We start from the raw sequence: 144,179 nt of genomic DNA on the forward strand, positions 1-144,179 counted from the left end.
GGTTGGGTCATAACTCACTCAAAATGTGATAGTTCATGTTTCAGAAATGCAGTTTATTCAATGGCTTTAGCATAGACCTCAAATTAAAATAACTCCACATAAGCAGTACATGTTGTGCAAAAGACCATGAGGATGAGGACAATGAGGATATCACTCATTTAAAGATCTTATGTTAGGAATACATTAAGATGTGTATGTGCGAGTGTATGAGGGGGGTTATGTCAAAAAAAAAAAGTTTGTCAGTTCACAGTTCTTGTGATGTCATTAGTTGGATTTAACTCATAACATCACAAAATTTATTTCATACAGAATTCCATTTCATGCGGATACTCTGGGATAATTTCATTCGAATGTTTAATTAAGAAGTATAATTTAATAAAATAACAAAAGTACATTTTAAATACTAATAAGTCAAATATTAAATAAAATCATAAAACCATATTGTTTACTGTAGTCTACTAAATATTATTTTTTTAAATATAGTATTTTTTCCTAATATAAGAAATTATAACATTAACAGATTAATGTATTTTATGTGTTTTTATTTTATTTATTTGTTTATAGATATTTGTGTACTGTATGTTTTATACATATATTATATGTATAAAATGTATATTTAAAAGTGTACTAATATTTCATCAAGACAGCTAGGCATAACTAACATCCTGTGTTCATCCTGTTTGAATAATTAATATAAATAGTAGGAGTCACAGCATCACTTTCAAACTGTATGATGCATTGTGCTTTTTTGGTTTAGCTTTTCCATACCCAAGCACTTAGTGAATCATTCAGACCTGTGAAAATGAAGATATCCCTCGTCTGTTTTAATGTGTTGTGCCAACAGTGGGGGGGTTTCAAGATCATTTGCCATTGTTGAAGTGAAGAAATCTGTCTGTCAATTAAAATGTATTTGTATAGCGCTTTTTACAACTGTTGTCATCACAAAGCAGCTTTACATAATTAGTAATTAGTAAAAGACAGAGACAAAAAAGAAATAATGTAAGACATGAAGGATCAAAGACCCCCAGTGAGCAAGCCAACGGCGACAGTGGCAAGAAAAAACTCCCTCAGAGCTGGAGGAAGAAACCTTGGGAGGAACCAAGACTCACAAGGGTGACCCATCCTCCTCTGGTCAGAACTATTTAAACATTATTGATAAAAAACTACCAAACCATCTATTCTGTTGAACTGCTCTAATCATGGTGTAGATAGTTAATAGCGGTGATATTAATAGTGGCAGATAGTTAAGAGTCTATTTAGGTTGTAACATGGTCATTTTCTGGAAGGTTATTCCAGGGCTTTATAAGAAAAGGCTCTTCCCCCTGCTGAGGTTTTCTGAATTTTGGGAACTACTAAGAAGCCAGCACCCTGAGATCTAAGTAATCTTGATGGTTCGTCAATATAATAAGCTGCAGCAAAGCAGCCTTAAAACATAACCAAGGTCCCTCCATGTTTCACAGTAGGTGCGACATTCTTTTCTTTGGATGCTTAATTTTTGCATCTGTGAACATAGAGCTGATGTGACTCCAGTTCCAGTTATGTTTCAACTATCCAAAGAATTTTCTCCCAGGAGCATTGTGGCTTGGCAGTGGATGTGTTATGATTTGCAACCTAACACAGTGAATTATTCACATCAACATCTCCTTGTTGTTTTTGCGTAATTGTAATAAATGACCATGGATGGGAAAATGGCTTTCTGCTCTCACAGTTTCCTAAAATTCCAAATTCCCTGTTTCCCCCAGTGCAAATTTACCAGAAGTGTGGAATTTGTTTGTTCTCATTTTAAAGTTGACAATACGATTCGATTTTACAGTTTTGGAAGTCATGTTTAAGCCTCTCAGTCTCAAGTCCTGTACTCTCCCTGTCTTGTTTTGCCCAGTCATGTTTGGTTTGATACATTTGTTCCATTATTCTGTCCTGTACATTGCAGCACCCTCATGTTATCCTGCCTTGGTTATACTTCCTGTTTTGTGTTTACCCTGCATTCTTTAATAAAGGTTTGCATTGTTCCATCTCTGCTATTGTTTCCAGTTCCCTGCCACGCCTAGTCAGCATGACATGACTGTATTTCAGAATGTGGCTTAAGTGCTAAGATTTATCTCAATATGTTTGGGGTTGCTGTGTGTGTCTTTTATTTGTATTTTTTTTTTACCAGATGGGCAGATTTTATGGTTGGTAAGAAAACAGGCAGGGGGAATGTATCACTTGTTCTGACCTAGTGGGATCAACAGAGCCAGAGGGGGGGTGAGCAGTGAGGGTAATTATCAACTAATGGTGTTTCAGTCAGAGGGTGGGAGAAATGCTTCAGACAAAATAAGAAAGTTGGAGTTACATTGGTTTGGTGCTGTGTTAAAGAGGGACAGAACAGTTCTGAGCAGATTTGGTTGGTTGGCATCAAAGGTTACTTCTGGATGAAGACAGCCTTGAATTATTTTGAGATTATCACATTTGCTGCACTCCCAGTAGAGTATTTGGACTTGTTGTCTGGCAGGGAGAGAAACACCGGACTGTATGAATCAAGAGCTTCAGGAGGAATTAATATTTTTGATGAGATTTGTTTGAATTAGCGGGAATCAGTTGTGGACGCATTAAATACTTGTCTTTTTTATTAACACTATAAAATACTGTATACTGCATAATCTTAAAGTAGTATTCATCCTATTGGATATGCCTGTGTTTCATTGTAGCCCATATTGTCTTTGGCCACTTAGGCCACATAAAGACTGCCCCAAACATTTTTTTCATTTTTTCATTTTTTTTCTGGCTTAGCCTAGGCCTAACTAATAATTAATTAAATTAAGTTAATTATTTAATAAATTAGCATAATAATGAAATCAGATAGCTGCTCACTTTTTTATGTTGGTGAGCACTTTTTACAACTGTTGTCGTCTCAAAGCAGCTTTACATAAATAGTGGTTAATAAAAGACAGAGACAAAAAAGAAAGAAGAAATAACATAAGACATGATGAATCAAAGACCCCCAGTGAGCAAGCCAACGGCAACAGTGGCAAGGAAAAACTCTTGGGAGGAACCAAGACTCACAAGGGGGACCCATCCTCCTCTGGTCAGAACTTTTTAAACATAAATGATAAAAATGTATGTGCTTAGATTGAATTATTGATTATTATTTAATTATTGACTAGAATTATTGGATTCTTTTGTAAGGAGGCACACAGCTGCATTGGCATAAGACGAAATGATATAGTTTTTCAAAAAGTGTGATTTTCTTTCATTTCTGTACATTGTCCCTAACCACATACATAAAACTGCCTAACATGTTTTCCAGGGCCAAAAAGTTGCTTAGCCTTGGCCTAGCCTAACTACTCATCCTACAAACAGTAGTAGATTGTATATGTATAATAGTAGAATGTATATCTACAATTGTAGAATGAAATTAGAATGCTGCCTGCTGACTTACTGTTTTTTTTTTTTTTTGGGTTGCTTTAGCCTACTGTTCTGAAAGCAGTTCAGCTTACCGCAGGTTCTACTACATGTTTCTGTCAACAGTGATTGGCATTGCCAGAACTGCCGTAGCCGCCACCACTATTGTCATCAGCCACGGGAGCTGATGAAAGCCCTGCTGTGGCAAACATGCCAGTAATTTTGGCACATTTGGCAGTGTTTGCTTAAAGAGCAAGTTTCTTTGCATTATGCAGGCAGGACCAGCGCGAAAGGGGATGGTGTTTAACAATGTGATTGGGCCAGCCCAGAGTCCATTAGGCCACTGATCTACTGGTTTTATGGGCCAGTCAGAGCAATATATAAATGTCAATATATAATAAAGTGTCTGCCCAAATAACATGTTGGCCCACCAGAAAAATGCCCAGTATGCCAGATGGCCAGTCCGTCCCTGGTAATGAGAACAAGATACCATTCCTGTGTTGCGTTTGTGTGTTGTTTCAGGAAACCTGAAAATCAGTGAAGATGTGAGGGCATATTGAAACAGAAACTAAATATCAACGAAGTTCACTATGTGCTGATCTGACCTCATGAAACATCATTGAACTAACAACCATCAGTTACTATGCTGGATCAACATGAAGACAGAAGAGAATACTTCAGACAGTTCACATGTTTAATTTTACACGGCAAACAATATTTCTGAGATAAAATATTTTCTAGTTTAGTTTCTCATCACATTAGTGGGTATGCTAGAACAGTATGAAAAGAATAATTTTATGTTATTTGTGCCCAGTTCTAAACAGATGAGTCCACATTCAGTGCTAGACACAGACATGTGAGGATTTAAAATGAATAATATTGCCTTAGTGCAGCTTCTTGCAAGCAGCTTCTCGCAGGGCAGCTTCTTGCGAGCGGACATCATCAAGCAACTCAACATCCTGGTCGAGCCGCTCCCGAGGCCTCTCCGCATCACAGCCCATGGGTCCCCGACTTATCACCCAAGTCACTGGGTGAAGTTAGCCGCAAGCTTCCTCCATCAGGAGGAGGCGTCCCTGTTGGTTCTCCCGGTCTCTGAGCACGCTCTGATATTCAGGTTGCCTTGGCCAACATAACCCCCACATTTCCTGGCCCAAACGGGAAATAGTATCCTGGTCCCCATATTGCAGCGATCACTGTCTTAGCCTAGCCCCCCTCCGAGTCATGTCTACTTCTGTAGAGAGCCCCGAACCAGAGACCCAGGTCTTCCTGCCCCTCGAGTACGTCGACATGCAGGACATGTTCAGTAAGGCCAGAGCCACCAAGCTTCCCCATCATCGCCCGTACGACTGTGCGATAGACCTAGTGAAGAAGGAAGGGGGGCTGCGGACATGTATCAACTATCAGGCGCTGAATGCCATCACGAAACGTTACCAGTACCCAATGACCCTTAAACGCTTTCAGTTGTGTGGGTAGTTGCTCACTATATAATAAAGTCAGATTTGTTAAGTAGCCAACTCATTACAGTTGTAGCACTATACAGTAAGAACACTGGACATAACTGATAGTAAAAAAAAAACTCAAGTAGCATGCTGCAAACATTGATAGAAGGAAGAGCTTTTTCTGACATTTTCTATACAAAGTGTCTGTTTTATCTATTAATGTAATGCCATGAATTGAGACAAGGTTACACAAGTTGTTAGTAGCTAGCATTCTCCAGCAATTAACGATAAATATTCAATTTGTGATGAGCTAAGTAAGAGCTCTTGGTCTAGCTTTTACTTAGCTCATCACAAATTAAACATGAATAGGTGGCAAATCAAGGACTTTGTTAGTTGCTTAAAAACATCAAATACCTGGACTGTTTATTGATTCAAACTGACAAACTACTCTCCCAGCTGTATTTCTAGGAACATTCAGTGCCTTTGCTATCTTTTGTATCCTTTTTCTTATCTTGTTTTCCTTGTCCAGACAATGTTGTAGTCAAGACTACAAAAGCAGAGTCAAGACCAAGACCAGGACACAAGACCAATACTTTTAGTTGTCGAGTCTGAGTCTAGACCTAGATCATGATAATTTATTACACATAATATATACTAATAAATAATATTATATTTAATCATATTTTGCAAAAAAATATATAACATTAAATAACATATAACCTATAACATAATAAAGTTATTATTATGGTTATTATTATTATTATTATTATTATTATTATTATTGTCTTAGTTATAGAAACTAAGGCAGTGTAGCTTTTGGAAGCAATAATAATGATTATTCCTAATCCTAATCAGAGCTCACCACATAATATCAACTGAATATAAACCAGCAACATCCATTCTTTCTTTTTTTCTATCATCGTCAAACTTTCTGTGTCCTCAATAAACAAGGGTAAATGGCTAAACTCAAAGTTAAAAAGTTAGTGTCTAACCAATTGTTCAGAATCTTCCATTAAAAGTAGAATGATGTACTTTACTAAAAAAGCAAAGAAAACATACCTGTATGTTTCCTTTGTTTTGTTTTTTTTTGTTACAAATGGATTTTTAGCAATAGAGACACTAGCATTGTTGCTATTGAGTGCTGACTGTTTGGCGAGCTGATGCTAGAGTTAAAAGCTTTAAAAACAATTATGCTGTTCTGTGTTGAGGAAATTTTCATTGTAACAATGTTTAAACACTATGATTTTGCTCAAATGGTCTTTATTAACCCATTTATTTTGGACTTAATAATTCTCTTCTCTACAAGTTGTCTGGCTTTGTCACCAGACTACTAACTATACACACCAGTTTACAATCTAATCTGGTCAATATAATATATTACATATATTATATATGCATACAGACCAGTTCTCTGGTTCTGCCTACCTTGTTTTGCTCATTTGGATCTCTTTTGTATTTGTATTTTCACATGTAAAAGTATCAATCTATTTAAAGTAAAAATAGCATACACACATTTTAATCTCTGCTTTTATTATACAGCAAAAACTATAGTAACAAGTGATTAACACTAATAGCCTGTTTCTGTCTTTTCACTTAGACCTGAACTTTGACTTATATTTGTCATATATTGACTGGCTAGGTCGTGACTATAAGGGTGAACACTCGCAGGGGATGACTTGATGCAAGAATATTTTATTATAAAACAAAACAGGGGAAAACACAAGAAAACGCAACAATATTACAGGGACAAATGATCAACAGAAATATAACCGTGACAAAGGAACTTGGGCAAAACAACACACACCTGAGGCTGGTGAGTAACCGGGGACTAGGCTAGCGTGCCGGGAATGAGTAGGAAGAATAACGCTAACCAAAACCTACAAGCAGTGCCTGGGAAAATTAGGAATAACTGTGCTCGTCAGGCACTAGGAAACTTACGTGACTTGAGAGCTGAGAGATCAGCTGCAGAACCGAAAAGGCAAAACCAACTTGAATAACGAGGCACACCCATGAACGGTACAACTATTGTGAACCCTGGATAGAGAGAGGAAGCCTCCCTCTCTGACGGCCTCACGGAATAGGACAGTGAACAAGAACCCTTTGTCAATGTGAACCGTACCCGAAATACCTTCACTAGCCTCAGGTGAAACTTATTAATCAAAACAATGGACATAGATGACACACACCTGACAATAACCAAACTGTGAAACGTGACATGAACGTGAACTTCAACATAAAAACTCCCTCAGAGCTGGATGAAGAAACCTTTTGAGGAACCTCAAGACTCTCAAGGGGGACCCATCCTCCTCTGGTCAGAACTATTTATAAACTATTGATAAAAGTCATCAAACCATATATACTGTTGAACTGCTCTGGTCATAATCATAATATAATAATCATGATGTAATATTTCTTAATATAGTCAGTGATGGTCAGAGTAATGATGGTTAATAGTGGTAATATTAATAGTGGCAGATAGTTAAGTGTCCATTTAGGTTTTAACATGTCAGGACTTGCTGGTTGGACTGGTAGGTGGCAGCTGGTCTGACGCAGTTGGAGGGGACCTCAGTGGGCAATCTTCCACCAGGTCAGGCTGGGTGACCATTTACTCAGAGAAGGTAAGAGAGAATTAGTTATGAAAGTATTTATGGAGAGCAGAGATTGTTAAGCAGTATCAGAGTGTGTTTGACAACTCTGGCAGGTCTGACTATAACAGTGTAGATGAACAGCCAGATGGTAACCCTGAAACACTAGTGTCCATCTGCTTCACCGTCCACAAACCTGAGTGATCACATGCAAGCAGTGAGACAACAGCTCCAGCATCTCAGTATACTACAATTCTCTGTGTCCGTGAACCCCTGTACCAATAACCTTAATCTAAGGGGAAACATTACCAAAAGCTAAACTAAACATATGAGTTTTCAGCCTAGATTTAAAAATTGAGACTGTGTCTGAGTCCCGAACATTTTTTGGAAGGTTATTCCAGAGTTATGGGGCTTTATAAGAAAAGGCTGTTCCCTCTACTGAGGTTTTCTGAATTTTGGGAACTACTAAGAAGCCAGCACCCTGAGATCTAAGTATTCTTGATGGTTCATAATATGTAATAAGATCTCACAGGTACTCAGGAGCGAGGTCATGTATGTTAATAGGTGAATTTTGTAGTCAATACGGTATTTAACTGGGAGCCAGTGAAGTGCTGATAGAACTGGACTGATATGGTCATATTTTCTAGTTTTAGTAGGGACCCGGCTTTTGAACTAGTTGAATTTTATTGAGGTTCCTGCTGGAACAACCTGACAAAAGTGCATTACAGTAATCTAGCCTTGAGGTAATAAACGTGTGTACTAGTTTTTCTGCAACCTGTAGAGTTAGGGAGTTTCTTAGTTTGGCAATATTCCTAAGATGCATAAGTGTGTTTTGGACCTAAAAAGAGAACCTCTGTTTTGTTACTGTTAAGAAGAAGGAAGTTATGTGACATCCAGAGTTTTATATCCTTTACACAGTCCTCCATTTTCTTTAATCTAAATTTATCGCCAGGTTTGGCTGATATATAGAGCAGTGTCATCTACATAACAATGGAAATTAACATCATGTCTGCTTATAACTGAGCCCAGTGGTAACATGTATAATGTAAATAATAGCGGTTCTAGAACAGAGCCTTGCAGAACTCAGTATTTTACTTTTGTGTAATTTGAAGATAAATCTTTTTATCTTTACAAACTGATAGCGTTCAGTTAGATATGGTTTGAACCACGATGATTTTAACCAAGATTCCAACCATTTTCTCTAATCTTTCTAGTAGAATAGTATGATCTATCGTATCAAAGGCTGCACTGAGGTTGAGTAGAGCTAATTAAGATATACGTAGCCTTGATCAGAGGCAAGAAGGAGATCGTTTGTAATCTTCACTAGAGCTGTCTCTATTTCTCATACATGTCATTTTTACTCAGGTATAAGCAGAGTTGTTGGGCCACAGCCTTTTCTAATATCTTGAATATAAATGTTAAGTTGGAGATGGGTCTATAATTAGACAATACAGTAGGATCAAGATTTGGTTTCTTTGGTTTTATGACTGCTAATTTAAGGGTTTGGGTACATGCCCTAAGCTAAGGGTTTACTATTGTTAAAAGAGATCTGATTATAATTTGGAGTACTTCTTTTAGTATTTTTGAGGGAATTGGGTCGAGTATTTTGCTGAGGAAATATTTTTTTCTAGTTCTGGCTGTGGAAGTGGGTAGAAGGCTTCCAGCCTTTGTTCTACAACTAAGTTTTGTTCTAAAGCAGCTACACCAAGTGACGGCCATGTTTGATTTGTTGTCTAATATTTTCTATTTTATTATTTAAAAAGTCTAGAAAAACATTACTGGTTAAAGAAGTTATAATATAGGGTTGAGTATCTGCCTGGCTTTTAGTAAGTTTAGAGATCTCACTAAAAAAGTACTGGGATTGTTTTTGTTTTTCTTGATCAGCGAGGCCAAATACACTGAGCGATCTTCAATGAGTGCCTTTCTATACTCACTAAGGCTGTCCTTCCAGGAAGAGTGAAACACATGTAGTTTGGTCGTCCGCCATTTACGCTCTAGTTTCTGCACTGTTTGTTTTAAGGTACGAGTTTGATCACTGTACCATGGTGCAAGCTTTTTTGCCTTGTCATTTTACTTTTAAGCGGTGCTACTTTGTCTAAAGTTGATCGGAGGGTATTTTCTAGACCTTTGTTATTTTAACTAGCTCAGTTTGGTCTGACGGAGTGTAATCTAAAGTCGATAGGTCTGGGAGGTTTTCAGTAAACTGTACAGTGGTCATTGGGGTAATTGCACGCTTTAGACAATGGCGGGGGGACAAATTAACATTTTGCCTAAGATGTAGCTCATAGGAGATTTGATAATTGTCTGATATTACTGAGCTTTGAGGTAGAATATTTAGATTATCAGTACTAACACACAGAGTCAGGACTAAATCTAGGGTATGATCACAGTAATGTGTGGGTCCAGTTATGTTTTGTATGATGCCGACAGAATCTAAGATTGATGCAAATGCCTCTGCTTTTTTCAAAATGAATATTAAAGTCTCCTACTATTATAACTTTGTCACTGCACACTGCCAAATCTGCAGCAAAATCACTAAATTCTTTAAAAGATTCAGAGTGGAGGCCCCCTTGGAGGCCTATAAATATTAATTAGTGTAAATGCATTTTTATTTGTGGCTGGATTTGATACATTAATGTAGAAAATTTTTTAAAAAGTGAAGGTGATACAGTATTTCTGAATAATATCAATTGTATTCTGGTAGATTATGCATACTCCACCTGCTCTGCCTGATAATTTAGGGCTATGTACATATTTATAACCTGCAGGGGTGGCTTTATTTAGTGCTATATATTGATCCGGTCTAATCCAGGTTTCAGTGAGGCAGAAAACATCTAGTTTCTGAACACATATAATTTCATTTACAATGACTTCTTTCGAGGCTATTGATTTAATATTATGTAGGCCAAGCTTAGGTCTGAGATGGTGCTGTTATCATTTGAATGCGAGAATTTACACTAATTAAACTATTAAAACGAGTTGAGATATTCTATGTGTGGGTTTAATTCGGGACACAGACATAGTCTCAATACGGTAAAACCTGGGTGACTTCTCAAAGCACCATTGTCCATTGTCAGCAGCCTTTTACACTACTCTGCCGACTAACTAGCAGACTATGCGCTATGCTGCACGAAAGTAGGGCAGCACCCTCCCGCGTGGGGTGGACGCCATCCCTACCTAAAAAAACAGGCTTGCCCTCGAACTTTAACCAATTATCTATAAGGCCCACATGATTTTCCAAACACCACTTGGACATCCAGTGGTTTGGCGATGTGAGTCCGCTGTAAGACTTCTTGGGATGGGGCAAGAGCAAATTACGGCATCGGACATCATCTGGGCCAGTTTAACCACCTCTTTAATGTTACGCTTAGTTATTTCTGACTGCCGCAGACGAATATTGTTGGCCCCTACATGAATGACTATTCTCGAATATCTCCTGTTTGCTAGCTTTCACGTGTCGAACAATAGAATCTCATATGACCAGAGTTCTTTGAACAGGCTTGGCGTTCCGGTGGGCTATCTTTGGCTATGCCGCCGAGACGTCAGCCTTCTCCCTGCTGTGAGGGCGCTAACGCCACAGTGTATGTGGGGGGGTGCTAGCTCTCCCTAAGGCTTCTGGGGTTGCTACCAGTGACTCTTGCTCTCTATCCTTTAGTAAACCCATGATGCACACCTCTAACTGGTCCACTTTTTCCCCCAAAGAGCTAACTAGCTCGGAGACAGTAATGCCTCGAACATTGGCTTCACAGCACAGAAAGCCCACAGAGTGATTACCTCCTGTCTCCCACCAGCTGCACTAGGTCCTAAAGGCTTCCAAGGACAGAGCTGGCCCTCTTTATAAGTTTGTTCAGTGTCTCCTTGTCTGCTGTTGAGATTCTGCTGCCCCAGCAGACCACTCTAGAAAAAATAGCAGATGCCACCACTGTTTCGAAGAAAGTCTTCAAAAGTGCTCCCTGCACTCCAAATGACCTTAATCTCCAGTAGGTAGAATCTGCTCTGGCCTTTCGTGTAAAGTGCAGCAGTGTTAACTGACCAGTCCTGTTTGTAATGCAAACAAGTCTCCAACAACCCTAAAAGCTACCTACAGGTAGTTCTTGCTACAGCTGATGTTAAAGTACATGCATCTGCATGAGAATGTACAAGTTTTTCAGGAGAGGTGTGCAAAGAGAAAACCTTTATTGTCAAAAAAAAAAAAAAACATCAGGGCAAGACAACAGTTGGAGGCTGCTTGCAAATTTGAGACAGTACAAAATGAGATCTATACAAAAACTCACACAGCTGAAAGCATCTTGTATGGAGGAGTGGGAAAATCTTTCTCCAAGTCAATGTCAGACACTGGTAGACGGTCATAGGAAATAACCTCTAACTGAGGTTATTTCAGCCAAAGGGGGAAATATCAGCTATAAAGACACAGTGTCCCGATGTGATTAATGTGGAGAGGATCATAGTGTTAACAAATATAATTTTAACGTAATTAACATAATAAAGTCATAAATGATGATGTTGTTTAATTGGAACAATGATTTGATTTGATTCAATTAAATTTTCACTTTTCTAAATGCAGAGACACACCAAAATTATAGTAATTATTGTTAGTGTTCTAATGTTGTATGGTAATTAATCATACATCATGTCATAGTTCAGTCTTGGTTTATAAAAGCAATGATGTATGGGTTTTATTCAGTGCACCCCTATGCCCCAGAAGATTTATGCTGACAGAAGATGTTGATATTATAGTGATTTACAACTGCTGTACCAGCTCATTTAATTCGCTTAGAAAGTCTAACAGCATAGCCCAGTTGTCAGCCGCTACTACCTTCCCTATGACTCATGTCTGAGTTAAACCTGGGAAAAAATAATCAAATAAATAACCGCCTCTGGTGAGCTTGCAGCCAATCCATCAGTGGGCCCATGTCCGCCTCCACAGCAGCCTTAGCTGTCTGGGCCCCTGTCGCAATATTGCTAAGCTGCATTTCACACCACCATGCGTCATTTTTAAAAGACACTCCTGTAAAGCATTTACTGGCCACTGTGCAAAAGGAGGCTGGCAGCAGGTTTGTTACCAGGATGGATAAGCAGTTCTCTGCTGTTTTTCTCTTGGTAAATGAGTGCTGCAGGAGAAAAGGTAAAATCACATAAAAAACAACAAAAAAACAGCAACATTTGCTCAATGGGTTGGCTTCTTTCTTAGCTGACAGATAATTCACACTGTCTAAGGTTTTTGTACAATGACACAAACTTACAACAGACATTGCACATCACATGTCTCAGTGCTTAAATTCATCAAGCAAACAGTTTGTTTAATACAAGTGATGATGTGTACTGCAATGTAAGAATTACAATATGGGCCTGAAGAAAGCTATGTAATGATCAGCTTAATGAATTGTGCAGTCTTTTTTATATAATTAGGTATAAGACTGGATGACAGTATAAGTGTAAAGATCACTACATTATTAAAATTAGTTGCTGCAAGGATGGCTGGCTACAGGTGCTAAACTGTGCTGTGTCATTTTGGTTTTACCTTTCTGTGAGTTGTTTGTGATATGACAAAGCCATATTGCAAATTTCACAATAAACATTATCTATTTTAGATAATATCTGTTATCTATTTCAGGATAGATCTGATGCTCAATATACAGAACATAGTCAATATACAGAACAATGAAATTGTATTGACCCCTTGTATGTGTCCCCCTTTAATTGATTTTATTGAATTTTGGTGTGGGCAGAATCATGGCGTGGGGATGCTTCTTTGCAGCAGGCTCTGGAAGGCTTGTTTAGGTGAAGGGTGTAATGGCGTGTACAGTGAGACAGGGACAGGGTGAACACTAGCAGAGATGGATCTAAGCAAGATTAATTAAAACACAAAGGGACTACAAAACAAGGTGTGGTTCAAACAGAACGTGACAACTCAAATGGCGAACACAACAAACCTGGGACTGGGAGGAGCAGGGAGCGAAAGGGGATGAGCTGAGATGTGCTGGGGTAAGGACGAGGGAAGGGGAGAAAGGAAAACCTCAAGGCTTGCTTGAGAATACAAATGGGGAGAATTCAAAACAGCCACAAGCCGAGCTTGGGTGATACAAAGGGGAAACTAGAACTGAGTACTAGAGCAATGCTCTATGTGAATCTAGGGATAACTGGAAACCAGCTATCTGAACAAGATACTGGGCAAGCTTAACCTGAGTGCACTGTGGAACTGCCTCTGGAGCTAGAGCTGGGGAGCATGAATTGGACGCAACATAACGGAACTGTCTGGAGAACTAAACTTGAAGACAGCTTGACAGAGACAAGATGCCAGCTTACAGGACCACGCCACAAACACATAGAGGTTCAATTCATGGCAACTACAGGCTAGAGCGAGGCTCCTTCAATGTTCTCAGTCCCAGGTGCAACACATGAACACAAAATGAACACAAACGAGGTCGGTAACAAGTATGCTATCACCAAGGTAGCAATGCTGGTTGAAGCTATTAGCTGGTGTGCTACCCTGGAGGTAGGAATGTTGGACCAGGCTGCTAGCTGATTACGAGTCTCACCAAGGTAGTGTGGTAGTCGTATTTGCTTCTCTGCGCTTAAAGAATCAACTCGATCAGTCAGCCTTAGGAATGTTGAAAAAACGTAACGCTGACGGAAGGCTTCAGAACTGTGTCTGACAAAAACCTTCCTGTACAGTGTTATACTTTTTATACCCCACAAATACGCAATGAATGTGCATTACATGGCATTTACACTTTGAATCAGCTGGTTTCAGTTGTCTTTGATGTCCATTTGCCAAAGTGTGCTGGTTTCCATCGCTTTTGATGTCCATGTGCTGATAACGCTGTTTATTTGAGCCACCTGTGGTGAGGCGGGTGTGAAGTTGATAGACCCCATTGTTTTAAGGTAACGAAGTCTCCATTTGTCTGCTCCTATTCGCAATATGTAATAGCATGTAGTAAAACTGAAACAAATTGAATGAAAATAATATATATATCTTGCACATGCATCAATTTGAGGGGGGGGGGGGTTGGGGGGGGCTTTATCAACAGTTGTTTTCCAGAATTGTGTCCATCGCCTTTAAAGCAAGACACACTAAATAAACAAGAGTATCATCATGAAATATCCTGTCTTAAAGTTTACAGTCTTAAGAAGACCAGAATTAACCAATTTTACAAAACCAGCACAATACAAAACATGATAATACTACAGAGTTTACTACATTCTTAACCCAAATGTGCACTACAGTTTTACATCTTCTTAATTAGGTACACTTATGTTAATTACACAGATACTGAGCCAGTGTGTCTTGTTTGGGTCTCTGTATTCAGTACAAGGAGAAAATAACAACCCATTTATATCTGTAAAGAATGGCTCCCTCTCGCTACTTCCAGCCTCCTCTAATTGGGATATTAATCAAAATCCTATAGCACATATGTCAACTAGCAATATAAGCAATATAAATAATGTTGTCGGAATGAGATAGGTGAAAAGAACCGTTGCTTTTACTAAAGAACTCTTGAGGAACCCCTGTTTATAAATGTCTATGGTGTTAAAATTAGAATACTAGAAGAATGTTAGAATATTGGGAAGAAAATAAGAAAAATTTGTGATTTTAGAAATGTATACAGTGGGGGAAAAAAGTATTTAGTCAGTCACCAATTGTGCAAGTTCTCCCACTTAAAAAAATGAGAGAGGCCTGTAATTGACATCATAGGTAGACTTCAACTATAAGAGACAAAATGAGAAAACAAATTCTGATTTTTAAAGAATTTATTTGCAAATAATGGTGGAAAATAAGTATTTGGTCACCTACAAACAAGCAATATTTCTGGCTGTCACAGACCTGTAACTTCTTCTTTAAGAGGCTTCTCTGTCCTCCACTCATTACCTGTATTAATGGCACCTGTTTGAACTCGTTAACAGTATAAAAGACGCCTGCCCACAACCTCAAACAGTCACACTCCAAACTCCACTATGGTGAAGACCAAAGAGCTGTCGAAGGACACCAGAAACAGAATTGTAGACCTGCACCAGGCTGGGAAGACTGAATCTGCAATAAGTATGCAGCTTGGTGTGAAGAAATCTACAGTGGGAGCAATAATCAGAAAATGGGAGACCTACAAGACTCGATCAGGGGCTCCACGCAAGATCTCAGCCCGTGGGGTCAAAATGATCACGGAACGGTGAGCAAAAATCCCAGAACCACACGGGGGGACCTAGTGAATGACCTGCAGAAAGCTGGGACCAACGTTACAAAGGCTACCGTCAGTAACACACTACGCCGCCAGGGACTCAGATCTTGCAGTGCCAGATGTGTTCCCCTGCTTAAGCCAGTACAAACCTTTGGAGGGAGTTGAAAGTCTGTGTTGCCTGCCGACAGCCCCAAAACATCACTGCTCTAGAGGAGATCTGCATGGAGGAATGGGCCAACATACCAGCAACGGTATTGGCCAAATACTTATTTTTCACCATTATTTGCAAATAAATTCTTTAAAAATCAGACAATGTGATTTTCTGATTTTTTTTCTCATTTTGTCTCTCATAGTTGAGGTCTACCTATGATGTCAATTACAGGCCTCTCTCATCTGTTTAATTGGTGACTGACTAAATACTTTTTTTCCCCACTGTAATTGTTCAATATCAAATATATTGCACAGAGGGAAAGACTGTATCTTAGCACAAGATAATTCTTAAATGAAAGATTAAGCATCAAAAACAAATGTGCTATTCAGAAGGGTTTAAAGGGGAAAAGAACAGGTTTTTCACTATAGAGAAGAGTCAAATATTTTTTTAAAGTACATGTTCTCTCTGATCCATGTTTTCAATGAACACATCTGCCCAACAGAGCAAATTATTTGACAAAGCCCCAGCTCCCAATCCCCAGCTTGTGCATGAATGAAATCAGTCTAAGAATGATGACTACCACCCTTCCTCTGCTGTCACTGCTACACTAATGTAATTAGTGCTTTGAAGGTCAGTCAGGAAAATTGTGGTTTTAATGGAGGAACTTGTCCAATTCCTTGGTAAACACAAGATGATCCAACCAGTCCAGGACATTTTTTACATCATGTAACATATTTAAATCTATTCTAAATTGTTATATTAAATATACATTTTAGTGTTTAAATGCATTTTGGAATAAAACACTATGTAATATGGCTACGCAAATTACTCAAGCTTTTGATGTATATTGATTTAATGAACAAAAGCTCAATAATGCAAACAGAGGGCCCAAGGGTGCATGCATAAATGCCAGGGACACTGGTGAGGGAAAGAACAGTAAGCAGTCAGCTTCTTAATGTGGTGCTCTGTAGAGTGAGGGATAAATGAAGCACCACCTGTGTCTGCTGAGAGTCCTTGAATTGATTAAAGCCATTCCTTGCTAATGGATGGGCACAAAACACTGTTTTGCGTGTGTGTGTGTGTGCAAGGGGGGGGGGGTCTTTTCTATGAGGGTGAAGGTGGAGTTAGATCTGCAGTGAGTCTTTTCCCTTAGCAGCCCAGTCACATTGCAGTCTAAATTGGCTACTGAATCATTGAATCATTGAACCCATCGAAAGTGTACATACACTCACTTTGATTATTAATCCAGTGATGAAAAAGTTCAAAATGTCTTTTAACTTGCCATAATTGACTTGATCATAATTGACTACAGCGGGTAGCTTTTCTGTTCCCACATAAAAAAGGTTTGTTTGACAGCACTCTTGAGCAACACACAATACAATAGTAAAGTCCTAGGAGCTCAGTGTTTGTCTGAGAAAGATCATTGTAGATTTGTATGGAATGTCTCTTGAAACCATTTCTCAACAACTGCAGTTTCCAAGAACACCAGTTTGAACATAGTTGTTTCAAATAAAAATACAACTTACAAGAAGGTGAAGTTCTACAGCATAAACTTATACCTTGGACACAGGTGATAATTGCAAACACACATCAAAATATTCTGTGGATTGGATAAATCAGAAATGGTCTTTTCAGGCCTCACATCAAATATGTGCACTTTAATTAAAAAGCTGTGCGAGTAAACCAACAAATTTAATTAAATTCAACTAATTCTGCCAAGAGGGCCCCTGAGCAAGGGCCTTATCCCTTAAAAACACCTATGGCCTGCTGGTGGGCCGAAAGTGTTACTACAAACTTCTATTACAAAAAAATTGCCTTTCGTAATAGAATGTAGTTTGTGGGGCTTCAGTCCATGTAGTTACTAAGTAATACACCTTTGCTGTGTAATAAACCTTTCCAAACAAGAATAACAGTATGCTGGTATTTAATTAAATCCATTCTTCTCCTTACCAGTGAAATATTGTTTGTGCCACTGGTTGCACCACAAGCCAAATGAATGATCAATCCGACTCTGTACTTGTACTACATTTTGAGAGGTTCTATTCATGACATTCACTATTTTTGTTTTTCCAAACATACCAAAATGTTCTATCGTCTTGCTTCGGTGTTTAGAAAATTGCTGATGCTGAATTTTGTGGTAAGGAAGCAGGAAAAGGTTTCTTCATCATGTCACGGCACAGTAATGGAGTGCACCTAAAACAATGGTTCTGAAGGTCCTTTACAGTCAAATGGGGATTTGATTTGCCTGATTAGCAATCTTTAACACCTCAATTTAACCTTCACCATTCACGCTAACTGCTAATTTCTTGATTTCATATGTCATGCTGGTTAGGCGTGGAAGTTAACTGGAACCACTTGCAGGGATAGAACGATGCAAGACTTTATTAAAATATAACAGGGTAAACACAAAACAGGGAATATAAACAACACAGGATAACAGAGTTAACAGTTAAGGAAGCAGCAATCTAGCGGACGGAACTTGAAACAGAACGTAACGTGAGAACTGAGGCAGGAGTGGGCAAAAATAACAAAACAGGGACCTGGGAGAAAAACTGAGCTTGAAATGAAGGAGAATGCTGTATTAGGAAAACCCAGGCTGCTAAGCAGTGCCCTGAAGGGCAAAGGGGATAAGGAGAACGAAAAAACAGGAAGGAAAAACTAAACACAAACCAGAACCAGGCAAGAAGCAAGCAAACCTGACGGTTTTGCTAGAGAGCAGACCATGGAATGCACTGAACAACGTGGTTGTTGGTGAGCCCAGACAATGAGGCGCCCTCGAAGGAAAACAGGCACGTAGGTCCTCCTGGCAGGACATGTGGCAGGTGCAGAGGTGTGTGCAAGGGGCTGAATGATTTCAGAGTCTATGTCCTACTGAATGGCATGGATGGACACCGAGGAGAGCAGTATGGGTTCTGGAGTGGCCTCCTCATTTCCCACCTTCTTGCCAGTGACGGCCTTCCCCTAATGTAATTTTTACAATAAGGAGCTCCCTGTCTCCTACGCCGTAGTTATGTTCGGCCGCCATTACACTCAGCCACTGTTACATTTGCCTGCTGTTACATTCGCCCGCCATTATATTTGCTTGCTGTTACATTTGGCCACCGTTTACTTTTAATAATAGAAGGCTACGGGGTGGAGTTTGTCGCTCGCCCAGTAACAGCCCCCACCCCGGTATTGGAGGCATCTACCTCTAAAACTATCTCCTTCTGGGGATCAGGATCTTTAAGCAATGGGGCGACGTAAAAGCACGTTTGAGCACTTGGAATGACTCCTCCGTCCGTGGAGTCAAGGTGACCCTCTTGGGGGCGCCCTTTAAAAGGGAGGTAATGTGCCCTGCAAGTGTGCTAAAATTGCGAATACTTTGTGTTTACAGTCCACAGGTTTATCAAATGAAAAAACAAAAAGCAGAGTAGCAGTTTACCCCTTCAACAAGGTTTATTTCAGTGCCCAAATCAACTGCAAGTGGTAAGTTTCTTTATTATGGCTGTTGCTGGGCTTTTTGAATGTGCCAAGTGTGGCATGTTTAGTCTAGACCCTTTTTCCTCCACTAGTGATGATAGTATTTGTACTAAATGTGAGCTAGGAGGAGGTGGAGTATGCATAATCTACCAGAATACACTAGAAATTATTCAAAAACACTTCTTTTGAGATTTTCTACATTAATATATCAAATCCAGCCACAAATAAAATGCATTCCCACTAATTAATATTTATGGGCCTCCAGGACCCTACTAAACTGATTTTGCTGCAGACTTGGCAGTGTGCAGTGACAAAGTTATAATAGTAGGAGACTTTAATATTCATGAAAAAGCAGACGATCCATTAACAAAGGCGTTTGTATCGATCTTAGATTTTGTCACCATCACACAAAACTTAACTGGACCCACACATTACTGTAATCATACTCTAGATTTAGTCCTGACCCTGGGTGTTAGCATTGATCATCTATTCTACGATCATCATATTGATCATCATATTCTACCTCAAAGTTCAGTAATATCAGACAATTATCTAATCTCCTATGAGCTACATCAAAATGTGTACGACTAAAGCATGCAATAAACCCAATGACCACTGTACAGTTTACTGAAAACCTCCCAGACCTATCAGACCAAACGGAGCTACAGTGCCCTCCATAATTATTGGCACCCCTGGTTAAGATGTGTTCTTTAGCTTCTAATAAATTTTTTTCTAAATAATATAGGACCACGATGGAAAAAAGAGTAAAATCCAACCTTTAACTCAAGTGAATTTTAAGGAAACAAAAATCCCTGACTAAGAAATAATTATTCTTCATAAAATCACCTGTTCCACAATTATTGGCACCCCTAACATTTCTTAGGAAATAAATGTCATTAAAGTATTTCTGTCAATTCTACAGTAGTTTATGAAGTTGATCAGAGTATGTAGGAACATTTTAATTAGTAATTCACAACTTCCTGTTTCCCTGGGGTATAAATGTGACGTGACACAGAGGCCATTTCTCTTCAACATGGGAAAGACAAAGGAACATACCATTCAAGTAAGGCAGATGTGTGTTGACCTCCACAAGTCAGGCAATGGCTACAAGAAAATAGCCACTCACCTCCACCTGTCCATATCTACTGTCTATTAATAACTATTAAGAAGTTTAAAACAACTGGAACAGTGGTAAAAAAGCCTGGATGAGGACGCAAGTTTATTTTGCAACCACGCACAGTGAGGAGGATGATAAGAGAAATAAAAAGGTCTCCAAAGCTCACTGTTACAGAATTGCAACAAATGGTAGCTTCTTGGGGTCACGGTCACAAAGTCATTAAAACAACCATCAGGGGCTATCTGCATGCCAGCAAGCTGTTTTGGAGGCATGCATGGAAAAAATCTTTTCTCACTCACAATCATAAACGCAAACGTTTGGAGTTTGCTAAGCAGTACTGGAACTTCAACTGGGACCGTGTGCTTTGGTCAGATGAAACTAAGATAGAGCTTTTTGGCAACAAATGCTCTAAGTGGGTTTGGCGTAACACAAGAGCTGAGTATGCAGAAAAGCACCTCATGCCCACTGTGAAATATGGGGGAGGATCAGTGATGCTGTGGGCCTGTTTCTCTTCCAAAGGCCCTGGGAACCTTGTTAGGGTGCATGGCATCATGAATGCTTTGAAATACCAGGACATTTTAAAACAAAATCTGGTGGCTTCTGACCAAAAGCTGAAGATGGGTCGTTACTGGGTCTTTCAGCAAGATAATGACCCAAAACATATGGCCAAAACTACACAGAAATGGTTCACCACACACAGAATCAAGCTACTCCCATGGCCATCTCAGTCCCCAGACCTCAACCCCATTGAAAACCTGTGGGGTGAGCTGAAGAGGAGAGTGCAGAGGAGAGATTGTGCAAAGAGGAATGGTCAAAGATCCCTCTATCTGTATTCTCCCATCTTGTGAAACATTATAAGAGAAGATTAGGTGCTGTTTTGTTGGCAAAAGGGGGTTGTACAAAGTATTAACATCAGGGGTGCCAATAATTGTGGCACACATGATTTGATGTTAAACAATTATTTTTTAATGTGGGATTTTTTTCCTACTGAATAAATTCACTTAAGTTAAAGGTTGGATTTTACTCTTTTTTCCATCGTGGTCCTATATTATTTAGAAAACTCAATTTATTAGAAGCTAAAGAACACATCTTAACCAGGGGTGCCAATAATTATGGAGGGCACTGTATTTAAATGAATAAAAGATCTAGAAAATACCCTTTAATCAACCTTAGACAAAGTAGCACAGTTTAAAAGTAAAATGAATAAGGCAAAAAAGGCTTGCCCCATGGTACAGTGATCAAACTCGTACCTTAAAACAAACTAGAGCGTAAATGGTGGACAACCAAACTAGAGGTGTTCCACTCTGCGTGGAAGGACAGCCTTAGTCAATATAGAAAGGCACTTATTAAAGCTCGCTCAGCATATTTGGCCTCGCTGATCGAGAAAAACAAAAACAATCCCAGAGTACTTTTAGTGAGATCTCTAAACTTACTAAAAGCCAGGCAGATACTCAACCCCAAATTCCAACATCTTTAACCAGTAATGTTTTTATGGAATATTTTAATAATAAAATAGAAAATATTAGACAACAAATCCAACCCTGCTTATTAACTCAAACATGACCATCTGCTTTAGAACATAACTTAGTTGTAGAATAAAGGCTGGAAGCCTTCTACCCACTTCTACAGCCAGAACTAGAAAAAAAATACTCCCAATTATAATCAGGCCTCTTTTAACAATTGTAAACTCATCCCTTAGCTTAGGGCATGTAACCAAAACCCTTAAATTAGCAGTAAAAACCTTTAATCAAGAAACCAAATCTTGATCCTAGCGTATTGTCTAATTACAGACCCATCTCCAACCTAATATTTATATCCAATATATTAGAAAAAGTTGTGGTCCAACAACTCTGCTTATACCTGAGTAAAAATAACATGTATGAGAAATTCCAATCTAGACCCAATCACAGCACAGCCTTAGTGAAGATTACAAATTATCTCCTTCTTGCCTCTGATCAAGGCTATGTATCTTTATTAGCCCTGCTAGACCTCAGTGCAGCCTTTGATACAAAAGATCATATTATATTTCTAGAAAGATTATAGAAAATGGTTGGAATCACAGGAACAGCCCTATTATAGTTCAAATCATATCTAACTGAACGCTATCAGTTTGTAAAGATAAAAAGATGTATCTTCAAATTCCACAAAAGTAAGATATGGAGTTCCACAAGACTCTATTTTAGAACCGCTATTATTTATATTATATATATTACCACTGGGCTCAGTTATAAGCAGACATGACGTTAATTTCCATTGTTATGCAGATGATATACAGCTCTATATATCAGCCAAACCTGACGATACATTTAGAGTAAAGAAAATGAAGGACTGTGTAAAGGATGTAAAACATAACTTCCTTCTTCTTAACAGTGACCAAACCGAGGTACTCCTTTTAGGCCCAAAAGACACTAGAAATAAACTATCAGACTTAATGTTAGACTTGGCTGATGCTTCCATTATTCTTGGTCCAGCAGCTAAAATCTTGGCGTCATATTCAATTAAGATTTATCATTTGAGCAACATATAGCTAATATTAGTAGGACAGCCTTTATGTGGCTTAGGAACATCGCCAATCTTAGAAACTCTTTATCTCTACAGGTTGCTGAAAAGCTAGTACATGCTTCTATTAACTCCACTATTGAGCAGGAACCTCAATAAACTTCAGCTAGTTCAAAATGCTGCAGCCAGGGTCTTTACTACAACTAGAAAATTTGACCATATCACTTCAGTTCTATCAGCACTTCTCTGGCTCCCAGTTCAATATTATATTGAATACAAAATTCTTGTAATAACATATAAAGCCCTGCATGGCCTCGCTCCTGAGTACCTGCGGGATCTTATTACATATTATGAACCATCAAGAATACTTAGATCTCAGGATGCTGGCTTCTTAGTAGTTCCCAAAATTCAGAAAACCTCAGCAGCCTTTTCTTATAAAGCCCCCCAACTCTGGAATAACCGTCCAGATAATGTTCGGGACACAATGTCAATCTTTAAATCTAGGCTGAAACTCATGTGTTTATTTTAGCTTTTGGTAATTAATGTTTTTCTTAGATAAACTTTGTAGGTCCAGCTGCCACCTACCAGTCCGACCAGCAGGCCCATCACCCATGCCAGACCAGTAGCACCTACCACTGCTACCTGCCTAATGACCATGTTAAAACTTAAATGGACCCTTAACTATCTGCCACTATTAATATTACCAGTATTAACGATCATTACCCTCATTACTCTTACCATCACTGCCATGACTATACACCACGATTATTATATTATCATTATGAAAATGTTGCACACCAGAGCAGTTCAACAGCATAGATGGTTTGGTAACTTTTATCTGTTTATAAATAGTTATGATCAGAGGAGGATGGGTCCCCCCTGTGAGTCTTGGTTGTTCCCAGGGGTTTTTCCTCTAGCTCTGAGGGAGTTTTTCCTTGCCAAGTCGCTGTTGACTTGCTCACTGGGGGTCTTAGATTTTTCATTTACCAGCCATAAGACTTGCTTAAAATGCAATTCCTAATTGTCTAATTTAAATGCAAAATACTAACATTTAAATGTGATATTCTGATGGTATGATTCTCATACAGATTGTCTGTCTCCTACATTTCCATTTATTTATTTCAAGGTGCTCTTGATGCGGCACTGGATCGGATAAATTAATTGGAAGCAACACAACAGAAAATGGCTGTCATTCAACTTTGCAACACAGATGCAGACCTCCGATATTACACCCTGTTCTCCTCCAAGCAGGCATTTATTTAGAGTGCCTTTGAACCATTAGCTGGAAAGCTTGTCTACTGGAGCAAGGCAAAAAGGATTGGACTGCACATATCTGCCCCAAGACCAAGCTAATTGAGAAAGCTGTCTCTAATTGATGAATTGTTCCTCTACTGCCTTAGAGTTGCAACTGGCTAAAAAGAAAAAGGTGCTGACATTTGAAGTGTGTCTAGTGTTCGCAGAATAATTGTAACATTACCTGTATCTTGTTTTTGGTTCATTGCCCCACTGGATGAGTAAAGACCAAGTCCTTGCTTCACTCCCAGATGAGTTTTGTAAACGTTGCACGGAGTCATTGTGGACAGCACTTCTGCTGAGTCCCACAGCATAAAACATCCAGTCTAAAAGCATGCTTCCTGGAAATAATTCATAGGTGTTGCAGTGGTTCTGTTACAAACATAACACTGGCTTTATCTTTGATAAATACATTACTATTCAGTCTGGGCTTACTGAATTGCTTAAACAATGAGATCAGGTCCTAGTTCATAAAGGTTTCAACATTGAAGATCTTTTGTCCAAGGCTGTGGTCACTGTCATTGTGACACAATTTAAAGGTAACCACAATTCACCAGTACCACCTTGTGGACTATGTGGTCCCTCTCAGTCTGGCTGGGAGTATAAACCAGATATGGACTGTGTGCTGTTTAATGTTAAATTTCCAAGGTCCATGACTTTGAAACACTAGGACAATCTTTAGTGTTACCTTTGACTTGGCCATTACTTTCTACTGTTATGTAAATTGTGATTTAATTTGAGATGCATCAATATGGGAATTGCAACGCAAACTATTTACATACATTATATATACTATTTACATACATGGTAAAACAAAGCATTTCTAAAATGCAGAAACTAGGACTAAATCTTTACTAAATATTTACTGCAGAAGGTGTACGCCCATCTGGACCACAACAACTCCTCAGTGAGAATCACTTTCTTTGATTTCTCAAGTGCATTCAACACCATCCAACCTCTGATGCTGGGGGGAAAGATGGACAGAATGCAGGTGGACAGGTTCACTGTTGCCTGGGTCATGGACTACCTGTTTGACAGACCCCAGTATGTGCAGCTGGGATCCAACCGGTCTGAGTGCTTAGTCAGCAGCACTGGAGCACCACAGGGAACTGTTCTCTCTCCCTTCCTCTTTACCCTGTACACCACTGACTTCCAGTACAGGTCAGAACTCTGCCACCTTCAGAAATTCTCTGATGACTCTGTGGTAGTCGGATGCATCAGGGATGATGAGGATGGAGAATACAGGGACCTGGTTAACAGCTTTGTTGTGTGGAGTGAGAGGAGTCACCTGATTCTTAATATGGCCAAGACCAAGGAAATGGTGGTGGACTTCAGGAGGAAGAGGACCACGACCGGTCCCATTACCATCATTGTCAGGATGTGGAGCGGATAGACACCTATAAATACCTGGGTGTCCTCCTGGACAGCAAACTGGACTGGAAGGCCAACACAGAGGCTGTGTACAGGAAGGGGATGAGCAGACTCTACTTTCTGAGGAAGCTCAGGTCCTTTAACGTGTGCAGCAATATGCTGGAGACCTTCTACCAGTCTGTTGTTGCTAGTGCTGCCTTCTTTGCTGCAATCTGCTGGGGAGGCAGCATCAGGAGTGGAGATGCCAGTAAGCTCAACAAACTGATCAGGAAAGCTGGATCAGTCCTGGGCTGCTCTCTGGAAGGCTTTGAGGTGGTTGTGAAAAAGAGTACTCTGAGCAAACTCACTGCCATTCTGGAGAACACTTCCCACCCCCTCCATGATCTACTGGTCAAGCAGCGGAGCACTTTCAGTAACAGGCTCCTTCAGCTCCGCTGCAGCAAGGAATGGTACAGGAGATCGTTTCTCCCAACAGCGATCTCACTGTACAACGCCTGGTCACTGTGCCGGGACATTATTGTGCACTGAGTGTACTAATAGAACAGTCCTGCTGTTTCTCAATCAGACACTATTCTGTTCATCACTATATACTGCCACACAGCTCTGTCATCTGCACTGCCACTTTAAAACTCTATTGTTTATCACTTATACTGTACTGATACCCCAGGATGCCTTAAATCACTACATTATATTATTGTTATGTAGTTACTGCACTGTTACATTACACATAATTCATTCTGTATATTACATTATATTAATGTAATTACTGCACTGCAATCACTTTTTCTAGTACTTCTTATTATATAATTGGGTTATATTATGTATATTATAGCTGTATTTATTAATATAGCTGTATTTATAGTCAGGTTTACTGTTTCCTATTTGCCACTTCTTACTACTATTTTAAGTGCCTTCATTATGCTGCTCTCTTGTTTGATTTTGCTGCTGTAAAAATGGACTTTCCCCGTGGGATAAATAAATCTATCTATCTATCTATCTATCAGTATTATAGAGAAAAAAACAATTATTAGTAGAGGGTTAAAAATGCAGCAAAATAAAATATTTTACAGTATATACAGTAGTTCAGAGTCACCTAAACATTCAGATCCTCTGGAGTTCAATAATGTACTCATATCTGTTTGAAATATCAGTGTAAATATTTGCCCAAATGTAATCAAATTTTAATCACAACAGGTAGGTTCAGTACTAGTACTTTACAATGTTTTTTAAAAGGGAATTCTGGGAATTTAGAAAATGTACATATAATACACTTCATCAGATGTCAACAAATCATTCAGAGTGTTTTAGTGTAAAATGTTTAATTGTTTCACACTGTTTTTTACTGAGTCTGATTTCTTTAGGATGGTGGAGATGGGAACTATGGGTCTGCAACACAAATATAGCCTTGTTATGTACTGTCCTTTTGGATAGTGTTTGTTGTAGTGTTGGTTCCCATCTCCACTGCCTGAAAGAAATCTGAATCAGTACGTTTCTCTATAGTTAACCATTTCACATACAGTATAAAACAATCTGCAAACCACTTTCATCAGTGTGGTATGTTTCTCTACAGTTCTACACTAAAAGGTAATGTTATTATAAATTCATATTATACATTTAATAAAAACATATTCTGTACTTACATTGACAATATGACTGATGTCTTAATCTAAGCTCTTCAAAAGATTCAATATATACATTGTTTTCTATATTGTATACTTTGCTGAAATACAATTATAAACCTGTAATTGTCTGAAATGTAAGGAAACACCCACATAAAATGAAATTGATTTGTCAGACAGTGATCCAATTTTGTGGCTGAAAAGGGAAAAATGTTAGGGTCATGTTTCCTTGTGTCATAGTCTTCATCACAATCTTACTTTCCACTTTTGACACCCTTATTTGTGTGAGCACATTACTACTGATAATGAATTTACCAGTGTCCTTGGCCTATTCCATGTTTGAAGGCAGGAAGACTGCTGGAAGGCAGTCGTAGTGGAACTTATTAGGCCCATCTGAAAGTAATGTGCTGTCTAGAACCAAATGGTTACACAGAGACAGCCCAGCTGCACAACTGCAGGAGAATGCAACACCACAGGCTCCTCTCTTGTTTTAAATATTAAAACAAAGACTACCTGTTAGCTATGCCACACCATTTAAGGTGAAACCGAATATGAGAATAAAATGCAGACTTTAATTTGATTTGTAAGTTCAAAGTCTAGCAGTTTACTGATGTTGAAATCTTTCACAACCTTCCTCTTCCTCTACTGCTCATTGCACTGTCAATAGAGTCAAGACTTCCAAGCCTCATAAATTCTTGTTGGCGTTTTCCATCTTTTGTGAGTAACAAGCCATAGCTTAAACTCTGGCGACTGCTTCCTCCTCCTGCAGATTTCTGCACAGCTGCACTTATTGAACCCAGGCCCATGCTCGTCCCATGTGCCCCCTGAAGCCACCTAAGTTCGGTCTCAGCTGACTCATTTGTTTCTTTTCCTATTCTCTCAATGTGCCCAAGTTCGCTGGCTGCCTCTCCAGCCACCGCTACCCTTATTTTGTCTGCTACTTGCTTAATGGCCTGCTTTTTTTCCCAGCTTAGCTTCCAACTTTCTTATTACTGAAACAGAGCCTGATATCACCACATCCCTTGTTGTGAGGGCCTAGAGGGCTCATGATCTCTACCCCATCGTGAACGACACTATACACTGTGCCCTGGGCTTGGCCTGTAAAAAATTAATCTGAATAAAATAAAACTGCATAAATGGATAAACAAACATGACAACCACTGAACTGTCTACAGGTGAAGAGCTTAGAAAAGAGGATGAAACAGAACCATTACAGAAGCATTACAACCATTTTAAATGTCCTGAAGAAAAAAATAAACCACTTGATGGCAGAAACACAGAGACCTGTGAAGAAAAAACAAAATAGGAACTACTCATCAAAATAAAAATGCCATTTAAGAATTTGAGTTACAATGTTCAGTGTATAGCAAAAAGAATTGACCAATGTCAAAACATAATTGGCCATGTTGTTCCAATAGTATCAGTGGTTAACTGTAGCTGTTATTAATGAAATACATTTGTATCAAGTTTGTTAGAAATCCGGCATACAGGAGATAGATTCAGGAGTCAGGATACTGGATCTTTAGCGTTGGAGTTTATTCACGTGCAGACAGAAAATCATACACGGGCACAGCTTAGTTGATCACGGTCAGTCTAGTCTAGTCCAACCATGTCTAGTCTGAACCAATCCAGTCTGATCGATTCCAGTCTGAACTAATCCAGTCAAAAACAAATCCATTCTAAAACAGAATCCAGTCTAAAACAGAATCCAGTCTGGTTAGGAATGCTTTGAGAGAACCTTATATACATTGGAAATTGTGTGAGGGGAAAGGTTGGTGAAGAGGAGTTTAAGGAGGGGTAGGAGGGGGATGAAGGACAGGTCACTTGGAGTATCAACAGTAGGGGGTGATAGTTATCACTTTAAAGAGGGGTAGGATGATGGTTGATGGTCATCACACATCAAAGGTCATCGGTATGACCACTTGATTGTTGTCACCTTTTGAGGGTTCCATATACAAAGAGAGAGAGTGACCACTTTAGGCCGGCAGACGAAGGGTAACAAAAGGTGAGACAAAGGATTAAGATAACCATTTGATAACAAGTTGAAACCACATGAAAGTAATGTTAGAAAGGGCCATATTTTCTCTCAAGTTCTATACTCCAGAGGAAAGCTGGGGGCAGGTATAATTTCTGTAGGTGTATAAGTTAGCATTGCCAAAATACTACTTGTTTTCCTGTGTATTATCAGTACTTCAATAACACTAAACAACATAAAGCATAACATTTCATAAAGATTTACCTTTTACGTAAAAAAAAATTGTTTTATTTTATTCATAATAATAATAATAATAATAATAATGGAACATTATAGGTATTGCTGGTATGCTGGTACATTTTGTATGTTCCAATTTGTTTGCAAAACTACATATCATCTTCCAAATTATGATATAATATATTTGCAATTTTGCTTATATGTAGTTGTATTTTGTATTTTGCCTTTTACAAAATAGGATTATGCAGTTTATAGACTGGTACACTGTTTCAAGAGATTCTGGCTTTCCCAGATAGGTACTTAAACACAGGAGATAGGTGAGAGAGCAGGGATCAGAGTCAAGAATCTTGTTCAAGTAGCATTTTCCTTTTAATGAGCATTGGCAAATGAATGCACCTGTGACTGCTATGCTAGCAAAGTGAGTTGTTTCCCTGACTGACAGAAGTGCTGTGTTTACCTCACAACTTGACAGGCAGGCAAAAAGAACAGCAATCCAACAGAGCATGTCTGACACAGATTGTTAGCAACCACAGCAAGTATGATAAAACACTTAAAGATGCAAGGCACTGGAGTTTTGACAGGCACCTGCGTTTCTGTTTTAAATTGGAGGCATCAAACTCATTCTCCTGACAGATAATACTGAAAAATTTGAATAAAGTCAAGGGCCAGAAGTAAATATTTATGAAACCTCTGAGCATCTGAGCTTTTGCTTCAATGTTCTTAAATAGTACAGCTAAGTAAAACAGGCATGTGATTTGGCTTTACTGATGTACTATAATTGCACTTGTACTTGTACTGTAATTGTATTATATATATATATATATATATATATATATATATATATATATATATATATATAATTTTCTTTTTTTCTGGTTCGATGGGTATTAATATTCAGTTAATATTCAGTGAATATAGATATAATACCATTGCACAGCATTAGCTTTACTAGGAAAAGACAAAAAAGTCTTGCACTAATTCAGTATATACAGAATGATGCGTATGCGTTTACAATTCTATCTCAAGTGTACAATCACTCAGCTGGAGTGTGATTGCTCCCCAGGGCCAATCATGACAAGGTGCTTGAGCATCTGTGTTTAGGCAGTGACTATCAGGATGTGTGGATTATTATTTCTGCAGGGGTCTGTCTGCTGTGGTAACTATCCTAGTCTGTCTTCTTGCTGGTGGTGTCTCTAGAGTATGCTGTGGGGAAACACTGATTGGGCACAAGCCCAAGACAACATCAGAAAAGAAAATCATGGTAACACATAATTTGCATAGTGTATAAGTTAAATATATTTTAAAATACTTTACTTTACCTAACCTTCAACCTCAACTATAGACCTAACCCTCCCGCTCATTCTAACATGAAACTGGGTCTAAATTTTAACCTTAACTCTAAACCATAACACAGTTAGTTAATAATTTAATAAACCAAAAAGCAAACATTTTAAACAGGCAATCACATGTAGTATACCACTGGAGAATACACTCAGTGTCCACTTTGTTAGAAACTCTAACCTTAGACAAACTAAGGGTTCATATCTCGTAACATATTGCTTGCTGTCACATATTAACTATCACAGTTACTTAGATCACAGGGTGCTGGAATGTTTATTAGTTATATGTTGAGGATTCAGATACAATCTTCAAGTTTAGGCTGTGTCTGGGTTATTCCATGTCTGTATTACCTTTCTGGATGTCCTTTTAATTAAGCTGTTATAATCAGATCTGCTGGAGTCATCGGCCACACTCTGATAATGTTCACATTCTCTGTACTCCATGAATTCCAATTTTAACTAATTCTATCCCTTTACCCTCTCTGAGTTAATGAGATAATGACTGACCATTTCTGATAGAAGACTGACCACTGGTATTCCCTGCTGCCCATCCACCAGACTGACTGAAATAACATATAATCTGGGTTTATTTGGAACAATGTGGGTACACTTAACAAATACAAAGATGGCCAGGTCAGAAAGGTCAGATTTTTAAAATAATTTACTAATTCAAATTTGTAAAATTAATCTTTATTTAGATTTACAGTCTATCACAAAAATGAGTACACCCCTCACATTTTTGCAAATATTTATAAGTATATTTTTTCATGGGACAACACTGACAGAATGACACTTTGACACAATGAAAAGTAGTCAGTGTGCAGCTTATATAACAGTATAAATTTATTCTTCCCTCAAAATAACTCAATATACAGCCATTAATGTCTAAACCACCGGCAACAAAAGTGAGTACACCCCTTAGTGAAAGTTCTGAAGTGTCAATATTTTGTGTGGCCACCATTATTTTCCAGAACTGGGCATGGAGTTTACCAGAGCTTCACAGGTTGCCACTGGATTGCTTTTTCAGTCCTCCATGATGACATAACGGAGCTGGCGGATATTCAAGACTTTGCGCTCCTCCACCTTCCGCTTATAGATGCCCCAAAGATGTTCTATTGGATTTAGGTCTGGAGACATGCTTGGCCAGTCCATTACCTTTACCCTCAGCTTCTTCAATAAAGCAGTGGACGTCTTAGAGGTGTGTTTGGGGTCATTATCATGCTGGAACACTGCCCTGCGACCCAGTTTCCAGAGGGAGGGGATCATGCTCTGCTTCAGTATTTCACAGTACATATTGGAGTTCATGTGTTCCTCAATGAAATGTAACTCCCCAACACCTGGTGCACTCATGCAGCCCCAGACCATGGCATTCCCACTACCATGGTTGACTGTAGGCATGACACACTTATCTTTGTACTCCTCACCTAATTGCCGCCACATATCTCAGACGCAAGGTCTGTTCAGACTGGACCCTGCTCTTTTAAAACGCTGGATGATCTTGGCCACTGTGCTGCAGCTCAGTTTCAGGGTGTTGGCAGTCTTCTTGTAGCCTTGGCCATCTTCATGTAGCGCAACAATTCGTCTTTTAAGATTCTCAGAGAGAATATTATTTGCCATGAGGTGCCATGTTGGAACTTTCAGTGACCAGTATGAGAGAGTGTGAGAGCTGTACTACAAACTGCTCCCTATGCACATCTGAGACCTAGTAACACTAACGAGTCACATGACATTTTGGAGGGAAAATGACAAGCAGTGCTCAATTTGGACATTTAGGGGTGTAGTCTCTTAGGGGTGTACTCACTTTTGTTGCCGGTGGTTTAGACATTAATGGCTGTATATTAAGTTATTTTGAGGGAAGAATACATTTACACTGTAATATAAGCTGCACACAGACTACATTTCATTGTGTCAAAGTATCATTTTGTCAGTGTTGTCTCATGAAAAGATATACTGAAGCATCTGCAGAAATGTGAGAGGTCTACTTACTTTTGTGATACACTGTATATGTGTTTATTGGTGCATTTTATTAACATCGAGTGATAATGTTAATCTAAAGAACACAGGCAAAGAAATGTATGACTAAAATTAAATTCATGATATGACATGCTTACTTGAGCAACATAACATTTAGCACACCTTCACAATATTACAAAACTACAGGCAGACTAAAATGCATATTCTCTACTAGGAAAGCTGTACAAATCTGAAGAAACAAATCCTCTGATGTCACACTGAAGACTGATGTCAAAGACTGAGGCCAGAGCCTGTTGCTGACTGATTCTGGCAGGCTATTTGTTATGTCCTAACGAAACACTGACAGCTTAGTCAAGTCAAGTCAAGTCAAATATAATTGTATAGCGCTTTTTACAACTGTTGTTGTCACAAAGCAGCTTTACATAATTCGTAAAAGACAGAAAAAAACAAATAACATAAGAAGACATGAAAATCCAAGACCCCTAGTGAGCAAGCCAAAGGCGACAGTGGCAAGGAAAAACTCCCTGAGAGCTTGAGGAAGAAAGCTTGGGAGAAATCAAGACTCACAAGGGGGTCCCATCCTCCTCTGGTCAGAACTATTTATAAATTATTGATAAAAGTCACCAAATCGTCTATACTGTTGAACTGTTCTGATCATAATCATAATATAATAATCATGGGGTAGTATAACTTAATATAGTCATGGCAGTGATGGTCAGAGTAATGAGAGCAATAGCTACATTAGCTACATAACTGAATAGTCCCACCATGACAGCTGTTAAGAAGGGGAAAGAAAATGTCATCTTGATATACAGACAGACTTGTGTAATAAAGTATACAGTTCTTTGTTGATAGATGGGCATATCTGACTCAATGTTTAGAGAATAACTGCCTTCCAGGTGGATATGCTACTTTTGGTCTACACCTGTATAGTCCCTGTGTAGTGTTGTATACTTGTATACTGTATTTTCATGTAAAGGAGAAGAAAGTGAGCTTGAGGTGCAGAAATTAAGTTGTTTAATTCATCTGTAAAGTCAATGAGCAGTCAACAGCAATGAATGACTAAAAAAATTATATACTGTTACTGTTAAGGCAGACAACACAATTTTAACCAAAGTGACATATAACCATAAAACATAAGCAGTTTGGGTCATTATTGTATCCCCTAGTGTATTCTGGTATTCATGGTGAAAGAAAGAAAAGCATTGTTTCATTGTTATTTATTCATATCACAGATACAATAATATATATTTTTTTGGCTTGTGATATTTACTCTGTGAGTATATACATATACTGTGATATATACAGTACATGCTTTTTAGTGTCTTTGCCAATGTACCAGTCTCTGATGTGATGGTGTTTCACAAAACATAGACAACTCCCAGATTGCAAAATCAATAACAACAGCTCTGAGCTCCAAACCAAACAATGCAATTTTCTGTCCAAGACTAGGAGTCTAAGGAAACCACAGTTAGCCTCATTCCCAGGGGGTAGGAGAGGACTGTAGTTCTCTCTCTTTCCTTTGATTCAGAGGACAGTTGAGTTGAGTGATACCACTTTTCTTCCAATACTTATACTTTACATAGAAATAAAAAATCTTTGCATTAGCCTCATCTAAACCGAACAGTATAAATTGCTATGTGTTCCTCAAGAAACAGTGTGTTTTCAAAATGTATAGGTTGATAAAATGACCTAACTATAGGCTTATCACTATATAGAGTACCTGGATAAAGCCTGTGATTGTGTACTAAATCTACTTCAAATCTACTGAAAACCACGGGTGCAAGAAAACAATTGGTATTGACATTTTTCTGTAAGGATCAAGTTTCAAAAAGGAGACATGCTTTTATTTGTCTTTACCCCTGTAGGAGTCCTCCTTGTGATGGTGACTTGGATTTATTGATTGTGTCCCTAGTAGGCAGTCTATATGAAATGCAGTGCAAGTAAAATGGTTAACACTGACTTAAAAAGCTTGGCAGAACTTCACACTTTAGTTGCCCTTGCATTAACACACCACACAGCCATATTATTATGAAAAGTGGAAGAAAATATAAGATCAATATCTACCTAAGATCTACACCATCAATACAAACACCTCTCTCATCTTTCTAAGTAGGAGAACTTGCACAATCAGTGGCTGACTAAATACTTTTTTGCCCCACTGTCCTTGAGAGTGAGGTTCATGGTGACCTTCAAGTAACAAAAAATTATTTTCACAGCAGTCAGATGTGCAGTATTTGGATCTTCAACTTCATCTTCAGTTTCATTGTAGTCAGAGCCATGTCAAGTCAAGTCAAGTCAAATTTATTTGTATAGCGCTTTTTACAACTGTTGTCGTCACAAAGCAGCTTTACATAATTAGTACTTAATAAAGAACAGAGACAGAGAAGAAAGAAGGAATAACATGAAGCGTCAAAGACCCCCGTGAGCAAGCCAACGGCGACAGTGGCAAGGAAAAACTCCCTCAGAGCTGGAGGAAGAAACCTTGGGAGGAACCAAGGCTCACAAGGGGGACCCATCCTCCTCTGGCCAGACTGTTTTAAACATTAATGATAAAAATTACCAAAGCAGATACAACAGAAAGTTAATAGTGGTGATATTAATAGTGTCAGACAGGCACGAGTCCATCTAGGTTTCAGCACGGCCACCAAACAGGCAGCAGCAGCTGGCGGGTGAGCCATGGGTGGTGGCGGGTTGGGGGGGGACCCGCTGGCCGGACTGGTAGGTGGCAGCTGGTTAGATGCAGGTAGAGGGGACCTCAGCGGGCAATCTTCCTGCAGATCGGGCTGGGTGGCCATTTACTCGGGGAAGGTAAAGAGAGAGAAGTTAGTTCTAAGAGGAATTTTATGGAGTGCAGAGAATGTTGAGAATCAGCATCTGGGTATGTCTGACGACTCCGGCAGGTCTGATTATCACAGCATAATTAAAAGGAGAGAGCCAGAAGGTAACACGGACACGGGCGTACCCTGAGAACACCAGCATCTATCTGCTCCACCGTCAACAAACCTGAGTGATCGCGTGTAAGCAGCGAGACGACAGCTCCAGCATCTCAGTGTACTACAATTCCCTGGGTCCGCAAACCCCTGGACCTGCAGCCCTTATCTAAGAAACATTAATTACCAAAAGCTAAACTAAACATATAAGTTTTCAGCTTAGATTTAAAGATTAAGACTGTGTCTGAGTCCCGAACATTATCTGGAAGGTTATTCCAGAGCTGGGGGGCTTTATAAGAAAAGGATCTTCCCCCTGCTGAGGTTTTCTGAATTTTGGGAACGCGTAAGAGGCCAGCACCCTGAGATCTAAGTAGTCTTGATGGTTCGTAATATACTATAAGATCCTGCAGGTACTCATGAGCGAGGCCATGTAGGGCTTTATATGTTAATAAAAGAATTTTGTATTCGATACGGAAATTAACTGGGAGCCAATGAAGTGCTGATAGAACTGGACTGATATGGTCAAATTTTCTAGTTTTAGTAAGGACCCTGGCTGCAGCATTTTGCACCAGCTGAAGTTTATTGAGGTTCCTGCTGGAACAACCTGACAGTAGTGCATTACAGTAATCTAGCCTTGAGGTAATAAAAGCATGTACTAGCTTTTCTGCGTCTTGTAGTGATAAGGAGTTTCTTAGTTTGGAGATGTTCCTAAGCTGCATAAAGGCTGTTCTACTAATATTAGCTATATGTTGCTCAAATGATAAATCTGAGTCGAATGTGACGCCAAGATTTTTAGCTACTAAACCAGGAATGATAGAAGAATCAGCCAAGTCTAACATTAAGTCTGATAGTTTATTTCTAGAGTCTTTTGGACCTAAAAGGAGAACTTCGGTTTTGTCACTGTTGAGGAGAAGGAAGTTATGTGACATCCAGAGTTTTATATCCTTTACACAGTCCTCCATTTTCTGTAGTCTAAATTTATCGTCAGGTTTGGCTGATATATAGAGCTGTGTGTCATCTGCATAGAAATGGAAATTAACGCCATGTCTGCTTATAACTGAGCCCAGTGGTAACATGTATAGTATAAATAATAGTGGTCCTAAAATTAAGCCTTGCGGAACTCCATATCTTACTTCTGCGTAGTTTGAGGATAAATCATTTATCTTTACAAATTGGAAGCGTCCCGTTAGATATGATTGGAACCATGATAGGGCTGTCCCTGTGATTCCAACCATTTTCTCTAATCTTTCTAGTAATATAGAATGATCTATTGTATCAAAGGCTGCACTAAGGTCTAGTAGGACTAATAAAGATACGTAGCCTTGATCAGAGGCAAGACCATGTACAAGGTTTCATTGTAGTCAGCGCCATACTTCTGTACGCTTTATTTGTAAAGCGCTTTTTAAAACTGTTGTTGTCACAAAGCAGCTTTACACAAGACAGAAAAAAGAAAAATTAAAAAAATATAAATCAATATGGCATGAAAAATCTAAGACCCCCAGTGAGCAAGCAAATGGCAACAGTGGCAAGGAAAAACTCCCTCCGAGCTGGAGGAAGAAACCTTGGGAAGAACCAAGACTCACAAGGGGGACCCATCCTCCTCTGGTCAGAACTATTTATAAATTATTGATAAGTTACCAAACAAACAATCTATACTGTTGAACTGCTCTAGTGTGCAACATTTTCATAATCATAACATGCTGCCTTAGAATTAGCCTGTATATCTTCACCATCTTGTGTCGACATAGCTGATGCACCACCCGATACAGTGCAACCTACATATTAGCATGGACTCACATGCACAAACGGCAGTGTCAACTTGTCCATCTTTGTCTCAGTGACAAGTGTTGCATTGCTTGGTGGCAGTGGTACAGTCTGGTCTTCAGATTGATTGCTCAAGCTCCTAACTTGTGTTATGGAAAATTATATTATAACCACATTATAATTTTATGTTGATTCATAATAGACTCATTTAAAATCCACTCATTCATTGTAATCATGCTTAGCCTTGTGATAGTGTGTGCTAACCATAATCATGTGTTGGCCTTGCAACTGCCTGTACGGCATGTGTTAAATCGCTCTTCTCTTCCCATGAAACACTATTGTTTTTCCTAGCATAGATTACAGCTGCATTGGGAGTGCACCTGACGTATTTACAGCCTATCTTAACCTGCTAGTAACCTCTCGACCCAGCGACCTGAACAATGTATCTCTTCAGACGTCGGTGTGGCACGCACACCCTCTCCCCCTTCCTTTTCTCAACTTCCTAATCTATACTATAAATATGTATGTTAAATGCTTTTACCTCAGTCTGTATCGTGGTCACAAGCTGCGTGCAGACTCAATAAAACTTTGCTACTCAATGCATATTCTTGTCTGCCTTATCGATTCTTGACAGAATTCCACGACACTTATCAGTTAGCTTCTTTATTCATTTTAAATGCTTAGTTATGGTTTCTCCTTCCCAGGGGCAGATCTAGAAAAATATTAATGGGGTATATATATATACTGCAATCACAGTTTTCACAGTTTGATGGGAAATAGTATGTACACACTACAACGGGGCATTGGGGCTTAATGTGAAACAGTTCATATTAGGAATAAGTGACCATACAATGTGATACAATGGTCCAGTGAACACTATATTACCTCACTGTCCATCTATAGGATGCATCTACTTTGTTGGTCCACTTTGTAGAGACAAAAGATTGTCTGTTGCTGCACAGTTTGTGTTGCTTGTCTTCTAGTTCTTCATCAGTGGTCACAAGATGGTGCCCACGGGACACTGTTGGCTGGATAGTTTTGGTTGGACCACTGTTTTCAGTCCAGTAGACACTGAGGTGTTTAAAAACATCAGCAGCTCTGCTGTGTCTGATCTACTCATACCAATGCAACACACACTAGCACACCACCACCACATCAGTGTATCATAAAATGTTGGTGAGAATCCACATTTGAGAGATCAAATCATTGTGGACATGTGGACTGTAGAAATCAAATGCAGCCTTGGCATTATAACTATGTGTTTTTGAATAACCTTAACTGTCAGCTTGCTCACCTGGTTCTTGCTCTCTATTCTGCTCTTTCTCCCCCTCTCTCTCTCCTCCCACTTTTAGCTGCTAACCAATTATAAAAATGCAACAAACAATGAGTATTTCAAAACAAAAATAAATAGATCCATACAAATTTAACACATTTTTCTCACTGAATATTGAGCTTCTGGAAGCTAGGGTGACCAGATGAGAATGAGAGAAATTCAGGGCATGAGAATTGTGGTGAGTGTCATGGTAGAATAGTTAGAATAATTTAGATCAGACACACCAATTCCAATAATTAGTTATCAATGTTATTACAATTATCAACAGATTCTGAGCATTTGATCAAGATCATGTTGGCTTTACTCTCTCACCTGAAACTGCCTCTTTTTTTCTGGAAAAAGAATTGAATATCCATAGGTGACTGGCTGACCACACACACACACACACACACACACACACACACACACACACACACACACACAGGTGTTATAGGATTATGGGATCATCTCTTCATATCTTATCATTCTGTAACATTAATTAGCTAATACACATAAATACAGCACTACTCTAGCACCTTGGCTTTAATAACACACAGGCCAACCAATGGCAGAGCAGCTATAGCGTCTCTCACTCCTTTTTAAACATTGCATTGTTGGCCTGCTAAATAAAAACAAAAAGTCAGATAGTCACTCCTAGAAAACATTAACAGAATAAAGAGTTGCATCAGAAATATGGACTGCTCATAATGACTCCAGTGTATTGGTTCTGATAGGGGAGTGATAAAGTACGAAAATACTCTTTTGCGAAACTTACTAGACACACCAGTCACATAAAGCACTGACGTGTGCGCACGGTGCTGCACTAAGAGGAAGAGAAGCTGGATCATACCATAAGGCAAGGCTATATTTTCGTTGATAAAATAAAATAAGCATGTGTTGTGCTTTCATTCAAATTTCTTGATCGATAATTAATCAGTTTTAACTTCTTTCCTCTCGTGTATATTTTCCTTGTGACTCCTGGCTCCCTCGCTTAAATGTCAAATTGCCTATCTGCCTAACTTTTTTTTTATTTGTTGCTGCCAACAGCAGGGGTTGCAAGGCTTTCTTTTAGAGTGGCGTCTGCCACTCTATGCCACCCCGGTAGATCCACCTATTGTTACTGGGCCCACTACCTGTTGAAGTTTCACGTGTTTGTTCAGAATGAAATCGAAATATACAGGGAGACACTAGGTAGCAACACTTCACATTGTCAGAGTACTGTATTCCAACAGTTCTACTGCTTGAAGGCCTAAAATACGTTAGGTCGTAATATTTCTGTCCTTTTTGCATTTAAACGTTCTTTTGAAATTTCTGTAACTGAATGACATTTTCCAGCCATGCAAGGTAGTACCCAGACATACACACATATGTAAGCGAAACAGAAACAACAGAAATAAAGGGAAATTAGTTGCATAGTATTTTGAGACAGGGGATATTGGTAGGAAAAACTTGGAACCATTGCTTTTTGTTCTACTTAAAGTGCATCTGCTGAATATCGGAAGATCGCGTTTCAGTTGTCTGCTGCACACGTTTTTTAACAGTCATACACCAACGCTAGCTGTGGCAAGAAAAAAAACTCCAAGATGAACAAACCTGACGAGAATCCCATCCTTCTCTAGAAAATAAATGTTAGAAAGCTAAAATCTATTAGATACCTTATAAAAATTATTTTACATACTTTCGATATATTACATAGCCAGGCTACATGTCAAACAATTTAGTAAGTCCCCCTCTCTGTCGCTTCAGATGGCGCTGTAATATTTAGAGAGTAGGCAAATGATGAATTAACATCCCATACCAGTGATGGTTCCTGTCCAGCTTTACTGTTTTTTTTTATTATTTTTTTTATGGTACCATCCGTCTGACCGATGTTTGGTTGTCTTGGTGCTACTAGTTGACTGAAACCCCCTTACATAGCTTACAAACCCAGTTTTCCTTCTTACAGTATTGCAACAAGGATGAAGAGAATACATCTAAGCCTTAGGTCAGTACAGCCAAACCTTAAGTCATACAAGCTCAGCCCGATTGGCCTGATGGTGGCCCTGTAGTAAATCTTCAAACTTCGATGGCTATATTTTTTACCCTGTATGACGTAGAGACAAAATTATTTTTGCCTTTGATTAATTGTTTCATATCTAACAAAAGAGCCTCAAGAACCATGTAGCTTCATCCTACATAAACAGATGTGATATCAACAAACCCCAAAAATCTAAACTTTAATAATTATCAAAAAAAATTTGGAATTTTAACACTGTGTAGCATCCAGGTCCAGCCCAGAAACATGTGTGGAGCTCAACTTGCAAAAATAAGATAAGATAAGATGATTGGTCCCGCAGTGGGGAACAAAAGTAGATAAATTAGCAGTATGTATGCATTATAAATAATAAAAGCCAAAAACTTTCAAAAACAATATTTTTTTTACAGATTATGTACATATAATTGCACATTGACCCCTAATAGGAAATGGAGAAATGGAAAATTATATTGCACATTGTAATGTTACACTGAAGGAGCTCTATTTTCTGTAAGTATGTAGTGTTTAAGTGTGTGTGTATGTGGTCCACTGGGAGCAGTGCTGGTTGTAGAGTTTGATGGCAGCAGGATAGAAGGACCTGTAATACCACTCCTCACCACATATTTGGAGTGAAGCAGTCTGTAGCAAAAGCAGACGATTGCTGAGTCAGGTGATTCTCACAGTGCTCCCAGGGCTTCTCCAGGTGAGAAAGAGCTCTGTGTAAAAGACAGATGACAGCATCATGCACCCCAATGGCAGGCTGGTAGGCAAACTGAAGAGGGTCCATGGATGGGCTCACCAGAGGGCGGGGGTAGTTAAGGAGCAGCCTTTCCAGTGACTTCATCAGATCAGAGGTTAGTGCCACCGGCATGTAGCTATTGAGGTCCTTTGGGTGCTGCGTTTTAGATTCAGCTGGGGTGTCTGTGTAGGGGGAGGGTGTAACACTTGGAGTTGTCCCCTCTTTAGGCTTCCACTCCAACCCAGACAGCAGTGAGCTTTGGCAGGTAAAAATATTTGCATGTGGAACAGATGGAGACCTGCACTCACGTTAGAGGGTACTTCACATCTTTGTTTATTTACTTCAACGGCTGTGCTGAACTTGCTCTGATAGCTTTTATTAGCATTCATACATGAACTTAAGAACCAAAGCTCGAAGTTGTTACTTGCAGAAATACAAGTAAGGGTAAACAAAGTAAAAATTAGCTGGCTCCAGTAATCCTGGTTGTCTAGTTCAGCATAATGCTCTCTGTTACTACATAGCTCTAACTCAAACATGCTAGGGGGTCATAGACGATTGTCAAGGTTTGGTGGAACAGCATTACTAGATGCACTGTAACAAGCAAAAAACTAACAATTACACTTTTTCCAAAAATATGCATTATTAGAAAAAGACCCATTTTAAACTAGTACTCTAACTTACATCATATCAGCTCAGAATTGGTCTTACATCAGCAAGTGGAGTGTAAAAGTGTGAAGGTATATAGATATCCAAAACAATTTGACATTTCACAGGTTTTCTGGAACATGTCAATCAATCCATTGGGGTGGAGCCTAGAAACATATTTACGTAATAACTCATACATTAGCCAACTAGGAGCAAATTTAAAATTTATATACAACATGTGACTTTAAGATAGTATGCGGTATAAACCCCACAACAGGTAGGCACTAAAGTTTTAATAAATACATACATTAATGGTAAAGTACACCATATTATTATGGTATTATTAGTATAAACATCATATTTTTACTTGTGTAACCATTTCAAAATACATATATGTGGCATTTCCAGTAAATCTATTTCTTAAAATGTGCACACCAATGTCATATTTAAATTTATGCAATGAATGTCAACATTGCATAGTCAGCTACAGAACCCCTCCCCCAATGTTTCTGCAGCCAAGTTCCCTGCTGAGGGGAACACTATACACACAAACTCAAAATAGTCTCTAATTAAGAGTGTGCACACACAGGAGCGCAACCACACATGGAAGCCCAGGTGCTCAAACTAACCATTTTGACATCTAACCTATACATGCATCCAAGGACATAATCATATTTATACACACACACACACACACACACAAACACACATACATGCATGCATGCTCAGGGATAAGCAGGAACGTGCACACACTTTAACACACTATTGTGTCATCATCAATAATTACCATTTATTTGATAAATAAATAACAATTGAAATATAAAAGGCTAAAGTTAAATGAGTCAAATACAACATATTATATTCAGTAGTACCGATACATTCAAATAGTCAATATGGTGTATATTTTGATGTATATATTTATTATATCATGAGGGTTATATCATGCCTGATGCCAGAAGTGGACTAGAGGGCTATAAAGCCCCTCAGCACTGAGCTGTGGAACAGTGGAACTCTGTTCTCTGGAATAATGGTGCTCAATCGTGTACTTTTGGAATGCGTTGGGGATAAGGTGTGGTGATGATCATCCAACATCCTGACCTCACTAACTACAGTGGAGAAAATAAGTATTTGATCCCCCACTGATTTTGAAAGTTTGTACTCTGACAAATAATTAAACAGTCTATGATTTGTATGATAGCTTCATTTTAACAGTGAGAGATGGAATATCAAAAAGAAAATCTAGAAAATGAAAAAATATTTAAATAAAAAATTGCATTTCATTGAGGAAACTAAGTATTTGATCCCCTAAAAACCATGACTAATGTTGGCTCCCACAGACCACTGACACACCCTAATCTTAGTGAAGTCGTTACCTGCATGTGAGACACCTGTCCCAAATTATCATTGTGTAAAAGGCCACCTGCCAAGAGACTCGGTGACATCTCCACCATGGGCAAGACTAAAGAGCTGTCTAAAGATGTCAGGGACAAAATTGTTGACCTACACAAGGCTGGAATGGGCTACAAAGCCATAAGTAAGAAGCTGGATGAGAATGTGACAACTGTTGGTGCAATTATTTGGAAGTGAAAGAAGTACAACATTACTGTCAATCGACCTAGGCCTGGAGCTCCACACAAGATATCACCTTGTGGAGTCTCATTGATCATGAGAAAGGTTAAAAATCAGCCAAGAATTACACGGGAGGAGCTGGTTAATGATCTCAAGGCAGCTGGGACCACAGTCTCCAAAAAAACATTGGTAATACACTCGTATAATGGTTTAAAATCCTGCAGTGCACGCAAGGTTCCTCTGCTCAAGAAGGCTCATGTCCAGGCCCGCCTCAAGTTCGCCAATGAACATATTAATGACTCAGAGAGAGACTGGGAGAAGGTGCTGTGGTCAGATGAGACCAAAATTGAGCTCTTTGGTCTCAACTCAACTCGACGTGTTTGGAGGAAGAACACCGTCCCCACCATCAAGCATGGTGGTGGAAGTATTATGTTTTGGGGGTGTTTTTCTTTTAAGGGCACAGGGCAACTTCACCGCATCGACGGGAAGATGAACGGGGCCATGTATCACAAAATCCTGGGTGACAACCTTTTTGCCTCTGCCAGGCCACTGAAAATGGGTTTTGGATGGGTCTTCCAGCACGACAACGACCCAAAACATACAGCCAAGGAAACAAAGGAGTGGCTCTATAAGAAGCATATCAAGGTCATGGAATGGCCTAGCCAGTCTCCTGACCTTAATCCCATAGAAAATCTATGGAGAGAGCTGAAGCTTTGCATTTCCAAACGCCTAAAAACTTTAAGGATTTGGAGATGATCTGCAGAGAGGAGTGGGCCAAAATGACTCCTCAAGTGTGTGCAAACCTTATAAAAAAAAATACAAGAAATGTCTGACTGCTGTGTTTGCCAACCAGGGTTTTGCCACCAAGTATTAAATGATATTTTACTAGGGGGTCAAATACTTATTTCCCTCAATGAAATTCAAGTACATTTTTATTTCTCATTTCATGTAATTTTCTCAGTTTTAAGTCAGTGGGGGGTCAAATACTTATTTCCTCCACTGTATGTACAGTGGGGGAAAAAAGTATTTAGTCAGTCACCAATTGTGCAAGTTCTCCCACTTAAAAAGATGAAAGAGGCCTGCAATTGACATCATAGGTAGACCTCAACTATGAGAGACAAAATGAGAAAAGAAATTCTGAAAATCACATTGTCTGATTTTTAAAGAATTTATTTGCAAATAATGGTGGAAAATAAGTATTTGGTCACCTACAAACAAGCAAGATTTCTGGCTGTCACAGATCTGTAACTTCTTCTTCAGAGGCTTCTCTGTCCTCCACTCATTACCTGTATTAATGGCACCTGTTTGAACTCGTTAACAGTATAAAAGACACCTGCCCACAACCTCAATCAGTCACACTCCAAGCTCCACTATGGTGAAGACCAAAGAGTTGTCGAAGGAACCCAGAAACAAAATTGTAGACCTGCACCAGGATGGGAAGACTGAATCTACAATAGGCAAGCAGCTTGGTGTGAAGAAATCTACTGTGGGAGCAATAATCAGAAAATGGGAGACCTACAAGACCACTGCTAATCTCCCTCGATCAGGGGCTCCACGCAAGATCTCAGCCCGTGGGGTCAAAATGACAACAAGAACGTTGGAGAGTGAATGCTGAGTTGCATCCAAAGAACACCATACCAACTGTGAAGCATGGGGGTGGCAACATCATGCTTCGGGGCTGTTTCTCTGCAAAGGCACTAGGACGACTGGTCCGTGTACATGAAAGAATGAATGGGGCCATGTATTGTGAGATTTTGATTTCAAACCTCCTTCCATCAGCAAGGGCATTGAAGATGAAACATGGCTGGGTCTTTCAGCATGACAATGATCCCATCCTTGATGTTGAAAGAAACAAATAATGAGCAGGTGTCTCAAACCTTTTGTGTATATAATAGTATATTATATTATGTAATATTATATTATATATAATAACATTTTTGTGGCCACATTTGGATGTTTATGCAAATAAGATTTGCAATATGCCAGGAAGGCAAGGAATATAAATTTTTTTTACAGCCACTGACTTTGTGTTGTACAACTATTTTTGCAGTGCAAAGCCATATGCTCACAGGTCAGCATTTTCTGTTACACAACACTGTACACAGTTATACAACAGTATTACACTGTGTTTAAACTACTGTGGTAAATAGAGATGGCTGGATTCAATTATTGCTCTCCGTCTCATCTTTATTTATTTAATTTTGCGATTGAGATTAGCAGTACAATTGAGATGAGTTATGCACTATAGATTTATTTTGTCTACTTGTACATTTTCTGTCTGTGTACCATGGTGTTACATGCTTTCTGACATTTTTACTTCTACCCATGTTTGGTTGGATGCATCATGTTTAAACTAATGTGTATTATCACAGATATTAAAAGAAACATCAAGAAACATTAGATTTAATGTTCCAGTGCGTACACTCCAGAGGGTATTTGAAGCATCAAGCTAGCTTTTTGCAGAGCAAGGAGAAGCAGGTGCATTCGTAAACCAATTTAAGATGACTGCTGAATAATTTAAGGTGGAACAGAAAAGTTTTTTTTAAATATAAGTGTGTGTTCTTCAGCCACCCCTAAGGCACTGTTTCCTCTGCTCTAGTTTAGCCCATCTTCTGCTGCTGCTTGTAGTGCTGTGACTTAATTTGCTCTTGTCTTCTGTTGCTGGCATGAATAAAGTATTTATATAAAGCATTATTAACAAGGTCAACATATCTAAAGTTTTTATTCTGGTTGTTGGTCTTGTTTATGAGGCTGTTATGAGGTTGCTTCTTATTCAGATTTTCTGATCCACCTTAACTGGTGCAACTGTTACCATAACTGTTGCAGCATTTAACGTGGAATGGAAAACTTGGAAAACTGACAAATAAAACTATTCTGCCACAGAAACTGGTGAGATGTCTCACCAGTAAATCATAGCCATTATAGCCAGCCATTATTTTTTTTTTACCATGTTTTGATCTGTTTGAAGACCATGTTCTGATATTTTAGAAGAACATTAATGTGATAAGCCAACTATACAAACTCATAGATCATAGACATAATGATCAAAATGCCAAATAAATAGAAATTGCATAATTTCATTTTTTTTCATTCCTTTTCAGTATTTCAACATAATCAGACTTAGTAAAAATATGTTTGTTTAAATGAATACATCACAAGTTGATCACAATTCAATTTTGTATATTTTTGTTCTTTAACCTACCCAAAAGGTGCTGTACACACATGGAGCTTACAGAGTGCTTATGTATAGAGTGCTCTTTAAAAAACTAACTTATACTGCATCACTGGTTATGATTTCTCGCAGCATTGGTATTAACAAGCTACCATTAGCCTTAACGAGCTACCATTAGCCTTTGTGAATGTTGTGCGTAGAGAACACTCTACTCAACACTCGATGCATGTGTTGAAATTAAGAAACAATATTGGTAACAATTCAGGAAATTAACATTTTGACATGGTAGTACAGTGGCAATCAAAATTATTCAACACACACTACAAATTGGGTTTATTAGCACAATTTACAAATTTGCAGCTGTTTTTCATAAATATTCAACCCCTTCATGACAAGTGTCTTTTGGTACTTCATAGAGCGCAATATTACTGTTATGACCTGCTGCAAACTTGATGCATAGTGGCCTCCAATTTACTAATATTCTTTGTTTACTGCTGCAACTGCCTTCTCCAAATGTTCTTGTATGAGGTATTAGTCATGCGACTGTGATGGCTACTCCAGAATCTTCCAGGACTTCTTTTGAAACCAAGCCTTGGTGGACCTTGAGATATGCTTGGGATAATTGTCCGGTTGGAAGGTCCAACAATGCAACAATTTCCTTACCAACACCAGAGAAAGTAAATCAGTCCCAGAGGATCACTAAACCACTGTCATGCCTCACTGTAGGCAGGGAGATCTTTTCAGCATATGCTCTATTCTTACTCCTACAGATGTAGGAGCTCTATTCTTACTCCCCCGCTTATCCATAGGCCCAAAAAGTTCCAGTTCCAGAATCCCAAAGTTTTTGTGGCTTATTTATATGGTTTTGTAGAGGTGTACGGACATGGAGACCCAATTTTGTGACACCCAATTTTGCTGCAGGTCATTTGCAGTCACTCAAGTGTTTCTGACCATCTACCTCCTGAGGTATCTTATGCCCGTCAGTGATAGATTCTTATTTCTGCCATGTCAAGGTAGTGTAGCCAGTGTTCTTTCAACTTTGAACTCTTAAACTCTCCTTACAGCTGTATCTCTATGAACATTTAGTGCCTTTGCTATCTTTTTGCATCATTTTCCTTGTTTGTACAATGATTTATTTTCTGAATTTTCTGGAGGAATCTCTTTACCATGTTTCTAACATGTAAACAAATGTCACAGTCAACAAACCAGTTCAGGTATTTGATGTGCTTTATCTCAAGTACATCTGATGAAACTAATGAAACCCTTGATTTGCCACCTGATTTGTAAATGGGTGGTCTCATGAGGGATTCTATTAAGGCCCTGAATAAGTATCCAAGTATCCAATAAAATCAACATTTTGTGTTGAATTTAGAGAAACCACTTGTTATATTAGTTGTGTTGAGCTATTAAAAAGTTTCTTGTTAGACTGGTTTATTGCAAACATCTGAAAGTTTGTAAATTGTGCTAAAAAACCTAAACCTTTGCGATTGAGTTTGAATAATTTCAACTGAAACTGTATTATCATCTCTAAATTCTGTATTAAATCAGTCAATGGACTATGCTGGTCACATGGTGACTAAAAAATGATTTCTTACAGTTGCACAAACTGTACACTCGACCCAATTCCCTCAGAAATACTAAAAGAAATACTCCCAATTATAATCACTCTCTTTTAACAATAGTAAATTCATTCCTTATCTTAGGGCATGTACCCAAAACCCTTAAATTAGCAGTCATAAAACCTTTAATCAAGAAACCAAATCTTTGGTTTGATTTTGAAGATTTGGTTTCTTGATTAAAGATTTTATGACTGCTAATTTAAGGGTTTTAGCAGTCATAAAAAAACAGACCCATCTTGAACTTAACATTTATATAAGATATTAGAAAAAGCTGTGGTCCAACAACTCTGTTTATACCTGAGTAAGACATGCATGAGAAATTCCAATCGGGATTCAGACCCCATCATAGCACAGAGATAGGCCTAGTGAAGATTACAAACAATCTTCTTCTTGCCTCTGATCAAGGCTACGTATCTTTATTAGCCTTACTCACAGCCTTTGATACAATAGATCACACTATTCTACAAGAAAGATTAGAAAACATAGAAGAAAGAAAAGTCAAGTCAAATTTATTTGTATAGCACTTTTTACAACTGTTTTACATACATGTAAAGCAGCTTTACATAATTAGTAAAAGACAGAGACAAAAAAAGAAATAACGTAAGAAGACATGAAGGATCCAAGACCCCCAGTGAGCAAGCCAACGGCGACAATGTCAAGGAAAACCTCCCTCATAGCTCCGTCTCATGCTACCACAAGTGTGAAAGCACCACCAACATTCAAAAGTGATCAAAAGTGATCCCCACCTGCAGAACCACTCCTTTATTGAGTGTGTCTTGCTAATTGGCAATAATTTCCATCTGTTGTCTATTCCATTTGCACAACAGCATGTGAAATTGATTGTCAATCAGTGTTGCTTCCTAAGTGGATAGTTTGATTTCACAGAAGTTTAATTTACGTGTTATATTGTGTTGTTTAAGTGTTCCCTTTATTTGTTTGAGCAGTGTATTAATCATGGTGTAGATAGTTAATAGTGGTGATATTAATAGTGGCAGATAGTTAAGAGTTCATTTAGGTTTTAACATGGTCATTAGACAGGTAGCAGTGGTAGGAGGGTGTGCCGCTGGTCTGGCATGGGTTGTGGTGGGGCCTGCTGGTCGAACTGGTAGGTGGCAGCTGGTCTGACGCACGTAGAGGGGACCTCAGCGGGCAATCTTTCAGCAGGTCGGGCTGGGTGGCCATTTACTCGGAGAAGGTAAAGAGAGAGTTAGTTCTGAAAGGTAAAAGATTTATCTTCAAATTACACAGAAGTAAGATATGGAATTCCTTAAGGCTCTTTTTTAATATTTACATTATACATGTTACCACTGGGCTCAGTTATAAGCAGACATGATGCTAATTTCCATTGTTATGCAGATGACAGCTCTGTATATCAGCCAAACCTGATGATAAATTTAGATGAAAGAAAATTAACGAGTAAAGGATATAAAATTCTTCTGAACAGGAACAAAACAGAGGTTCTCCTTTTAGGTCCAAAAGATACGACATTAAGTAGTTTATGTTAAACTTTTTCCATTATTCCTGGTCCAGCAGCTAAAAATCTTGGCATCATATTCGATTCAGATCTATCATTGAGCAACATATAGCTAATATTAGTAGGACAGCCTTTCTACATCTTAGAAACAAACTAAGCAATTCCTTATCTGTACAGGATGCAGAAAAGCTAGTACACGTTTTTATTACCTCTAGACTAGATTATTGTAATGCACTTTTGTCAGGTTGTTCCAGCAGGAACTTTAATAAACTTAAACTAGTTCAAAATGATGCAGCCAGGGTCCATACTAAAACTAGTGTGTGACTATATCAATCCAGTTCTAACAGCACTGCACTGGCTCCCAGTGGAATTCCATATTGACTACAAAATTCTTCTGTTAACATACAAAGCCCTACATTGCCTCACTCCTCAGTACCTGCGAGATCTTATTACATATTATGAACCATCAAGAATACTTAGGGGGAAGAGCTTTTACTTATACAGCCCCCCAACTCTGGAATGACCTTCTAGATAATGTTCGGGACTCAGACACAGTCTCAATCTTTAAATCTAGGCTGAAAACTCATCTGTTTAGTTGTCCAGGAGCTCATGGACACAGGGAATTGTAGTATACTGAGATGTCGTCTCACTGCTTGCACACAATCACTCAGGTTTGTGGACAGTGAAGCAAATGGACGCCAGCGTTTCAGGGTGCTCCTGTGTCTTTGTTACCTTCTGGCTCTCTCCTTTTAATTAGGCTGTTATATTCAGACCTGCAAAAACAGCCCCACACCATGATGTCCCCACCTCCAAACTGTTAGTATAATGTGGCATAATATGCAGTGCCTTTTGACCTCCAAACATTATTATGGCATCCAAAGTGTTACATTTTGGTCTCATCTGACCAGACTATATTCTCACTTTTTCTTCAGCAATGGAGCCTTGCATGACCTGCTGATTTCAGGTCTTTCTAAGATAAGATAATCCTTTATTAGTCCCACAGTGGGTAAATTCTCAGTGTCCCAGCAGAAAAGGGATAGCAAGACACTCAGATGCAAAAACATAGATAAATTACCAATATATACACACAATATAAATAATAGAAGTAAAAAAGCAATAACAATATTATTTACAGATTATTTGAAAATGACTTTTAATTGCACATTGTATTTTTTACATTGAGGGATCTCTATTCCCTGAATGTGTGTATGTGGTCCGCTGGAAGCAGTGCTGGCTGTGGAGTCTGAAGACAGCAGGAAGGAAGGACCTGCGATACCGCTCCTTCACACACTTTGGGTGAAGCAGCCGGTCACTAAAAGAGCTGCCCAGTGCTGCCAGAGTCTCATGCATGGGGTGGGAGCTGTTCTCCAGCATGGTTCCCGGCTTGGCTGTCATCCTCCTGTCTCCCACCACCGGCGCTGGGTCTAAGAAGCATCCCAGGCCCTCTTGAGTTTATTCAGTCTCCTCTTGTCTGCCGTCGAGATACTAATGCCCCAGCAGACAACTCCATAAAAGATGGCAGACTGCCACCACTGAGTCAAAGAAAGTCCTCAGGAGTGCTCCCTGCCTGGTTGTTTCTGTAGCTCTCCACGTGTCCTTGGCTCTTGGACAACTCTTCTGATAATCCTTTTCGCTCCTCTAAAATCTTGTAGGGAGCACTTGGTCATTACCAATGCCATCAGTACGTTTTGCAACAATAAGGTTGCAAAAGTTATGAGAAAGCTCACTGGTTTTATCCATCATGAGATGTTTCTTATGTGGCACCTTGGTAATGAGATCTTTGTTTTATAGGACATCAGTTGATTATATTGCAAATTGCTTTCTAAATTACTTCAGTGGGATTTCAGTGGGTGTTATGACTTTACATGGCTTTTTGTACACCTTTTTTTGTTTTTTTTATAGACATGAGTAAATTGGATGGTTTATTACTGACATCTGGTGAGGATTTCATGGAAATAGCACCTTCAGAAATATATTTACTTAGAAAATTGGTGATGTGATCAATACTTTTCACCTGCTGCATCTGTTGGTTGTCATGCAGGCACAATTAGTTATGGTCTATCCACACATTTAAAATCATTGTTCTATTGCAGAATCCATCCACTTTTTCACCTTTTGAAAGATGGCTTGCCATTTACACATAGGTTTTGCTGGCATTTTGTTGCATATTACACCCATGTAATATTGCCAATGCCACTAGCAGTAGACAGCAGAATTGAATTTTCAACCTGTTGGGGGCACACAAACCATGTATGAAACCGCAAAAGTGTAATTTATCAATATTAAATGGTTATAAATCAGATATAAAATAAAATTAGTTTGCAAAAGAATGTCCAAACTTGCACAGGTCAAACTGATGACTTTATTAGGAAGAGTAACTATCAATAAGGATTGATCTGAATATTGTATTTAGGTTTGCTACAGAGACTATATTTACTACTTCTAACTGTATATTACTAAAAAAGTGTACGTAGTTCTAACCCAGTCTTAGTCCTACTATGTGACTGTATAATGCACTATATAAATACAGTTCGAACTGGGAAAAAAAAAAACAGACTGAATGTAGCAGGAGTGAGTGTACTCTTTTGTATGGTTGTGTTATTAATACCAAATAAGAAAAGGTTCAGATTCAACATGAAGCACAATGAATTCAAGTGCATTCGGTATTTAAAGTAACACAGGCCTTCAGAAAGCATTTCACAAAACCACAACATGATTGTTTTTTGTTTTGTTTTTGTTTTTAAATACACGTACAGAGTACAAATGACAAATTAAGGATGCTTTCACTTCTGATGCTAAAAGTTTGGCTCCTCGTCCCTGCAGTGCTATGTCTGGCTTTACAATTTAGATTATATTTTTGTTTATTATTACAAAATTACAAGACTACTGGAAAATGTTTATTTTCAGCTCCAGGTTGTCAATTATATGCGACATATAAGCAGCAATACAAGTCATAAGCAGTGAAAGGTTTATGCAAAAAAACAACCAAAGAAAACCAAAAGACTAGAAATGTTTTATATATATATATAATTTAACTGCATCATGGTAAACAATGATAATAATTAACATCTCGGACCAATTTACAGACCAAAAGATAGCATTCTTACAGTGAAGAAATGTCTATACAATGATTCTTAATTTGGAACATTTACGTACCCTGTTATATATATATATATATATATATATATATATATATATATATATATATATATATATATATATATATATATATATATATAAATAAACATACAGTAAAAATATAAACAAGTAGGTATGTGTGGATAGCAGGTGTGGAATGGTTTTGTCTCATCTTATTCCAGACCAACTGTGAAGATATGAGGTCCAACCTGATCCTCCGAAGGGTGCAGCCTCTTCTTCACCTGTTCCAAGATTTAATGTAAATATAAGTTATATAGTCTGCTCACCCTGTCTTTAACCAAATATCTATAAATTCAATCAACCTGCATATTTGCAACCAAAACACTTACTTTATATGTTAGCCATAACCTAAATTCAAAACCCAAACGTCACATCACCTACAAGAAGCTGCCACCCAGACAAGGTAGGACCATCATCTGGTTTGAAATGCCCATTAACATCAGCACCTTCCACCCCTAACTCTGACTGTCACCCTGCCAGCCCACCTAGCATGTCCTGAAGAGAGGAAGAAGGCACAAGATCCATGCAGCCAAAATCTGTACATTCACTGGTTTTAGAGACAAGCCTCAGCTCAGCAAAACTGCTAGATAAAGACTGAGAAACTATCAAGATTTAGTATTAAATCAGACAGTCACAGTGGGACCAGTGTTTCAGGATGCTCCCATGGCTCTGCCACACTCTGGCTCTCCTTTTAATTAGGCTTTTATAGAAACCAGTGGCCACGCACCAGACTGACCACCAGGCACCCCTGTCACTTGTGTCAGACCAGCGGCCCACACTCCTGCGAGTTCTATCTGCCTAAAGACCATGTTAAAACTGACATGGACTTTTGACTATCCCCCACTATTACAAACATCATTACTCTCATTATTCTTACCATCACTGCTATGATTATATTTAAGTTATACTATATTAGGATTATTATAAATATTATGAAATGATTATTTTGCACATGAGCAGTAGAACAGTCTTGTGGTGGTACAGTAACTTATCAATCATTTAGAAATAGTTCTGACCAGAGGAGGATGGGTCCCCCTTGTAAGTCTTGGTTCTTCCCAAGGTTTCTTCCTCCAGCTCTGAGGGAGTTGTAAAACTATACAAATACATTTAATTTCAACTTGATCAACTCGATTGCAAAAATGTCCAGCAGAGGATGTACTTCTTTCACCAGCTGAAGAATTTCAACCTGCCTCGGGAGCCCCTGCTTAGTTCTACACAGTCATCGTTGAGTTAGTCAACAGGGAGTCGGTCATCACTACCTAGAGTGCAGCTCTGCCACCAAACAGGACATTCACAAACTGCACAGAACACCACTGGTGTTCATGTACCCATCCAGCTCGACCTGCACATTTCCTCTCCCTCTAACAACACGACTCTCACCCACTTCTGTAGACACTTAGTGACCCTAAAGAGCAGAGACCCTGGAAACTCCTCTCTTCCAAATCGCAGGAGGTGAAATTCCAGGACACCGTAAATTACAGCATCAGGCGTCAGAGAACCCTCATCCTGATAGAGACCATCTGCTTCTTTACCAAGACCTTAAAGTAACCAACATATCTTATGCCCAAGAGTGCAATCATGAAGCCAAGAAAACTCCCTATTTACCAAGAAGAATCTATCTCAGAACTTTATTAACAAGCTACTATACTATATTAAAGTAGCTACAGCACTGTACTAGATGGTGATCATCACAATAATGCATTTTTATCCTTCTCTGTATATGTTTGTTTGTTTGATTGTTTTTGTATTATAACTTCTACATGTTGCACCTATATTTACTCATATAATGTATGTGCCTCATACTCACGAGTGATAGAGTTTAGCATTCAAGTAACTGTTCTAACTGAAGAGGAAGAAAAATATCCTCTTTATATAGCTAGTTGCTTTATTCCTCATTATAGATTCTTTTTCTTCATTTTAGTGGTTCCACCACCACCACACTGAATGTTCTACTCTTATTAGTTTGAAGTCTTATTTCTTATGACTATTTAGTATGTTTTTTGGTTTTGTACTCTAGTCCGTAGTATGACTATTTGCTTTACCTATTGTTGCGAGTAACAACCTTTGGGTCTGTGTGGAACACGCACAGACACCCACACCACCCACTTAAGCCACCAAAACTTCACGAGAAATAAGTTTTCTATTTTATTTTATTTTTATTCGTCTATTTTCTTTTGTCCATTCTGTTAGTCACCATGTTAGCTCCATAGAGATATCTTTAAGTTCAACCGGCCAATTGAACCTTTGAGCAAGTCTACATTAAATTGTGACGTCCTGCCTAAGGAAGACTCGAGCATCCATAGCAGCCGTGTTACTCCACCTGAAACAAAGCCTGAAGCAGTGAGTGTCTGCTTAGAAGTGCAACCACATTCCTCAGGGGCGAGACGCGGGCGTTTGGACACCTCAAAGCCTAGTCTCGACCGGACTTCCGGCCTTGAGCCAACCCAGCAGTCAGTGTACTTTCCCAAACAGCTCACCTTACTATTCCAACCACAATCTCAGGAATAATGTTCTGTGGGATAAGTGTTGTTACACTGAACACATATCTATATCCAATGCTGTGAACCTGAAATTCTCTCTTTCATCATTACATGTTTATTTTAATAAATGTTTTATTCATTATAAACCAGCATCTCATGTGTGAGTGTATACAAAGAGATAGGGTCCCTGGAGCAATCGAACTGCCTTTTGAATAGAGACTGATATTAATATTAATATATATTCCACGCCGAACTGTAAATCAAGGTAAGCTTTATTGATGGTCTAAAATGATACAACTAGTAAAGTAAGTTTTACAGTCCTGGGTGAGAGTCCCAGGTGGTGCCTCATCTATTTTGGTCATAACTAATTGAACCCGCGATCCTACAATTCAACCATTTAATAATTAATAAATCATTTCTGATTTATAATAGCACTCCCACATACGCTACATTGCCAATTAATCAATTTTCACAGTAACAGAAATAAGAGACATGAACTTACCTTGAGCAATTGCAGCCAGCTTGTTCTTCTCCTCTGGGCTGAGCTGCAGCATGGTATGTATAACTGGCAGGAGTGCCTGCTTCTCGCTGCCTGAGCGGAGAAAGATGAACTGCAGCAGCACATTTTTAAGATACTCCAGATTAGCCACAGATTTCTCACGCTCCTGATTTCGCTCCAGGCGGCGCAACTCACTCTTCAGCAGCTACAAAGAAAGCATTAACCGACACAGTTAAATATGTTTAGGGTTAGTTACAGAGTAAGTTAAGCAAGTAAGCAAGTTAAGAGTTTTATTTTGCAACATGTATCTGACTGTATAATAAATAAAAACACTAGGGTCATTAGCTAAATAACATGTCAGACAGCATGTTTTAAAATGGGAAAAAACTATTATATATATTTATTAAGTCGAAGCACACTATCAATTTGCGCTACAGAAAATTCACACTTCCACTGCAGGTTTGGTCAACATGACTGTGGTTTGTTGCAATGCAATTCAATTAAACTTTGTACTTGGCACTATGGCAATACTATTAGGCTACATCTCCATTTACATTTACATTTACATTTACGGCATTTAGCAGACGCTCTTATACAGAGCGACTTACAAAGTGCTTTGCTATTTACCCAGGAAAGCCTTAGCTAGTTAAAATAGGCTAATAATTCAAAAGATACCTCTAAGCTTAGACATTGCTAAACACAATACAATAAGGCGACCATAGAACTATTCGTCCAAGTACTCTCTGAAGAGGTGGGTCTTCAGTCTGCGTTTGAAGACAGCGAGCGACTCGGCCGTTCGGACACCCAGGGGCAGCTCGTTCCACCACTTTGGTGCCAGGACAGAAAAAAGCCTGGACGCTTGTCTTCCGCGGATTTTGAGGGATGGCGGGTCGAGCCGAGCCGTACTTGAAGCTCGAAGGGCTCTTGGTGCGGATCGGCTTTTGACCATTGCCATCAGATACGGAGGGGCTGGTCCGTTCTTAGCTTTGTAGGCCAGCGTCAGGGTTTTAAATCTGATGCAGGCAGCTACAGGAAGCCAGTGGAGAGAACGCAGCAGTGGAGTGACATGGCTAAATTTTGGGACATTGAAGACGACCCGTGCCGCTGCATTCTGGATGAGTTGCAGGGGCCTGATGGTGCGCAGAGGGAGACCAGCCAGAAGAGAGTGCAGTGGGAGAATACATAAAGAACAACAGTGCAAAGACAACTGTCAAAACGTAAAGACAAGCTGCTAGGGTTGCAATATCTGGGAAAAATATAGGTAGATAGCCTACGCTAGCCTTGGTAAGCCAACCCTTTTGGTAGCCTGCTAGCCTTGAAAAACAATTTCAAATTAAATTGCTCATTAAGCTTTACTGATTTACCAGATAGCAAGCAACTATGAGATTACACCCTGATTTAACAGTTGTTTAAATGTTTCAACGCCATTAATTTATGCACCATCCATTAATTTAGGCCCTTGCAACTCGGCACGGGCCGACTTCAACGTTTTTAAGTTCAGCCATGTCACTCCACTGCTGTGTTCTCTTCACTGGCTTCCTGTAGCTGCCCACATCAGATTCAAAACCCTGATGCTGGCCTAAAAAGCCAAAAATGGACCAGCTCTTCCATACTTGATGGCAATGCTCAAAGGCCGATCTGCACCAAGAGCCATTCGAGCTTCAAGTACAGCTTCGCTGTCTTCAAACGCAGACTGAAAACCCACCTCTTCTGAGAGTACTTGGGTGAAGTAGTGTATAAAGGTCTTCTTATTGACTTGTGTTTAGCATGTCTAAACTTAAAGGTATCTTTAAATTTTTTGTCTTTTCAAACTAGCTATGGTTATTCCAGAGTAAATAGTGAAGCACTTTTTGTAAGTTGCTCTGGATAAGATTTGAACGTTGTCAAAATATTACTTTAGGTAGTCCATTGCTCTAAATATGTGCTTTCAATAGTGGTGAGTGTCTGGGTACTAGAACAGTCTAGAACTAGATCTGGACATATGCTGTACATGGGATGGAGGAATGAACAGTTAATGCAGGGGGTGTGGTTTCAATATCCCTTCAGTGTGTAATGTGCCATGTTGTTGTATTTAGAGTGTAAACTTCAGTTACTCCACAAAAAATAAAGTATGGTAAATATTTAGTGTCTGAGCATTTTTCAGCTTAATTGCTTAAAGTACTTTAATTGAAGAGACCAGGCTAAAATGAAAAAAACGTAAGCTAGCAGACTGCTCTAAAATTAAAATGACTTCAATATTATTTACTTACATAATTTGCAATTAGTATATAGAGACAACACTAAAATAATCAAACCTAGCTGAAAAATATGACACTGGCTGAAATCCTATGAAGTGCCTAGCTTTCCTGCATTTAAAATACAGGGCAGCTTTGCTTATGAGTAAACATGTGACAGTCTGTGTGCTCACATTATTCTGCTCCATGAGAATAGCATTGGTGGCCTCACTCTCATGTAGCAAGCTGTTCATGTGCTCCATGCTGCGACTGACTGTGTTGAGTTTCTGTGACAGCTCCTCCTTAGTTGGTTCAACCTGCCACACAAAGGGCTCTACAAACACACAAACACAAAACAACTGAACACTGCTTTAGAGTCAGTTTGTCTTCCGCTACAGCAAAAACAAGCAATAGAGGTATAAAAATGAACCGTGAAACATTAACCGATAAACTGTGATATTGACCTGTGTTAATTTAACTAAACCTCTTAAATGAAAATGTAATCAATTACACTTACACAATGACACTAAAAATAAAATTGTTGGGATGTTTTTTCCTTTTTCTAAAAATGTGTATTGTTCTATTATCTTTATTCCACTAGAGTGTAAATCTTTCCGCAAGTCACTAATGTTACACTTGTATGTAATGTATGTAATGTTTTTTTGTTTTTTTTAAGAACAGCCCAAACTACCCGTGCTGCAACCAATTTTCCACACATTGAACAAGACATTCAGTGCACTGTTCAGTGCACTTCTCAATCTATGAAGCCTATCATCCACCACGCAGGTGTTTATAGCCTGATCATCCTTGTGCAATGTCATCTTCCACTTTAAACACGCAAGCTGTAAATTTTTTGTCCAGGGAGCTTATAATAAAGATTACAGTTCTCGATTATGTCTCTTTTATAGAAGCCTTGAGCTGATCCAAAAAAAAAATAATTAATCGAAAGGGAACTGTAAAGAAAACAATGGATTTTGGTATCTGTTTAATGTAAAATAGAACAATGGCAAGTGTATGTAACCTTATGAGTCTTTCCTGATTGGAATCCTCAGTGCATACCAGATGTGTAAAAGAAAGCCTTCACACCTCTGCTGCCATCCCAGTTGGCAGCAATTAATTAATAGAAAAGTAATGGCCAATTTGACATTTTACGAGCGCAAATCTACATTGTCTACTACAGTGAACGCAGCACGAGATGATAGTTTTCCAAACGAATCCGTCTCTTGCCGCTCTAAGTGACGTGAAGCAAGGGAGCCAGGAGTCACGAGGAAAGAGGTTAAAACAATCAAGCCCTTTTAGGGGTGCTAAAAATCCATTAACTGAGTCCCAGCACCCCTAAAGATTAAAGTAAAGTTTTTTTCCCCCATAAATACAGTGTGTGCTGAATTATTAGGCAAGTTGTATTTGAGAGGATTCTTTTTATTATTGAACAACAACTATGTTCTCAATCAACCCAAAAGACTCATAAATATCAAAGCTTAATATTTTTGTAAGTTGGAGTGATCTTAAGAGGGTATCTGTTTGTGCAGGTAAGTATTACTGTGCAGAATTATTAGGCAACTTAATAAAAAACAAATATATACCCATATCACTTGTTTATTTTCACCAGGTAAACCAATATAACACAAAATTTTGAAATAAACATTTCTGACATTCAAAAACAAAACTACAAACAAATCAGTGACCAATATAGCCACCTTTCTTTACGATGACACTCAAAAGCCTTCCATCCATAGATTCTGTCAATTGCTTGATCTGTTTACGATCAACATTGCGTGCAGCAGACACCACAGCCTCCCAGACACTGTTCAGAGAGGTGTACTGTTTTCCCTCCCTGTAGATCTCACATTTCATGAGGGACCACAGGTTCTCTATGGAGTTCAGATCAGGTTAACAAGGGGGCCATGTCATAATTTTTTCTTCTTTTAGACCCTTACTGGCCAGCCACGCTGTGGAGTATTTGGATGCACCGATGGAGCATTGTCCTGCATGAAAATCATGTTTTTCTTGAACGATACCAACTTCTTTCTGTACCACTGCTTGAAGAAGGTGTCTTCCAGAAACTGGCAGTAGGTCTGGGAGTTGAGCTTCACTCCACCCTCAACCCGAAAAGGTCCCACAAGTTCATCTTTGATGATACCAGCCCATACCAGTACCCCACCTCCACCTTGCTGGTGTCTGAGTCGGAGTGGAGCTCTCTGCCCTTTACTGATCCAGCCTCGGGCCCATCCATCTGGCCCATCAAGAGTCATTTCATCAGTCCATAAAACCTTAGAAAAATCAGTCTTAAGATATTTCTTGGCCCAGTCTTGATGTTTTATCTTATGTTTCTTGTTCAAAGGTGGTCGTTTTTCAGCCTTCCTTACCTTGGCCATGTCCCTGAGTATCGCACACCTTGTGCTTTTTGATACTCCAGTAACGTTGCAGCTCTGAAATATGGCAAAACTGGTGGCAAATGGCATCTTGGCAGCTTCACGCTTGATTTTCCTCAATTCATGGGCAGTTATTTTGCGCCTTTTTTTTTTTTACACGTTTCTTGCGACCCTGTTGGCTATTTGCCATGAAACACTTGATTGTTCAGTGATCACGCTTCAAAAGTTTGGCAATTTCAAGACTGCTGCATCCCTCTGCAAGACATCATACAATTTTTGACTTTTCAGAGTCCGTCAAATCTCTTTTCTGACCCATTTTGCCAAAGGAAAGGAAGTTGCCTAATAATTAAGCACACCTTATATAGGGTGTTGATGTCATTAGACCACACAAAGTCTAATGATGTCTAATGACATCAACACCCTATATAAGGTGTGCTTAATTATTAGGCAACTTCCTTACAGAGATGCACATCACCTGATTTACTTGATTGGTAGTTGGCTTTCAAGCCTATAGAGCTTGGAGTAGGACAACATGTATGAAAAGGATGATGTGATCAAAATACTCATTTGCCTAATAATTCTGCACACAGTGTATACACATATATATATACACACACACACACACACACACACACACACACACACACACACATACACACCTGCCATGTTGCCACCCCTCAAAAATTCCTGTCCCCCTCTCACCACCCCATTAATATTTTTCTAGATCCGCCCCTGATGCTGTACTTTAACATCAACAAGCAAGAGCTATCTGAAGGTCCAGAAATTACATTACATTATTGGAGACTTCTTTATGCATTTTGTGGTCTGCTCTTGGGCTGAACTTGCTAGGACGGCCGGATGTTGGCAGTTGTTTCACTTGTAAATGATTTAGCGAACAGTGGAATGGCTGATTGTTCTAATTGTTCTGAGATCTTTTTAATTTCCTTCTCAGACTCATCTGCATCTACAACAACCTTTCTGAAGGCCTTCGCAAGCTATTCATGACCACAGTCTTTTAACTGATTTAAATGTGGAAACTGGAGTTAGAGCATTATAGTTTTGTATAAGTTTTTGTAAATTTTACCACAGTAACTCGAGATCAGTAGCTTGAGACTTTAAGGTTAAGACTTGAGACTTTATTATGACTCGCACATATGACTTACTCCCACCTCTGATGTATACTATAGTGCTGTTTTTGAATAATAAATGAATCAAAGATCAAAAGAGCCTCTCCCAAGTGGAAGGCAAGCATGTCAACCACATTGCGAATAGACCGCTCTTAAAAATAACACCACTGATATAAACCTTCATCTCATCACAAAGACACAGTGCCATTTTGCAGATTAACACAAATATATTTTGGTAATGTGGTAATTACACCAACAATGGGCTAAATGACTACATAAACAGGAAAAAAAAATTCAAATAAGCCAAAGACAACTAAAAGTAATAAAATATGATGAAATATACCTTGTTTCAGGTCTGGAGAGGTGAGGAGCTGCTCAAGGGTTGGTGGAGGGGTACCTGCAATGGAAATAGACTGTGTCTCTGTTGTTTCCATTCCCTCACCCTCTTCACGAGCCATGCTTTGCAAATCAAATAGAGGATGCTCTGCAAGTTTTCTGTCCAGTTGGGGCTTTCTACTTTGCAGCACAGGGGTTGAACCTGGAACAAATAAGAAGAGATATATGTTTGTTTATATATATATATATATATATATATATATATATATATATATATATACATACATATACATATACATATACATATATACACATATACATATACATATACATATATATATATATTTATATATACACACATATACATATATATATATATATATATATATATATATATATATATATATATATATATACATACACACACATACAGTCATGCCCGAAAGTATTCATACCCCTGTCAAAGTTTGACTTAAATTTACTTTTATTTAACCAGAAATTATATTTTTGCCTGGAAATGACACAGGCATCTCCCAGGAGATAACACGATGATGTACAAGAGGCATCATTGTGGGAAAAAATATTTCTCAGCTTTTATACACATTTGAACAAAAAGTGGCATGTCCAAAATTATTCATACCCTTCTCAATAATTAATAGAAAAGTCTTTATTGGCTATTACAGCAATCAAATGCTTCCTGTAATTGCTGACCAGCTTTTTGCATGTCTCCACTGGTATTTTTGCCCATTTATCTTTAGTGATGAGCTCCAACTCTTTGAGGTTCGAGGGTCTCCTTGCCATCACCCTGATCTTTAGCTCCCTCCACAGATTCTCAATTGGATTCAAGTCAGGACTCTGGCTGGGCCACTGCAAAACATTAATGTTTTTGTCTGCTAACCATTTCTTCACCACTTTGGCTGTGTGTTTTGGGTCGTTGTTGTGCTGAAATGTCCACCGGTTCCCAAGGCCAAGTTTCTCTGCAGACTGCCTGATGTTGTTGTTGAGAATCTTGATGTATTGCTCTTTTTTCATGGTGCCATTTACTGCGATCAAGTTCCCTGGTCCATTGGCTGAAAAACACCCCCAAAACATTAGGTTCCCACCACCATGTTTGACAGTGGGGATGGTTTTCTTAGGGTTGAAGGCTTCTCCTTTTTTACGCCAAATGGTGTACACATCATTGTGGCCAAACAATTCAATTTTTGTTTCATCTGACCATAAAACAGAACACCAGAAGTCTTCTTCTTTGTCCAGATGAGCATTTGCAAAGGTCAAGCGGGCTTTTGTGTGCCTTTTCTGGAGAAGTGGTGTCCTCCTTGGCCTGCGTCCGTGGAACCCAGCAGTGTGCAGTGTCCGTTGAACTGTCTGCCTTGAGATGTCGCCACCAGCAGAGTCCAGATTCACCAGGATGGCCTTGGTGGTGATCCTTGGATTTTTCTTCACCTCTCTCACTATTCTCCTGGCCAGCACAGGTGTCACTTTTGGCTTCCGACCACATCTTCTGAGATTTTCCACAGTGCGGAACTTCTTGTATTTTTTAATAATACTTTGCACTGTAGCCACTGGAACTTGAAAACATTTTAATATGGCTTTATAGCCCTTTCCTGACTTGTGAGCGGCCACAATGCACAGCCGCAGGTCCTTAGTGAGCTCCTTTGTCTTAGCCATGACTGTCCACAAACCAACTGCAGAGAGCTGCTGTTTTTCTCCTGTTGAGTTGATTAAAACAGCTGTTCCCAATGAATCAGGGTAATTAGGATGCTTTAAAACAGCTTGGACTATTTGGAATGGTATAGAACTTTGGATTTTCCCATATACTGTGACAGTTTTCAAAGGGTATGAATAATTTTGGACATGCCACTTTTTGTTCAAATGTGTATAAAAGCTGAGAAATACTTTTTCCCACAATGATGCCTCTTGTACATCATCGTGTTATCTCCTGGGAGATGCCTGTGTCGTTTCAAGGCAAAAATATAACTTCTGGTTAAATAAAAGTAAATTTAAGTCAAACTTTGCCAGGGGTATGAATACTTTCGGGCATGACTGTGTATATATATATATATATATATATATATATATATATATATATATACACACACATATATATATATATATATATATATATATATATATATATATATATATATATATGTGCATTCTATACCTGCATTAAATACAACTTGTTCATTAAACACAAGTAGAGAAAATACTCCATCATGAATATTGTTGTGCATACTGTCTTGTTTTTTTTCTGACCATTCAATAACAGTCAGAGGCCACAAAGCAAAGAGAGTATGAATAAGGTATTAGGAGTGGAAGGTAATAATAGTAATATTAAAATAAGACAATTAATGCAAAATAAAACAAGGACTCAGTGCTACATTAACCACAAAAAAAAACAAACAAACACATAGCTACATAGCTGAGAAAGCCTTTCTGCTGCTTTTTTGACATTGGCTTGCTCACTGGGGGTCTTTGATCCTTCATGTCTTACGTTACTTTTTTTTTGTCTTTTACTAATTACTAATTATGTAAAGCAGCTTTGTGACAACAACAGTTGTAAAAAGTGCTATACAAATAAATTTGACTTGACTTGACTTTTTAAGAGGAGTGAACTGCATGCATGTTAGTAAGCAGGAATAATGTTCCAGAGTTTAAGACCAGCCTACACTAAAAGCGCTGTCTCCTACAGTCCAGAGCATAAAAGAAGGAACAGACAGTAAGTGGGTGTTAAGAGGACAGCAGAGAGGTAAGAGGGTGCCAGTCTTTACAGAACAGAAAGAGGACTCTGTATTGTATACAGATCTGCACAGTCAGCCAATTTAAATGGTCAGGTGTGGGAGCTATATCGTCTAGTATTTAAAATACATAATAAAAACTGAATATAGTCAAACAATCACAATTATAATTACTTTAGACTTCTAAAGGTTAAATACGAGGGACCTCAAAACATCTAAATGACTCAATTGGAAACTCTTATTTGAAGATCAAACATACTTCAGTTTGGGCATATAGATGAATTTGCTAAAATGCAAAAATTATCAATGACCGACACAAAGTCAGACAATCTGACCATCTGAGGCAGGACTGTATACATACCAGTGTTGTCAGGCTCTTTTTGCAGCTGAAACAGTTGGGTCTCCAGTCGGCTGATCTGTTGCTGCAGTGTCTCTACTGTGCTACGATGTTCCTCCTGTAGGTGGTGCATTTGCTCCCTAAAACTGCTGCGCAAGGCATCAGCTTGATCTGTTAGCTGAGTCACTGACTGACTGTACTCAGACCTCAGTGCTGCATTCTCTGAATGCAGGGACAGTAACCTGACAAATAAAAAATGCAAAATGCAAAAATAACAGCATGATCATTTTCTGGTTCACTCATTGAATTTTGTACAAACCAAACAAAAAACAAAGAAACAGCACATTTAGGTAGTAAATGTGGGCCTAAATTATATTCATGTGTCTCTGGTTTATTTGTAGGCCAGTGTCTTGTTATGAGTAGTGGCTCTAATGGGGCTTTATGGATGGATACTGTGACTTTTGCATAAAATGATTTCCATTTGAATGTATCAAGAGGGAAAGGGTCGTGTGCGAAATATGAAGAGAACTACTGGTTTTACACCAGTAACTAAAAGATGGGAAGACCATAAACTATATTTGTGTAAACAATACAAAAACTGACCTATTATGATAGTCTTACCACAAACATCGGCCAGGTTTTTTTTTTTAGACATAAACCATTGTTTTTAGAAACAAACACTGATAACATAAATGGCTACATTGTTAGTGAGGTTTCTTTTCCAATTTCATTTTCCCAAAAGGCTCCTTTCTTTTGCTTTTTCTAAGAATTCAGCTAGTAAAAGGGGAAGTTCTACCTCTCTCGCAGTTCAGCTTCTTTAGCAACGGTCTGTTGCAGTATCTTGTTGTGCCGCTCCAAAAGCATGTCATGTTCAGTGTGAAGCTGCTGGAGCTCTGTAATGCTGCTCTGCAGGTTCAGCTGACTCTCCTGCAGCTTAGAGCGCAACTGCTCCAGCACCGTCTCCATGTGGTCCCTGATCACAGATAGATTAGATTTAGAAGTCCATATTTCATTATATAGTTAAATGTAACCAACAGCTTAGGTTATGGATAAAAAAAGATAATCTTTTCTCCACTAGAGGCAATTCCCATTCTCAAGATATAAAACAATGTTTTACATATTTGGAGAAACAAAGGCTTTAGAGCCCCCTTGTGGTCTGCTTATGTACATGGTCAAAGCTTTGAAAAAAACTTATTAGAACACCACTATACCCCATGTGACAAATTTTCATTCCCAAACTGCGCAGGAACTTTGAGCAAGACTTCTGATGAAGTTTAATCAGGTTCCAGAAATATATAAATGTAGTAAGTTGTATAGGAATGCACGCAAATGATAAACTGCACATCATAAAACAAAATCAAGCTGAAACACAGTACTGTTAAAATATCACAAATGCAGAAATGAAAAATCTAATTTGGAACACAATTTTCGTTTAGAACTTACGAATGTATCGAAATTGTACTGAAATGCTCAACAAAAGAAAACCCTGACATAAATAACAGAGCATAACGCATTCTCACTTCTGTTTGAAAAATTCTCCATCGCTTTGAGGGGAGCTCCTGCTTTTCTGCTGCTTGAGCACATTGTGGACTCGCACCTTGTATCCCTCAAACTCTGACACCGTTGAATCAAGTTCAGCCTGCAAGTCAAATTATTCACAACATTTGAAATGTTCTTCAATTGGACAGTGTGCTTTTTTCTTTTATAAAAGAAATACAGCATATGCTGCCATTCAAAAGGCCATACTTGGCTTTACAAAACATTAATCCAAAAATGCATTTTATTTGTTATGTATAATGACTTTTATTTCATAATGCCAGTTAATTTTTCCTCTAAATCACAATGTTTGCTACATGATATTTTCAAGTTCAATCAACATTCACATACACATAATTCGCTAGCTAAACTAAATAAGCTAGCTTTCCACAAAAGGTAAAAATTATAATTATACAGCCACAAAAAAGTTTTTTTTCTTTCAAATTAGAGAGTGTTACAAAGCTGCTTTTGGCTTTCATGGGTCCTTGGCAAATTTAACATAATGCAAAATTCTCTTTTTTAACTGGTCCCATAATGTTTTTTATTTCATAGCTGCACCACATCATATTTTGTAACTGACATTAATGGACATTATCAAAAAGTTTGTTTGTATATTATGATAGAAATAAAAATACAATGCAATTTTGCACAGGAATACACAACATCATGCCACATAAGGCAGAAAATAAATATAAATGGATGGAGTAATGGCCAGTTCTGGTCACACCACATATTTTGATTCTTTCAAATAACAAAAAAAAATTACAATTACTAATGGTTTGAGAAACGTTGGTGAGTACATATATGGCAAATTTTTGAGCTGAGTGATGTTTCAGCTTTAGTTTTTGGACAGTTGGTCTCACTTTTCTCAAGCACCCTCTGATACAATAAAGAGTTCATAGACATTTCCATTATAGAGCGCTTGCCACAACTTGCTATAGCAAAGCAGTCCCATACCAGCCAAACATCTAAATAATTAAACTCTGGATTCATCTGTCTAAAGCACATTGTTCCAGAAGTCCTGGTTGTTGTCTCTATTCTCAAATTTGTCTTGCCCTGATGTTCGTGTTTTTGTTTCATAAGGGTCCTTGTCTACCTCTTATGAAACTTGTGAAGTCTCATTCTGATAGTGGATTCTGTAATTTGACATCAACTGTGCCAAGACCTGTGCAGTAATGATATTTTAGGATTGTTGGAGACTTCTTTATGCATCCTGCGGTCTGCTACCGGGCTAAGCGTGCTTGGATGACTATGCTGGGAGTGGTTTTACTTGTAAATTGTTTTACATACCATGAAATGTCTGATTTCTAATTGTTTTGAGATCTTTTTAAAACTCTTCCCACACCCATACGCACCTACAACCTTCGTTCTGAAGGAGTCATAAAGCTCTCTGATCTCGCAAAGGTGATACTACTCACTTCAACCATTAAAGATCAAACCAAACTTAATATCTGATTTAAAAGTAAAACCTTTTACTAATCATTTGCAGCTGATGTGGTGCACCTGATTCTATTTTCATGTATTTTCAGGTATTGTCACACAGAGATAAAAGAATGTTTAAGTACCTTTTTAGAGCTAAGCTCATTCTGTAAAGTAGCCAGCTGGTGCTGGTAGGAGCTGAATGCCTTCTGATGTTGGTCATTTACAGACTTCAGCTGCTTCTGAAGTCTGTGCTGATCTGCTGTCAATTCGCTACACTGAATCTGAGACAGAACACACAAAACAATAACTGTTGTAATAATGCACTAACAGACTACAGTGTCACACAAAACACAGTTTCACTTCCTTAATGACAAATAAATAATCCCTTTTGAAAGTGTTGAGCAAATAGCCTGACCAGGCATTGTGTTTGCTGTGATCTACATAAATGAAACTTCCCTTAAAACATTCTGTTTAGTAACAGCTTTTTGTACCTTCAGAATTCTACAATAAATGAGAGACAAGCTTCACTCTATTAGACAGACCTTCATTGTTTGCTGAGAATGGCGTACCACCCTAAACAATAAAATATAAAATAATAATAATTTAAAGAATGGGAGGACTGATAGATGTGCAGCAATTGGGGCTGAGATCTACACACTGGAACACAAAACATAGTCAGTACAGTTTAAGGTCTTACCTTATAATTCTCAAGCTGCTGCTGACAGGCCTCCAGCTCTGCTTTCAAAGATGACTGCATGCTCATCTGAGATGCTTCCTGACATCAAAACAAACAACTTGTCTTCAAAAGTGTTTTTTTTTTTTAGCACTTGTAATATCCTGTGCAATAGCATTAAGCAACATGCGTGACATTTGACATTTGTTTTTTATTTGTACTGATTAAACAGCATATGTCTCAAATATCATCAGCTAGAGATAAAACAATCTGGTGTGAACGTCAAAGACTTTGAATGCCAGTGGAAAACTACAACTTACATCTTTTTTGGCATCTGATAAATCCTTCTTGGTCTTTACCAACAACTGCTTCATTTTTGAGGCCTTTTCCTCAGCAGTATGCACAAGTGATGTCAGAGACTCTGAGGAGAAATAAGCAAAGGAAAGAACAACATTTTATTAATTCCTGCTACCACAAAGTAACTTTTAGTGATTACTACCTCAGTATCATACATGGCTAAGAAGTATTACTTAGGGGGCATCCAATAATTGATTTAAAGATTATTCTAATAGCTGTATGATACCTACCCACATACTCAGTTTAAGTCACAACAAGTCACAGAATCTTGTTAAGCACACAAATCGGAGAAGAGTGTTGAATGTTATTGTCAGTCATTCAGTCAGCCATTCCAATCTGTGAAATATTTACTAGATTATGGGAATGGGAAGAAATCTACAAAAAGTTTTTTTTAATGAAATTTATTGTCATTTATTACACATTGTCTGTTGCCAAAAGTAATCTAAAATCAATTAAATCAATCACAGATCATTTCCACAAATTGGAAAAACATTAGTTCAATTCCCATATTAAATGATCCAGTGATGTGTTGTTTTATTGTTTAAATGGAGTCTGTGGTCCACAACCTTCAATTCTGTGACTATGTAAGTTGCAAATCTCACCTATTTCTTGGGTCAGCTTCTCTTCTTTGTCTCTCTGAGCTTGTGTGAGGTTTTTATGCTCCTCAATCAGTCTGTCCTTCTCAGTAAGCTGGTGATTGAGCTCCTTGACAAGCCGCTCATAATCAGCCATCTCCATGTCCAGCAAAGTACTTTGCTGAGCATCCTATAGACAATAAAACAAAACAGAGAACAGAAAACCATTAGAGAACTAACCACAATTTATTCAGTTTCCAGTTTGTTCATTTATGTGCAGCAATTTGTCATAATATTTCATATTTAATATAAAAAGTATGTGTTCATTCAATTCAGTTCAATTAAGAATTATTTGACACTTCATGATAAACTGAATTATTAATGAAAGAATGATAATCAAATCAAACTGTCAGAGAATAAGCAATGTACAGCCCTTGTAATATCTAGTAATTCTTACACAATACACAATTACAAAACTGTTTAGCCAAGTGCTGCAGCATGCATGTTGAAAACCACAGGTATAGTGGAACAAGCTTACCTTGCAGAGATAGCCTAAATATGGGACATTAGCACAAAACCAAACGGCCCACCGTGATTAAAGAGTAACCTAATGGGAGTTAATACTGTTTTCTGATAGTACAATATTTATATAGCCAGAAGGGTCAATGTTAATAACTGCTATGATAAAACAATGAGAGCATTTAAATATTCTAACCATGACATGAAAAACAAACCCGAACTCTGTTATTAAAAGCCATATATCTTATTCTGCAAGTTTTAGAACATGCCTTCCGGAGCTGTTCCAACTCCTGCTCTGTCTGCTGCAGCTGCTGCTTTTGTTTGTGAAGTAAAGCATTCAGCTCTTCAGTTTCTTTAATGGCAGACTGGTGATCCTGGAAACACACCAAATATACACTGTAAATGCACACAAAATTTAAAATACTGATGTTGTGTAAAAATCTTTTTAGTTCCACAGGCCACTAAAATACTTTTCATATACATGAATTCTATACTTTGGAACAGAAACAGCCTTTTACAATTTAAACTTTAATTCCTTTAAAGCAGACTTTTCAAAATGGTCAGTATATGTTAGTAATACACTGTTTTTTTATATATTTTAACACAAATTATATATTTATGTTCTGCAACTATGCAAATGTAAGCCAAAAATTGCTATTTGAGACCTCACATCTATTATAATTATAGGATCTTCAACATCATCTGTCGTTTGTGCAATGCTGACTCCATGATGGCAGGTGATGCTGAGATCTTTATATTAGCTGATTGTCCATCAAACAGACTTTTCAAAATGGTCAGTATATGTTTGGTGTCACCTTTCTTGTCAAATCTTTTAAATCAGCATAATGTAAATGAAGATTTGTACATTACAAACTAGATAAACATAGCCATAATTGTTCACAGAGATGACTGAATGAGACCACTGCAGATGAAATAAAATAATAACCAATGAAATTTCCTTTAGTAGGTACAAGCATACTTGATCTTGCCCAGAAAGTAATTTACTAAAACTGTAACAGGGGAGTTTTAAACCAACATTTGTAAATATACTGACACATGTTGTGTCTGCAGTATTTTGTGTAGTTGTAGAAATTGTAGTTTCAATCTGTTGTACCTTTGCTTTTTGCTCTTTTAATAGACGTTCTGTCTCCAGGTCTCTCTCTAACCCAGACTTCAACTTGTGCAGTTCAAGTGTCTGGGCTTCCAGCTGTCGAACACTATTTTGGAGAGTCTCGATACGGGCCATCAGGTCTTCCCTCTCCGATGACAGCTGCTTATGCTGACAGGTAAAAAGAACGTTAGTTTTTCTTTTCTTTTAAAATGTGTTGACTGTACTGCAAACACATTGGTTAATCAACATGGATAAAGGCTGCCCTGCATTACTATCCACAGAAATTGTGGTTAATTAAGATTGTCACAGTACATACTTAGAAACACTATAAATGGTTAGGGGGCTTATTTTCATGTTGTAAATGCATGGAATTAAAGTCAATATACTGTTAAGATTTTATGTAATGAATTACACTGTAATTCATCGCAGAATAGCTAAACATAATGAATAACAAATGTCACAGCAAGCATCCCAAAGAAAAGGTTAGTGAAGCTAAGCAGCTCCAAGTGTCATAACATGTCAGAAGCTGCTATTAAGCTTAACTGATTCTGACTGGTGTATGAGCTGAGAGAAAGGGCCATATTTTCTAACATTACTTTCATGTGGTTTCAACTTCATCAAATGGCGTGTAAGATAACCATCAACCCCCCCCCCCCCCCCCATGTTGATACCCCAAGTACCCTCACCTTCATCCCCCTCCTACCCCTCCCTAAACTCATCATCATCCTTTCCCCTCCCACAGTTCCCAATGTATATAAGGTTCTCTCAAAACATTCCTAACCAGACTGGATTTGTTTTAGACTGGATTTGACTAGACTGGATTAGTTAAAACTGGAATAGATCAGACTGGATTGGTTCAGACTGGATTGGTTCAGACTAGGCTGACCGTGATCAACTAAACTGTGCCCATGTATGATTTTCTGTCTACACGTGAATAAACAATATGAAAATTCTGGTGCATTCTAAGAAAAGAAAAAAAATAAAAATAAAAATAAATAAATAATAATAATAATAATAATGTATATATATATTATATATATATATAATATATATATATTATACATATATATATATATATATATATATATATATATATATATATATATAATACATATATATATATATATATATATATATATATATATATATATGTGTTCTGCAACTATGCAAATTTAAGTCATGTCCAAAAATTGCTATTAGAGACCTCACATCTATTTTAATCATAGGCTCTTCTAAAACATACAAAGAACAAAGAAAATAAGATGGGATAAATTATAAATAATATAAATAAAACAAAAAAAATTACATGATCTGTTGCTGTGCAGTGTTTGGGGGAGAGAGGCAATTCTGGAAATTGTAAGAATGTACAGAACCAACAACTTTCCAGAATAAAAAAAAAATAGCAAATTTGACATTGTTGCATGTATACATTACCTGTTCAATGGCTGCCTGCAATCGTTTTGTTAAGTCTTCATTAAGTTTCTCTGCTGTCTCCAGTTTTTCCTTCTCTTTATCCAATAACTCCGTCTGTACGTCATAATCAATTATAAGATTCTGTGAATTAAATTCAGACATAACATATAATCAGCCAAATCAACCAACCAAATTTCAATCTAGAAATAAATGTTTATAGGACTGTTTGAGGTGTATAATTTTGTTCCTGTAGAAGATTCGCTCAAATAAAGAACAAGACATGGCTTTTGTTTAAATAAGAGATTTATACCTTGTAATCCTCAGCACCGTGAATGATAACCTTCAGAGTGTCAGACAGCTTGTCTCGTTCAGTTTTCAAAGTCTTCAACTCTTCTTTCATTTCAGAAGCCTATATTGGGTTGGTGCAATGTGCAAGCTAATTTGATTTAGATCACAAATCTTACACTTTGCAGGCAAACATTGGTTAACAACAATCCCAACACATAACAGATAAATGCATGACGGTAAGTAGGGGGAAAAAAAATTAACCTCTTTTTTGCTGTTCTCCAGTTCCCTTCTTGCTTTCAGAGCTACAGCTTTTATTTTATTCATGCGTTCATCTTTCTCCTTACTTTCTTTTTCAAGAATTTCTACAAAAATTATTATTAAAAAAATGTTAGTCATAACACAAAAAATGCACAATATTTGCATACTAAGTGCACAAAAAAGTGAATACAAAAGCACTAATAAAATGTTCTGCAAAAATATTATAAATATCACATTTATTAAAGCACAATTTGAACAAATAACATTTCTAACCATGTTTTGTCATCTGTACTTACTTTTCTTTTTTCACTACTGTGTAAACAGTTCCTCCAGAGATTATCTCCACTGTTAAATTTCAAACTCTAACATCTATTAAACGTGAGACTTTCTGTGCTACAAAAACAGCCCTAGGTTTGCGAGAATAGCCATGTCCTAGATTTAGTTTTAACCATCTGATACCTTTCTGTGTATACATATCTAACATCTGTCTGCTCAGCCTGTTTAAAATTATTTATGACCTTTAACTTCAGGCACCCAAAGCATTACATTGAACTGAATAAAACATTACACTTTGTATTTTAAATGCACATAATTCTGGAGCCACCAGGCTCCGTCACTCACTTTCTACATGCCTGTTTGGATGAAAGGCAGCTAGCTCAAAGTGTTCCTTTTTTATTTCAGAACAGTCACACACTGCTTTGTTTGATAATTTTGTTAACTTTTGGAAAAATGGCACACAGTGGACAATGTTTGTATAGGACACGTAGACCAGACTGTAAACCAAGCACTGAAAAGAAAAACTGATAATGGGCATAATAGCAGATACTTGATCCCTTTAAAAAGGTCAGGATCAGATCCAATCCCAATCAAATGGATCTGGTCATCCAGGTCTATTTTTACTGGATTAGAAGAAACAATCCAAACAAAAACAAACAAAAAATACTTAGAAGCGATGTTTTTTCCCGGGTTAGGGTTGAAATTTTTAAAAAGGTGTTAAACAAGGTACTGATGGACCACACTTATATCCAAGAAACCTGATGTGACCTGAAGTGGGTCAAAATGACCAGATAAATTATTGGGTAATCATAAAACTACATACGAGTCTTTGTTTAAACTGTGGTCTGTCTTGTACTTACAGCTGTAACACAATAAATGAAAAAATAACATTCAATCCTACAACAGCTATTGCTATTTAAAAATGTATTGATCAAACGTATGTACAAATGAGATAACTTTATAATGTGCTGTGTTAAAAGGTATTAAAAACTATTAATACTGCATTTTGCGCTTTTACTGGACTATCAATAAATATGAATTACAGGATATGTAGAAAAACATTTGATTAAAAAAATAAAATAAGAGCATACCTATTTGCCTCATATGGTTGTTGAGGGTGGACAATTCTGACTCCTGAAAGTAAAAAAGTACATTTGAGATTAATTATGAATAATTTTCTATAGAATCACAATGGAAATAAAAACTTCAACAGAGTAAGTGCTTACTTGTAAATGTGCAATTTCTTCCTTCAGCTGTGCTATTCTTAAATCTTTTGCATCAAGCATCTGTTGGAACCTTTTAAAGTCATCGGTTTCTTGGGAACCTGGATCATCTGGAGTTTCATGTTCTTTGACCATCAGACCCTCTGTAATCTCAACAACCTGAGAATCCTTCACATTCTGGGTTGGCATTTCAGTGTGGTCATCTTGAAAGCCTTCTGCATCTTCATTTATAATGGCCATTTGTAGCTGTCCTTCTTGACTAGGGCCAGCTTGTTCTTGAGAGCTTTCCTGGGAATGCATACTTGTAAACTGTTTATTAAGCAGCTGTGTCAAAAAAGTTTGTTCTTCTTTAACCAAAGACAAGAGATCGTTGACCAATACACAAATGTCATTTTTGTCTACTACTGTTACAGAATACTTCTGTTCAAGTATTTTTGACATATGTGTCTGCGTATCAAGAAGCTTTCTTTCAATCGTTTCCATATTCTTCCTTAAAATATCTCTCTCTTCCAACACCAAATGAAAGTCCTTCTGTATGTTAGCATTTTCCTGATTTGCCATGCTTATTTTGAGCTCTCCAATTGTGGCCTGAGACTCCACTTTTACTGTTTTAAGAGCATTCCAGTTCTCTACTAAGGCATTGCCATGTTTGGTCAGTTGGTCTTTGTCACAAATTGAAGACAGCTGGCCCTCCAAATCAGCTATACAATTCGTAAGATATTTTCTCTCACCCAAGGCACACTCCAAAACCATTAACAAATTCTCTAACTTCTTAAGGCTGAGCTGGGCAGTGTCAATTTCTCCAATTGTACATTCATCTTTTAGGTGCCGAATTTCTGTTATTACATTTTCCAGTGTTACCTTATTTTCTTTGTCCAAGCTTATGGTCACGTGGTTTTCGTCACGCACTTGAACAAAACCTTCCTTCTGCTTTCTTTCTCCTTCTGCTGCAGTTGAGATTGTGTTCAAGACTGTTTGATCATTTAGAGCTGAAATCTCTGGAGCTTGCACTAAACTTAGTTTCTTTATCAATTTGTCTTTCTCACTTAGTTGTTCTTGTAGTTCCTGGACTGACAATGCTTGCTCCTTCATAGAATTGTATTGTTTCACTAAATCAGTTGTCTTGTCACCAAGCTCCAACTCAAGAGTTTTAAGTTGTTCCTTGGTGTGTTCATATTCGGTGATCACAGTTTTTTTCTCCTCAGTAAGCATCTCACATTGGTTGCACAACTTCTTTACCTCTTGAATAATAGTTTCCTTTTCACGTTCAGCATTAAAGATTAAGTGAGTCTCTAGTTTCTTCATTTCTGTCTGATGCACTTCTTTTAGTGCTTGAAGTTCTTGGTCATGTTGGACATGACTTATGGTTATTTGCTCATTTTCAGTATAAGCTTCCTTCTCCAGAAAAATGCTAACTTCTTCTTTGGTCATTTGCAGTTCATTGAACTTGAACTCTAGCTCTTCCTTTTCCATACTAAACTCTTCCTTTAGGTGCTGCAGTTCACTTTCAAGCTCAATCTTTACATTCCTGAGAAATGTAAGCTCTTCTTGGAGCATTGTGTTTTGGGACTGCAAATCCTGCAGTGTCTGTCTCATCTTATCTATCTCATTATCTGGTTCTTCTTTTGTTGAGGAATATACAGTCACAATAGTGCCTGAAGCCTTCTGTGCTCCACCCTTGTTTAGGTCCTCTTCTTCCTCTTTGACATCTTGAAGGTAGCTCTCTTTTAGCGCTAGTTGTTCTGCTAGCTCATCATGGAGCAATAAAAGCCTCTCCCTTTCCATTTCCAAATGTGCAGCATTCATTTCAAGCTGCTCTTCCAGATCTCTGACCTCCACCTCATGATGTTTGCTCAGACTTGCAATCTTCTCTTGCAGACTTTCAAGATCTTCCTGTGATTTTCTAAGCGCAGTTTGGTACATGTTAATTTGAGCTTGACTCTCAGTAGCCCACTCTTTTTTGGCTGATTCCAGATTCTGCTGCAAGTTAGTTATCTTAGTTTCATATTCCTGGCGAACTGCTTCGATATTAGAGCCAAGTTCTTCAATTAGTCTTTGCCTTAGGATTTCTTCATTCTTGATTTGCTCACTTTCCAATTTTTTTAAACTCTCAATTTCTTCTCTATACTTTGCTTCAGAAGTTTCAAACTTTTTTTCCATAACCTTAACCTTTTCTAAATGCTCTTCATTTGCATGGTTCATTTTTTCCTGAAGTGCAAATAGGTTTCCCATGGCCTGCTGTTGAGAAATATTACACATTAATGTAAAAAAAGTCTTGTGAAAAATACATATAATCAAAAGACCAAAACTACAATTTCAACTGTAACTAACTATTAACAAAAGTATAATGCAATGTCTTTTACTTTTAGTCTAACCGTAAAAAGTAATTCTTGTTTCATTAAATATAATATGGAAATATAATGTGTCACATCCAAAAGCTTTTACATATGATGTTTATGTTTAGTATTATTGTATGATACTTAATCTCAATTTAATCCATTTTATCTATATGTGTGGATTAGCTGCCCGTTACATAGTGTACATACAACATATAATGTCAAATGCATCAAGTGTGCATACAACATATGCTCTCTAATGGATCAATATTTGGAAGATTTTATAATACAATATTACTACATTAACTTATTTAAAAATGTATAAATGTACAGAACCATAGCTAAGGGTGGCCTCTGTATATTCTGTCTCTTTTGTGTATAAGACTGGCTTAAGTATCATTTGTGTTATATAGAAAAGACAACAATGACATAGTAAATACAATGCAATAATATAATGAAACTCATTAACTACCTTAACAATCTTTCTCTTTTATACTTATTTCCATAAAAATGAGAACATGAAGCTCCAATTTTTAGAAGACAATTGATGAAGACAAAATGAAGACAATTTTTAGAGCAACTATGCCACACACATTTTATTGCTCTAACCCACCATCTTAAACTCAGGAAGATTTCTTAATGAGCTTCATAGCTGGAGCAGGTAAAACACCAAAACATGTAGGGCAGGTGATACTCCAGGACCAGGGCTTGGAAGCTTGTTGTAGCGTAACTGGACTTACTTCTGCATGTCTTGTGGCCTTTTCATTTTCTTTCCGCAGTAACACTAAGGTTTGATGGGTCTCAGCTTTCTCAAGCAATACAGCATCCATTCTCTCAGTCAGTTCCTGTTTCAGAACATAACATTTATAACAGCGCTACTTGTTTCCTAAATGTTTAAATTAGTTATTTAAGTTGTAAGGGTACAAATGGGAGTCTTTTGAAACTTGTCATATGTTCATTATATCATTAGCATTTATTTATTTGTACACATACTAAATGCTTACCTGTATTACTGAGCTATCTGAAGTCCCACTAGGAAGAGATTTAAGCACTTCAACTTCCTTTTCCAAATCTTTCAAAAAACACAAAACAAAACAATAGCAAAAACAAATTTATAGGTGACACTTAGGAAGAAGTCTGATCAGAAGCAACTGTAAAGACCAAGGCTTAATACTGTTTAACTGCTTACCTGTACATTTTGACTTTAATTTCTGCAGTACAGCCATCTGTTTCTTTGCAAATTTAATTAGGTCTTCTTTGGACAGTGTGTCCAACTATAATAAGACATTACAAGGAAAGAAAATATGATGCATATATGCACAATTTAGACAGTAATTCAAATCATTCAAATTAAAACATAGTTCACCTTAGATTTTCCATTTCCTAGACCTGGGGGTTGATTCACACACTCCACATCAGTTTCTCGCTGTAAATAATTAAAGCAGTCAGAACGCAGACAGATTAGATAGCTATCTAACTAGCTATTTAAATCTATTTTCAATCTACTTTATTTTTTAGTTGGACTTAAGGTAGTTGAATTCAGAGTGAGAACATCGTCAGTTCAAAACAACAACTTCTCCAACCTCATATCAAGATAACTTGGCTAAGCAGATAAGTAGCTACGTTAGCTAGCTAGCTGCTAGCTAACTACCTGGAGATGTGATGAAGTAACGTTAAATTATCCGTGTTGAAAGGCAGCTATGAAAACAGTAACAAGTGGGTTAGCTAGCTACTAGCTAACCATTTTGTTCAATAGTCAATTTGACACTGAGCTGCGTGTTTCCCTATATCCCTTAGCTTAGCTAGCTAGCTACCGCTAATTTAAAACAGAGATAGCTAGAGTTTCGTTGAAATGATGATACTTAGCTAGCTAGCTACCTCCATATTGACACCTGCGAGCGTCAGCTTTACTTCAGTAGACAGTAGACAGATTTTTTTAAGCAACCTTAATTTTAGCAAGCATCTTTCAAACAACGTTGCTAAAGGTGTCTAACTCAGTAAACTGAAGTTGCTTCATTTCCGTCTTCGTCAACCATGCGTCACAACGTCACAGTTCATAGCTACTTGTGTGTCTGAGCATGCGCACTGAAACAGTGAAACTGGAACTAGGTAGCTGAATTGATGCCTTGCTGTCCACACTGCCTCAGATACAAATCTGGTACAAATCTGGTTGAAGAACAGGGGCGTAGCTAGCCCTTTTTAGTCTTAAACATTTAGACATAAACTGAGTCCCAGCACCCCTAAAGATTATAATTCTATAGTTATATATATATTTTTTTCTTTTAACGTTAATTTGTCTCTGACACGCTGGAAATGTTAAAACCATAGAGAGAATATGGTAGGACCAAGGAGTATTTTGTACACTCAGAACCATCGCATTGCAGTCATCATCAGTCCATATTTCTGATGCACTCTTTATTCTGTTATTGTTATCTAGAAGTAACTATCTTTTTTATTGTTATCTAGCAGGCCAATGATGAAATGTTTAAAAAGCAGTGAGAGAAGCTATAGCTGCTGTGCCATTGGTTGACCTGTGTTAGCCAAGGTGCTAGAGTAGTGCTGTCTGTATGTGTATTAGCTAATTAATGTTACATAATGATAATACATTAACAGATGATTCTATAACGTAAATTGATGTGGATTTATTTATTTATTTTTCTCTTAGATGAAATACTCATTGTTTGTTTGTTGCATTTGATAATTGGTTAGCAGCTCAAAGTGGGAGGAATACGAATAGAGAGAGAGGGGGAGAAAGAGCAGGATAGAGAGCAAGAACCAGGTGAGTAAGCTGACAGTTAAGGTTATTCAAGAACACAGTTATAATGTCAAGGCAGTGTTTGTTTTCTAGTACACTGACTGCAGTAGAGTCCACAATGATTTGATCTCCTGTTTTCAAATGTGGTTTCTCACCAACATTTTGTGATACATTTTATGATACATTGATGTGGTGGTGGTGTGTTAGTGTGTGTTGCATTGGTATGAGTAGATCAGACGCAGCAAAACTGCTGATGTTTGTAAACACCTGAGTGCCACTACTGGACTGAAAAAAGTGGTCCAATCAAAACTATCCAGCCAACAGACGAGCTTCAGTCTCTGATTTTACATCTACAAAGTGGACCAACAAAGTTGATGCATCTTATAGATGGACAGATATAGTGTCCACTGGACCACTGTATCACATTATATGGTCACTTTTTTTACATTGTATGGAGTTTTTGAGTTTTTGTAGTTTTGGAGTTTTTGAAGTAATGTGATGCGTGTTTATTGCAAGCCAACACAATAAGTGCATGTCTCCTGTTCATTAGTCTGTGTTTATATAGCTGATTTTCAAAGTCCATAGCTGTTTCTCATAATGACGTCTGCTACATAAAACCGTTGCCATGACCCAGATCCATCTATTCAGCTGTTGCCGAGCGTCAGGGTCAAGCTGTGAGTTTGTGACACAGCTGTGCTTCCAATAACATCTCCAAAACCACTGGAAGTGGTGCATCTTACTCAAATGCAAAAGAGTGTGTCCTCAGTATGCTAAAGAGGGTGTTACAGCATACTAGTCAGCCCTCTCACAACCTTGCTGGGGCACATGGGTCACCATGGGCTCGTGATGTAACCTTGTTGAGTTTGCAGCAGCACATCACATTCTACCTATTCACACTGCATGAGGGGATAAACAATATTTAACCTGTTTAGACATTGGCCAACAACAAAGAGACTGTCCCAATGCTGTTTTTTCCATCTCTCAATGAAATTGAGAATTTTGCTACACCACCAGGGAAACTTGCACACTTCCATTTAGGAGGGGACAATGTGAGTGAAAATGGCCAAACTGTCACTATTGATGATGGTCTGTCATTATATGAAGTGTTGTAAAAAAGCTTCTGACGTGCCATTCTGTTCCAAAATGTGATGAAACTGGAAACAACAGCTTGTTCTACACAGGCGTTAAGAGTTAAGGAATTTCATTACAACCCAGTGGAATGTGTTCAATCATTACACTAGTAGGCTGTGGTGGAGTTCTACATTAGTCATTCCTGGACAACGCAACCAAACTTTTATGGGTTCCAGTGTTAAGTACACTTGCCGTCAGTTTAAGAAAACTGACGTTCTCAGCCTGCCTGAGAGTTCGGGTCAGTCTGAAAGTTTCTGGACATCTTGTCTGGTCTGCATAGATGGAAAGGTAAAGAAATGCCCAGCACGGTTGGAACAGTTAAACTTCAGTCTGTCACGCTTTTACCCAAGCAGGAACACTTGGTGTGGGCAAAACGACCACGGCAGTTTGTGAGGGAGTGCTACCTTGTTGAGCTGCCAAAGTCCCAGCACCATGGTTGGGTTATTTTTTTCCAAATTGGATTGTGGTAAAGTCATGGTTAAAAAACAGGGTTTTATTTCCTGCACACCAACCCATGAGAACTGGGTTAAAAGAAGCCAAAATAAATAAATAAATTAATTAATTAAGAAGAAGTGCAATAAAAGTGTGTATGTGTCCTACATAGTCAAGTCATGCTCCTATAACTGTACAACCAGTAGCATACTTACCTGGGAGGGGAGATACCATGATCAAAAAGGTGGTTCACCAAGGTTGAGGCTCAGCCTTTACATTTACGGTTGTGCTGACCCCTACAAATTCCCCAAATGTGGGGAATTTTAAGGGGCAGTAGTGGCTCAGCTACCTGACACACGGGGCTCGACAAGCTGCCACTTTTGGGGCCCTTGAGCAAGGCCCCCAGGCACTGGAGTTGGCTGTCCACCACTCTGGGTGTGTGTATGCTCACTGCCCTGAGGCTTTGAGTAGGCAAGCCGTCATTAGTGATCAAGTTAGCCAAAAGATACTAAGTGAGCTCTATTTTACTGGAAGAGGCAGAACATTTCAAAGAGGATGCTGTTCAACACACCATGTGAGTACACAGTGCCAAGCTGTAGAACCCTTGTCATCCCACCACAAATTAGTCCTGTGAAGGAGTCTGCCGTTTAGGATAGCCGTTTGTTGCCATCTGGTCAAAGTGTATTACCAGTTTTGTTGCTGAAGGAACATCAGGATAAACAGCAAGAGGATTTTGTCTCAGGTTCTTTCCCATGACATGCATGGCAAGAGACCATCATGGTGAGAGAGCACAACGGAGATATTTAAGAACCTGAAAACCCTAAAACAGTGGGACAAGTTAAAAATGCTAGACAGGATACACCTTGGTCCGAGTTTATCATTCCGGGAGCCCATAGACACAGCAATCAGATTGCTGGGGCAAAAAAGTCAAGTAAAACAGCTTATCATCCAAAGGATAATGGGCATGTTGAGTGATTTATTCGTACACGGGTAGTTCAGTCGAATGTAGTCCAGTTTATTCTCGAGGGAGCAAACATTTGTGAGGAAAAGCGATGGTATAGCCGTACGGCTAGGGCTAGCCTTTAGCCTCGCAGGCTTTGCTCTCATAGTGTCTGTAGAAGTTGTATGGTTATACAGTGACTTTTATCAATAATTTATAAATAGTTCTGACCAGAGGAGGATGAATTTCAGCACTGTATTCATATTGTTTTCTTTGCATAATAATACAGCTGTACTCATGATGGCAGTTTTATTCAGCTTTATTACAGTGCTTGCAAAGCAAAACATTGATTGTATTATCCCTTGGCTTTTTCTTCTGAATATAGTGCTTGCAAAGTAAAGCACTATATTGTTATTCAGTGGCTCCCTCTATCTACTGAGGTTGCAGGTGGGATAGTAGAGGAATGACAACCAGTTAAGAGCTTAGGGAGATGGTATTTTGCAGCACTTAGTCATAAAGAGCAGGTAGCGAGGTAAATTAAAATTATGCCATTTGCAGTTTGGGTTTCTGCCTCGTGTAATGTTGCCACTCATGGTTTTTGTAGTTCTAATAACTGATAATGTTTCCATAAGTCCACAGGAATGCAAGTACAGGCGCAGATTGAGAATCGGCCAGAGGCGCATAAGCAGGATCAAAAGATTGGCTGATTAAAGCAGCAGTGCCAGACACAAAAGCAAAAAAGGAAATGGAATCCCTAGAGGCAGTGTAATCATCGAAGAGGGCATTGGAGCACAAATAGGGGAGGGCAGGGATAGTGTCATCCATGGAAAGCGTTTAGTAAGGCCATGTCACCAGAGAAAAGGTGAGTGGTTACTAGCTTTATTCAAGGACAGGAAGAGGAGCTACGGCCTGCAACTGTAGCATTGCAAAGGAAACGGGGCAGTGGATGAGATGGGATATAGTTGCATGGCGATAGTTGGCCATAGATGGGCGTTGGACATAAGTTGTATTAAATTTCTGCTGGGAGAAGATGTCGTTGTAGGGTTGCTACTTGTGGAGACCCAGCTTTGGGTCTTTAGCAGGTATATTTGATAATAAGTGTTTATAGGTTAACAACATGACCATTGTTAGTGGCAGCAGGGCAATTAGATTTGTGCGCCAGTGTATTAAGATTGAGTGCAGGGTTCGAATATTGGTACCTGGAGTGATGCATAAGAAGCTGTTGGCAGATCGCTTGGTAAAGTTAGTTGATAGGAGCTAAATAATGTCAAGTAACCAGGGTTCCCCCTACCAGAATGGGGCAACCAGGAGGATAGATGGCCTTTGTTACTCTAGCTAAAGTGGTTGGTATGAGTCAAAGGAGATTCCCACTGGAAAAGAAATCCGCCCACATGAGCTGAACCACACCCTGCTCCCGGTAGAAGTTTGCGTGCCAACTTGCATGCCAGTCACGTGCCTGCCTGGCGATTTATGTAAGCTACCGCTGTAGTGCTGTCTGTCGAATGAGAACAGCTCTGGAGAAGAGGGACGTTTAGAGCCAGAAAGGCTGTTAAAAGCTTGAGAAAGTATGTTGGGAGTGCAGATGATGTGGCCAGGTGCCATTTACTGCATGGCTGCTGAAAGCTGCGCCCCAACCAGAGAGTCAAGTATCTGTCGTTGCCACCGCTCTTGAAAGTACCATACCCAGAGGGGTGCCAGTTTCAAAAACTGATGAATTTTTCCATCTCAGGGTCACTAAGCACTGATACCATGACATGACAGAGAGAGAGACAGCGAAGTGCATAAACGTAGAGCTTGAACCAAATCATCCTTAACAGGCTGAGGAGAACCAACAGCAGGCCCAAGAGACAGGACAGGACAGACTGACCACTGCGGAAGATATGCAGTGCCTGAATTATATCACACGCTCTTGTAAAAGTGTGGAGCGGAATGAAACAGAGTTTAGTTTTTGTCACAGATATGTTATTTTCTGCACTTGATGCAATTTACACTGAACCACAAATTGTAGAGATAGAAAACCAGTATTACTATCTCTCCCTGCAGCCGAGATAGTCTGAAAGGCGTCTATAAGCTGAAATTCTTGAAAGGCTTGTGCAGCTTCCACACACTTGGTAAAGACCCACAGAGCCAAACTGAACGAGACCTATGTGAAAGTAAGAATCCTTTAAATTAACTGAAAGAAACCAGTCTCCTGGACAAAGGGAGCGGCACAGCATTTGTGGTGTTAGCATTCTGAGTTTGTAACAAGAAAAGGGGCGTGAAAAAAAAAAAAGTCATTCTTTGCCATCAAAATGAACTTTATCACAAAAATTGCTGCAATCCAGCCAATGCATTTCAGTCCAACAGGATGTATTTCTCAATAAAAAGTTTTAAAACATATAAAATGTTCATTATTGTACTTCAGGATACCATATGAACTAAAGGATATAAAAAGCTGAGGCAGCAAACTTTGTAACAAAAAAACCCTCTCAATTTTTGGCCACAAATGTATACAATTCAGCTGATTGTTTTTCAAAAACATTTAAAAAACCCAAAGAAGACTGCCATTTGCCATTCTGCCATTTGGACACCCAGGGGAAGTTGGATCTACCATTTAGGCTCCAAGCTTGACTCGAAGCTCAAAGGACTTTTGGTACAAATCAAGTTTTGACCATCAAGTACGGAGGGGCTGGTCCATTCTTTTTAAATCTGATGCAGGCAACTACAGGAAGCAAGAATAAAGAATGCAAAAGAAAAAAGAGAAATTGATCAGTAGTTGATGACTAAACTGTCTAGAGTTGACTTCTTCAGAATGGGGATCACTCTGACAGTCTTGAAGGTGGATAGTACAAAATTTTTTGTTTATAGTTTATAGTAGGAGAGACAGGTAGCATGAGTGTTTTATATATATATCAGGACATAAACATTTGGAAAATACAACCTTGTATACACAACACCACATGACAACATTACTGCTTACACAGGAATTAAGAGGGTAAGTAGCAGTCAGGTGCTGCTAAACAAATGCCCTTGATTATTTGATCAATAGCAAGTGTGACCACCTCAAAAAAAAAGAGGTTTTGGCAGTCTGCTGGTCTGAAGCATTCAGGTCAAGCAGAAGCAATTGTTGCTCTCCAACAATCTGGGAAGGGTTATGAGGCCATTTCCAAACAATTTGTCCATCATCACACCCTACATTGAGAGAGATTATTCACAGAAGAAAAACATTCAAGATATCTTACCTGGAGTGGACATCCCAGCAAATTCATCCCAAGGTCAGACTATATACAGTGCCCTCCATAATTATGGGCACCCCTGGTTAAGATGTGTTCTTTAGCTTCTAATAAATTGAGTTTTTTTCTAAATAATATAGGACCACAATGGAAAAAAGAGTAAAATCCAACCTTTAACTCAAGTGAATTTATTCAGTAGGAAAAAAATCCCACATTAAGAAATAATTGTTTAACATCAAATCATGTGTGCCACAATTATTGGCACCCCTGATGTTAATACTTTGTACAACCCCCTTTTGCCAACAAAACAGCACCTAATCTTCTCTTATAATGTTTCACAAGATGGGAGAATACAGATAGAGGGATCTTTGACCATTCCTCTTTGCACAATCTCTCTAAATCATCCAGCGACCTGGGTCCTCTCATCTGCACTCTCCTCTTCAGCTCACCCCACAGGTTTTCAATGGGGTTGAGGTCTGGGGACTGAGATGGCCATGGGAGGAGCTTGATTCTGTGTGTGGTGAACCATTTCTGTGTAGATTTGGCCATATGTTTTGGGTCATTATCTTGCTGAAAGACCCAGTGACGACCCATCTTCAGCTTTTGGTCAGAAGCCACCAGATTTTGTTTTAAAATGTCCTGGTATTTCAAAGCATTCATGATGCCATGCACCCTAACAAGGTTCCCAGGGCCTTCGGAAGAAAAACAGGCCCACAGCATCACTGATCCTCCCCCATATTTCACAGTGGGCATGAGGTGCTTGTGTTACGGCAGACCCACTTAGAGCATTTGTTGCCAAAAAGCTCTATCTTAGTTTCATCTGACCAAAGCACACAGTCCCAGTTGAAGTTCCAGTACTGCTTAGCAAACTCCAACCGTTTGCGTTTATGATTGTGAGTGAGAAAAGGTTTTTTTCCGTGCATGCCTTCCAAACAGCTTGTTGGCATGCAGATAGCGCCTGATGGTTGTTTTGGAGACTTTGTGACCCCAAGAAGCTACCATTTGTTGCAATTCTGTAACAGTGAGCTTTGGATACCTTTTTATTTCTCTTATCATCCTCCTCACTGTGCGTGGTGGCAAAATAAACTTGCGTCCTCATCCAGGCTTGTTTACCACTGTTCCAGTTGTTTTAAACTTCTTAATAGTTAATAGACAGTAGATATGGACAGGTGGAGGTGAGTGGCTATTTTCTTGTAGCCATTGTCTGACTTGTGGAGGTCAACACACATCTGCCTTACTTGAATGGTATGTTCCTTTGTCTTTCCCATGTTGAAGAGAAATGGCCTCTGTGTCACGTCATATTTATACCCCAGGGAAACAGGAAGTTGTGAATTACTAATTAAATGTTCCTACATACTCTGATCAACTTCGTAACTACTGTAGAATTGACAGAAATACTTTAATTACATATATATTCCTAAGAAATGTTAGGGGTGCCAATAATTGTGGAACAGGTGATTTTATGAAGAATAATTATTTCTTAGTCAGGGATTTTTTTTTCCCCTTAAAATTCACTTGAGTTAAAGGTTGGATTTTACTCTTTTTTTCCATCGTGGTCCTATATTATTTAGAAAAAAACTCAATTTATTAGAAGCTAAAGAACACATCTTAACCAGGGGTGCCAGTAATTATGGAGGGCACTGTATGCAAGTGTGTGTGTATGCGTATAAAAGTCCAAATCCTATGGCCAGTCAACCACTGTATTAATATAAAATATTTCACTTTTTTGGTCATAATACATAATACACATACATACATAAAAAAAAAAAAATAAATAAAAAAAAAAAATAAATATATATATATATATATATATATATATATATATATATATATATATATATATAATTTTATTTTTTTTTAATGTATGTATGTGTATTATGTATTATGACAAAAAAAGTGAAACATTTTATATGGACAAACCAATTAACAGATCATTTATTTGAAATATGAACTGGAATAACATTGTACCTCTGTGTGTTACAGATAATCACCAAGCCCCTATGTAATTAAATACTTAATTAGACTTCACATTCTATTTGATTACACAATACCCACTCTGGAGTGTTTAATGTCCTGGCAGGCTATGTGACACACAACAGTTACTCTTCAAATAGAGGCAGGAGTGACCCCCCACACCAGACAGGGTGACAGCTGCTAGCACCTAAAATAGAGAAGATGGTCCATGTCTATTTGTAGAGTCAGGGTAAAATTGCAAAGAACGAAAGCTGTGCTTTGTTAAAAGTCCCTTGTGGTTAATTAGTTAAAAAAGACTAAAGTAGGAAGATATTTGATATTGAACAATTCTCCATATGTTTATTTAATAAGACATAAACTAAATGTATTATTATCTAGTAAAAACAACTTTGCATATTGAATATAGTGGTCTGAAACAAATATTTAAATTTAATGTTTTTAAATGATAAACCTCTCCATTGTGGCAGACCAATTATTATGCTTTCCTGGCTGTGGCATTGCCAGAGATTAAACACATCTCCTGACAGAAGGGCCAATGCTTTAAGGGTTGCTTTTAAGGGTGTTTTAGTTGCAGATTACTGGTATGACGAGAGAACCCTATCAACTGATTAAGATTTGCGAGATTTTGTCTTTTTATTATTTTCTATTAGACTAATTACTTCATAAGATTGAGGTCTATCTTTATGGAACATTGCCATCCACTGACCTATCCATGACCTGCCCACAAATGCAGCTAAAACAATTTGTAGCAATTGTTGTGAGACGGACAAGCTTAATAATATCTAAAGAAAAACCTAATTAAATCTAATAAGCTTTGAGATGTTTATCCATTTTGACAATAACTTGTTGTGCACGACAAAGTTTCTATTACATTGAATTGGGTTCTTTCCAATACTCAACCATAAATACAAAATAACATATTTGCGAGAGATGCATGCATAAGTCTATTCATACTTCTCTTTATCTATAGTTTGTGCTTACACACCAAATTAGGACTAATCTCTGCAGTTTCCTCCATTTTACAGTTTGGCAACTAGGCTCTTAATTTGAAAGCAGCCCTTTACCATGTGAGGGAAAGGGAGAGAGAAGACAGAAATGAGGAGGTGGGGACCTTCACGGGTCAAAGCACAGTTTCAGTGTGGATCTCAAGGACAAAAGTACCTGTTTTAGTCCGAGATTTGTGGATTACCTTTGGAGTGTTTTCACTGATTATTCTATTTTTACAGCCACCATGGAGAACCTGAACCAAGGGATTGTTCAGAATGCAGAAGTTGTACAGGTGCAGCTGAATAGGTTCCAACATGGACAGAACAACGGAGAGGCCAAAGTGCTTCTCTCAAATTCTCAGAGGAGACATAGTGACGTCAAGGTTTACAAGGAGTTTTGTGACTTCTATGTTCGCTAGTAAGTTCAGATTCAGTAAAAAGTGAATTGTAAATATTTAATGCTATATTTTAGATTAGACAGATTTCTGTGCAATGTCATTACCGAAATGTGTGCAACCAAGGGGCAGAAAGCAGCACTCTTCATGCTAGAGAGCAACAGTGACAAAGAATTGTTGTGCAGTAAACGGCACCTACCACTGGAAAATGTTTAATATTCTAAGGAATAACATTTCTTTGCTAAAAATCATAGAATATAGAAGATGAAAATCAAACAAACAGACCCAACTCCGAAATTGTAATTTATTATTGAGTCTACAAGAATTTGCAAATAGTGCAGAATCTATGTTGATTACAGCAGTTGACTAACGTTACATTACATAATGATACATAACTATATACTGAACGGCACTTTTGCCCCCTGGCTGTGCACGCAAGTGCATGCTTGTTAACTGAAAACCTGTCTAGATATCTTAAATTATCATTTACACTAGCCACATTGCATTTACGTGGGCCTGGGCTTTTTACCAGTCAGAACAACAGTGTAAATGTTCACTTAATTATTGATTGTAAATATCTTTAATTGGGCTTTTTACTAGCAAAATGCCATTTATATATAAGAATGAATGTGATTCCATTGCAAAGTGACTATTCAATGACTTACGGTTTTGTATCGCTGGTGACATTGTAGGTTAAAACGGCTTGCAGGCATGTCAATGTTAACTGCCTAGCTACTTAAGCAACATGTTTTTATTCCAGCAAAGCCAATGGTTGTTAAACTTCACAAACCTTATGTGTGTTGAGATGGCTCAGGTGACAAAACCTTGTATGGTCTCCTTCTGAACGGCCCAAAAGACAATCTTTTGTAATTACAATTAATCAATTTAAATGAGAGTGGTTGATTTTAACATAATCATATGGTCTGTATTTAGATTAGTTGAAGCTTTCAACACTTAAGTTTGTCACCTTCATTACACAATAGTGTCATTATAGTTACTTAGGCTAGGGACCATTGTAGCTGTCTTTTTCTGTACATGTACTGCATCAGAAGTGAAAACTGTAATTTACATAAGTTTATGTTACCGTATTTTTCTACTCACAGTAATATAGCAAATGCTCTCACTAATGCCATTTGTGAACTCTGCAAAACTGGGTTCTCCACTTCTGAGAAAATTGTGAACAGCAATGGAGAGTTGTATCACGAACAATGCTTTGTATGTGCACAATGCTTCCAGCAGTTTCCAGAAGGATTATTTTATGAGGTGAGTCTTTGTGTAATTATTCTTTACCACCAAGAATGCGACAGACATCTATTTTTTCCACATTTTTGCACTGTACTATTAATCTCAGCCTGCTGATTACTGCTTCCGAGCAATGATACATAACGCAAAGCTATTAGGACTATCCATAAATTCTACTGCTGTGGTTGCCACCAGTGGCATATGACTTATGACATATGATCTTGATCTGATTTGCTTTTGCTAGTTTGAAGGCAGAAAATACTGTGAGCATGATTTCCAGATGCTGTTTGCTCCCTGCTGTAATCAGTGTGGTAAGTATTTAAAGTATTTTTTGATGAAGCCTAAAAACACATCCAAAAATACATACGTTTTTGTTTGTTTCTTTTACCTTTAGTGATGTTGTATCTTTTTTTCAATCTGTGTGTTTATTTTCTCTGTGTTTGTTTTCTATATTATGTCCGCAGTACTTTTGATCTGGATTTTCTGTTCACAGGGGAATTTATTATTGGTCGTGTCATTAAGGCGATGAACAATAGTTGGCATCCAGACTGTTTCTGTTGTGATATCTGCCAGACTGTGCTTGCTGATGTTGGCTTTGCAAGGAATGCAGGCAGGTGAGTTAAATATTGGATGGGGCTGGGTTTCCCACAAGCATCTTGGCACAAAGATGATTCTCAAATGGTAAAGTGAGCATCAGTACATTCTTTAACAGTCAGGATGATATTAATACTAAGCTGTTTTATGAAACTAGACTTGGGGCATGAAGACGCGTACTAGAAGAACCAACTGTATTACAATCACTGTAAGATTCTGTAACCTACATGTTACACATGCATTGACAAAATGTCTGCTCCCCTTATTATGTTCCCTTATGTTTCACTTATTGTCTGTCTGGATCACTATATGTGGACATAATGAAACAAATAACATACAACAAACAAAAACTCTGTAATACATTTTAACAGCTCACTCTCAGCTCACTATACCCTATTTTTCTAAATACAAATATAAAAATAGCAAGCTGGAATATACTAGGCATTAATTCACCAATAGAGAAAAGTTTTCTCCATTAACTAAAAGCTGACATTATTTTATTGTTAAAATTGACATTTTCTGCATAGGGTCATGTAATTGTTAGATATGCTGTATTATATGTTGCATTTCTTGTTCTTAATGTTTCGTTTGCACTCCAGTTGATATAATTTCCGGTACAAACTAAGAAATAAGAAGTAAGGCATATAAGCAAGACTAGAAACAGTCTACCTAATACATTCAGATAAAACTTTATTTATTATTAAAGCAAGAACATCTGCAAATAACACACGTCACCTTAATTTTTCACAACAAAATTAAAAACTATTTTCAAAACAAAAATAAAACCACAATTATTCTACCTTTAGATCAGAGAAAGCACAGTTAATTAAAACTTCATTTTTATAACACTACAAATGTTTGAATTTGAACAATCTTTTATATACAGGATTAAAATCCTGTACTCATAGCCTAGGGAGTCCCTAACTCTTAGTGACAAAGCTTCCCCCTACACTGTGGCACCAGGCAAGGATGTTTACCCTCTCCATTATAATTTGCATTATTTATTGAACAACTAGCTGCTGCCATCAGAGAGAATGACAGTCAGTAATCAAAACCTGTAGTATTATCCACAAAAGAACTCTATATTCAGATGATATATTGCTTTACCTTCAGAATCCCCCACAGTCAATCAAAGAAGGCATTACCTTCATCAACTTGTATTACTCGTACATATCTGATTATTCTATAAACTGGCATAAATAAATTTTATACTAATATGCAGAATAAATTGGAATGCTAATCTCCAAAATATCGCCATCACATAATTAATTTTAATGTTTATATGTGACTGTCTGTTCCCAATTTTATTCATCTTTTCCCTCCTTCTCCCACTCACCCATACCATGCTTATTTGTCTTGTGCAAATAAAAAAAGGACCAAATCAAGTTTGGGCCCTGGTCCACCTAGTGAATTATTAACCTAGTTGGGCCCTTGGGCATGACCTTCGCAAGCACAAACTATAATATAATAATTAAAATAAAGGTAAGAATCTGTCAGATACGAGGATGCTAATTAATAGCATGTAAGTAAGCAACAAAAGGAGTTGGGATCCCAAATGAACTGTAGTTCAATTCAGTAAGGCAGGCAATAGCCCCTGTTAAATCCCAATGTCTATCTGTGCCCAAAACACCATTAGAGCAAGTCAAGTAAGAATGAATTTTTACTGCACTTTTAACAAGACTCAATAGATATACTAATAGATATACCTTCTATGATAGCTGGTTTAACAAGAATTTGTACAGCCATATAAAAATTAGAACAACCAAGTAAATAGTTTGTTTGTTATGATGAAATAAGAATGTGTCAATATTTGATCTTTCTTTAAACAATATCTATAGATGATGTAACCCTATTCCCTACTTCTTGGGTGAAATAAATGGAATTATGAAATCATTTAGGGAGGAGGAACCTTGCCAAAGCCCCTCCTCAAAAAGCAAAAATCCACCTAACTCTTCAGCTTAAAATTCTCCACCCTCTCTTCCTAGTGGTGGCTGCTGGTCTTTCAAAAAAGGGAAGCTCATTGTCAGCTTACATCATAAAAGTTGTCAATATATTTATACATAAATTCTACCCTCTATTTATTTTTAAGAAAATGGCCTATCGTATCAAGTAGGCATCTTTTCCAGAGACTTCACCAGTGTCCTTTCAATAGCCAGCAGAGCTAGACTGCTTAGACCTCCCTGAATAAAAGTAACTTTTCAGGTCATTCATGTCATCAAACTTCCCTGGATTGACTAATTCTAAGAAGCGCACACTTTCCAAATCTAAAAACGCAGAGGAATCATGTTTTCAGTTTGTACTTCAAAAACAGACTAAGCATCTCGCCCATCTGAAACATCAGCAGAGCAATAAAAGTTGTTTCATCCACCGGCCATCCAAAAAAAGGAAACAGTCTGAATTTCATCTCTGATCTCATCAAAAAACAAGAGCAGAGCAGAGCAGAGATCAAGTAATTTTAGATAAAATTCGCAATTGGACTGAAGCAGTGTTGCCAACTCCTCAGTAAGGAAAGTAGCTATTGGCTGTCCTAAAAGTCGCGCAAAGTCGCTTAATGAGGTCATCACTTAATTTGCATAATTGTTCATTTGATTGTATTTGAAGCTGTAGAACAAAGGAATAACGTTGTGGGAGAGAAAAACATAAGTAAAAACACCCTAAATATGTTAGAACTTTACGTGGCTCACGGCAGCACCTGTTGCTGAAGACAGTAGCTGACGAACATGTGTTCACCTCAGAGTCTCCAAATGTCTAAGAACACCAGAAAAAGTCGCAAGATATGGCGCATTTGTAGTTAATGAGAAGAATGAGTAGTTAATGAGAAGAATGTGTTTTAACGCATTTGTAGTTAATGAAACTGTACATATTTGACCATTTCATTTTCTTGTAGTCTTAAAGAAATTGTCTCTTACAGTCTTTTCACAAGGCATGGGTTGATTTTTTTTCAGCTGTGTGATGTTTGAAGGATTTCTTCCATGCACAACCTGTTTCAATCACTCCACAGCATTTCAGACCATTCCAGAATTCTCAATTTCTTTCTTAGTGGATTTAGTGGAATGTTTTTGGTCATCGTCATGTTCCATTATTTCTAAATGTTTTGAAATTTTAAAATATGTTTCTTCAATTGTATTTGTTTATTTATTTTACCTACATCTCTCAGTATTTTTGACAAGATATATTTTCAGCCCCAGTGTTTAAACTAAAAGCTCAAGCAGACCAAAGGTTTATGGAGTTTTAATTTCCATAAAAGATGGGGAGTTGTAAAGGCAAAAGCCTGTCCCTGATAGAATACAGTTGTTTGCTGTTGAGGTGGAACAAATAATAACAAAAAATGGAAAGCCAAAAGCAAAAAAAAAGCCGCCAGTGGTCTGTAAAGGCAGTGCTCTTTTATTGCAAAAGCTAAAATATGTCAAAATGTCAAAGCAAACATTCCTTTAAAATGTATCAGGTAAAAGGTAAAAGATGAATTGTTCACACTTCCTGCCATAAACACTTAGCAGTAGCGACGGCTACTGTTTGTTTTTTTTCCACCTTTGACTTCCTTCCTAACTGGACGAAAACACCAATCGAAAGGCGGCAAATGCTTTTTGCGAAGGGTCATTGTGATTGGGGGGTCAAGAACATAAGACAGATCTTGGTAGCGGTAATTGGAATTTACCTCACACATTCAGGAATGATGCAGAGAGTGTAATTTTGATTGACTTTAATACATTTTAATTCTTCATTCAATCTTAATTCACCAGCACTTGCACAAAAAAGAAGGTATGTAGCGGTATATAGGTATAGAATTTAATAGCTCACATGGATCAAGATGATCAATTATTAGTTTTATAATTGAAAACAATTGATGACATCAGTGCCACTGCAGACTTTTTCAGTATTTTAAGTCCAGAAGCTGTCTGATTATTAGCTGTCTGTGCTAAACAATTTATCATAAGGCGAGCGTTGGAGTGTATTCATAGAAAAAAATAATTACAGTGGGGGTAGTGGGTGGGATAACCAATATTAGTAGGAATAGCCAATATTAGTAGGACAGCCTTTATGCAGCTTAGGAACGTTGCCAAACTAAGAAACTCCTTATCTCTACAGGATGCAGAAAAGCTAGTACACGCTTTTATTACCTCAAGGCTAGATTGCTGTAATGCACTATGTCAGGTTGTTCCAGCAGGAACCTCAATAAACTTCAGCTGGTTCAAAATGCTGCAGCCAGGGTCCTTACTAAAACTAGAAAATTTGACCATATCAGTCCAGTTCTATCAGCACTTCATTGGCTCCCAGTTAAATCCCGTATTGATTACAAAATTCTTCTATTAACATATAAAGCCATACATGGCCTCGCTCCTGAGTACCTGTGGGATCTTATTACATATTACGAACCATCAAGACTACTTAGATCTCAGGATGCTGGACTCTTACTCATTCGCAAAATTCAGAAAACCTCAGCAGGGGGAAGAGCCTTTTCTTATAAAGCCCCCAAACTCTGGAATAAACTTCCAGATAATGTTCGGGACTCCAAGCTGAAAACTCATCTGTTTAGTTTAGCTTTTTGTAATTAATGTTTTTTAGATAAAGGTTGCAGGTCCAGGGGTTCGCGGACCCAGGGAATTGTAGTACACAGAGATGCTGGAGCTGTCGTCTCGCTGCTTACACGCGATCACTCAGGTTTGTTGACGGTGGAGCAGATAGATGCATGCGTTTTCAGGGTGCTCCCGTGTCTGTTACCTTCTGGTTCTCTCCTTTTAATTAGGCTGTTATAGTCAGACCTGCCAGAGTCGTCAGACACAATCTGATACTGCCCAACATTCTCTGCTCTCCATAAAATTCCTCTCAGAACTAACCCTCTCTTTTTACCTTCTCTGAGTAAATGGCCACCCAGCCCAACCTGCTGGAAGATTGCCCGCTGAGGTCCCCTCTATCTGCGTCAAACCAGCTGCCACCTACCAGTCCAACCAGCAGGCCCCCCACCCACCACCACCCATAGCAGACCAGTGGCTCACCCGCCTACCACTGCTACCTGTTTAGTAACCATGTTAAAACCATTTTTAACTATCTGTTATACCTGGTTTGGTCATTTTCATCATTAATGTTTAAATAGTTCTGACCAGAGGAGGATGGGTCCCCCTTGTGAGTCTTGGCTCCTCCCAAGGTTTCTTTCTCCAGCTCTGAGGGAGTTTTTCCTTGCCACTGTCGACATTGGCGGGTCTTTGATCCAAGACTGGGGGTCTTTGATCCATCATGTCTTACGTTATTTTCTTCTTTCTTCTTTGTCTCTGTCTTTTATTAATCACTATTTATGTAAAGCTTCTTTGTGACGACAACAGTTGTAAAAAGCGCTATACAAATAAATCTGACTTGACTTGACTTGACTTGACAATACTTTGGTTTGACAATCTGCAACTAAAGCAAGGCACAGCGATGGCTGACCACCGCTCCGGGGCATGTGTGCTCACTGTTCCACTGTGTGCATGTTTGCTCACTAATGTGTGTGTGTATGTGTGTGTGTGCATCCCAAGAGAAACTGAAATTTGTCTGCGTATACTGATACTTAAATTTTGCCCAGACACTTGTGCCGCCCATGCCACAACCGTGAGAGAGCTTGCAGCATTGGCAAGTATGTCTGTCAGAAGTGTCATGCCGTGATTGATGAACAGCCCTTGATCTTCAAGAATGACCCCTACCACCCTGACCACTTTAATTGCAACAACTGCGGGTGAGTGTCAGCACACATACCTCTTTAAATGTTTCAGTATAAGCATGTTCATTATTATTATCTATAATTTCATTTCCTGACACAGAAATTAGGTATTCTTGCTTATTCATTTGTATGCAATGATGGTAAAACAATTACTCCATGAAACCAATTAATACACACTACAAAAACTATTGTCAGAGCTATGCAATGCCATTAAGGGCGTGGGCAGATGTGTTCAAAACAGGCTCCCGTTTTGTTACCATGCTTTTCCAGATTTTCAATTGGTCAATTAGTCAGCTATCAACTTTAGTATGACATTAATTCTTCACATAGTTCAGGTCACATAGTTCTCATTTCCTGCTTGAGACAGTATGAACTGAGTGAGTATTCCACCACCAGCCACATGCAGTTTGTTGTAAAGCAAGACAGTATCCAAAGAGAACAGATTTTATTGTGTTTTATTGCATTTGAATGGTATTGCATTACCATTATTTTACATTTATCAACATTACATATGAAGATTTTTTTTAAATAACTAAATGTAAGTGTTGGTGGTCATGGAGAGACACAGCTATATTTGCATTGTACCATCACCCCTGGATCCTGTTATCATCAGTGTAAAGAAAATCAGAGTCAGTTTCTCTACGAATTTGAGTCAATTGCCTTTATGCCAACTGAAGATTATTTAGACCTTTTAAATGGCTTCACATTCACACATCACTATTACAACTATGGTTGTTTATGGAACCAAAAGTGTTTATTCTATGTCATAGCTCAAATAACCATTTGAAGGACCTTTATTTTTTAAAGGATAGGGGTGTTCATTTACCTGAGACATTCTTACATGGTTGGGGGAAATGTTTTGCGTCCACAGAAAGGAACTGACCGCTGATGCTAAAGAATTGAAAAGTGAGCTCTACTGCTTGCCATGCCATGACAAAATGTGTGTGCCAATCTGTGGGGCCTGCAGGAGGCCCATAGAGGGCAGAGTAGTGAATGCCATGGGCAAGCAGTGGCATGTGGAGGTAAATCATACCAAACAGTTACATGTATTATTCATTTCATGTGTTTGTTTGGGTAAAGCACCTACTCAATATGTATTAATAAATCATTACAACGGCACAGTGGAAAAAAACATTTTAGTTTATGAATAAAGCAAACAAAATATAATCAGTGCAAAACTAGCAATGCAAATATGTAGAGATGAAATACAAACCAGGGTTGTACATTTAGAAAGTTAAAAAAATTTCCCCATGTATAAGGTAACATGTAACATTTCTGTTGGTTTATGTACATATACTAGTACTAGTACTATATGTACTAGTACTAGTACATATACTAGTACTAGTCTCCCCTATTCTGTTTTATAACTGTGGCCTCTGGCCTCTGTTGCAATTGACTAACCTGTATTTTACGGGCTGAAATGTACGAGGCAATCTGTTCTGTTAGGACTGAATGAAAGACAGAAAAAATACTCATACAGCAAAATTCCTTACATATGTTACACAGATGTAGTGTTATTGGTATTGTGTGGCGTGCTTGGCCAGTCTGGGAATTTAACCTCCGTCTAACATGAGTATGGTTGCTCACGTCGCTACACCAACCACCACCAAATGGTGGTGAGCTAGAAGGCTCCTTTCGACAATATGCTACAAAATATTTTTTTTAAATATTGTTTTATGTAATAGATCTTATCCTGTTATAATGGTTATTTTTTATTTATAGGTACAAATTAGCCAATGAGAAATTCATTAGGTACCAGATTTATACAAGAATAGAATTCTTAAATATTTTTAAATATATACATATATACATATAACACCTGTTTCTGCCTTTGGAGAAATATTTTAAATGTTTGGTCTTGTTAACAGTCTTATACTGAGCCTCTTAGACTAAATTAAATGTAAAAAGTTTATGTCCACACAATATATTGTTTTAGTGCAAATAAGGGATACTGAGCCATGGATATGGTAATATAGTTACTCTGCAGCCTTTGGTTATACAATCTAAAAAACCTAGTAAATTCAGTAAGTTAGGAGCATGTGAACATTGCAGGTGTCTTCTATACAGTTAAGTTGGGAATTGAACTTAACTAAAATGTAGAAGGCCAGATATCGAGCAGAGGAACTGGGCAGCCTCAGTCCATCAGGAAGAGATATAGATGAAATAATGAAGTGTATAATGTCATGCACATTTGCTTTGCATTCCATTTGGAAGCTGTAATACATACCTGGAACAGCCAAACCAACTAATTATAAAAGCTGTATGATTAATTAAAAACATGTGCGAACATATGAGTACCAGAATATACCTTAATGCATAGGTGTGTGTGTGTCTGCAGCATTTTGTGTGTGCAAAGTGTGAGAAGCCATTCCTGGGCCATCTGCATTATGAACGCAAAAGCCAGGCTTACTGTGAGACACATTACAATCAGGTAAAATAAATATTTTCAATTTGTAAAAATGCTATATATTACAACAATCTAAAAGTATGAAATCACTTAAAAACAATTTATAACTTCTTTATGTAATAGTTTTTTTAATACCATGAATGTTGATTAGGATTGTAGATAATTCTATAGAATTCAGGAAACAGTATTACATTGAAATTAACATGTAATTCATTATTTTTAAAAGTGTCTTTGAATCTCGATGGAGATAAAAAAATTACTAACAGATATATACAGTTTTTAGTTGATAAAGTTAATTACTCTTTGGTAACTTCCCAAAAAGAACAAAAATGTAATTGTTTAAAAAACAGTGAACAGCAAAAATACCTAACACAGTTTTTTTAATTTTTTCATTTTCAATGTCTGTCATTTCAGCTCTTTGGGAATGTCTGCCACCACTGTAATCGTGTTATTGAAGGAGAAGGTAGGGCACCTCCAAATAAATCACTGTCACACAGTTGTGCAGTTTGGCATGTTTGGCAAATTTATCATAAATTATAACTGTACAGTAGAAATGAGTAGATAATGGTTAAATGTGTGAGATTAGGGCTAAGGGCTACAGTATTTATAACATAGCTTTTCTTCTTCTGAACCTGTTATGCATTATTTAATTCAACGATTTATGTTTGTAACATATTTTCTTAATTGAAGTAACTCACTTAGTAGAATGTCTGCCTGCCAACGCAGTGGCCTGGTTTTGATCCCAATTTTAAGTGAGCACCTCATTATAGAAAGATCCAGCCATGGACCCAGCAGAGCCATCTGATCTAGAGCAGGCTAGCCAGGGGGTAGCCGTAGGAAGGCAGGAGCAGGCCCTGCAGCAAAATCCTTTCCCATTTGCTGGGTCTGACAAATCTAGCAACACAGATTGCTAGCCAGCAGACTCCTGAACCTTTCCAAGAGGAGCCCTCCCTACTAGCCAAGTCAAGTCAATTCAAATTTATTTGTATAGCGCTTTTTACAACTGTTGTTGTCACAAAGCAGCTTTACATAATCAGTAATTAGTAAAAGGCAGAAAAAAAAAAAAAATAACATAAAAAGACAAAAGATAAAAAATCTAAGACCCCTAGTCGGACTGGTAGGTAGCAGCTGGTCTGACACAGGTAGAGGGGAACTCAGCGGGCAGTCTTCCACCAGATCGGGCTGGGAGATCATTTACTCGGAGAAGGTAAAGAGACAGAGAGTTAGTTCTGAATGGATTTATAGAGAGCAGAGAATGTTGAGCAGTATCAGAGTGTGTCTGACGACTCCGGCAGGTCTGACTATAACAGATTCTCGAACATTATCTGGAAGGTTATTCCAGAGTTGGGGGACTTTATATAAATTTATTGTCAGGTTTGGCTGATGTATAGAGCTGTGTGTCATCCATAACAATGGAAATTAACGTCATGTCTGCTGTGGTAACATGTATGATGTAAATAATAGAGCCTTGCGGAACTCCATATCTTACTTTTGTGTGATATGAAGATAAATCTTTATTCTTTACAAACTGATAGCATTCAGTTAGATATGATTTGAACCACTGTAGGGCTGTTCCTTTTTTAGGTCAAGTAGGGCTAATAAAAATACATATCCTTGATCAGAGGCAAGAAGGAGATCGTTTGTAGTCTTCACTAGGGCTGTCTCTGTGCTGTGATGGGTCTGAATCCAGATTGGAATTTCATTGGAATTCATTGGAATGTCATTTTTACTCAGGTATAAGTAGAGTTGTTGGGCCACAGCTTTTTCTAATATCTTGGATATAAATGTTAAGTTCGAGATGGGTCTGTAATTAGACAATACACCAGGATCAAGATTTGGTTTCTTGATTAAAGGTTTTATGACCAGGTGACTGCCATGTTTGATTTAATAAGGAGGATTGGATTTGTTGTATAATGTTTTATTTTATTATTAAAATAGTCCATAAAAACATTACTGGTTAAAGAAGTTGGAATCTGGGGTTGAGTATCAGCCTGGCTTTTTAGTAAGTTCAGAGATCTCGCTAAAAAGTACTCTGGGATTGTTTTTGTTATTCTTATTCTGCGAGACCAATTACGCTGAGCAAGCTTTAATGAGTGCCTTCCTATATTGACTAAGGCTGTCCTTGTAGGCAGAGTGAAACACCTCTAGTTTGGTTGTCCACCATTTGGACTCTAGTTTCCGCACAGTTTGTTCCTAGCTCCTGAGCGTTATGCTGGTGAACCAAGAGGTTGTAGAGGGTTCCCCCTGCAGTGCTCACTTGCTTTCTAGTAGCAACCCTCCCGTTTTCTATCAGAATGCGCTATGGTGGTGTATATTATCTCCCTCCTCACTGGAAGGGCCTCCACACAAACCTTTGACCTTCTGATCCATGGAAGGTGCACCTGTGCCAGAGAAAAATATAGGTGGCTGTTTACGCCATGGAGTTCTGCACACTGTCGGTGGGTGGAACGCTTGCACCCTTGTTTCTGCCTTCCATCATGGCCTAAGTGTGTCTGACATGAATTTAGAATAAACCTTTCCTGTTTTAGATCAATTAGGATTACCAAAATGATTTCTATTTTAGCCAGTATCTTCACAAGAGGTTTTGCTTTTGTTCTTGGGTTGATATGCACATTTCGGAGCAAAGCATGTTCATCTCTGGGACACAGAACCTGTCTCCTTCCTGAGCGGTATGATGATCGGACATTCCCATCATGTTTGTACTTGTGTATAATTATTTGTACAGATGAACGAAGCACCTTTAGGCATCTAGAAAAAGGACATCATCATATGGGCTGTCCCAAATTGTTTAAATGTATAGTAATCTCAGTGTATTTAAACTTTTGACTTTGAAAAAAGTAATACAAATTGCCTTAAAAATTCCCCTCTCTCATTATTCTGGCATTTAGCAAATAGAAATCATTTTGGTAATCCTAATTGATCTAAAACAGGAAAGAGTATGTCAGTATCCACAGTGAAACGAGTACTGTATCAACAAGGGCTAAAAGGCCACTCTGCCAGGAAGAAGCCATTAATCCAAAAGAAACATAAAAAAGCCAGATTAATGTTTGCAAATGTACACAGGGTCAAAGACCTTAATTTTTGGAAACATGTCCTGTAGTCTGAAGAAACTAAGATTGTACTGTTTGGCCATAATGACCATCGTTACGTTACGTTAGGTGGCAACATCATGTTGTGGGGTTGTTTTGCTGCAGGAGGGACTGGTGCACTTCACAAAATAGATGACATCATGAGGAAAGAACATTGTGTGGAAATACTGAAACAACTCAAGACATCAGACAGGAAGTTAAAGCTTGGGTGCAAATGGGTCTTCCAAATGGATAATGACCCGAAACATACTGCCAAACTGGTTACCAAGTGGCTTAAGGACAACAAAGTCAAAGTTTTGAAGTGGCCATCACAAAGCCCTGATCTCAATCCTATGGAAAATTTATGGGCAAAGCTGAAAAGGCATGTGCGAGCAAGGCAGCCTACAAACATGGCTCAGTTACACCAGTTCTGTCCATTTCTTGCCAACTATTGTGAGAAGCTCGTGGAAGGATATCCAAAACATTTGACTCAAGTCATACAGTTTAAGGGTAATGGTACCAAATCAAAATAATTTTGGTAATCCTAATTGACCTAAAATGGGGAAAAAAAATTATTCTAAATTAATGTCAGACAGTGAGAAAAAACATATTACATGTGTATTTTTATATAGTGTATATAGTATATAGTGTATGTAAACTTCTGGTTTCAACTGCAGCTCACTTAGTAGTGTTGGCCTGTCAGTGCGGCAGCCTGGGTTTGATCTACACTATATGTGAGCACATCATTACACCAACTTTAATTAGAAATCAGTTTTGCAGAGTTTTCAGTTAATATAGTGATGTGGTGCTGTAAAATGTATAGTTTCATAACATGCTGTTATGGGTGTATAATTTTTTTAGTGACTGAGATTAAGTGAAAATGAAGATGAAATGGTATGTCTCCATGGGGTTTTTCACATGACTGTAGATAGTCTGATCTTCATCCTTCTACAACATTAATTTTGATTCAGAAGGCTGATGCAATTATTAAACAATTATTGATGCATCCTGGTGTATCTTTCTTTCTTTTTTTCTATTTCTATATTGTTTTTCTCACTGTGTGACTACTTGGTACTTTTAATGCAAAGTATTGCATAATTAATGATCCATTATGCATTTACTTCGAGTATTTCTTTTAATTTTTATAGAAGTGATGTGGCAAGTCAAAAGGTTTTGGGGCTGTGAGAAAAATACTGAGCGCTTGCTAAGCTTGTGGGCATAGCATTTCCTATGTAGGAATTCACCAGTTCAGTAGCAGCAACCATGTTGGATGCGTTATCAGTAACTAAAAGTTCTTCTGCTGCATTCATTAACAGCACCCGTGTGATTATTGTCTACTGTTGTATTGTAGAGCACACGAAGGCGCTAACTGCCACTCATTGGTGATAAAATACACAGTTACGGTAACTCTGTGGTAATTCCATGGCAATGGGTGCATCACGTTACAGCTATCCTACCTGTTTTCTTCAGTTATTCCATGACTGATTCGCTGTGTAAGTAAAATATCTTTGAGACGGGATGTTGTATTTTGTCTCAAAAGCCCTGGTTCAATGCAACTAAATAAGGAAGCAAATCCTTGGCAATAAAAGTTGAGAGAATAACTGTAAATAATTAAGTAAGTAATTTGCCCTGTACAGGCCACTTGAAGTATCTCTGAATAACTATTACTAAAACAACTGTTTGTGTATGAACAATTTATTTATTAATGTATTATTTAGTATGTATACATTATATATATTTTTTTGGATATTTACTTGAATTAATAATGAATTATTAAAGTGCAGTCATATCAAATGACACTTTCAGTAGCTGTATCCGGTGCTGTGACTTCAGTGTTCACTAGTGCACTACATTAGCGTTTCATCCTTTTGTAGTGGTGTCCGAAAACATAGTCCAGTTTAAGTGCATTATAAAAATCCCAAAATGCATCGCAATAAGTCGTTTGTTGTACACAATTTATCGCGGCATTTGGTTTGAAGATTTGCATGCAGTTTCTCTGATGTTCAGATTGCTTATGTAACACAATATGCTGTTGCACTGTAGTGAGCTCACACACATAAAGAGGTGTCCGAAATCTACGCGTAGGGGATAATGAATAGGGCACAGTTTTGAACGCAGCTTTTGTCTTTTATATGTAACATATACTTTACTCATAGTCTGGAGCAAGTATTTTTTGCTCATATTTACAAACACAGTTTTACACTGAAATTTCTTTTGTTCGAATTTCATAAATAAGGGCCCAATTTTCAAAACAACGATCAGACCTTATACTGCAGGTAAAAACTGGATGTATATCAGTTTTATTCTCTGATCTTTCAGTCATTTCAGCATTGAATAAGACCTGGTGCATCGGCTGCTTTGCCTGCTCTACCTGCAGTACTAAGTTGAAACTCAAGTAAGTTTTCTTTAAGCCTCATGTACTGTCTTGTACAAGCAAACTTTAGCATCATCAGCATCATTATAGTTACCATAATTTATAAAATCATTTTATCTAGTTATTTCTTTTCTACTGATGACATAATTGGGATTGTTGATTAATCATGTATTTACTAATGTATGGATGGGTAACAAAGGAGAAGCCTGAATATATAAGCAAAAAAAAAAAAATTGAGATGCTTCCAAACGTGTACATTATACATGTAAGCAGTTAACATCCTGTGATGCTCTGTAGCATATGTAATAATGCTGAACAGACCTACCCGACTTTGATTTTGCATCAAGTTGGCAAAAAGAAAAGAAGGTTCATTTTTGTACAGAGAAAGAAAAAATGATCTGGCCATATATAATATTCTCCACAAGTAAGTACATGTGTGGCATGCACCTAGAGAACACTACAGATCTTAATGCTTCACCCATACAGTAAAGTTTAAATCCCAAAGGGACGGGGGTAACTTGAAATCAGTACTAAGTCATTGTGGCTGATCACTTTAATCCTGTGATTAAACATTTGTATCCTGATACCAAACCTTAATTGAATACCTACAGTTGCAGTCAGAAATTTACATCACTTTCAGTAGTGTTTTTAAGCTGGGAAAGAATACATGCAACATATATATTTATTTACAGTTCATTGCAGGCCTGTAGCATGGTTGTTCTTGGGTTGTTACTGACCACCAGAACAAGTTTCTTCACAGCTGAGGGTGACAATTTGGGTCTTCTTTCAGGCTATGGCAAAGTGGCTACACCTTCCAATAATGTGTACTCATGCAAAAAATATGTTTGAACTGATGATCTTGGAATTTGCAGTTGTTTTTGTTTTTAGTTAATAATTATTGTACACTTATTTGGCCCCAGAAAAAGAACAGAAAGAAAAAGAAAGAATTCATTGCCCAATGTTGCCATGACATGTAAGTTACGTATATCCCTTTATGTAGTATGTAGACTGTTCCTGCTGACACATTGTGATCTGATAAATCCTGCTTTGACAAGGAGTACCAGTGCTCAGGAAGCACAGGTTCATTGGCATAATTAGTATAAATATATAATGTAATATAATCTGATCTGAAACCACAATATTGTGAAAATTGTTACATTTCTGACCAGTTTCCTTATTGGATATTTCTTAGAGATAAGTTTGTGGAGTTGGATCTGAAGCCTGTGTGTAAACAATGCTATGAAAGAATGCCAGAGGAGCTAAAGTGCAGATTGGCCAACTCCAAGGACAGAAAAAGAAAGATGGGTATCTGCCTGTGATGGGTCGCCAGCAACTGGTTAGTGTTATGCTTTCTTTTCTCTTTAACACTGTAGGGCACTGTTGATAAGGCTACATGTAATCTACAAGTGATTCATGACAACTAACATAAGCATTTGTGTTCATGTTTGTTTGGTGTCAACTGTCATAAACGCTCTCCGTCAACTTATGTCAACTTGACAACAAAGTCAAGTGACATAGATTTGTGGTGACAATGAGGCAACTGGTAAACTGAACAGAAGTGGCCATATGGGCTATTTAGGCTATTTTGTAGTCTTAGTAAATGATGTTTATGTATTAATGTTCATTAACAAACATTTAACTCCCTCCTACCCTCAGACATACATTATGTATATCCCTATACACTGCCATGGCATCTTAGGCCTACTTGAAGCCCCCTGGCATCCCAAACACAATGTGAAGCTTTGAAGAAATTTGATGCGGCTTGTGTCTCAAATCAAATCAAATCAAATCAAATTTTATTTGTCACATACATAGTAATACACAGTATAACTTGCAGTGAAATGCTTTTTTGACAGTCTGCCCACATCAAAGCTATACAATAAAGATCTAAATTTAAACTTAACTAAACCTTAACTTAATGAAGTAAAGTGCAAAAGTGCAAAGGAAAAATAAAATAAAAATAAAAATAGAATAAGTTACATTTAAGTTACATTTAAGTAAAAAAATATAAAAATATGAAAATATAGAAATATAGAAATATAAGCAAAAAAAATAAAAATACAAATATATATACAGATGAAATGCGTGTCTGTGTGTGTATATATATATATATATATATATATATATATATATATATATATGTATACATATGTACATATTTATCTGTATGTGAGTGTATGTGTAAGTTAAAAAGAAATATTTTCGTTATTGTCCGTAGTGAGTTTTCCGCGAGCCATGGTTGTGTATTGTAGTGAGTGAGGGTCCAGTTTGTGTATGTAGATATTTTAATTTAGTGTCCTAGTCCCTGTCCCCATTCAGGGCACGGATGGCTTGTGGAAAGAAGCTCCTCCTCATTCATGTGTTAGCCTTCAGGGTTCTTAAGCGTTTCCCTGAGGGCAACAGAGAAAACAGTCTATTGTTGGGATGACTGGGGTCCTTCACAATCTTCTTGGCCTTGGTCCAACACCGCTTCTTGTAGATGGACTGCAGGTCAGGAAACTCCATCCTAGTGATTTGCTGTGCTGAACGTCTCACTCGTCATAGCGCTTGCCTGTCCTGCTTGGTGCTGTTCCCAAACCAGACTGTGATGTTCCCCGTGAGGATGCTCTCGATGGTGCAGGAGTAGAAGGATCGTAGTACCTTGGAGGGCAGTCTGAAGTCCCTCAGTCGTTAGGTGGTATAGGTGCTGACGAGCCTTCTTCGTTATGGTCTTCATATGGTCTAAGTAGCTTATTAAGTCCTCGGATCCACAGCCATCTCAATGCTTTCTCTGCAGCATTAGAGATCTTCCTGATGACTTTTGTTGTGCAGCCCTCTGATCCCCAACCTCTTGAGAGCCCTGCAGAGTGATTGGCCTACGAAGCCTCTGCTCCAGACTTTGTTAGGATCACACCAGGTCTTCTATCCCCTGCTTTGGCACACGCTTGCCATCTGAGCTTGAGCCGTTAGCTCAGTAGGCCCACTTGTCTTGTTGTTTCAGACATCAGTACCATATCTGACCTGAGCATGTCTCTGGTGGTAGGGAATTTGAGCTGCCTGCCTAAGTGCACCTTCAGCTGCCAGGCCCTTGCTGTTGCCAGAAGCCTCCCAGCCTAGCTTGGGCATTGTTTTTCCTTCTCCCCAGTTTTAATGATCCACCTCTTCTTGAGCTCTCTATTTCCTGCCAGTCCTTATTTCAATTTATTCAGTTTATTTTCAAAACTTCTGAAAGGGAGTTGCAGCTTGGTCTTCCTGCCGTACAAGGCAATGCTGCTGAGGCTACATGGCAGGCCCAGCCACCTCCGCAGGTGTTTGGTGACCTTCCTCTCAAAGCACAGCAGGGGCCAGAGCAGACGTGGTAGAATGTCATGCTGGTACATCCAGGCCTTGAACTTGCCTGACAGCCCCAACCTGTCCAGAATGAGGTCCCTGATGTTGTCTGGGACATGGTGCCGATATTGTTCTGATTGGCATTGCAAGAGCACAGCTCAACAGTGTAGACTACACTCAAATTCAGACATCTGAAATTTTGAATGTACCAAAAAACTATTTTGTAGTAATAATAATAATAATAATAATAATAATAATAATATCAACTTAAGAAACAATTCATGTTTTTATTAAATTTACAGTGACATTTAAGGTAAAAATGTAACCTCCAGAAGCAGGTTACCATGACAGTACATATGTTTGCCAAATAAATAAAAAATAAATATATACTAAATCCAGATTACTAAAATATACTAAAAGCAGATGAATTGTCCAAAAACCTTTTTTAATTATTCAGTAACATTTATTGTTAGCCTAATAGAAAAATGTGGTTTCAGTTATTCAAATACCTAAATCATTGAGTTCAGACATCATCGCCTAGTATAAAACATTATGCCAGTGGCTGAAAGCTTTATGTTTTTCTTCATAAAGCCACTTTTATTAAACATTTGTGTGTCACAATTAAGATTATATTTTAAAAAGTGACCGTAAAACTGTTTCTCAGCCACACTAGTCTAAAGATAGACACTATCACCATATTGTCAGGAACACATAGGTTTTTCCTATCTTAAAAGAATATAGTGGTTGAATGTCTTATTTTCATACATAATTTCAAATTTCTTAAAGCTTCACATTGTGGTTAGGATGCCACAGGGCTTCACTGCATATGTCTGAATACATGTCTCTAAAAATAAGGAAAATTTATCCATGAACATTAATACATAAACATTTATCATTTACCAAAACTACGAAATAGCCTTAAGGAGGATCGGAAGGAAAAAAGCAGTAACTTCTGGGGTTTCTGGACGTAGCCCATTCCTTTTGCTCCTCTCCTCGATTCCTCCACCTTCTTCTGGGGAAGGTGGAGTCCCGGGTAGGTCATCACATAATTTGCATAATTGTTAATTTGCTTGAATTTGAAGCTGTAGAATAAAGAAATAATGTTGTGGGAGAGACAGGGAGTAAAAACACCTTAAATATGGTAGAACTACAAATAAACTCTGACTAAATGAACAACTTCTGTTGATTCTTTTTTGCCTTTGAAATAGGCTGTTACTTCTCAAGATAACTTCATGACTTTAATGCTTTGTCTAGACCCACATTACATAAACCATTTTTACATAAATTACAAAAGACTGTTATGTGGGGTGAAACTGCTACTCTACATGCAACCCTTCTCCTTTATCCGGGCTTGGGACCGAAAAAGTGACCATAAAAGAGACACTTTGGTAGAGTTGCTTATTTTTATATATATATATATACTTTTTTGGTTTTGTTTTGAGGTGAGTGAGTGACTGAGAAAGTTAAATGCAGTAATATATTTTTGTGTCACACTGAAGAAACTGTGTTCAGTTTTACAAACTGCCTTTTGGTAAGCTGTGTCACATCAGCGTTATGTCACCCTGACATGCAAAAAATAAAAAGAGCTACAAAGTCAGTTGACATAACATGCTGTATGATTTCACCCCAGAAAATGTCATGTCATAAAAAAATGCCATATAAATCCATGTCACTTGACATCGAAGTTGACATAAGCAACGTTTATGACAGTCAATGCCATGAAGTCAATGACAAAATGGTCAAATAGGTTTTAGAAATGCTTATGCACGTTTGTCAGTTGTCCTGAAGTGCTAATGTATGTATCATGTAGCCTTCTTAGCAGTGCCCTACAGTACACTTTTCTCTCAGTTGTGTTTACTCTTGTCAAAGTAATTTTTTACAGTTTCAAGAATTTGATTTTTTTTTCTTTTCAGGAGTGGTGCAGTTCTCTCATGGGGCTTCATGAGTGTTCCACCCATAATAAGAACAAAATGTTACATTATATTAATTTAGCACAGAATTAGTAGTGTTATTTATTTGTTTATTTTTAGGTCTGTCATAACTCTTATAATTTAGATAATAGACAGTTTGAGGCAGTTTCTGAATAACAGTAAATAATTTAGCTACAAAAATATTTTAGTAGAACTCTTAAATTGTTCAGTAAAAAGTATTTGCTTAAATGTGTGTCATATGTTCTGTCAGAGATGGGCTTAGAACAGTCATTATGTCAAATGTTATCAGACAGTGCATGAAAAATTGATGGCACATTTGGAGCCATTGTTCTGTCTTTCTTAAATAAAATGCAAAGGAAAAGTCTGGAAATCTGCATATGAAAGCAGCTGCTGTATGTACAACTTTTTAAAAGATGTAAACCACTTTATAAGCCTTGCTGTTTGTAACGGTCACTTTAAGGTGGGGTACAGCACACGCGCATGTGCATGGAGAGAGCCAGAGCGAATGATGGAGAGTTTGGAGGAAAACGCGGGAGAGTGTGTGTGTATGGTGAACTGTGCTGGGTTGTAGCCTGGGTTCTCCAACTGGTGTTGTCTGGGAAGTTGTGACAAGCGAAGTCGAGGTGCTCTCATTGCTCATTAAAACTGAGTCTGAAACCCCTGCACGACGTGTTCCCTTACACCATACTTCCAGTCGTTACATGTTCTTACTTGCTGAATGAATAGGCTATACAGCAAAAAATCTATTAAAATCATTGATTGGCCTCAGGTTCTCTTGGAATGTATACACATATTTATATGGTGTTTCTTTACAATCATTTCATTCACAATCATTTGAACATGGTCTAGTGCTTGCATCATATTGGATTCATGTAAATAAAATTAATGTATGATATACATGTGTTGTGAGAATTGCTGTGAAGATGTGGCCTACATACATAAATGAAAAATTATCTCTTCAGTTCTCTGGTCACATCTTGAGTATAAAGCTAAGAAAACCACAAAACCCAAATCAGATGTACAGTGGGGCAAAAAAGTATTTAGTCAGCCACTGATTGCGCAAGTTCAAATTTTCATTATAGGTACACTTCAACTATGCAAGACAAAATGAGAAAGAAAATCCAGGAAATCTCATTGTAGAATTTTAAAATAATTTATTTGTAAATTATGGTGGAAAATAAGTACACTGCTCAAAAAAAATAAAGGGAACACTTAAACAACACAACATGACTCCAAGTAAATCAAACTTCTGGGAAATCAAACTGTCCACTTAGGAAGCAACATTGACTGATAATCAATTTCACATGCTGTTGTGCAAATGGAATAGACAACAGGTGGAAATTATTGGCAATTAGCAAGACACACTTAATAAAGGAGTGGTTCTGCAGGTGGGAACCACAGATCACTTCTCAGTGCCTATGCTTTCTGGCTGATGTTTTGATCACTTTTGAATGTTGGTGGTGCTTTCATACTCGTGGTAGCATGAGACGGACTCTACAACCTAAAAAAGTGGCTCAGGTAGTGCAACTCATCCAGGATGGCACATCAATGCGAGCTGTGGCAAGAAGGTTTGCTGTGTCTGTGGCTGGAGGCGCTACCAGGAGACAGGCCAGTACACCAGGAGACGTGGAGAAGGCTGTTGGAGGGCAACAACCAAACGGCAGGACCTCTACCTCCGCCTTTGTGCAAGGAGGAACAGGAGGAGCCCTGCAAAATGACCTCCAGCAGGCCACAAATGTGCATGTGTCTGCGCAAACGGTTAGAAACCGACTCCATGAGGATGGTATGAGGGCCACCAGGATTGGCAAATTCACCACTGGCGCCCTGTGCTCTTCACAGATGAAAGCAGGTTCACACTGAGCACATGTGACAGACATGGCAGAGTCTGGAGACGCCGTGGAGAGCGATCTGCTGCCTGCAACTTCAGCATGACCGGTTTGGCAGTGGGTCAGTTATGCTGTGGGGTGGCATTCCTTTGGAGGGCTGCACAGTTGCGGTTGGCCCTGGGTTCCTCCTAATGCAGGACAATGCTAGACCTCATGTGGCTGGAGTGTGTCAGCAGTTCCTGCAAGATGAAGGCATTGAAGATATGGACTGGCAGGCCCGTTCCCCAGACCTAAATCCAATTGAGCACATCTGCGACATCATGTCTCGCTCCATCCACTAATGTCACGTTGCACCACAGAATAAATTAGATGTCCTTTGATGATTTTTGTGTGATTTTGTTGTCGGCACATTCAACTTTGTACAGAACAAAGTATTCAATGAGAATATTTCATTCATTCAGATCTAGGATGTGTTATTTGAGTGTTCTCTTTATTTTTTTGAGCAGTGTATTTGGTCAATAACAAAAGTTCAACTCAATACTAACATAACCTTTGTTGGCAGTGACAGAGGTCAAACGTTTCGTGGCTACTAGTGACTTAGTGGTAAGAGTAATAGCACAGGAAGACCTGAAGACAAAGTCCTTAGTTTCAAAGTAATATTCACTGCTTTAAATTGTTTATAAAAGAGTCTAATAAGTAGTCCACACAACCAACATAAATTGGTTTAGTGTTTATCATACTACATACACATGGAGTTATTATATTGCACTGTGTTTGAGTAAATGGCATCCGAAATCCCCATAATTGACTTTCTTTTTAAAAAGGAGTAAAATTATCTCACTATGAAATTGTCACTTCAAAGCAGTAGTACATATAACCAGCATATATTTGTTTATTGTTTATCATATCAAATACAGTATGTCTTTTAAAGTGATTCTACAGTGCTTAACAGATCTGGACATTTTAACCATATTACTCCAGTTCTCTCACCACTACACTGGTTATCTGTTTAATTCTGCATTGATTATGATATACTTCTCTTGTTGATGTATAACCCTATCAATGGTTTGGTTCCACAATATTTTACTGTCAGTTCCCCGCATTAGAAAAATACAGTGCATGAAGAAGAGTTTTCTCTAATAAAGCTCCTTAACTCTGGAAGGACCTTACTGTTCTTGACTCTTCATTTTTTAAACCAGATTGAAAACCTACATTTCATGCAAGAATGAATAGTGGTTCTATATACAACTAAGTGAGTACATTGTTCTTACGAATTAAATAACCCCTTTTTAGTACCCTGTTTTAACCATTTTTGCTTAGAGCCAGTCACATAATAGTATAATAGAAACTAAGTTACAGTATTTTTTTTTTATCCAAATTTCTATAGTATTGTCTGAAAACATTGGTAAGTATTGTAACTAAATGCAAATATTTGAAATCTGTACTCAGGATACTAAAATTTAATACCTGCATTAAATCCACGTTAGGTGTCCATGTTTGTAAAAAAAAGGCAACATTTAGAAGTTTCTTTATACATTTTATACACTTTTTATGTTTTCAAGAGTAATTCATTACAGAAAACGTTATTGTGGCTCGTTTCATCTGTTAATTAATTCATAATTTAACATAATTAAACCCAAAACATTTCCATGTTTTTCATTTAGCAATCCACTACTGATGGCGCACAAGCAACTTCCTCTATTGACAGCGAGTCTGGAGGCGAGTTTATTCTCAACCCCATAGGCAGAAACATGTGCAGGAACGCGTTTTTCAATTGCGTCATGCGGATGGGAGTCTCGCGATAAGGTTAGCGAGACAGGCCATACTTTTTCAGGCTTAGAGAAGAGCGCGTTTACGACGAATGTTCAAGCTCTAGCATGCTCAAGCATTTGTGGATTTAATACTGAATTGACATTGTCAGCCATTCTAGAGACAGAGGCAGCTTTTCCGCAGTCATGAGGCGAAGTAAAGCCGACGTCGAACGCTACATTTCTTCAGTGCAGAGCCTCTCTCCTTCTCAAACAGAGGTATGGCTACCGGTCGGAGAGTGCGTGGTTGGTGAAGCGTTAGCATCAGCTATGTTGGCTAACTTCGCTTGTGCTAGCTAGCACCATTGCAACACTATATCCCAAAGTTTCTAGCTAGCTAGCTAGCTAGCCGTCCAACGTTTTTACCGAATTTAACAGCATCAATTAGGCGTGTTCCCTCTTTTGTGCACTGTTAGTTATCTTAAGACTTTGGACCAATTTAGCTAGCTAGGTTGTGTTACGTTGCTGTTAGGACTTGGATTTCAGTTCAGACACGAAAGCATCAGCGCTAGTATAGTTAGAATAGCTAGCTAGCTAGCTAGCTAACAAGTGATGTCCAGTACGGATGCTGGGGTGATTCGTTCTGGATATCAAACGGCATTCAGACGTATTCCAGAGGTATTGATCAGTCGTGAGTGCACATTAAAGCTGATGAATTAGATCGTCTGGTTACTTTTGGACATGGTGTTGCTACCGTTCTGGCGTTAGCATTAAGTAAGGTAAGGGCTGTAACCGGTGTAAAAACAGTCGGTTAGATTGGTATTAGGTAGTGATAGCTACCTTAGTGATCAACAGCTGCTGGGCAAAGACATTTGTTACGTAAGATGTTTGCTGTGGGCGTATTTAGAGGGACACTGAGGTAATTCGTATGCACTTCACTATACCACACTGTTCCGCTGTGTTAGCTGACCAGTATAGCTAGCTAGCTACAAACGTTAGCGTTAGCTTTTTCCTTGTGAAAAACGCGGCAAACCAGTATCGAGCTAATGTTGGGAATTTGTTTATATATATATATATATATATCTCCCAATGCAGCCATCCATCAACTCCACACCAGCCAGGGCAAAATTTGGCAATTTATAAAAATGAGCAACAATTTAATGAGTTTCACATACGTGCCTGGTTTTATTATGCTTGTGTATTCACACTTTCTTTATTTTTTTTCCAGAAACCAGTGAAAGGATTTTTATTTGCTAAATTGTACTTTGAAGCCAAGGAGTTTGAACTTGCTAAAAGGTAGTGTTATTTTAAAGTTTGTTTTAAAACTATTTTTAAAACTCTTCGTGTGAAATGTAACCTTAATTGTATTCTCACTTTGCTCCGCAGACATGTATCTGCCTATTTAACAGTACAAGTTAGGGATCCCAAAGCGCACAGATTTCTTGGTCAGCTGTATGAAAGAGAAGGTGAAATTGAAAAAGCTGTGGGATGTTACAAGGTATGTAACAAGTAAATGTGTGTGTGTGTGTGTGCTAAATAAAACATGTATGGCTTTTCTGTGCAACTGTCACCTTATGCTTAGAACATTGTATGGTTTGTAATGATGATTTTATGATTTGTCCAATTAAAATGTAGTGACATTAAAAAATGTATTTTGTCAGGTTAATGAATTCCTTCCATTCATTGTTTCACCTGTAATAGCGTTCTGTGGATCTGAATCCAGCTCAGCGAGATTTGGTCCTAAAAGTGGCTGAGCTTCTGTGCAGTAAACCAGAACTGGACAGCAGGGCAGAATTCTGGGTGGAGAAGGCTGCCAAGCTCTTTCCTGGTCACCCTGCGGTCTTTGACCTCAGGGTTGGTGACTTCTTTTTTTTTTTTTTTTTTTTTTTTTTTTTTTTTTTTTAGTTATTATTATTTTATTTTATTTTATTTAAAGCTTGCTTTGGTCAGTACGCTACTGTAGTAGCTCCAAGGTGTATTTAACTTGCGTGCACAGTTTAATATTGTTTTGAAGAGTTAAATACAGATTGCTCAGATTGCAGTCAGCTTATCTAAATCAATTACGACTGTCAGCTTCTGTTACAGGGAAATGCAAAGAAGGGACATTCCAAACACTGGCATTTATAGGTTTTGGTACTTTTGCCATTTAAAATTGAAAAACTAATATTTATCACTTCAATATGTGATGATAATTTTAAGAGTACTATTGCTATTGCCAAGTATAGTCTCATTCGTGGGGGTATTGCGTGTCCCTAATTATTGCAAATACCCTCCTTTTTAATCATAAAAGGAATGCTTTGGCCTAAAAAAAAAGATCACTAAAGAAATGTTAGGGGCTGACTGATAACTGGCCAGGCCAGTAATTTAAGTAGGTGGTTCTGATTTTGGTAAGTTTGGGGAGTTTCCCTTGTTATTTATAGGTATTAAGTTTAGTTTTAGTTTGTTAAATGTTATTTATTCCAGTGTTATATGGCCTCTTGCCTTAATGCACAACGTTCTTAATTTAGTTGTTTATTAAATTTTTTATGTTGATGTTTAGTTTGTGAAGGAATTAAATTTAACATTTTCAGGCTTTAAACTTCTATTGACCTATACTCATACTCCTCCTGAAAGCCAGGTTTGCCACTACAGCAACAATACACAAAAAGGTGCTCAAATTGACCTGTTTACCTTTGTGCTTAAGCGGTAGTGTTTGAACTAATAAGCCAAAATCATGAAAGGAAGGAAATAACAGTTCTCTATAGAAACCCCTTTATACCTATCACACTCATCTTGTTCAGGTTGGTAGGAAAGGGTGCTTAATGACCAGGTTTCATGTTTCTGTCATAGTTGTAGGTTTGACTTCAATACATTTACATTTAAAACTGTATAAATATCACTGTTCTACTGTAATGTCATTAAGACCATTGTTAAAAATACTCCTTAAGAATGATCTGTACATACAACCTGTTCCACTGAACTTTTGTAGGAGAAATTGCTCAGTGCAAAGGGACAGCAAGGATGGAACCAACTGTATGATCTACTGCAGTCAGAACTACAACTGCGTCCTTCCGATGCCCATGTAAACAGCAAACTGGTGCAGCTCTACTACTCTGATGGACGCCTAGAGGATGCAGCCAGGCATTGTCTGTCTGTGGAAAAAGCTGGATTGTTGAGACACAGCCTATACTGGTACACCACCGTTGTCCGCACTATCCAGGTTTGTGAAATTGCTTTTTTGCTTGGTGCTTTGTAATGTGTTGTACTGTAAAAATCCTGGCTTATATGTTACTGGAGTAGCAGCACAGAATTTGGATTACCTGCAAAAGTTAACCCTCATAGCGTGTTGGAAGCAAAGTAAAGACTTAACTCTGCTAACCTGATGCACAATGAGAGTTTATTATTCAGCCCAGCACAATGAGAATCAGAAAACAGCAGAACTAGCAAACACAGACGACGATTGGTCCATCGCTATGTGTCTGGCGCCACAGAGCTTGGCCACGTGTTTGAAGTGACATCACTCTGGTGTGTCAATGGAGAGCAAAGGTTGTCTCCCTTGAGTCTCATACTCATTATGCACACTTTTGTCTTTGAGCTAAAATCTCTTATCTTTTCTTGATACCATAAACAATGTGATTATCCATGGGCACAGTATACATAGATTTACATTTTAAAGCATTTTTGCTCTGATCCAGAGGGTACTACCTAAGCATAGATGGTACTAAGATACTACTAAGCTTAGAGGTGTCAGGGGGCTTGAATTTTAACTCAATACCTTAATTTTCTTGTTTAAAAAAGCAGAAATCTACTTATTGACCATTTAATAAAGCATAAAGTATACAGTGATCTAAAGAGATCAGCAGAACCCCAATAAGAGTGTAATTTAGTAGACATAATCAATATTTATATTGGAGCTAGATCATTTGTTGTATGTAAAAACATTTTGTATGAGCTGCTGCTCACGCTAATCCTGGGGTGCTCCCTTTAAGCTCGCTTAGATTTGAATGTCTGTTTAAATATTCAACAAAGTGATGGTTAGTTTAAATATCTCAATAAAAAAAACTAAGAGTTTTTACAATGTAAAGATAATTTAAGAAGTAATAAGCAAATTGTTTTTAAATGTCAATAGCCTGCTATGCAGTGGGGTAAAAAATAAATCCCCACTAACTATAATTAAATTTAAGGCAGAAACAATTCTCACAAAATTGAAACATGCAAGTATGAGAAACTATATAGATAATCTTAATTTTAACAAAAACAAAACCTCTTTTTATTAAAAATAAAAGCAAAACAGCGGTTTCTGGTGTACATACACTTATTAGCCCAAGGAGGCCATTTGTGTCAGTATATGAGCAATCCTGGACAGAAGCCAAGTGTAGCTATTGATGACCCTGAAGAAAACTGTGTCCAAATGTTTGGACAGCCTTTCTAATAAATGCATTCAGCTAATGGAAGTAATTTGCTGACAAATGTTCAAATGCATACTTGGAGCATGTCCAGTCCTTGTATAAATGTATTGCCAATAGATTAGGGCTCTCTGGGGCAGATAATTATTAACCTATTTGCACCATGCCTAAAGCCAGGCATGGGCTAGAAGGGTGCAATACGTTTGGGATGAGGTGGAGTGGTGGTCATCCAGTATTCTGACCTTACTAACACTGTTGTTGCCATCTTAATTTAAATGCTTTTGTAGTTTTCAAAATAATGAATAAAATAATAAAATTGTGAACTGGTGTCTGTGGGTGAAACTAACCATTAAAATACATCTTTTACAGGAATACCTGTCTCACCCAAGTGTATCTTCTAATGAGAAAGTGTGTCGCAAATTTCAAACGCAGCTTTTGCTGGCTCATTGTAATCTTCTGAGGCTCACACTTTCAGAAAAGGGTTGCCAGGAAAGTGTGGCTGCACTTCAGATGTAAGCTGTTTGATATATATATATATATATATTTGTGTGTGATATGAAATGCAACTTTTGCAACATTTTATACCTATAGCCCTTTGTAGATAAGAACTGCTGTATCTGACCCCCAGCTCAAATGGTAACATTAACCTGTAGTGTATATGTATGCCTGTTATTTTTGTGATTCTAGTTTTGACCATGCTATGCATTGCTTAAAATCCACTGCCACAAATGTGCCGGATGAATTATCAGAGGTTTTCAAAGAAATGAGGGGCCATCTATATCTTTATTCTGGGACCCTCCTGCTGAAGATGGCCTGCGAAAAAGAACATCAGTGGAGAGCTGTTATTCATTTAGCAGCTTTTTGTTACCTTCTAGCATATCAGGTAATTCTTAATCCATGTTTTAATTTTTTCATTCAGAATGCATGGGCATCAGTTCCGACTTCCGCTAGACAAACCACAGCAAGAATTAACTTTTTAATTGTAATTTATTTTTTTTATGGTTGTACCTTAAAAAGCAAAAGCAAAAACACTCCACACAAAAAAGGAGATTGAGCAATTCAAATGGCAAGCCTGGCTGGAGCAGCCGAAAGCCAGATTTTTTTTTTTTGTGTGGGGTGTTTTTGCTATTTAGTAATGATTTTTAAGGGTAAATCTCAGATCTGAAATATAATCTGTCTAAAGGTTCAACATGACTGGGCTTTCCTGCATGATTTTGTGTTGAACCAATTGAGTATTGCATGAATGAGTAGGTTTGCTGGGCTCCCTAATATTGTGTATGTAAAATCTGATTTGCGTTTTCAACCCTAAATTCAGCCTAACCTCTCTGTGAAATTGCAAAAATAAACTGCTACTGACCAAGAAGGCTGATGCAAATAAATGCCTTTTTGTGTAATCACAAATGCAAGAAGTTTATTAACCTGCGCTTTAGATGCCCATGGCATCATATTCTTTTTAGAAAAAGGGCGAAATAGTTTTCTGTGCCACAGGACCTATTAGGTTGCACTGGCTCTTAATTTGTGGAGTGTCGCAAGTTAAATGTTTTATCCAGACTTGAATAGAAATGCCCACATATCCGGAACATTCATTATTTTATAGTAACTGTTTAATGGTTGTTTTAAATGGTTCTTTCTCCCAGGTTCCCAGACCAAAGATAAAGCCTGAGAAAGGTGACCAGGCCTCACAGAAACCTCTAGAGTCATTAGCTTGTTATCGTCAAAGCCAAGCAGGCCATATGTTGCTGAATCTGAACCAGGAGATGGCACACTTAGTAAAGGAGGTGGTGGAGGTATTTGGGAACAGGAGTGGGCAGGAAAGTCTGATGGAGATGCTGTTTGGGTCACAAAGCTCTGCTAGTTTTTCATTCATTGGAAGCGATGCCATCAGTGGAATCTCTGCACAGGCACCAGATTTACACGAACTTGCCAAGTGGGACAGTGGTAAGTTAAAAACAAGCATGTTTTGGCATTCTTTTCTTAATTGGCATCAAAGCTGCTTCATAATTTTGGTTATCGTTGCTGTCACTTTTTTTTTTTTGACCAATAGAAATGATCCAAAAATGATTCTTGGTGGGGTTTTTTTTTTTTCCATTAGGGGAGGCTTTAATTATTGGTGCAATAAAAACTGTGATGTATCCTGATTCTGTGTATAAGTAAACTGAGAAGTAGTAGTGTGTAGAACAGTAGAGCGCCCCCCCCCCTCTTGCATGTAATTGAACAATTTTGCTTGTGTTCTCAGGTTCTGTCTTGCACTATGGAGATTTGCAATACTTAACTTGGCTGGGCTTGCAGTGGTCAATGATGGCTGAGAAGCCAGCCCTGAAAGACTGGCTTAAGCAGCTCTTTCCTCGCCTCACTCTGGAGACCTTTAAACTAGACACCAACACCCCAGAGTCAATTTGTCTGCTTGACATTGAGGTAAAGTTTTGTTTAACATGACATGTAGAAATTATGGGTTTGTGAAACTTCATATACACTTGGAATTAAATGTTCGAACACCAAGATAAGTCATAGGTTCAAAAATAAATTGGGTTTAGTGGCACTGATTCTCAGATTTCCCATGGTTTTTGGTATTTCTTCAACATGGTAGCATGGTGCAAAAAGAACATGCTAATACACAAAATTCTCTTTTTGCCAAATGTGCAGTTGAAAACTAGGTTTATTAGCAAATTTACAAACTTTTAGCTGTTTGCAATAAAGAAATCAGACTAGTGGTTATAGTAGCTATATAGGTATTTGTGTTGAATAGGTATTGAATGTCACCAATTTTCTAAGTGTTTTCTAAATGTATTTCTAAAGTTTGTATTGATACAATTCTTCACTGTATGTCTAACAACCCATCCAATTGAACATTCTTACTGAAATGTATTTAATACTTTATACAAAGGCCTTCAAGATCGTCCTGGTAGATGGCAGCAGATTTTCATCAAGAATGTCTTAGTACATTTGTCTATTCATCCTTCAATTATATGAATGCTGAAAAACAGCCTAGCACAATGATGTTCCCACCTTCAAACTTCAATGTTTGTATGTTTGTGATATCCAGTGCCTTTTGACCTCCAAACATGGTGTGTACTATGGCATCCAAAGAGTTTAATTTTGATCTTATCTGACCAGACCATATTATTCCAGAATTTCATCATTTAGGCTTGTCTAGCCTAAATGTAACCAGTGCAATCAGTGTTTTGCAATGATAATGTTACAAAGGTCTTAAGAACTCACTCACTAGTTTTACCACCAGTGCACCTCTCCATGTGTTCAATATGTTTTCCCTGTCACTTCTCATGATAAAATACATAATTTATGGACATCTATGGTTTGATTTCTTTGCGTGTGTGGATTGGAAGGGTTGTTACTGACATCTGGTAAGAAACATGCTAGTAGCACCTTTAGAAATATGTTTACTTAGAAAATAGGTAATGTGTTCAATACCTAATCACCCACTGTATAACAGGTGCTTTTTTTTCAAATTCAACATTTTGCTTGTTTGTGCAAGGCAGTGGTCCCTCCTCGACCTTGACCTGCCAGCAAATGAGGGTTGAATCATTTTAAATTACCTATGCCGTCAAACTGTTTAAACTGTTATAATGTATGGGTATTCGTTAAGTCACACAGCAGATGTTCACTCACCATGTGCCGGTATGTGTTCAACACTTGACACATGATTTATTTATTTCAGGTCTTTTTATGTGGTGTGGTGTTCACAAGTTACACACAACTACAAGAGACTGCGAAAATTTCTGCTAACTCCCAATTGCATGAGCCAAGATGCTTGCCCTTGCAACTTATTAAGCTTTTGTCCTCGGACAGACAGAGAGAGTGGTGGGATGCCGTCTACAGCCTCATTCATAAAAAAGCAGGGTGAGTCCATTTTATATATTAAAAGAAAAGCAATTTTCAAAATGAAGATTATTATTATTTTTTTTTTTTTTTGGTTAACTTTGGAAACTTTTGCATTTTATAGTACGTCTGTTTTAATTTATCTTTTCCAGACCCAATATGTCTGCTAAACTGCGAATGATTGTCCAGCATGGCCTGAACACACTGCGAGCAAGAGAGAAACATGGCCTTCAGCCTGCACTGCTCATTCACTGGTCCAGACACCTCAGCATAGCGGTAATTTATTACTGTATGAGTCATTCTACAAAAGTGCTACTGTTTCCCGGTTGCAATATTAATGTTTGTCAGGTGGTTGTCGTCGTCATCAACATGACGTAACTGTAATCTTCCATAAACATTTGCCCACCATTTATAATGTAATTTTTTTTTTTTACCGGACACTGGGTAGTTCCCAAATAGAATTTTGTTTGTAATAAATACTGAACATTCAAATTGTGAAAGAGTTTTATCATTAAGACATAATAAAGATTAAAAGACTTTAAATACATATGGTGAGTGGTGGAGTTAAACAGATAAACAAAAAGTGGTTAGCCTGCATTACAAACACTAATGTTGTAACATCCTTGAGTTTTTTTCACTAACAGACATTTTAACCTGTACCTGTTCACATGGAAAACACAAGCACCCTACCATGATAAAATGCCACCGGTTGGTGAAGTTAATCCTAAAATGGCTTGGGTTCTCTGTCTTTTGTTAAATAAAGTGTAATAATAATGAACTTTCCTGTTTTGTTCTTGGCTGCTCTAAAATCACTGTTGCCACGTCCTCGTTGTAGTATCATTTACAGCAGCAGTACATTTATTTATGGATTAAACACGTTTTCACATCATATTGTCACCCAGCCTTGGGTGGTTTGGAAAATTCCTCAAATATTAGGATTTGTATATTAAATGCATAATTTGTCAATTGATTTATTAAAGGGTGATGGCGTGAACTCTTACTATGACCAGAAAGAGTATGTTGGCCGTAGTTGCCACTACTGGAATGTTGTGCTTCCCTTGTTGGAGAAAATTGAGAAGAGGCGCAGCATTGCTGAACCCCTTGATCCAATGTTCATGCATTTTAACAGTAAGGATATACAGGTATGGTGACATGCGAACAAATGAATTTGAGATCAGGTGTTGACCTTGATTCCAATTGACTAGATAATCTAATGTTTGTACCCTTCTGTTTATTTTAGGTTTCTGAAGTCAAAGGGTATGAAGAGGAGGCCATGATTGCTTTTGCCACTCTACTTGACATTGAGGGCAAAACTGACCAGGCCATCTTGAAGCTTGAGAAACTTGACTGCATCTCCTCCAACTGGCATCTTGCTCGGGTAATTGAGTTAATTATTTGATGCTTGGAATTTCTTGCTTAGTTTTTTTTTTCCCCTAAATGTTTTTTTTTTTTTTTTTAATTGCCAGTGTTCTATGCTCCTAGTCAGTTGTATTTACTGTCTGCTCATTGATTTGATTTGTCATTTTGTTTGATTTGAATGAATTGAAGATTTATCAGAGACTTTCTGAGGAGGCAGGAAATGGTGTTGAAGAAACTCAAGACCTGTGTATGAACTTTCTTCGGCAGTTCAAAAAATACTTATCAAAGATCTACCATGCCAGTACAGATGATCTGGAAAAGGTCTGTTGCTGAAATGCCTTTTCTAGTTTTTTTGTTGCTAAGCAAGGATCAAATCAAGTTAAAGTTTTTTTTTTGTGTTGTGTTTTAGCTGCCTGTGTCAATGGAGGAGATTGTGGATTTACTAAATGAGGTCAATAATCAGCTTGGAGAGAGTGGAGAGGCTTTAGACAGAGTTGATGGACTTCCAATGACCTCCAGCCCAAGATCGCTCTCAGATCCAGCTGTGGCTAGTTCTCACAAATTTTCCATGTCATCCCCTGCCAAGCCAAGTGTACTCTCTCCTTCCAAAAGACCAGTGGTATGACAGTTTTGTTTTTCTGTAAGAGTGTTTTTTATGTACTCAGGTAATACTTTATGGTTTTGTTTTCTTTTTTCCAGTTTTCTCCCAAGACACCCCCTCATTGGGTGGAGGATCAGAAGTCACTCTTGAAGATGCTCTGTGACCAAGTTGAGGCTTTAAAGGTCCGCTTTTAATCAGCAATGTAAAATATTTGAAATGTGAAAAGAACACTTTACCACAATGTCAAAAACTAAGACTTTGTTAGGCTTGGTTTTAGTTGAATTAATGTCTTTGAATTCTTGTTTTGCAGAATGAGGTTCATGACTTGAGGCACAATACATCAGAGGCAACAGAACCCCCATATAGTAGAGTGTATACTGGAAATTACTCAGGAGAAACCCTCCAGGAACCGTTTTCAGCATCACAGACATTCCATGGAGTGCCGCTAACTGGTCAGTCTAAAAGCCTGATAAGGCTTGGTCAGTTCTAAATACTTCTAATAAGTTTTTTAGTATACGCACTCACCTAGATGCAAGTCTGTCTTCTACAAAATAGTTTTGCGTATGTTTTAAAAACTCTTTAAAGAACTGTACGCACATGAGCAATACATTGACTGCCTGCCTTAAACCGCTGTTATTGATTTAACATTGTTCTCAGTGTTCACTTGGCCATTCATGTTAAACTGTCAGTCTGAAAAAGTTGCAAACATTAAACTGCTCAGGAGAGAGCTCTAATTAGCATTAGCTTTAACATTCTGCTTGTCACACAGTCTGGCTGACTGAAACCAGACTTGTTAAAGTTTAGACAATGGTGAAGTTGATTAACTGGAATTGAAAGAACACACTTTCTTCTTTTGCTTGGTTTTTCAGTTGCCACCACAGGTCCTTCAGTTTACTACAATCAGTCTCCTGCATATAACTCTCAGTATCTTCTTCGCCCTGCGGCTAGTGTGACCCCAACAAAGGTATGAATGTAATGCATTCATATGGCTTCAAACTAAATCTCTATAATTATAGTAATGTTCCAAGTGTGATAAAAAATAATTATAAAAGAAAGATGGTTTAGTACAGTATTTTTCTTTTACAGGCACCTGTCTATGCAGTGAATCGTCTCCCACAGCAACATATGTATGCCTACCAGCAACCAACACATACCCCTCCTCTTCCAACTGCATGCATATATCCACAAGATCAGGTCTTTGGTACCCCGCTTAGGTTTGAGTCACCTGCCACAACCTTACTCTCTCCTTACGGTGATGAATACTGCAGTCATAATGTTTCTCAATCTTCTACCAATCCAGCTTTGCCAGAACCTGGATACTTCACAAAACCCCCAGTCATGCCTGCCCAGTCTTATAAGAGCTGTGATGGCAAATCGTCAGACTTAAAGGTGAGCTTCAGCTCACAGATTCCTGTTGAAACTTCTAAAGTTCCCTCTTTTGTTACTGGGGCTGCACAGACAACTCCAGCACCAACTGCTTTTAAGTTCAACTCAAATTTCAAATCAAATGATGGAGACTTTACATTTTCATCGACACATGTGAAAAATAACAATGAAAGCCTTTTGGGGCTTCTGACTTCAGACATCCCACCCAGAGCTGAAGGACATTCAGCTCACAAGCTTCAGGCACATGACCAGCCACCCAGCCAAAGTGGGATCTTTACATTTGGTAGTAAAACCACTTCAGGATTTTCATTTGCTGATTGTTCCCAGGGCAAGAACATTGTCTTTGGAAAACCTGACCAAACATTAAACTTCGCAGATGTGACCAAACCAGAGTCTGGAACAGAAAACATTGAGGAAAATGATGAGAAATGTATGGAAAGTGATGGCAGCACCCATGTTGAAGAGGATGAGGATGGTCCTCATTTTGAGCCCATTGTGCCTCTACCTGACAAGGTTGATGTAAAAACGGGCGAGGAGGAGGAAGAGGAGATGTTCTGTAATAGAGCAAAATTGTTTCGTTTTGAGGCTGAAACAAAAGAATGGAAAGAGCGAGGAATTGGAAGCATCAAAATTCTGAAACACAAAACCTCAGGTAAATTTCGAGTGTTAATGAGGAGGGAGCAAGTTCTGAAAATTTGTGCAAATCATTATATCACTGCAGACATGGTTTTAAAACCAAATGCAGGATCTGATAAATCCTGGGTGTGGTATGCTATGGACTATGCTGATGAACTGCCTAAGACTGAACAACTGGCTATTCGCTTCAAAACCGCAGATGAGGCTGCTTTATTCAAACTAAAATTTGTGGAAGCGCAGAGAGCCATGCAGGAATGTCTGGAAATGAAAGATCAGCTGAAGGAAAATGACTCCAAGTCATCTTTGCAGGTATCAGGCAAAAAAATGGATCTGAAAAGTCAGTTTGCCAAAAAGGAAGGTGAATGGGACTGCAATGTCTGCTGTGTAAGGAACAGTCAGTCATCAAAGACATGTGTGGCTTGTAATAGTCCTAATCTTGGCGACCCAACAAAATCTGAAGATAAACTAGCAGAGGGATTTGGAAATGCCCCTGCTGATACTTTCTCTACAGCAGCCTTTACATTTGGAACTACTGCTAAGGATGCCAGCTCTGATACAGTTTTAAAGCGATTTGGGGCTCAGATACCATTTTCTTTTAAATTTGGGACACAAAAACCTTCACCATCCAGTCAGAATGAAAAAAAGCTTGGTCACTCAGAGAATTCTCTGTCCGAGCAGAGTCCAACTTCCTCTGTGCAAGTGGTAAGCAGTTCAAGTGTTCCATCAAATTTTTCATTTGGTCTTGATCGCTTTGCCAAAAAAGAGGGTCAATGGGATTGTGATGCCTGCTTAGTTCGGAATGAAGCCTCAGCCACAAAGTGCATTTCTTGCCAGACCCCATGTAGCAGTGAAAAAAATCAAGCACCCCTAAGTAGTTTGGCCATGTTTGGTAAAAAGGAAGGACAATGGGATTGTGACAGTTGTCTAGTAAGAAATGAGGGTACAGCTAGTCACTGTGTATCATGCCAGCAACCTAGTGCAAATGCAAAGGGCTCTTTGACTGTCCCAACACCACCTTGCTTGAGTGATAAACATACCCAACCTGCCCCAACGGTATTTAAAACGAGCTTTAATGCAAGCAGTACTTTTCAGTTTGGTCAGAGTAAGAAAGAAATCACACCAACAGCTTTTAAATTTGAGCCTTCTGCAGCTCAGGTTGAAACATCGAGCACTTCAAATTTCTCTTTTTCAATGCCAGTACCTTCCGGTGGATTTAAGTTTGGTCTCACGGAACCAGAATCAAAGTCGTCAGTTGATCAAGTACAGAGTTCATCTGCTGCTAGTTTTCTAAAAAATATTGCTGAACAGCACAAAGAAAGAGAAAATGAGGCAAGCCCATCCTCTTCTGTTCAGTCACTGGACGCAGCTAGTAATGATGACAATCCACTTCTAGCAGGCAAGTTTAATTCTTTTAGTTTTGCAGAATTGGCAAAGTCCTCACAAGGTGACTTTCAGTTTGGCAAAAATGATCCCAGTTTCAGAGGCTTTGAAGGCGCTGGTGCGCAGCTTTTTACTTCGTTTTCGCATGGCCAGAGGGCAGATATTTTTGATCAAGATGAGGAAGATATGTATAAAACTGAAGAGAATGATGATATTCAGTTTGAACCAGTGGTTAAAATGCCGGAGAAAGTTGAACTTGTCACAGGGGAAGAGAATGAGAATTGTCTCTACACAAACCGTGTTAAGCTCTTCAGATTTGATCCTGAAACTCAGCAGTGGAAAGAACGGGGGGTTGGGAACCTTAAACTTCTTAAAAATAGTACAAATGGTCGACTTAGAGTTCTTATGAGAAGAGAGCAGGTTTTGAAGGTGTGCGCTAATCACTGGATCACTACCACAATGAACTTAAAGCCCCTTTCTGGATCAGACCGAGCTTGGATGTGGCTAGCTAATGATTTTTCAGATGGAGATGCCAAGTTGGAACAATTGGCTGCCAAATTTAAAACCCCAGAACTTGCAGAAGAGTTCAAACAGAAGTTTGAGGAGTGTCAGCGATTCCTGTTGGACATTCCTTTGCAGACCCCTCACAAGCTTACAAATTCCAGCAGAACAGCACATCTAATACAGAAAGCTGAAGAAATGAAATCTGGTCTTATGGACCTAAAGTCATTCTTGACTTATGATGGGAATAAAGCCAAGGCAGAAGAAAACTGTTCTACAGTTACGAACAACACTTCTGAAGTCATGATCAAGCCACTCTCTGAGAGCGCTGGGTCTACCTTAGAATGGGACAATTATGATTTACAAAAAGACGTTCATGATGAAAGTGCAGACAACTCCATTTATGCCTCTCCAATGGCAAGCAGCCCATTGCAAAAACATTTGTTCCGTTTTGGAGAATCATCTGCTGGGTTTAGTTTCAGTTTCCAGCCTGTGCTTAGTCCTTCAAAATCCCCAGCTAAGCTAAACCAGAGCAGGACGTCTGTTGGCACAGATGATGAACAAGAAATGACTCAAGAAGAGGAGAGGGATGGCCAGTACTTTGAGCCAGTTGTGCCTTTGCCTGATCTTATTGAGATTTCAACTGGAGAAGAAAATGAACAGGTAGTTTTCAGTCACAGAGCAAAGTTATATCGCTATGATAAAGACCTTAGCCAGTGGAAGGAGAGAGGGATCGGAGACCTCAAAATTCTACAAGATTATGATACTAAACGCACAAGGCTTGTGATGAGACGGGACCAGGTCCTCAAACTGTGTGCAAACCACTGGATAACATCAGAGATGAAGCTTGATACAATGAAAGGAACTGAGAAGTCTTGGATCTGGAGTGCTTATGATTTTGCTGAAGGAGAAGGAAAAGTTGAGCAGTTAGCTGTGCGCTTCAAATTACAGGAAACTGCAAATGCCTTCAAAGATTTATTTGAGAAAGCCAAAGATGCTCAGGAAAAGGGAGTTTTCCTTCCATCTGTGTCTCCTAGAGAGGCTATGGCCTCAGAAGAGGCCATTTGTGGTAAAACTGCCATTGCAGTACTTGAGGAGACCACCAGAGAACGGACTGAACACTCTTATGAAAGTAGTAGTAATACTCCTAGTGGAAAAAATGCGGAAACCCACAGCCCACAAAGCATGTCTAAAACGGTGGTGTCCCCTCCAAAATTTGTTTTTGGCTCGGATTCTGTACAGAAAATATTTGGAAGCCCAGTGTCCTCTAAAGACATGTCTCTGGAACCTGCAGCAATGCCTGGGACTAAGGCATCAAGCATCACTTCTGACTCTCAAACCTATGGAAGCAGTCCAACATCAGTAATTTGTCCATTCAAAGTGCCAGAAAGAGGTAAGACCAATTTACTAGGTTTGCATTGATTTTTTTTTTATTGAATTTAATTATTCTCTATAAATGCCAAACATGATAGAAAAATGTTTGTTTACAAATAGACACCCAGAATGGGGTCTTTCTAACACGCAGCGGAGGTAAAGGACAGACTAGAGGGTTTCTTACAATAGAAATGTTTGTTGCCTTGCTTATGATTTGCGATCGACATTGCCTAGTGTATTAGCCTAAAATAGCTTGCTGTAGACTGATTTTGGATTTTTGCTGTTGGGAAATGTATGGCGCTGGAAACAATTTCTCTTAGGTTTGACCATGCATATATTTTGGATAACATACTGTATGAGATCACTATTGTTTTATTGTTATGAACACGTGCCCCCCCCATCCCCCCCCTTTTCATTTTCAAGTTTCATTTGGTAACCAGGTACACCTGGTCACTTCATCTGTCTCTCAGGATTATATCTGGTCAACGCAAAGCCACATTATGCGTAATGCACGTGGAAACGCTTTTAAAGCGCATTCGATTGCTCCAAAATTTGCACTTAAGCCACGTGTTCTAGCACTGTGAATGCATCCGTCTGTTCACGACTCCACAAGCAAAACTCATAGTACTACTGAAACACCAGTAATTGCTGTAATTTGCATATTCCGTCTCACACAAATGTAGGTTTTGATCTGACTAACCTGAGACTCATGTGACTTCCAAGTGTAAATGTGGCTAAAATCTAGTCACATGAAGCGACCAGCTGTACTGCACTGACCTTGCCAGTGTACAACATAATCTTGTTTACTGTATTTAGAGTGTTGATTGTATTAGTAGCAAAAGCAAGAGGCCATTTGATTAGATATCTCAAGGTACCCCCATTAGTAAAGCAAATTAATTTGGTGTAAGCTGTCCACATGTAGCACTTCTCACCAACCAACCATTGTTTTTTAGGATTGGATTTTAGGCTTTTTAAAGATAACCCTATGGCTTTTTGGACATGCACATCTGCCACCCAATTTGACACTCAAGGTATTTTGTCACTGCATGTCTGATTTGTGACATGTAGGAACCTGTGCTGTCACCAGATGCTGGCATATATTTATAGTGCAAGGAACCAATCTATTAGTGCAAAAAAAAAAAAAAAAAAACTGCATGCTTTTTAAGTCTAAAACTGTGACTAGCTAAGAATTACATTTATTTTAACAGATTAGCAATTTATAATTGTTGGATATTGATTGTAGATAAAGTAATCTGCTCCTAAACTGGTCAGTGTTTTATGTAGTAATTCTTAAAGCTGATAAACTTTTGATTTTAAAGCTCAGTGACTGCTTTTACATGCAGAATGACTTATTATAACGGGCCCCACATGATTTAACTATTGTAAATAAAAATACTGCTATACACTTAGCAAACCCTCTTTTCAGTCTGTTAAAATTGTGTGGTTCATTATTGACAATCTAAACCTGTTTTGTAGATAATTGAAATACTTGTAAACTTCCAGCCCACTTCAATCACATGCCTGCTGTCGTACAAAGGACTAAATAATTGTATATACCATTTTTATAAGTTTGAAAGGGCCTTGCTGCACTGGTATTTGACCCACTGTTTACCTTATTCTAGTTAAGAGTTGGCTTTTTTATTTAAGCTTTAACATTTCTTGTTTGGGGGTTTTAAGACTACTTGGCAAATAACTGATTAGTTGCATGAGCAATTTTTGCATGCATATTTGTCTGGTTGAAATATCAGAGGTGGTATGTTTTAACACGTCAGCAGATGTAAAAATGGTAACACTTGCTTGACATTACAAGATATTAGATTAGCCCTTTAGTGCAATATAAATGGTAAGTGAAAATGCAGAGATTCCAAAACATTTTGAATCCTAAAATCAAAATGATGCGTGTACTTGCAGAAAACTGAATTTATGCTAACAATGGAGATGCACAAGTGAACTGTTAAATACTTAGTAGTTAGTATAACTACAAACATGCTGAGATTAGCCTACAACACAGGTGCCCTATACAGACAAAAGTATTAATACTTGCTCATTCTTGTTTTATTTAAAATAAAGGGTATTAAGGTTATTCTGCCCAGGCATTAGGCATGGTGCTAAGGGATTCATGTTTATCTGCTCCAGGGAGTCATTCTATTGGCAACACTTTTCTACAGGGACAAGACGAGCTGACCTAGTGTCAGCAATAGGTGAAAAAGTAGCTGAATTCATTAATTAAAAGAAGTGTCTGCAAATATGTGGACATGTAGTGTATCTTTTTAATTTAGTTGTGAGTCATACTTTTTCTTCGCGTTAATGTTAACATTAATTTATTAGTTTGTCTTTTTTACAAAGTTCTCCTACTTAGAAAGATAAGGTCTGTAATTTATCATAGGTACACTTCAACTATGAGAGTCAAAATGAGAAACAAGAAATTTTTAAAGAATCTATTTGTAAGTTATGGTGGAAAACAAGTATTTGATCATCCACAAACAAGCAAGATTTTTTACACAGACCTGTAACTTTTTTTAAGAAGCTCTCTTGTCCTCCACTTGTTACCTGTATTAATGGCACATGTATGACCTCGTTTTCTGTATAAAAGACACCTGTCCACAGCCTCAAAGTCAGACTCCAAACTTAACCATGGCCAAGACCAAAGAGCTGTCGAAGGACACCAGGAAAAAAAAATTGTAGACCTGCACCATGCTGGGAAGAGTGAATCTACAATAGGCAAGCAGGTTGGTGTGAATAAATCAACTGTGGGAGCAATTGTAAGAAAATGGAAGACCTACAAGACCATTGATAATCTCCCTCAATCTGTGGCCCCACGCAAGATCTCATCCTGTGGGGTCAAAATGATTGAGAACGGTGAACAAAAATCCCAGAACTACACGGAGGGACCTGATGAATGAACTGCAGAGAGCTGGGACCAAAGTAACAAAAGCTATCATCAGTAAAACACTATGGCGAGAGGGACTCAAATCCTGCACTGCCAGGCGTGTCCCCCTGCTTAAGCCAGTGCATGTCCAGGCCCGTCTGAAGTTTGCCAGAGAGCATATGGATGATCCAGAAGAGGATTATATAGATATTAGGAGACTATCATGTGGTCAGATGAAACCAAAATAGAACTTTTTGGTAAAAACTCAACTTGTCATGTTTGGAGAAAAAAGAAGAATGCTGAGTTCCAAGAACACAATACCTACTGTGAAGCATGAGGGTGGGAACCTTATGCTTTGGGGCGGATGAATGAACAGGGCCATGTATCGTGAGATTTTTAAGCCAAAACCTCCTTCAATCAGTGAGAGCATTGAAGCATTGAACGTGGCTGGGTCTTCCAGCATGACGTTGATCCCAAACACACCGCTCGGGCAACGACAGAGTGGCTCTGCAAAAAGCATTTCGTGGTCCTGGAGTGGCCTAGCCATAGAAACCCATGAACCCATAGAAAATTTGTGGAGGGAGTTGAACGTCTGTGTTGCTCAGCGACAGCCCCAAAACATCACTGCTCTAGAGGAGATTTGCATGGAGGAATTGGCCAAAATACCAGCTACAGTGTGTCCAAACCTGGTGAAGACTTACAGGAAATGTTTGTCCTGTTATTGCCAACAAAGGTTATGTTAAAGTATTGAGTTGAACTTTTGTTCTTGACCAAAGACTTATTTTCCACCATAATTTACAAATACAAATTCTTTAAAAAAAAAAAAAAAAAAAAAAGGTGATTTCCTGGAATTTATTTTTCTCATTTTTGTCTCATATAGTTGAAGTGTACCTATGATAAATTACAGACCTTTCTCATCTTTCTAAGAATGAGAACTTGCACAATCAGTGGCTGACAATACTTTTTTGCCCCACTGTAACTGACTGCACATAGGAATAAAAAACATGTCTTCAGTATGGTAATTGTCAAGGAAAGTGATACTTTTAAATTAATGGTTTGAACATTCTTGTCTAATAATGAATGATTCTAACCTAAATATTTACTTATGTAGCCTTTGTTTATATCAATCCCAAGGTTTAATTTGTTTCTCCTGCCCAGTTCCTTCTCAGAGTGAGCCAGATATAAGAGATGTTGAAGACCAGAGTGACTCCGACATTGAAATTGTGTTTGAACGACAGCCAACTAAAGAGCAAGCTGAACTAGCCCGAAAGTTAATGCTGCCCCCTGCATTCTTTCTTTACAAAAGTGAGCCAGGATATGTGAGTGATGGAACTGATGGTAAGATTTTGCTAACAATTTCCATTGCTATGTTCTTACTACTTCTATTTGCTTCATGTAGTCATGTACTTGAGTACAGAAAATGCATATTTCCCAATGTGTAATGACATTTGGGTTGCCAACACTTGTATCCTTACAGGCTTACCACATATTTTGGAAAGCCTGACAATTATGGAAATTTAGAATCTAGTTTTCTAGTAAATTGATTTTTCTCAAAATACATTACTTTGACTGCTGATACCCTATCTGTAAGTTTGCAATGCTGCTGCTGCTTTCTTCTGAGGACAAATTAACATTCCCTTTTGCATTTTGTCAACGTTATGTTAAACATCCACATCGGGATAATGTCACTAGCAAAACACACTTGGTGACGGTTATTGGCTTTCTAATAACTACCACCATGAGTCATGGTTTGTGTGTATATAATACATTTGTACTTCCTACAATGCAAATTCATCAAACAATTAATTGTGCTTCATGCAGATGAAGACTATGAAACTGCAGTAAGGAATCTGGACGGAAAGTTGTATTGCGATTTGCCTACACATTTCCACGGTAAGTTGAATTATTTCAGTGTGAATCCATGCAACATAAGTGTACTGTAGCTTTTTTTGTTGGTTTATTAAATTGCCGTATGAAAACGCCAGCTGCATCATCCCAATTTCATCCCTAACCCTAATTGTTCATGAATGCTTAGTGTAATCTTATTTTATGTATTTATTTTCAATTCAATTAAAAAAAAAAAAATAACTGTTGCACAGCTCAGGCTAGTGGATATGCAAAGGACCCTGACTGTGTACTTGTCTGGGAGAAGAAACCAACAGTGGAAGAGGAGAGAAAAGCCAAGAGCCTTCAGCTCCCTCCCACCTTCTTCTGTGGTGCAGGTAGTGATACAGATACTGAGCCTGACAGGCCAGAGGACTTTGGAACAGAGCTTCGGAAGGTACAACAAGCTCAGGTGAATGGACACACACACACACACACACACGGGCTCTTTTGCCTCTATGCCACACTGCATTGATTCAGTAATCCATGGTAATAATTTTCTGGTACTGCTGAGAAATTATTGAATCCCAGATTAATTTGATGGTGGCATTTTATTCTTCTTTTAACAATACTATATATATATATATATATATATATATATATATATATATATATATATATATATATATATATATATATATATACACACACACACAACAAAATCACACACAAATCAAAGGAAATCAAATGTATTAATCAATGGAGGCCTGGATTTGGAGTCACACACAAAAGTAAAGTGGAAAACCGCACTACAAGCAGATCCAACTATGATGTAATGTCCTTAAAACAAGTCAAAGTGTGTGTGTGTGTGTGTGGGGTGCCTCCACGTGCCTCCACGTGCCTCCACGTGCCTATATGACCTCCCTACAACGCCTGGGCATGCTCCTGATGAGGATCTCCTTCCAGACCTCCCAGTAAAGCATTCGCCAACTCCTGGACAGTCTGTGGCGCAACGTGACGTTGGTGGATGGAGCGAGACATGTTGTCCCAGATGTGCTCAATCTGATTCAGGTCCGGGGAACGGGCCGGCCAGGAACTGCTGACACACTTCAGCCACATGAGGTCTATTATTGTCCTGCATTAGGAGGAACCCAGGGCCAACCGCACCAGCATATGATCTCACAAGGGGTCTGAGGATCTCATCTCTGTACCTAATGGCAGTCAGGTTACCTCTGGCGAGCACATGGAGGGCTTTGCGGCCCTCCAAAGAAATGCCACCCCACACCATTACTGACCCACTGCCAAACCGGTCATGCTGAAGGATGTTGCAGGCAGCAGATCGCTCTCCACGGCGTCTCCAGACTCTGTCACGTCTGTGACATGTGCTCAGTGTGAACCTGCTTTCATCTGTAAAGAGCACAGGGCGCCAGTAGCGAATTTGCCAATCCCTGTGTTCTCTGCCAAATGCGAAGCGTCCTGCAAGGTGTTGGGCTGCGAGTACAACCCCATTGTGGACGTCGGGCCCTCATACCATCCTTGTGGAGTTGGTTTCTAACCATTTGCGCAGACACATGCACATTTGTGGCCTGCTGGAGGTTATTTTGTAGGGCTCTGGCAGTGCTCCTCCTGTTCGTCCTCGCACAAAGGCGGAGGTAGCCGTTCTGCTGCTGGGTTGTTGCCCTCCTACAGCCTCCTCCACATCTCCTGGTGTCCTGACACACAGCTAACTTTCTTGCCACAGCTCGCATTGATGTGCCATCCTGGATGAGCTGCACTACCTGAGTCATGTGTGGTTTGTAGAGTCCGTCTCATGCTACCACAAGTGTGAAAGCACAAGCAGCATTCAAAAGTAATCAAAACATCAGCCAGAAAGCATAGGTACTGAGAAGTGGTCTGTGGTCCCCACCTGCAGAACCACTCCTTTGAGTGTCTTGCTAATTGCCAATAATTTCCAGCTGTTGTCTATTTCATTTGCACAACAGCATGTGAAATTGATTGTCAATCAGCGTTGCTTCTTGGACAGTTTGATTTATTTGGAGTTCTATTGTGTTCAAGTGTTCCCTTTATTTTTTTGAGGTGTGTGTATGTATGTATGTATGTATGTATGTGTGTGTGTATGTGTATATGTGTGTGTATGTATGTATGTATGTATGTATATATATATATATATATATATATATATATATATATATATATATATATATATATATATATATATATATATATAAATAAATAAATTGATTTTAAATGAATATTCTTATTTTGAAGTGCTTAGTTACACTCAATTACACCTAATTATAATAACTGTTATGTAACTGTCAGGCCACCTGGCAGTAAACAACCAGAAAGCTCAGTAAGCAATGTTTGTGTTTCAGGGTCAAATAAACAGCATAAAGATCAGCAAAGAAAGCTCAGTAAGCAATGTTTGTGTTTCAGGGTCAAATAAACAGCATAAAGATCAGCAAAGAAACCACCAAGGCTTCCCCAGACAATACTGCCACAGCAGATAATGGCTGCCCCATTGACCTCTCTACAAAGATCCATGTAGCTGAAACACTAAATGTCTCAAATATCACCAAAGGTAAAAGCATATAATGTTTGATTTATGTAAAAATGTTACATATTGACCAGTCATACTGTGCATAATTGTCAACATGATAGTGATCAACTGTAATTGTTTTCTATTGGTGGTGCTGAATAGCAATTAATGGCTAATCTTTGCCCCCACCCCCAACACACAGATACCACCCCTGGTTTTACTTTTAGCTCTGTAAGTGGATTTTCGTTTGCAGACCTGGCAAAGAATTCAAGTGAATTTGCTTTTGGAAAACAAGGTTGGCATTTATTAGTTATGTGGTTTTCATAGACATGCTTATTTAAAGCAACTGCTTAAAGTAAATGTGCTTTGTTAGTTCTTGGCATGCACTGACCATTGTTATGAGCAATGCAGGTTTTTTTTTTTTTTTTCTCCTCCCTCCTGTAGATTCAAACTTTTCTTGGGCAAATGCTGGGGCTGCAGTCTTCGGCAGTGCTAAAGCACCCCAAAACGACAACAGTGATGAGGAGGGAAGTGATGATGAGGCTTCCAACAATGCAGACATCCATTTTGAACCTATTGTTTTCCTACCAAAGGTATTTGGTTACCATTTGTTTTGTGAAATTTAGAATCAAAGGGAGGATCGTCAAATAACTCCACACCAGAGGTTCCGTATAAAAACGTCCCTTTATTTCATAATCAACACAAACAAACAAACCGAAAGCATACTTGGCAGAACGCTTTCAGTTTCACAATGACTTGCCGTTACTCACCACTCACTGGATCGGGAGAACCTGTCGGTCCTGGTAGGTGACAGACGTCTCCGTAAACCACCGAGCTGGATCTGCAGTTCCATTCAGCTGACTCTTCAGAAAAGGGGGAAACCTGTCTTTTATATCTTTAACAAAACTAAGAACTAAGCCACCAGGCACAGTCTTCCTTTGACTCTTAATTCCAGTGATTAATAACAGCACCCTTATGAAAAACAAGTTATACAATTGATTATATAAATGTTAGTTTACAGTATTACATAACCCGTGAACTAAAACTGCTGTGTAGACCCGTTTTAACATATTGCCAATACATTGTGACCAGCATGACTTTAATATAAGGTGAACAAGTTATATCCTTATATTCGGATATGTAGACCAAATTAGCATGGTTTTGCAGTGCACCTGCACCACTTTACAATGTCTTTCATAGTACAAACACCCTTGTAGCCTATCCAGAGGAGTAGGCCTCTTTCCAGAGGTTACATCCCATAACCAAACAGTGAGTTGCTCATGTGATAAAATATGTAATAATTGGATTGAGTGCGTCCTAAGGCGGCACCTGGGCGTTCGCAAAGCGGAATTCATTCTTATTACACCATTGATGCCATTAGCGTCATTGCTCTGGAAGTCACTGTATTTACACTCTCCCCAGGTTGAAGTGAAGTCTGGTGAAGAAGATGAAGAAATTTTTTTTAAAGAGAGGACAAAGCTTTACAGATGGGACCGTGATTTGAACCAGTGGAAAGAGCGTGGTGTTGGTGACTTGAAGATCCTCTTCCATCCAGTTAAAAAGTGCTACCGTGTGCTTATGAGGCGTGAGCAGGTCTTGAAGGTGTGTGCCAACCACACAATTGCAGTGGCCATGGAACTGAAACCGATGAACACCTCTGCCAATGCACTTGTTTGGACAGCTAACGATTATGCAGGTAGACCATTAAAAAAAAAAAAAAGTAACATGAAACATGTATTTGTATTCATAATATAGAAACATTTTGCATATTTCAACAATGTTGGTAGATAATGCAGTATACTTTACATTCATATTTAGACACATAGCAGGGTCCACCCGTTTGCATGGTTAACCAAAGGAGATTTGACTAAAGTAGTTTGGTGTCTGAAATTTAAGTCACTAAATGGAGCCGGTCTGTAATGTTGCTGACATGTAGTCCAAAAAAGACAGTTTTATTTGTTATATGCAGAACTGAGTTTGAGATCAAAAGAGGAATGAGATTTCAGTTTTGTTTTGATACTCACATCTACATGTACCTAACCACTTCGAACTTCTATAACCCATTTTAGGTAAGAAAGTATAGCAAGTAGTTGTAACATAATTAACACCATAATATTTGGTTGCATAGCCCATATCACTTGCAGTACCTGCATTTAGCCAGCGACCCACTGGTGAGGATTTATACACTAAAACAAATGGATTTCTAGAAGTCTTGTTTGTTTCTTTCAACAATGAAGCATTATCCTTCATGATTTACTGTCAATATACCTTTTAAATTTGGGCTTTAAATTCTATTTTGATTTTTTTTTTTCTGCCAAACAGAAGGGGATGCAAAGGTGGAACAGCTTGCTGCCAAATTCAAAAGCCCAGAACTTGCTGAGTCCTTCAAGAAAGCCTTCATAGAATGTCAAGTTCGCATGAGTCAAGCAGATGTCTCACAGTCTTCCAGAATTACAGAACTTTCTAGACCAAACAACCCCTTGGTCTTTTTCACTGTTGCTGCTGATGGTGATGTTCTTGGCAAGATCACTATTGAACTTTTCTCTCACATTGTTCCTAAAACTGCAGAAAACTTCAGAGCTTTATGCACTGGAGAGAAAGGCTTTGGTTACAGTGAATCAGTTTTTCACAGAATAATCCCTGACTTCATGTGTCAGGTAAGTTTAATTTTCTTTTCCCTCCTATTTTTTTCAGCATTACATTCCTGGAAATGTACTAAGTAACCTTAGCACATGTGACTTCACAGTTTATATAGCAAGAAATACATATTCAAAATAATTGTATTTTGTAAATACTACTGAGACTGAGTTTGCTGTTTGTATACATTAACATCCACACCAGGTACACATCATATCTTATGATACCGACACACTAAACCAAGGGTAAAACCTTTTTGTTTGTGATGGATGTTCTTGTCTTCGTGTCTTAGGGTGGAGACATTACCAACCAGGACGGCACTGGTGGAAAGTCCATCTATGGGGGCAAGTTTGAGGACGAGAACTTTGATGTAAGGCACACTGGACCAGGCCTACTGTCCATGGCCAATCGCGGCAGAGACACAAACAACTCCCAGTTTTTCATCACCCTCAAAAAAGCAGAGCACTTAGACTTCAAGCATGTTGCTTTTGGTTTTGTCAGAGAAGGCATGGATGTTGTGAAGCAGATGGGTGAGCTAGGTTCTAAAAGTGGTAAACCAAGTAAAGTTATAAAAATCATAGATTGTGGACAGGTATAAATCTTTTCCCGGCTCATACCTTGGGTACACTTTTAAAGTCCTTTTTCATATTGTTTCCTTTTCCTCTTCATATTGGGCATGTGCCAGAGGTGTGCACAGTATACTAATTCTAAAATAATTCCACCCTACAATTTGCTGTGCATTTTTGTTTGAGAGGTCACTTGAGATTTGCTCAGAACTCAAGAGGAATGCTGTAAAACTTGGACAGAAGTGACTGCTGCTTACTGCAATGAATCGCTTGTTAAATTATTAAAATCTAAAAATTAGCAAAGGTTGAAGTCACTTATGTTCACTGTTACCACTGCACATAATTAAGCAGTTTTGTTGATGGTTGCCTTTTTCCTGAGCAGGGCATTTCTCAAATTCCCATGTTTATATATCAGGTTTTCTTTCTGCATGGATTCTAAAATACATCAAGCCTATGTACAGGCAAACGTTTGGATTAATAAAGGCTTTTTTCTTAATTGTCCAAAATTGTTTTTGGCTTGCTTGTCCTAAAACAGTGATATTTCTCTGAACAGTTCGTAGTACATTTCCAAGGAGTTTCTAGGCTGTGTAATGTGAACTCTTTGGACATGATGGTTTGTTCATTTAAATTTGGCTTAGCACTTGGCAGCTTAACACCTGGATAAAGCACTAAGGAATTTAGATCGTCTTGATAGTACTTGTTTGTGTGATTTTACTGTACAGAGTTCAGGTAACTGTGTGGTTTGTTTTTTTTTTGTTTGTTTGTTTTGTGTTTTACACCGCATTTAAACTATTTTCAATTCTACCTTTTCCTTCCCTATTTGCCAAATAAAATGTAAACATTTAACATGTGTGGTGGTGTGTTTTGGTTATGCTTTTGCTCTTATTTAAGGATGTAAGAAGTTGGGTCACACTGATAAAGCACATGCAATTGTGTCCAAAAAGGAAGCTACAAGGGAATTTAGTTACATTTTTTTTATACATTTCACAGTGGTGATTGGTGCTAGAACACAGTACTGAATGGCTTAATAGATATTTTATTAAATTACAAAGACTGACTGATGGCTGATACTGTTTAATGGTAGTTTTAAGCTTTTTAAATGCACTTTTGAGAAGTACATAAAGTAAGGTGTAATAGTAGCCTACAAATGTGTCACTTTTACTAGTGAAATTATACATGGAAAAATTTGCAGGTTCAAAGCACAACACTTCTCTAAATGACTTTCAATAAGGAAATTGCAATCATTCATTAATGCAGGTCTGTGTTCTTATTGCTGTGTAACTTTTGTACAGGGTGAGTTGGTAGCTATATTTGTATAGATGGACTTTATAAGGTCTGCTCAGAAACCCCAAACGTGAAATGACTTACCCCAAAAGTGACTTTCATTTACCTGATGGTTGTGCTATAGTGCAGCATTAAAAGGTTTGATCCGTAACTAGTCTTAGAATTTTTGACCAATCCTCACGTGATATCAAATTACTTGCATTAGTCTGAAATGTGTAAATTATATATATTTCAGAGACAATTATTTGTTTTTTTAATATATATATATTTTTGTATTTTTTCAGAGACTAAACATCCAATGAAGCTGGCATTGTATACCCTATATCTTCGGCAATTGGCCATCCAATAACTTAATACATGCTTTTCAATGGCTAAACATTCACCAATCTGGATGAAACTGAATGAGAGAGATACATATATATTTCTATTAACCAGTGACGTTATGGCCACTAGTGGGTGCTATACAAGAAAATCAAAAATATCTAATGGCCATTTGAAACGTTGAGTTTTATGCAGTGCACTAGCCCTTGTAACTTTGCAATTACATGTATATTAAACAAAATACATATTTTTTTCTTTACTGGCCAGTTGTGTGAAATAATCTGTAGACCCTGGAGGTAAATAATTATCATAAGTGCAGGTACATGCTTTTCTCTGTGATTTGACTGAAATTCTGAGATTCTTTGTGTAATCTGGACCAAATTCAATATATTCATATTGACAATACTGAGGATATTTGTCTAATCTGAGTTAGATCAGCAATCGGAAGGCTCTATAGTGCACTCTGACCTATTTTGCATATAATCACAGGCCACATACTCTTAATAAGATAAAGGCTTTAAAAAAATCTCTGCAGTGTTTATAGAAACTAACCAGTGTGGTATGATATTTCTGAGTGATGGGAGCACAAATGTTGCTGCCTTCAAGTTCTCTACAGACATTTCTACATATGATTTTGCTTGTAAGTACAACGTGATTTTAGAAGTTAACCAGTGCAGGTCAGCTGTTTGAACTGTGCTGCTAGTTGTTGCTGCTTGCTCATCTAAAATACAGTAATATAACCTCTATGGCGATGTCCCACATGCTTTTTTCGCTTTCAGTGGTGGCTTTGAATATCTCAAAGATTGAGAAATGCATGTAAGCATGCCCTCCTTAAGGGGAGTTTTAAAGCACAAATTCCACTTCCTGACTGTAGGGGAGCCCATTGAGCAAGAAATATCTATTCTCACAAAATGCTGCTTTAACCTGCAAAAAAAAAAAAAAAAAAAAAAAATCTTCGCACTTTTGCATTGACTACATTAACAGGTTTTAATGCTTGTTAAATCTAAAGTCATTCCTCTATATTACCTTAAATATCTTGCTCAGCCAGAGACAACCATCATACTGAGGTAGCTGAATCTTTTGTGCATAAGGAAGGCCTATTTCATATGAAATAAAGCTATGCTGCAGAGCAAAGTGTAATACATTGTTTTTGGACATATCACTTGTTTTAAAATGCTACAATGAGTATGTATGAGAAAATGTAATAGTTTACTCTTGCTATAAATGTACTCAAAAGCTACACATGTGCATCCAGCTAATAGTGTTTGTTGACCAATTTCTATTGAGCTCCATAAATACTTAGTTATTATATCTGCGGTTTTCAGCCATTAAAAAAATTGTTTTGAGTAGGGCTGTACTTAGGACTTTCCAGAGGTTTTCTATTGGGTTTAGATCAGGACTCGGAGCTGGCCATTTCATTGTTTCAATGTGAAAACACTGAAACAACGAAATGGCCAGCTCCAAGTCCTGATCTAAACCCAATAGAAAACCTCTGGAAAATCCTTGGTGATAAAGTTATGGCCAAGAAACCCACTACAGTCACCGAACTGAGGAAGAAACTGCAAGAAGAGTGGACCAAAATCACACCAGAGCACTGTGAGAGACTAGTGATGTCCTGTGGCCGCATGTGCTGAAGTCATTCAAAGCACAAATTTTGATCATTGTGTTTTTTGCAAAACAAAGATTTTTGTTAAAGTACTTTGGTAATTTGTTAAACGCTGTTCAAGTGGCATGGTAAACCCCTAACAAAAAATCCTTCAAATGAAGATTCAAATGAGATTTTACTGAAAATAAATCAAGTGTTCATAAATTGCTCTCTAATTTTGATCTCCAGTGTGTGTGTGTATATATATATATATATATATATATATATATATATATATATATATATATATATATATATATATATATATATATATATATATATATATATATATATACACACACACACACACACACACACACACACACACACACACACACACACACAGAGAGAGAGAGAGAGAGAGAGAGAGAGAGATAATTTGTTGTCAGAAGAAACAAGGTGCTGTGGGGGGCTCAGAAGCATGACTCAATTGGGTAAATTGACCCTCATCCTGTATCTTGTAAATCATGCACTTTTATTGTCATTAGATCATATATTTTGGAACAACCCATAATTTCTGACAGATTGTAAAAAGGAGAAGCATATGGGAAGGTTGGTAAGCACCAATTTACTTTAAAAACAAAGTAACTCAAAGTAAAATTTCAGCATATTACATAAAATGGCAGCAACATCAAAGCAAATTTATCCAGGTTTATAAATATTTATGCATGTTGCTGGTTTTCCAACATATAAAAACATGCAAATAATTTAGCTAAATGTTAGCCTAAATTGGTAAGCTATTTAACTTTTTTCTAAAATGGTGGCTATGGGGCAAAGTGAGTCAAATGTTGCGGGGTAAATTAAGTCAGTGGTCTAACTAACTTCACCATAAGGCCAGAAGTTAGGTTACATGTCTGACATACAAACTGGTATTTCAGTGTAATATGATAAAGGGCATCAATGGAATAATATGTTTATTTACTTTTCTTGAGTTTTTTAGGAGACAGTGTAGCTACAGGTACTCCAAATACATCAGAAAAGCTATCATGCGGTCATGATCCGCTGGGACTGACAACAATGAGAGTGAACACTCGCAGGGAATGGATCAAAGCGAGAGAGTTTATTAAATAATAAACGGGGCAGAACACAAGATAAAGCAGCAAAACGTTAAAGGGAGGAATGTAGCATAGAAACACAAACGTGACAACGTAATCTGGGCAAAGCAAAGGAGCACACCTGGGGCTGACGAGACGAGGGCTAGGCTAGCGTGTCAGGGATGAGCCATAACGATAACGCTAACCAAAACCTACAGGCCGTGCCTGGTGAAACACAAAAGACCGCGCTAGTCAGGGGCTTATGAACTTACTTGACTCGAGAGCTGAGGAAACAACTACCGAACCCAAACGAGTTAAGCTCACTCACATGAACCAGCCCCTACAGATCCTTACGGTACATTCCGTCCTTAGATAAGAGAGTCAGAACGGTTGGGCAGGTACACAGGATTCCCTAGGCTAAGGAGGTTAGCCTCTATTCCCAAAGGCCGTCGACGAGCCCAACGGATCCAGTCTGAGCAATGGCACACAAGATCCAACACCGAGTCAACCGGAGTTGGAGGAGGGTAACATGGCGCTAGCCCTCCTTAAATACATCAGCCACAGGTGGAACGTATTATCCAAGAGTGAACACAAACACATTAACACAACCGTGAATACTGAACATAACATTAACGTAAAATTCAACATAAGAGTTCTCTTCATTATAAGAGTCCGTAAAGCAACATGACATGACCGTGACTGAAAGACTTGAAGTCTCATGAACTCCTGCGCGCGGCGGCACGAGACCAAGAAACCACATGCCAAGAAACTACAAAAGGAAGAGAGAGTGTGGCTCAACACCCCTTGATGAGATGGAGAGTGAAGCTTTTGATGTGATTGGTGAAAAATCTGTGGCAAAGGACAGAAAAAATGACAGGGCAA

The 144,179-nt window shown here is 38.2% G+C and overlaps 3 protein-coding genes across 9 annotated transcripts; 2 read left to right on the forward strand and 1 right to left on the reverse strand.

The window, feature by feature from the left end:
• Positions 1 to 52,571: 52,571 nt before the first annotated feature.
• LOC140561313 (GRIP and coiled-coil domain-containing protein 2) lies at positions 52,572 to 79,145 on the reverse strand. 2 transcript variants are annotated; one of them, XR_011980051.1, is made up of 24 exons: positions 78,982 to 79,145; positions 78,470 to 78,529; positions 78,293 to 78,377; positions 78,108 to 78,175; positions 77,844 to 77,948; positions 74,771 to 77,005; positions 74,636 to 74,678; positions 73,272 to 73,372; positions 73,033 to 73,131; positions 72,744 to 72,863; positions 71,313 to 71,477; positions 70,468 to 70,572; positions 69,707 to 69,869; positions 69,068 to 69,168; positions 68,772 to 68,849; positions 68,218 to 68,355; positions 66,637 to 66,755; positions 65,913 to 66,089; positions 65,141 to 65,358; positions 62,049 to 62,243; positions 58,401 to 58,540; positions 55,997 to 56,198; positions 53,106 to 53,235; positions 52,572 to 53,027 (listed from the first exon to the last, which is right to left on the reverse strand). XR_011980051.1 is itself a non-coding variant. In XM_072686441.1 (23 exons), exons 1-23 carry the CDS (start codon positions 78,985 to 78,987, stop codon positions 53,162 to 53,164), a joined length of 4,797 nt encoding a protein of 1,598 aa, XP_072542542.1. In that variant the 5' UTR covers positions 78,988 to 79,145; the 3' UTR covers positions 53,053 to 53,161. The 2 variants fall into 2 exon arrangements, 1 of the variants encoding a protein (XP_072542542.1); XM_072686441.1 differs by lacking the exon at positions 52,572 to 53,027 and having other exon boundaries at positions 53,053 to 53,235.
• Positions 79,146 to 79,815: 670 nt separating this feature from the next.
• Positions 79,816 to 110,309, forward strand: LOC140561314 (LIM and senescent cell antigen-like-containing domain protein 1). 3 transcript variants are annotated; one of them, XM_072686443.1, is made up of 12 exons: positions 79,816 to 79,882; positions 88,774 to 88,951; positions 90,032 to 90,191; positions 90,415 to 90,481; positions 90,664 to 90,784; positions 96,322 to 96,471; positions 97,328 to 97,478; positions 98,795 to 98,887; positions 99,278 to 99,326; positions 104,251 to 104,326; positions 105,498 to 105,641; positions 109,528 to 110,309. In XM_072686443.1, exons 2-11 carry the CDS (start codon positions 88,779 to 88,781, stop codon positions 105,622 to 105,624), a joined length of 1,167 nt encoding a protein of 388 aa, XP_072542544.1. In that variant the 5' UTR covers positions 79,816 to 79,882; positions 88,774 to 88,778; the 3' UTR covers positions 105,625 to 105,641; positions 109,528 to 110,309. The 3 variants fall into 3 exon arrangements, with proteins under 3 accessions (XP_072542544.1, XP_072542546.1, XP_072542543.1); XM_072686445.1 differs by lacking the exons at positions 79,816 to 79,882; positions 104,251 to 104,326; positions 109,528 to 110,309 and having other exon boundaries at positions 88,679 to 88,951; positions 105,498 to 105,611; XM_072686442.1 differs by lacking the exons at positions 79,816 to 79,882; positions 104,251 to 104,326; positions 105,498 to 105,641; positions 109,528 to 110,309 and adding an exon at positions 102,058 to 102,490 and having other exon boundaries at positions 88,679 to 88,951.
• A 2,878-nt stretch (positions 110,310 to 113,187) lies between these two features.
• ranbp2 (RAN binding protein 2) lies at positions 113,188 to 139,859 on the forward strand. 4 transcript variants are annotated; one of them, XM_072686449.1, is made up of 29 exons: positions 113,188 to 113,398; positions 114,348 to 114,415; positions 114,506 to 114,617; positions 114,821 to 114,973; positions 116,088 to 116,318; positions 117,874 to 118,016; positions 118,192 to 118,387; positions 119,142 to 119,442; positions 119,741 to 119,919; positions 121,181 to 121,362; positions 121,494 to 121,617; positions 122,322 to 122,483; positions 122,582 to 122,719; positions 122,890 to 123,021; positions 123,110 to 123,319; positions 123,400 to 123,483; positions 123,612 to 123,753; positions 124,171 to 124,265; positions 124,388 to 128,597; positions 129,532 to 129,609; positions 132,606 to 132,785; positions 133,269 to 133,340; positions 133,547 to 133,743; positions 135,708 to 135,852; positions 136,013 to 136,105; positions 136,255 to 136,403; positions 137,233 to 137,506; positions 138,133 to 138,467; positions 138,740 to 139,859. In XM_072686449.1, exons 1-29 carry the CDS (start codon positions 113,327 to 113,329, stop codon positions 139,043 to 139,045), a joined length of 8,763 nt encoding a protein of 2,920 aa, XP_072542550.1. In that variant the 5' UTR covers positions 113,188 to 113,326; the 3' UTR covers positions 139,046 to 139,859. The 4 variants fall into 4 exon arrangements, with proteins under 4 accessions (XP_072542550.1, XP_072542548.1, XP_072542547.1 ...); XM_072686447.1 differs by lacking the exon at positions 129,532 to 129,609 and having other exon boundaries at positions 124,388 to 125,339; positions 125,523 to 128,597; XM_072686446.1 differs by lacking the exon at positions 129,532 to 129,609.
• Positions 139,860 to 144,179: the final 4,320 nt, after the last annotated feature.

This window comes from Salminus brasiliensis, chromosome 8 (assembly GCF_030463535.1).
Source record: "Salminus brasiliensis chromosome 8, fSalBra1.hap2, whole genome shotgun sequence".
Classification (NCBI taxonomy): Eukaryota; Metazoa; Chordata; class Actinopteri; order Characiformes; family Bryconidae; genus Salminus; species Salminus brasiliensis.

Excerpts from the sequence above, each read along its gene's own strand:
- LOC140561314 (XM_072686442.1), top strand. The coding sequence starts at position 88,779 with ATGGAGAACCTGAACCAAGGGATTGTTCAGAATGCAGAAGTTGTACAG. Across the intron at positions 96,472-97,327 it reads TTTAATTGCAACAACTGCGG|AAAGGAACTGACCGCTGATG; the intron begins GTGAGTGTCAGC and ends TTGCGTCCACAG. Across the intron at positions 98,888-99,277 it reads GTGAGACACATTACAATCAG|CTCTTTGGGAATGTCTGCCA; the intron begins GTAAAATAAATA and ends CTGTCATTTCAG.
- LOC140561313 (XM_072686441.1), bottom strand. Across the intron at positions 72,864-73,032 it reads ACGGTGCTGAGGATTACAAG|AATCTTATAATTGATTATGA; the intron begins GTATAAATCTCT and ends TTTAATTCACAG. Across the intron at positions 58,541-62,048 it reads CTCTCCAGACCTGAAACAAG|AGCCCTTTGTGTGGCAGGTT; the intron begins GTATATTTCATC and ends GTGTGTTTGTAG.
- ranbp2 (XM_072686449.1), top strand. The coding sequence starts at position 113,327 with ATGAGGCGAAGTAAAGCCGACGTCGAACGCTACATTTCTTCAGTGCAG. Across the intron at positions 114,416-114,505 it reads GAGTTTGAACTTGCTAAAAG|ACATGTATCTGCCTATTTAA; the intron begins GTAGTGTTATTT and ends TTTGCTCCGCAG. Across the intron at positions 132,786-133,268 it reads TGTGAGTGATGGAACTGATG|ATGAAGACTATGAAACTGCA; the intron begins GTAAGATTTTGC and ends TGCTTCATGCAG.